General features: G+C 50.4%; 1 protein-coding gene across 2 annotated transcripts; it reads right to left on the bottom strand.

The window, feature by feature from the left end:
- Positions 1-47,872: 47,872 nt before the first annotated feature.
- Positions 47,873-126,321, bottom strand: LOC142474880 (phospholipase A2 inhibitor gamma subunit B-like). Of its 2 annotated transcripts, none has more exons than XM_075581030.1 (6): positions 126,096-126,321; positions 80,971-81,090; positions 77,474-77,521; positions 60,288-60,434; positions 58,465-58,614; positions 47,873-48,564 (listed from the first exon to the last, which is right to left on the bottom strand). In XM_075581030.1, the coding sequence occupies exons 1-6, from the start codon at positions 126,142-126,144 to the stop codon at positions 48,374-48,376; spliced, it is 705 nt and encodes a 234-aa protein (XP_075437145.1). In that variant the 5' UTR covers positions 126,145-126,321; the 3' UTR covers positions 47,873-48,373. The 2 variants fall into 2 exon arrangements, with proteins under 2 accessions (XP_075437145.1, XP_075437141.1); XM_075581026.1 differs by having other exon boundaries at positions 47,873-48,567; positions 126,096-126,316.
- Between the last annotated feature and the right edge of the window lie 17,858 nt (positions 126,322-144,179).

The raw sequence follows: 144,179 nt of genomic DNA, 5'->3' as shown, positions 1-144,179 counted from the left end.
CCAGACCTGTAACTCCTTCCCTTAGCTGCACTCCCAGAGCTGTATCTCCTTCCCTTAGCTGCAATCTCAGAGCTGTATCTCCTTCCCTTAGCTGCACTCCCAGAGCTGTAACTCCTTCCCTTAGCTGCACTCCCATAGCTGTATCTCCTTCCCTTAGCTGCACTCCCAGAGCTGTATCTCCTTCCCTTAGCTGCACTCTCAGGGCTGTGTCTCCTTCCCTTAGCTGCACTCTCATGGCTGTGTCTCCTTCCCTTAGCTGCACTCCCAGAGCTGTAACTCCTTCCCTTAGCTGCACTCCCAGAGCTGTAACTCCTTCCCTTAGCTGCACTCCCAGAGCTGTAACTCCTTCCCTTAGCTGCACTCTCAGGGCTGTATCTCCTTCCCTTAGCTGCACTCCCAGAGCAGTATCTCCTTCCCTTAGCTGCAATCTCAGGGCTGTATCTCCTTCCCTTAGCTGCACTCCCAGAGCTGTAACTCCTTCCCTTAGCTGCACTCCCATAGCTGTATCTCCTTCCCTTAGCTGCACTCCCAGAGCTGTATCTCCTTCCCTTAGCTGCAATCCCAGAGCTGTAACTCCTTCCCTTAGCTGCACTCCCAGAGCTGTATCTCCTTCCCTTAGCTGCACTCTCAGGGCTGTGTCTCCTTCCCTTAGCTGCACTCTCATGGCTGTGTCTCCTTCCCTTAGCTGCACTCCCAGAGCTGTATCTCCTTCCCTTAGCTGCACTCTCAGGGCTGTGTCTCCTTCCCTTAGCTGCACTCTCATGGCTGTGTCTCCTTCCCTTAGCTGCACTCTCAGAGCTGTAACTCCTTCCCTTAGCTGCACTCCCAGGGCTGTAACTCCTTCCCTTAGCTGCACTCCCAGAGCTGTAACTCCTTCCCTTAGCTGCACTCCCAGAGCTGTAACTCCTTCCCTTAGCTGCACTCTCAGAGCTGTAACTCCTTCCCTTAGCTGCACTCCCAGACCTGTAACTCCTTCCCTTAGCTGCACTCTCAGGGCTGTATCTCCTTCCCTTAGCTGCACTCCCAGGGCTGTATCTCCTTCCCTTAGCTGCACTCCCAGGGCTGTAACTCCTTCCCTTAGCTGCACTCTCAGAGCTGTAACTCCTTCCCTTAGCTGCACTCCCAGAGCTGTAACTCCTTCCCTTAGCTGCACTCCCAGACCTGTAACTCCTTTCCTTAGCTGCACTCTCAGAGCTGTAACTCCTTCCCTTAGCTGCACTCCCAGACCTGTAACTCCTTCCCTTAGCTGCACTCTCAGGGCTGTATCTCCTTCCCTTAGCTGCACTCCCAGGGCTGTATCTCCTTCCCTTAGCTGCACTCCCAGACCTGTAACTCCTTCCCTTAGCAGCACTCTCAGAGCTGTAACTCCTTCCCTTAGCTGCACTCTCAGAGCTGTAACTCCTTCCCTTAGCTGCACTCCCAGGGCTGTATCTCCTTCCCTTAGCTGCACTCCCAGAGCTGTAACTCCTTCCCTTAGCTGCACTCTCAGAGCTGTAACTCCTTCCCTTAGCTGCACTCCCAGAGCTGTAACTCCTTCCCTTAGGTGCACTCTCAGAGCTGTAACTCCTTCCCTTAGCTGCACTCCCAGAGCTGTAACTCCTTCCCTTAGCTGCACTCCCAGAGCTGTAACTCCTTCCCTTAGCTGCACTCTCAGAGCTGTAACTCCTTCCCTTAGCTGCACTCCCAGGGCTGTAACTCCTTCCCTTAGCTGCACTCCCAGGGCTGTATCTCCTTCCCTTAGCTGCACTCCCAGGGCTGTATCTCCTTCCCTTAGCTGCACTCCCAGAGCTGTATCTCCTTCCCTTAGCTGCACTCTCAGAGCTGTAACTCCTTCCCTTAGCTGCACTCTCAGGGCTGTAACTCCTTCCCTTAGCTGCACTCCCAGAGCTGTAACTCCTTCCCTTAGCTGCACTCCCAGAGCTGTAACTCCTTCCCTTAGCTGCACTCCCAGAGCTGTAACTCCTTCCCTTAGCTGCACTCCCAGACCTGTAACTCCTTCCCTTAGCTGCACTCTCAGAGCTGTAACTCCTTCCCTTAGCTGCACTCCCAGACCTGTAACTCCTTCCCTTAGCTGCACTCTCAGGGCTGTATCTCCTTCCCTTAGCTGCACTCTCAGGGCTGTATCTCCTTCCCTTAGCTGCACTCTCAGAGCTGTAACTCCTTCACTTAGCTGCACTCCCAGAGCTGTAACTCCTTCCCTTAGCTGCACTCTCATGGCTGTGTCTCCTTCCCTTAGCTGCACTCCCAGAGCTGTAACTCCTTCCCTTAGCTGCACTCCCAGGGCTGTAACTCCTTCCCTTAGCTGCACTCCCAGAGCTGTATCTCCTTCCCTTAGCTGCACTCTCAGGGCTTTATCTCCTTCCCTTAGCTGCACTCCCAGAGCTGTAACTCCTTCCCTTAGCTGCACTCTCATGGCTGTGTCTCCTTCCCTTAGCTGCACTCCCAGAGCTGTAACTCCTTCCCTTAGCTGCACTCCCAGACCTGTAACTCCTTCCTTTAGCTGCACTCTCAGGGCTATATCTCCTTCCCTTAGGCGCACTCTCAGAGCTGTAACTCCTTCCCTTAGCTGCACTCCCAGAGCTGTAACTCCTCCCCTTAGCTGCACTCCCAGAGCTGTAACTCCTTCCCTTAGCTGCACTCCCAGACCTGTAACTCCTTCCCTTAGCTGCACTCCCAGAGCTGTAACTCCTTCCCTTAGCTGCACTCTCAGAGCTGTAACTCCTTCCCTTAGCTGCACTCCCAGACCTGTAACTCCTTCCCTTAGCTGCACTCTCAGAGCTGTAACTCCTTCCCTTAGCTGCACTCCCAGACCTGTAACTCCTTCCCTTAGCTGCACTCCCAGAGCTGTAACTCCTTCCCTTAGCTGCACTCCCAGAGCTGTAACTCCTTCCCTTAGCTGCACTCCCAGAGCTGTATCTCCTTCCCTTAGCTGCACTCTCAGGGCTGTATCTCCTTCCCTTAGCTGCACTCCCAGAGCTGTAACTCCTTCCCTTAGCTGCACTCCCAGAGCTGTATCTCCTTCCCTTAGCTGCACTCTCAGGGCTGTGTCTCCTTCCCTTAGCTGCACTCCCAGACCTGTAACTCCTTCCCTTAGCTGCACTCTCAGAGCTGTAACTCCTTCCCTTAGCTGCACTCCCAGACCTGTAACTCCTTCCCTTAGCTGCACTCTCAGAGCTGTAACTCCTTCCCTTAGCTGCACTCCCAGACCTGTATCTCCTTCCCTTAGCTGCACTCCCAGACCTGTAACTCCTTCCCTTAGCTGCACTCTCAGGGCTGTATCTCCTTCCCTTAGCTGCACTCTCAGGGCTGTATCTCCTTCCCTTAGCTGCACTCTCAGAGCTGTAACTCCTTCCCTTAGCTGCACTCCCAGAGCTGTAACTCCTTCCCTTAGCTGCACTCTCATGGCTGTGTCTCCTTCCCTTAGCTGCACTCCCAGAGCTGTAACTCCTTCCCTTAGCTGCACTCCCAGAGCTGTATCTCCTTCCCTTAGCTGCACTCTCAGGGCTTTATCTCCTTCCCTTAGCTGCACTCCCAGAGCTGTAACTCCTTCCCTTAGCTGCACTCTCATGGCTGTGTCTCCTTCCCTTAGCTGCACTCCCAGAGCTGTAACTCCTCCCCTTAGCTGCACTCCCAGAGCTGTAACTCCTTCCCTTAGCTGCACTCTCAGAGCTGTAACTCCTTCCCTTAGCTGCACTCCCAGACCTGTAACTCCTTCCCTTAGCTGCACTCTCAGGGCTGTATCTCCTTCCCTTAGCTGCACTCCCAGGGCTGTATCTCCTTCCCTTAGCTGCACTCCCAGGGCTGTAACTCCTTCCCTTAGCTGCACTCCCAGGGCTGTAACTCCTTCCCTTAGCTGCACTCTCAGAGCTGTAACTCCTTCCCTTAGCTGCACTCCCAGAGCTGTAACTCCTTCCCTTAGCTGCACTCCCAGACCTGTAACTCCTTTCCTTAGCTGCACTCTCAGAGCTGTAACTCCTTCCCTTAGCTGCACTCCCAGACCTGTAACTCCTTCCCTTAGCTGCACTCTCAGGGCTGTATCTCCTTCCCTTAGCTGCACTCCCAGGGCTGTACCTCCTTCCCTTAGCTGCACTCCCAGACCTGTAACTCCTTCCCTTAGCTGCACTCTCAGAGCTGTAACTCCTTCCCTTAGCTGCACTCCCAGGGCTGTATCTCCTTCCCTTAGCTGCACTCCCAGAGCTGTAACTCCTTCCCTTAGCTGCACTCTCAGAGCTGTAACTCCTTCCCTTAGCTGCACTCCCAGAGCTGTAACTCCTTCCCTTAGCAGCACTCTCAGAGCTGTAACTCATTCCCTTAGCTGCACTCCCAGAGCTGTAACTCCTTCCCTTAGCTGCACTCCCAGAGCTGTAACTCCTTCCCTTAGCTGCACTCCCAGGGCTGTAACTCCTTCCCTTAGCTGCACTCTCAGAGCTGTAACTCCTTCCCTTAGCTGCACTCCCAGACCTGTAACTCCTTCCCTTAGCTGCACTCCCAGACCTGTAACTCCTTCCCTTAGCTGCACTCCCAGAGCTGTAACTCCTTCCCTTAGCTGCACTCTCAGAGCTGTAACTCCTTCCCTTAGCTGCACTCCCAGAGCTGTAACTCCTTCCCTTAGCTGCACTCTCAGGGCTGTATCTCCTTCCCTTAGCTGCACTCTCAGGGCTGTATCTCCTTCCCTTAGCTGCACTCTCAGAGCTGTAACTCCTTCCCTTAGCTGCACTCCCAGAGCTGTAACTCCTTCCCTTAGCTGCACTCTCATGGCTGTGTCTCCTTCCCTTAGCTGCACTCCCAGAGCTGTATCTCCTTCCCTTAGCTGCACTCCCAGAGCTGTATCTCCTTCCCTTAGCTGCACTCCCACACCTGTAACTCCTTCCCTTAGCTGCACTCCCAGAGCTGTAACTCCTTCCCTTAGCTGCACTCTCAGGGCTGTATCTCCTTCCCTTAGCTGCACTCCCAGAGCTGTAACTCCTTCCCGTAGCTGCACTCCCAGAGCTGTAACTCCTTCCCTTAGGCGCACTCTCAGGGCTGTAACTCCTTCCCTTAGCTGCACTCCCAGAGCTGTATCTCCTTCCCTTAGCTGCACTCTCAGAGCTGTAACTCCTTCCCTTAGCTGCACTCCCAGGGCTGTAACTCCTTCCCTTAGCTGCACTCCCACACCTGTAACTCCTTCCCTTAGCTGCACTCCCAGACCTGTAACTCCTTCCCTTAGCTGCACTCCCAGAGCAGTAACTCTTTCCTTAGCTGCACTCCCAGAGCTGTAACTCCTTCCCTTAGCTGCACTCCCAGAGCTGTAACTCCTTCCCTTAGCTGCACTCTCAGAGCTGTAACTCCTTCCCTTAGCTGCACTCTCAGGGCTGTAACTCCTTCCCTTAGCTGCACTCCCAGGGCTGTAACTCCTTCCCTTAGCTGCACTCCCAGACCTGTAACTCCTTCCCTTAGCTGCACTCTCAGAGCTGTAACTCCTTCCCTTAGCTGCACTCCCAGAGCTGTAACTCCTTCCCTTAGCTGCACTCCCAGACCTGTAACTCCTTTCCTTAGCTGCACTCCCAGAGCTGTAACTCCTTCCCTTAGCTGCACTCCCAGAGCTGTAACTCCTTCCCTTAGCTGCACTCTCAGAGCTGTAACTCCTTCCCTTAGCTGCACTCCCAGACCTGTAACTCCTTCCCTTAGCTGCACTCTCAGGGCTGTATCTCCTTCCCTTAGCTGCACTCCCAGACCTGTAACTCATTCCCTTAGCTGCACTCTCAGGGCTGTATCTCCTTCCCTTAGCTGCACTCCCAGACCTGTAACTCCTTCCCTTAGCTGCACTCTCAGAGCTGTATCTCCTTCCCTTAGCTGCACTCCCAGGGCTGTATCTCCTTCCCTTAGCTGCACTCTCAGGGCTGTAACTCCTTCCCTTAGCTGCACTCTCAGAGCTGTAACTCCTTCCCTTAGCTGCACTCCCAGACCTGTAACTCCTTCCCTTAGCTGCACTCCCAGAGCTGTAACTCCTTCCCTTAGCTGCACTCTCAGGGCTGTATCTCCTTCCCTTAGCTGCACTCCCAGGGCTGTATCTCCTTCCCTTAGGCGCACTCTCAGGGCTGTATCTCCTTCCCTTAGGCGCACTCCCAGACCTGTATCTCCTTCCCTTAGCTGCACTCCCAGAGCTGTAACTCCTTCCCTTAGGCGCACTCTCAGGGCTGTAACTCCTTCCCTTAGCTGCACTCTCAGAGCTGTAACTCCTTCCCTTAGCTGCACTCTCAGAGCTGTAACTCCTTCCCTTAGCTGCACTCCCAGGGCTGTAACTCCTTCCCTTAGCTGCACTCCCACACCTGTAACTCCTTCCCTTAGCTGCACTCCCAGACCTGTAACTCCTTCCCTTAGCTGCACTCCCAGAGCAGTAACTCTTTCCTTAGCTGCACTCCCAGAGCTGTAACTCCTTCCCTTAGCTGCACTCCCAGAGCTGTAACTCCTTCCCTTAGCTGCACTCTCAGAGCTGTAACTCCTTCCCTTAGCTGCACTCTCAGGGCTGTAACTCCTTCCCTTAGCTGCACTCCCAGGGCTGTAACTCCTTCCCTTAGCTGCACTCCCAGACCTGTAACTCCTTCCCTTAGCTGCACTCTCAGAGCTGTAACTCCTTCCCTTAGCTGCACTCCCAGAGCTGTAACTCCTTCCCTTAGCTGCACTCCCAGACCTGTAACTCCTTTCCTTAGCTGCACTCCCAGAGCTGTAACTCCTTCCCTTAGCTGCACTCCCAGAGCTGTAACTCCTTCCCTTAGCTGCACTCTCAGAGCTGTAACTCCTTCCCTTAGCTGCACTCCCAGACCTGTAACTCCTTCCCTTAGCTGCACTCTCAGGGCTGTATCTCCTTCCCTTAGCTGCACTCCCAGACCTGTAACTCATTCCCTTAGCTGCACTCTCAGGGCTGTATCTCCTTCCCTTAGCTGCACTCCCAGACCTGTAACTCCTTCCCTTAGCTGCACTCTCAGGGCTGTAACTCCTTCCCTTAGCTGCACTCTCAGAGCTGTATCTCCTTCCCTTAGCTGCACTCCCAGGGCTGTATCTCCTTTCCTTAGCTGCACTCTCAGGGCTGTAACTCCTTCCCTTAGCTGCACTCTCAGAGCTGTAACTCCTTCCCTTAGCTGCACTCCCAGACCTGTAACTCCTTCCCTTATTCCCTTAGCTGCACTCCCAGAGCTGTAACTCCTTCCCTTAGCTGCACTCTCAGGGCTGTATCTCCTTCCCTTAGCTGCACTCCCAGGGCTGTATCTCCTTCCCTTAGGCGCACTCTCAGGGCTGTATCTCCTTCCCTTAGGCGCACTCCCAGACCTGTATCTCCTTCCCTTAGCTGCACTCCCAGAGCTGTAACTCCTTCCCTTAGGCGCACTCTCAGGGCTGTAACTCCTTCCCTTAGCTGCACTCTCAGAGCTGTAACTCCTTCCCTTAGCTGCACTCTCAGAGCTGTAACTCCTTCCCTTAGCTGCACTCTCAGACCTGTAACTCCTTCCCTTAGCTGCACTCTCAGGGCTGTATCTCCTTCCCTTAGCTGCACTCCCAGGGCTGTATCTCCTTCCCTTAGGCGCACTCTCAGGGCTGTAACTCCTTCCCTTAGCTGCACTCTCAGACCTGTAACTCCTTCCCTTAGCTGCACTCTCAGGGCTGTATCTCCTTCCCTTAGCTGCACTCCCAGGGCTGTATCTCCTTCCCTTAGGCGCACTCTCAGGGCTGTAACTCCTTCCCTTAGCTGCACTCTCAGACCTGTAACTCCTTCCCTTAGCTGCACTCTCAGGGCTGTATCTCCTTCCCTTAGCTGCACTCTCAGGGCTGTATCTCCTTCCCTTAGCTGCACTCTCAGACCTGTAACTCCTTCCCTTAGCTGCACTCTCAGGGCTGTATCTCCTTCCCTTAGCTGCACTCTCATGGCTGTGTCTCCTTCCCTTAGCTGCACTCTCAGGGCTGTATCTCCTTCCCTTAGCTGCACTCTCAGAGCTGTAACTCCTTCCCTTAGCTGCACTCCCAGACCTGTAACTCCTTCCCTTAGCTGCACTCTCAGAGCTGTAACTCCTTCCCTTAGCTGCACTCTCAGGGCTGTATCTCCTTCCCTTAGCTGCACTCCCAGGGCTGTATCTCCTTCCCTTAGCTGCACTCTCAGGGCTGTAACTCCTTCCCTTAGCTGCACTCCCAGGGCTGTATCTCCTTCCCTTAGCTGCACTCTGAGAGCTGTAACTCCTTCCCTTACACAGGACACAGGTTGAAGAGCTGCCTTCTCCCCCTCACTCACCTGTCACTCAGCCTTCTCCTCCCCCTCACTCAGCCTTCTCCTCTCCCCCTCACTAAGTCTTCTCTTCTCCCCCTCACTCAGCCTTCTCCCTCCGTCACTCAGCCTTCTTCTCCCCCTCACTCATCTTTCTCCCCCCGTCACTCAGCCTTCTCCTCTCCCCCTCACTAATCCTTCTCTCCCCTCACTCATCCTTCTCCCCCCTCACTCAGCCTTCTCCTCTCCCCCTCACTCAGCTTTCTCCTCTCCCCCTCACTCATCCTTCTCCTCTCCCCCTCACTCATCCTTCTCCTCTCCCTCACTCATCCTTCTCCTCCCCCTCACTCAGCCTTCTCATCCCCTCACCCAGCCTTCACCTTTTCCCCTCACTCAGCCTTCTCCTCTCTCCCCTCACTCAGCCTTCTCCTCGCTCCCCTCACTTGGCATTCTCCTCTCCCACCTCACTCAGCTTTCTCATCTCCCCTCACTCAGCTTTCTCCTCCCCCCTCACTCATCCTTCTCCTCTCCACCTCACTAATCCTTCTCCTCTCCCCCACACTCATCCTTCTCCTCTTCCCCTCACTCATACTTCTCCTCCCCCCTCACCCAGCCTTCTCATCCCCTCACTCAGCCTTCTTCTCTCTCCCCTCACTCAGCTTTCTCATCTACCCTCACTCATCCTTCTCCTCTCCCCTCACTCATCCTTCTCCTCCCTCACTCAGCCTTCTCCCCCTCACTCAGCCTTCTCCCCCTCACTCATCCTTCTCCTCCCCCTCACTCAGCCTTCTCCCCCCCCCCACTCAACCTTCTCCTCCCCCTCACTCAGCCTTCTCCTCCCCCTCACTCAGCCTTCTCCTCCCCCTCACTCAGCCTTCTCCTCCCCCTCACTCATCCTTCTCCTCTCCCCCTCACTCATCCTTCTCCTCTCCTCCTCACTCATCCTTCTCCTCTCCCCCTCACTCATCCTTCTCTTCCCCCCCTCACTCACCCTTCTCCCCCTGTCACTCAGCCTTCTCCACCCCCTCACTCAGCCTTCTCCTCCCCCCTCACTCAGCCTTCTCCTCTCCCCCTCAATCATCCTTGTCCCCCCTCACTCAGCCTTCTCCTCTCCCCCTCCTCTCCCCTCACTCATGCTTCTCCTCCCCCCTCACTCAGCCTTCTCCCCCCTCACTCAGCCTTCTCCTCCCCCTCACTCAGCCTTCTCCTCCCCCTCACTCATCCTTCTCCTCTCTCCCCTCACTCAGCCTTCTCCTCTCACTCATCCTTCTCCTCTCCCCCTCACTCATCCTTCTCCTCTCCTCCTCACTCATCCTTCTCTCCCCCTCACTCAGCCTTCTCCTCCCCCTCACTCATCCTTCTCCTCCCCCCTCACTCAGCCTTCTCCCCCCTCACTCATCCTTCTCCTCCCCCTCACTCAGCCTTCTCCTCTCTCCCCTCACTCAGCCTTCTCCTCTCACTCATCCTTCTCCTCTCCCCCTCACTCAGCCTTCTCATCTCCCCTCACTCAGCCTTCTCCTCTCACTCATCCTTCTCCTCTCCCCCTCACTCAGCCTTCTCATCTACCCTCACTCAGCATTCTCCTCTCTCCCCTCACTCAGCCTTCTTTCCCCCTCACTCAGCCTTCTCATCTGCCCTCACTCAGCGTTCTCCTCTCCCCCTCACTCATCCTTCTCCCCCTTCACTCATGCTTCGCCTCCCCCTCACTCAGCCTTCACCTCTTCCCCTCACTCAGCCTTCTTCTCTCCCCCTCACTCAGCCTTCTCCTCTCTCCCCTCAGTCAGCCTTCTCCTCTCCCCCTCACTCATCCTTCTCCCCATCACTCAGCCTTCTCCTCCTTTCCTCACTCATCCTTCTCCCCCATCACTCAGCCTTCTCCTCTTCCCCTCCGTCAGCCTTTTTCTCCCCCTCACTCAGCCCTTTTCTCCCCCTCACTCAGCCTTCTCCTCTCTCCCTCTCTCAGCCTTCTCCTCTCCCCTCACTCAGCCTTCTCCCCCCTCAGCCTTCTCATCTACCTTCACTCAGCCTTCTCCTCTCACCCCTCACTCAGCTTTCTCCTCTCCCCCTCACTCATCCTTCTCCTCTCCCCCTCACTCATCCTTTTCCTCCCCCTTCACTGATCCTTCTCTTCCCCCCTCGCTCAGCCTTCTCCTCCCATACTCATCCTTCTCCTCCCCCTCACTCAGCCTTCTTCTCTCCCCCTGACTCAGCCTTCTCCTCTACCCCTTCTCCTCCCCTCACTCAGCCTTCACCTCTCTCCCCTCACTCAGCCTTCTCTCCCCCTCACTCATCCTTCTCCTCTCCCCTCACTCATCCTTCTCCTCCCCCCTCACTCAGCCTTCTCCCCCCTCAGCCTTCTCCTAACTCCCCTCACTCAGCCTTCTCCTCTCCCCCCTCACTGAGCCTTCTCATCTACCCTTACTGAGCCTTCTCCTCTCTCTCCTCACTCAGCCTTCTCCTCTCCCGTCACTCAGCCTTCTCCTCCCTCCCTTCACTCAGCCTTCTTCTCTCCCCCTCACTCAGCCTTCTCCTCTCCCCCTTCTCCTCCCCTCACTCAGCCTTCACCTCTCTCCCCTCACTCAGCCTTCTTCTCTCCCCCTCACTCAGCCTTCTCCTCTCCCCTCACTCATCCTTCTCCTCTCCCCCTGACTCAGCCTTCTCCTCTCTCCCCTCACTCAGCCTTCTCCTCTCTCTCCTCACTCAGCCTTCTCCTCCCCCTCACTCATCCTTCTCCTCTTTCCCCTCACTCAGCCTTCTCTCTCTCCCCTCACTCAGCCTTCTCTCTCCCCTCACTCAGCCTTCTCTCTCCCCTCACTCAGCCTTCTCCTCCCCCCTCACTCAGCCTTCTCCTCCCCTTCACTCAGCTTTCTCCTCTCCCCCTCACTCAGCCTTCTCCTCTCTCCCCTCACTCAGCATTCTACTCTCCCCCTCACTCAGCCTTCTCTCTCCCTTCACTCAGTCTTCTCTCTCTCCCCTCACTCAGCCTTCTCCTCTCTCCCTCACTCAGCCTTCTCCTCTCTCCCCTCACTCAGCCTTCTCCTCTCTCCCCTCACTCAGCCTTCTCCTCTCCCCTCACTCAGCCTTCTCCTCCCCCCTCACTCAGCCTTCTCATCTCTCCCCTCACTCAGCCTTCTCCTCTCTCCCCTCACTCAGCCTTCTCTCTACCTCACTCAGCCTTCTCCTCCCCCTCACTCAGCCTTCTCCTCCCCCTCACTCAGCCTTCTCCTCCCCCTCACTCAGCCTTCTCCTCCCCCTCACTCATCATTCTCCTCTCCCCCTCACTCATCCTTCTCCTCTCCTCCTCACTCATCCTTCTCCTCTCCCCCTCACTCATCCTTCTCCTCCCCCCCTCACTCACCCTTCTCCCCCTGTCACTCAGCCTTCTCCACCCCCTCACTCAGCCTTCTCCTCCCCCCTCACTCAGTATTCTGAAGCCAGGGCACGTTGGTATGAATGGCTCCCGATAGCATTAACACAGTTCCCTTTTAAATCACTCCAAGTCCTGTAATATTTCCTCCACTTTATTGGGAAAAGGTAGCAGGGTACAGATACTTGTGGATGGTGTGTAGTGGTGATTATTAGTTAGAAACCGGTAAAAAGAGATGGCCTCACCAAGGGTTATAAACAGAGAAAGGTTCTTTACTCACTGTCTCCAGGGTTGAAAAGGAAGTGAGGTGCGGTGTGGGCAAAGGAATAGTCTAGGGGCAGACCATGTCTGAACAAACAGGAGGGGGGGCAGACTAGCCCATTCTGGTGAGGATCTCAGAAACTGCTGTAGCAGCTCACTGATTCCATGCTCGCAGGCAAGGAATGCAACATTGTTGCAAGCCACACAGGCACAGTATGTGTCTGCAGACTCCATGCAGCTGGGAATAAAATCTGACAGGCAGAAGCTGCAAAGGAGAGAGGGGGGTGAGTCAGAAATGTGGCTCTTGTTCCATAACACTCCCCGTCTGGTATCTGTAGATACCACTATATGGCAAGCTATGTGGAACATATGTGCAATACATACAACATAACAATATACTGCAAAGGTCCATATTTCCATAGCAATGTGATACCGGCTGGTACCACTGGCATCAAAGTCCTTTGGCCAGGCCTTCCAGTAAGGGAAGCCAGGTGGGTGCGTAGCTCTTGGTTAGCTTGATGCACCACAATGTCTCTTAAAAGTCCACGGCACTGGTAACCAGTTTTTCCCCATCACAGTCCGATTTGGACATTAGAAGGATAGTCTCTGTAATGGGTCTTATTGAGGCGGCCTCCTACTCTTATGAGGCCGTCGTTGTCGATGAAGGGATTCAACTTCCAAAGTGGACTGTTTTTGTGAACACTCTTCTTTCCGCGAATGCAATTGATCTCTTCCGCATACGTTTCTCTTTGAACATGACCGAGAACAGTTTCCTTAGCCTTTGTAATTTCCTCTATGGTACGCAGCTCTTTGCAGATGTGCCAGCCGTGGCAGCCGGTAGTTTTACCATCTGGTGTCTGGCGGAAGGTGGAGGCTATATGCCTGAGATGGGCTACTGCTCGCAGAAGGGCCGTCCATCTTGAGAAGCGTTGGAATCGGTGTGATCCGAATGCGTTTTTGTGCGATACATTGGTGAGTACCACGGATACTTGTGGGGGCCTTATCTCCGTATCCTTTTCGGGATCCACGAGTTCAAAATCGCCAACTGGGGTTGGTAGCGTTTCCGCAGGCTGCGCAAGAAATGTTGGTCCTGTGAGCCACGACGTATTCTGCAGTTGAGATGCGGGTACTGATCTGGTGGCATGATCTGCGGGATTTTGATCTGTGGGCACGTGGTGCCATTGTTCTGGTTGAGTTGATTTCCTGATTCTTTCTACACGGTTAGCTACGTATACGTAGAATCTCCTTTTCTTGTTGTATATGTATCCCAGTACCACCTTGCTATCTGTGTAGAGTTTGACGGCATCTGGTTTGCTGTCCATCTCATTCTCGATAAGCTCCGCCAGTTCTACTGCTAACACTGCACCACACAGCTCGAGTCTGGGTATAGTATGGTCAGGTTGTGGCGCCAGCTTAGCTTTGCCAAGGATGAACCTGATGTGGCAACTTCCATCCACGTCCGTGGTTTTTAGGTAGGCCACCGCTGCTATAGCTTTGGTGGAGGCATCTGAGAACACGCAAAGCTCTTTGCTGTGTGCGGCGGTGAGAGATATAGGTGAATAGGGGCGTGGGATTTGAAGTTGCTCGAGGGCCTTCAAGGAGTGTTTCCACGTTTCCCACTCTTTCCGTTTTTCTGGAGGTCGTGGGGTGTCCCATTCCTGTTTTTCGAAGGACATTTCTCTGAGGAGAGACTTCCCTTGTATAGTGACAGGAGCCACGAATCCTAGCGGGTCGTAGAGACTGTTAACGGTGGACAGGACTCCGCGACGTGTGAAGGGTTTTTCTTCGATGGCTACCTGGAACGTAAAGGTGTCTGTTTTAAGATTCCAGCTTATCCCCAGGCTCCGCTGTATGGGAGGCGTTTCGGTCCCCAGATCCAAATTCTTGAGATCTGGTGCTTGATCATCTGCGTGGAACGCCTTCATCACTGTGACACTGTTGGAAGCTATTTTGTGCAACCTTAGGTTGGCCTTCGCTAACATCTTTTGTGTCCTCTTGAGTAGATCTACGGCTTCTTCTTCGGTGGGAACTGATTTTAATCCGTCGTCCACATAGAAGTCTCTTTCGACGAAGCTCCTGGCGTCTTTCCCGAACTCTGCTTCTCCGTCTTGGGCCGTTCTTCTGAGGCCGTAGGCTGCCACTGCAGGTGATGGGCTGTTCCCGAAGACATGTACTTTCATGCGGTACTCCGTGATTTCTTTTTCTATGTCGTCATCTTGGTACCACAGGAATCTTAGGTAGTTACGGTTGTCTTCTCGCACAAGGAAGCAGTGGAACATCTGTTGAAAGTCTGCGGTTACGGCGATAGGTTCCTTGCGGAAGCGGATCAGCACTCCCAGAAGACTGTTTGTCAGATCCGGCCCGGTGAGGAGAACATCGTTTAGGGAGACTCCCTGATGCTGAGCGCTGGAGTCGAATACCACTCGGATTTGGCCAGGTTTCTGGGGGTGGTAGACGCCAAACGACGGGAGGTACCAGCATTCTTCGCCTTCTTTCAGTGGGGGCGCCGACTCTGCATGGCCACTGTGGAAGATTTTTTGCATGAAGGCCACAAAGTGTTCCTTGGTCTCCGGTTTCCTTTGTAGGTTACGGCGGAGCGAAGCGAGCCTAGACATAGCATGGTCTCTGTTGTTTGGGAGGCGTCTTCTTGGCGAGCGGAAAGGTAGTGGGGCCACCCAACTGCCCAATTCGTCCTTGAAGAGCTCCTTATCCATTAACCTCAAGAATTCTTTGTCTTCCATTGATGGCGCCTGTTTGTCGTCGTCCTTTGTGGTCTGGAACACTGTACTCCCTAGGTTGTTGGGGTATTTTCTTGCCACAGGCGCGTCGCCATAGTTCCTTTTGGTCTCGAGCTTCTCGTGGACCTGAAAGTGGTTCGGACAAGGTTTGAAGTGGGACATACGACCGTTCTCCAACAAGTTCGTCCGTAGGGCGCCTACGTTGTCGGGTCCTCGTATCCTGTCTATGCATACTTCTCCCACTACCACCCATCCTAGATCGAGCCTTTGAGCGCTTGGGCCGTTGTGGTCCCCATTTCGCTGTTCACGGATCTTGTGTGCTCTCATGATGTCTCTGCCAAGTAGCAGCAGGATCTGGGCATCTTCGTCTAGTGGTGGGATATGATCGGCAATGGTTTTTAGATGGAGATGGTGTCGCGCCACGTCTGGCGTGGGGATCTCAGTCCTATCTTCTGCCATGTGATTGCACTCGATGAGTGTGGGAAGGGGCATGCTCACTTTGCCGTCTATTGAGCATATGGTGTAGCCATTCACACTTCTCCCTGTAGTCTCCATTCGCCCTGCGCACGTTCTTAGAGTGTAAGGAGAAGTACTGTCTTGCATGTTGAACATATCGAAGAATTCTGACCTGACCAGCGATCGGTTGCTCTGGTCGTCGATGATTGCATACATCCGTTTGGCTCTTTGGGGTTGTCCCTCTGGGTGCACTGCTACCAGACATATTTTAGAGCAAGATCTACCGTTGTTTCCTTCTCCGCATACTTCTGTGCATTTGGATGCTACTGACGTCGGGGGGGTGTGTCTCCCACTTCTTCCTCCCCGCCCTGCTTTGCCGGAGGGTTAGGGGCTTTGCTTGCTTTGGGCTTCATAGCTTCCGGGTGTAGAGCGGCTATGTGCCTGTCGCTATCGCACTCTGTGCATTTCATAGCTTCTTTGCAGTCCTTGAATAAATGAGTTGTGGAAGCACAACATTTGAAACAGGCTCCCCATTCCCTGAGTAGGTTCTTTCGCTCCTCTATGGGTTTCATCCTGAATCCGAAGCACTTGTTAAGTGGATGCGGCTTTTTGTGGATAGGGCATTCTTTGTTAAGGTCCCTTGGTTTTTTGTCCCTGTCGGCCGTCTGGCTGGGACTCGCGTGGGTCGTAGGGGGCACGTCCGTCCTGTGGACCGAGATGGGTGTTCTGGAATCCTTGTACCTTGCTATTGACCTTTCGTTCCTCGGGTGGCTGGCGCTGGATGTGGTTTGCGCCCCTAAGATGAAGCTGGGATCGTTCCTTGTCTTTGCTGCTTCGCGAATGAAGCTCAAGAAAACTGAGAATGGGGGGTAGACAACCTGCTTCTCCCTTTTGTATTTGGAACCTTGTGAAATCCACCTTTCTTGGAGGTTGAAGGGTAGCTTCTCCAGGATGGGTCTCACTCCACGAGCTGAATCTAGGGCGTTGAGACCCATTAAGGAATGGTCTTTCCTTGCGAACTCCAGTTCTTGCAGCAGGTCTCCAAGATCTCGTAACTTCGAGTAGTCTTTAGTTGTGATCTTGGGGAAGCTCTCGATTCTTTTGAAGAGTGAATCTTCGACTGCTTCGGGGCTGCCATAGGTCTCTTCTAGCCTTTCCCACACTAGGACAAGACCTACTTGGGGTTGGTGCGCGTTTGCCGCCCGAAGTCTCTGCGCTTGCTCCCTGGATACGTTCCCCAGGAACTTGACTAACAGGTTGAGCTCTTCCCTTGCTGAGAAGTCCAAGCTGTCGATTGCGTCTTTGAACGTGAACTTCCACGTCCGGTAGTTCTCAGGGCGGTCGTCGAAGCTGATGAGTCCTGTGTGCACCAAGTCGCGCCGGATCATGTACTTGGCTATGTCTGTCAGACCTGAGACATCGGCGCGTTTGTCCCGTTCCGAGGTGGTTGCTGGGACGGTCTGTGCGGTCGCCTCTTCCTTGGCGTGGACGCGTGATGGCTGCTGGCCAGTGTGAGGGGCTGTTTTCTCCCGCGTGGGTGTACCTGGATTGCGAGCCTGTTGTGGTGCATCCGTGTGCGCGCTGGCGTGTGGATCACTCTTGTGGCTGTGGCTGTCCCAGGCAGCATGTGCCATTGCAGGAACGGCATCTTCTCCTCGTGGGCCTAGCAGGTCTTCGGTATCTGTGGAGTCGCTCCATCCGTGTTGAGATGATGCGCTGGTGTTTACACTGAAGAGGCTCCTTACGTAGTCTTCAGTGCGTCGGGCTGGATCCTCTGAGGCAAACCGTCCGTACAGTTGCTCCCCGCCATCCTGTTGCGCGGCTGCTTCTAGGACTTCGGCTTGGGCTATAGCGGCAGCAGCTTCTCTTTCTTGATTTAGGGCCTCTAGGCTAACGTCCACCTCTGTCTTTTTCCGTGCAGCGGCGGTCTGCTCCTCCTCTTCTATGCGGGCCCTTTCTAGTTTCATGGCTGCCTCTTTCTGAGCGTACGCGGCCCTGGCACGTGCGGCCTCTGCGGTGGCTCGCGCCTTGGTGGCGTTTGTGCTTGTGCTAGACACGTGAGATTGTGCTGATCTCGCTGACCTTGATGAGTGCCTGGATGTGCTCGAGCGCTGCGATGCGGTCTCCAGGAGGAGCTCTTTTCTCTCGCTTTGGGCGTCTGCGATGGCGGTTCGCACGCGGCTATCACGTGTCGAGTCAGTATTGTGCTGTAAGTCCCTTTCATGCAGGCTTTCACCGGTATTAGCCCTGGCCAGGTAAGTGACGTATGCCTCTGACAGCCCTTGGTAGCGTGCGTGATCTATCTTTAATTGAGTTATTGCCTGCTCGAGCTGTTGTACGGAATTGCCAGCGGCGGCGACATTGCGTATCCCAAGTGTGGTAGTGTTCCAGGCCAACTCTAATTTAGCGCGGTGCGCTTCAATGTCAGTCTCGTATTTTTCGCGGGCCTTTTGTGTCAGTGTGACTGTCCGTTTGGGCCTTGCGCCTGCCTGCGCCTGTTGCAGTTGCGCGGCGGTCTCTGTGTCTGAGTGATCGCTCTCCTGCGTGATGTCTGGTGAGGCTCTGAGTTCTGCCATGCTGCAGGTGTGTGTAGGCCTTTTGCCAGTGCGTGTGGCGTGCGGTCTTTTTACCTTGTCAGCGATGGGCGTCTGTCTCAGATGGTGCCGAGCGGTGTCCTGCAGCGTGGGGGTAGCTGTACTTACAGGTGTCCGTTGGCTCCTCACTGTGGGGCTGAGCAGCGGGTGGACTCAGACATAGCAAAAGGCAGTTAGGTATTGTAAGAGAAGCACTGTTTGTTGCAAGGCTGCCGTGCAGTTTGAGCTACTGGTTGTCTGTGAAAGCTGCAGACTGTGTGCAGTTGCAGAGGCTGCTCTGTGTACTATTAGCAAAGTAAGGCTGCTCACTGTCTTTGCATAAAGCTGTGGTAGTTTGCTGTGTAGAGGCTTGTGGCTCTGTGTAGCAACGTGCTTGTGCAATGTGGTGAGAGACTGCTGTTTATTTGCTATGTAAGCTGCTTGCTTGTATCTTTAGCATAAAGGCTGTGGGTAGCAGCTCCTCTGTGTGTATTTCCCAAGGCACACGGTCCTCTTTTTACTATTCTGAAGCCAGGGAACGTTGGTATGAATGGCTCCCGACAGCATTAACACAGTTCCCTTTTAAATCACTCCAAGTCCTGTAATATTTCCTCCACTTTATTGGGAAAAGGTAGCAGGGTACAGATACTTGTTGATGGTGTGTAGTGGTGATTATTAGTTAGAAACCGGTAAAAAAAGATGGCCTCACCAAGGGGGATAAACAGAGAAAGGTTCTTTACTCACTGTCTCCAGGGTTGAAAAGGAAGTGAGGTGCAGTGTGGCTAAAGGAATAGTCTAGGGGCAGACCATGTCTGAACAAACAGGAGGGGGGGCAGACTAGCCCATTCTAGTGAGGATCTCAGAAACTGCTGTAGCAGCTCACTGATTCCATGCTCGCAGGCAAGGAATGCAACTTGTTGCAAGCCACACAGGCACAGTATGTGTCTGCAGACTCCATGCAGCTGGGAATAAAATCTGACAGGAAGAAGCTGCAAAGGAGAGAGGGGGGTGAGTCAGAAATGTGGCTCTTGTTCCATAACACTCCCCGTCTGGTATCTGTAGATACCACTATATGGCAAGCTATGTGGAACATATGTGCAATACATACAACATACAGCAGCGGCAGCTCTTATTCGAGCAAAAGCCGCTGGCTGTATGTGGCTGGGAAGCGGGTAGCCGCGGCGCGTGGCGGCGCACTGTGACGTCACAGTCACAGGCGCGCCCGGCTTCCCCGTCTTCCCCGGCTTCCCCAGGCTTCCCCGACACCCCTGGAGATGAAATTAAGGTAAGCGGGGGTTCGGGGAAGCAGAGTGGCAGAGCAGATGGGGTACAGGGGTCCGGAAGGGTGTGTAAATTGCGCGCGATGGAGGAGGGGGGGTGAGTGGGGGAACGCGGCGGCGCGCGTGCATTACTGGCGGCAGCTGGGGCAGATCCCGGCATGCCGCCGGTATTTAGTGCAATAAGATATGTCGCTACTGTAACAATATACTGCAAAGGTCCATATTTCTATAGCAATGTGATACCGGCTGGTACCACTGGCATCAAAGTCCTTTGGCCAGGCCTTCCAGTAAGGGAAGCCAGGTGGGTGCGTAGCTCTTGGTTAGCTTGATGCACCACAATGTCTCTTAAAAGTCCACGGCACTGGTAACCAGTTTTTCCCCATCACAGTCCGATTTGGACATTAGAAGGATAGTCTCTGTAATGGGTCTTATTGAGGCGGCCTCCTACTCTTATGAGGCCGTCGTTGTCGATGAAGGGATTCAACTTCCAAAGTGGACTGTTTTTGTGAACACTCTTCTTTCCGCGAATGCAATTGATCTCTTCCGCATACGTTTCTCTTTGAACATGACCGAGAACAGTTTCCTTAGCCTTTGTAATTTCCTCTACGGTGCGCAGCTCTTTGCAGATGTGCCAGCCGTGGCAGCCGGTAGTTTTACCATCTGGTGTCTGGCGGAAGGTGGAGGCTATATGCCCGAGATGGTCTACTGCTCGCAGAAGGGCCGTCCATCTTGAGAAGCGTTGGAATCGGTGTGATCCGAATGCGTTTTTGTGCGATACATTGGTGAGTACCACGGATACTTGTGGGGGCCTTATCTCCGTATCCTTTTCGGGATCCACGAGTTCAAAATCGCCAACTGGGGTTGGTAGCGTTTCCGCAGGCTGCGCAAGAAATGTTGGTCCTGTGAGCCACGACGTATTCTGCAGTTGAGATGCGGGTACTGATCTGGTGGCATGATCTGCGGGATTTTGATCTGTGGGCACGTGGTGCCATTGTTCTGGTTGAGTTGATTTCCTGATTCTTTCTACACGGTTAGCTACGTATACGTAGAATCTCCTTTTCTTGTTGTATATGTATCCCAGCACCACCTTGCTATCTGTGTAGAGTTTGACGGCATCTGGTTTGCTGTCCATCTCATTCTCGATAAGCTCCGCCAGTTCTACTGCTAACACTGCACCACACAGCTCTAGTCTGGGTATAGTATGGTCGGGTTGTGGCACCAGTTTAGCTTTGCCAAGGATGAACCTGATGTGGCAACTTCCATCCACGTCCGTGGTTTTTAGGTAGGCCACCGCTGCTATAGCTTTGGTGGAGGCATCTGAGAACACGCAAAGCTCTTTGCTGTGTGCGGCGGTGAGAGATATAGGTGAATAGGGGCGTGGGATTTGAAGTTGCTCGAGGGCCTTCAAGGAGTGTTTCCACGTTTCCCACTCTTTCCGTTTTTCTGGAGGTCGTGGGGTGTCCCATTCCTGTTTTTCGAAGGACATTTCTCTGAGGAGGGACTTCCCTTGTATAGTGACAGGAGCCACGAATCCTAGCGGGTCGTAGAGACTGTTAACGGTGGACAGGACTCCGCGACGTGTGAAGGGTTTTTCTTCGATGGCTACCTGGAACGTAAAGGTGTCTGTTTTAAGATTCCAGCTTATCCCCAGGCTCTGCTGTATGGGAGGTGTGTCGGTCCCCAGATCCAAATTCTTGAGATCTGGTGCTTGATCATCTGCGTGAAACGCCTTCATCACTGTGGCACTGTTGGAAGCTATTTTGTGCAACCTTAGGTTGGCCTTTGCTAACATCTTTTGTGTCCTCTTGAGTAGATCTACGGCTTCTTCTTCGGTGGGAACTGATTTTAATCCGTCGTCCACATAGAAGTCTCTTTCGACGAAGCTCCTGGCGTCTTTCCCGAACTCTGCTTCTCCGTCTTGGGCCGTTCTTCTGAGGCCGTAGGCTGCCACTGCAGGTGATGGGCTGTTCCCGAAGACATGTACTTTCATGCGGTACTCCGTGATTTCTTTTTCTATGTCGTCATCTTGGTACCACAGGAATCTTAGGTAGTTACGGTTGTCTTCTCGCACAAGGAAGCAGTGGAACATCTGTTGAAAGTCTGCGGTTACGGCGATAGGTTCCTTGCGGAAGCGGATCAGCACTCCCAGAAGACTGTTTGTCAGATCCGGCCCGGTGAGGAGAACATCGTTTAGGGAGACTCCCTGATGCTGAGCGCTGGAGTCGAATACCACTCGGATTTGGCCAGGTTTCTGGGGGTGGTAGACGCCAAACGACGGGAGGTACCAGCATTCTTCGCCTTCTTTCAGTGGGGGCGCCGACTCTGCATGGCCACTGTGGAAGATTTTTTGCATGAAGGCCACAAAGTGTTCCTTGGTCTCCGGTTTCCTTTGTAGGTTACGGCGGAGCGAAGCGAGCCTAGACATAGCATGGTCTCTGTTGTTTGGGAGGCGTCTTCTTGGCGAGCGGAAAGGTAGTGGGGCCACCCAACTGCCCAATTCGTCCTTGAAGAGCTCCTTATCCATTAACCTCAAGAATTCTTTGTCTTCCATTGATGGCGCCTGTTTGTCGTCGTCCTTTGTGGTCTGGAACACTGTACTCCCTAGGTTGTTGGGGTATTTTCTTGCCACAGGCGCGTCGCCATAGTTCCTTTTGGTCTCGAGCTTCTCGTGGACCTGAAAGTGGTTCGGACAAGGTTTGAAGTGGGACATACGACCGTTCTCCAACAAGTTCGTCCGTAGGGCGCCTACGTTGTCGGGTCCTCGTATCCTGTCTATGCATACTTCTCCCACTACCACCCATCCTAGATCGAGCCTTTGAGCGCTTGGGCCGTTGTGGTCCCCATTTCGCTGTTCACGGATCTTGTGTGCTCTCATGATGTCTCTGCCAAGTAGCAGCAGGATCTGGGCATCTTCGTCTAGTGGTGGGATATGATCGGCAATGGTTTTTAGATGGAGATGGTGTCGCGCCACGTCTGGCGTGGGGATCTCAGTCCTATCTTCTGCCATGTGATTGCACTCGATGAGTGTGGGAAGGGGCATGCTCACTTTGCCGTCTATTGAGCATATGGTGTAGCCATTCACTCTTCTCCCTATAGTCTCCATTCGCCCTGCGCACGTTCTGAGAGTGTAAGGAGAAGTACTGACTTGCATGTTGAACATATCGAAGAATTCTGACCTGACCAGCGATCGGTTGCTCTGGTCGTCGATGATTGCATACATCCGTTTGGCTCTTTGGAGTTGTCCCTCTGGGTGCACTGCTACCAGACATATTTTAGAGCAAGATCTACCGTTGTTTCCTTCTCCGCATACTTCTGTGCATTTGGATGCTACTGACGTCGGGGGGGGGGGGTGTCTCCCACTTCTTCCTCCCCGCCCTGCTTTGCCGGAGGGTTAGGGGCTTTGCTTGCTTTGGGCTTCATAGCTTCCGGGTGTAGAGCGGCTATGTGCCTGTCGCTATCGCACTCTGTGCATTTCATAGCTTCTTTGCAGTCCTTGAATAAATGAGTTGTGGAAGCACAACATTTGAAACAGGCTCCCCATTCCCTGAGTAGGTTCTTTCGCTCCTCTATGGGTTTCATCCTGAATCCGAAGCACTTGTTAAGTGGATGCGGCTTTTTGTGGATAGGGCATTCTTTGTTAAGGTCCCTTGGTTTTTTGTCCCTGTCGGCCGTCTGGCTGGGACTCGCGTGGGTCGTAGGGGGCACGTCCGTCCTGTGGACCGAGATGGGTGTTCTGGAATCCTTGTACCTTGCTGTTGACCTTTCGTTCCTCGGGTGGCTGGCGCTGGATGTGGTTTGCGCCCCTAAGATGAAGCTGGGATCGTTCCTTGTCTTTGCTGATTCGCGAATGAAGCTCAAGAAAACTGAGAATGGGGGGTAGACAACCTGCTTCTCCCTTTTGTATTTGGAACCTTGTGAAATCCACCTTTCTTGGAGGTTGAAGGGTAGCTTCTCCAGGATGGGTCTCACTCCACGAGCTGAATCTAGGGCGTTGAGACCCATTAAGGAATGGTCTTTCCTTGCGAACTCCAGTTCTTGCAGCAGGTCTCCAAGATCTCGTAACTTCGAGTAGTCTTTAGTTGTGATCTTGGGGAAGCTCTCGATTCTTTTGAAGAGTGAATCTTCGACTGCTTCGGGGCTGCCATAGGACTCTTCTAGCCTTTCCCACACTAGGTCAAGACCTACTTGGGGTTGGTGCGCGTTTGCCGCCCGAAGTCTCTGCGCTTGCTCCCTGGATACGTTCCCCAGGAACTTGACTAACAGGTTGAGCTCTTCCCTTGCTGAGAAGTCCAAGCTGTCGATTGCGTCTTTGAACGTGAACTTCCACGTCCGGTAGTTCTCAGGGCGGTCGTCGAAGCTGATGAGTCCTGTGTGCACCAAGTCGCGCCGGATCATGTACTTGGCTATGTCTGTCAGACCTGAGACATCGGCGCGTTTGTCCCGTTCCGAGGTGGTTGCTGGGACGGTCTGTGCGGTCGCCTCTTCCTTGGCGTGGACGCGTGATGGCTGCTGGCCAGTGTGAGGGGCTGTTTTCTCCCGCGTGGGTGTACCTGGATTGCGAGCCTGTTGTGGTGCATCCGTGTGCGCGCTGTCGTGTGGATCACTCTTCTGGCTGTGGCTGTCCCAGGCAGCATGTGCCATTGCAGGAACGGCATCTTCTCCTCGTGGGCCTAGCAGGTCTTCAGTATCTGTGGAGTCACTCCATCCGTGTTGAGATGGTGCGCTGGTGTTTACACTGAAGAGGCTCCTTACGTAGTCTTCAGTGCGTCGGGCTGGATCCTGTGAGGCAAACCGTCCGTACAGTTGCTCCCCGCCATCCTGTTGCGCGGCTGCTTCTAGGACTTCGGCTTGGGCTATAGCGGCAGCAGCTTCTCTTTCTTGATTTAGGGCCTCTAGGCTAACGTCCACCTCTGTCTTTTTCCGTGCAGCGGTGGCAGCGGCGGTCTGCTCCTCCTCTTCTATGCGGGCCCTTTCTAGTTTCATGGCTGCCTCTTTCTGAGCGTACGCGGCCCTGGCACGTGTGGCCTCTGCGGTGGCTCGCGCCTTGGTGGCGTTTGTGCTTGTGCTAGACACGTGAGATTGTGCTGATCTCGCTGACCTTGATGAGTGCCTGGATGTGCTCGAGCGCTGCGATGCGGTCTCCAGGAGGAGCTCTTTTCTCTCGCTTTGGGCGTCTGCGATGGCGGTTCGCACGCGGCTATCACGTGTCGAGTCAGTATTGTGCTGTAAGTCCCTTTCATGCAGGCTTTCGCCGGTATTAGCCCTGGCCAGGTAAGTGACGTATGCCTCTGACAGCCCTTGGTAGCATAAGTGGTCTATCTTTAATTGAGTTATTGCCTGCTCGAGCTGTTGTACGGAATTGCCAGCGGCGGCGACATTGCGTATCCCAAGTGTGGTAGTGTTCCAGGCCAACTCTAATTTAGCGCGGTGCGCTTCAATGTCAGTCTCGTATTTTTCGCGGGCCTTTTGTGTCAGTGTGACGGTCCGTTTGGGCCTTGCGCCTGCCTGCGCCTGTTGCAGTTGCGTGGCAGTCTCTGTGTCTGAGAGATCGCTTTCCTGCGTGATGTCTGGTGAGGCTCTGAGTTCTGCCATGCTGCAGGTGTGTGTAGGCCTTTTGCCAGTGCGTGTGGCGTGCGGTCTTTTTACCTTGTCAGCGATGGGCGTCTGTCTCAGATGGTGCCGAGCGGTGTCCTGCAGCGTGCAGCGTTGGGGTAGCTGTACTTACAGGTGTCCGTTGGCTCCTCACTGTGGGGCTGAGCAGCGGGTGGACTCAGACAGAGCAAAAGGCAGTTAGGTATTGTAAGAGAAGCACTGTTTGTTGCAAGGCTGCCGTGCAGTTTGAGCTACAGGTTGTCTGTGAAAGCTGCAGACTGTGTGCAGTTGCAGAGGCTGCTCTGTGTACTATTAGCAAAGTAAGGCTGCTCACTGTCTTTGCATAAAGCTGTGGTAGTTTGCTGTGTAGAGGCTTGTGGCTCTGTGTAGCAACGTGCTTGTGCAATGTGGTGAGAGACTGCTGTTTATATGCTATGTAAGCTGCTTGCTTGTTTCTTTAGCATAAAGGCTGTGGGTAGCAGCTCCTCTGTGTGTATTCCCAAGGCACACGGTCCTCTTTTTACTATTCTGAAGCCAGGGTCACGTTGGTATGAATGGCTCCCGATAGCATTAACTCAGCTCCCTTTTAAATCACTCCAAGTCCTGTAATATTTCCTCCACTTTATTGGGAAAAGGCAGCAGGATACAGATGCTTGTGGATGGTGTGTAGTGGTGATTATTAGTTAGAAACCGGTAAAAAGAGATGGCCTCACCAAGGGGGATAAACAGAGAAAGGTTCTTTACTCACTGTCTCCAGGGTTGAAAAGGAAGTGAGGTGCAGTGTGGGTAAAGGAATAGTCTAGGGGCAGACCATGTCTGAACAAACAGGAGGGGGGGCAGACTAGCCCATTCTGGTGAGGATCTCAGAAACTGCTGTAGCAGCTCACTGATTCCATGCTCGCAGGCAAGGAATGCAACATTGTTGCAAGCCACACAGGCACAGTGTGTGTCTGCAGACTCCATGCAGCTGAGAATAAAATCTGACAGGCAGAAGCTGCAAAGGAGAGAGGGGGGTGAGTCAGAAATGTGGCTCTTGTTCCATAACACTCAGCCTTCTCCTCTCCCCCTCAATCATCCTTCTCCCCCCTCACTCAGCCTTCTCCTCTCCCCCTCCTCCTCTCCCCTCACTCATCCTTCTCCTCCCCCTCACTCAGCCTTCTCCCCCCTCACTCAGCCTTCTCCTCCCCCTCACTCAGCCTTCTCCTCCCCCTCACTCAGCCTTCTCCTCTCTCCCCTCACTCAGCCTTCTCCTCCCCCTCACTCAGCCTTCTCCCCCCTCACTCAGCCTTCTCCTCCCCCTCACTCAGCCTTCTCCTCCCCGTCACTCAGCCTTCTCCTCTCTCCCCTCACTCAGCCTTCTCCTCTCTCCCCTCACTCAGCCGTCTCCTCTCACTCATCCTTCACCTCTCCCCCACACTCAGCCTTCTCATCTACCCTCACTCAGCATTCTCCTCTCTCCCCTCACTCAGCCTTCTCATCTGCCCTCACTCAGCGTTCTCCTCTCCCCCTCACTCATCCTTCTCCCCCTTCACTCATGCTTCGCCTCCCCCTCACTCAGCCTTCACCTCTTCCCCTCACTCAGCCTTCTTCTCTCCCCCTCACTCAGCCTTCTCCTCTCTCCCCTCAGTCAGCCTTCTCCTCTCCCCCTCACACATCCTTCTCCCCATCACTCAGCCTTCTCCTCCTTTCCTCACTCATCCTTCTCCCCATCACTCAGCCTTCTCCTCCTTTCCTCACTCATCCTTCTCCCCCATCACTCAGCCTTCTCCTCTTCTCCTCCGTCAGCCTTTTTCTCCCCCTCACTCAGCCCTTTTCTCCCCCTCACTCAGCCTTTTCTCCCCCTCACTCAGCCTTCCCCTCTCCCCTTCACTCAGCCTTCTCCTCTCCCCTCACTCAGCCTTCTCCTCTCCCCTCACTCAGCCTTCTCCCCCCTCAGCCTTCTCATCTACCTTCACTCAGCCTTCTCCTCTCTCCCCTCACTCAGCTTTCTCCTCTCTCCCTCACTCATCCTTCTCCTCTCCCCCTCACTCATCCTTCTCCTCCCCCTCACTCAGCCTTCTCATCTCCCCCCTCACTGATCCTTCTCTTCCCCCCTCACTCAGCCTTCTCCTCCCATACTCATCCTTCTCCTCCCCCTCACTCAGCCTTCTTCTCTCCCCCTGACTCAGCCTTCTCCTCTCCCCCTTCTCCTCCCCTCACTCAGCCTTCACCTCTCTCCCCTCACTCAGCCTTCTTCTCTCCCCCTCACTCATCCTTCTCCTCTCCCCTCACTCATCCTTCTCCTCTTCCCCTCACTCAGCCTTCTCCTCTTCCCCTCACTCAGCCTTCTCCCCCCTCAGCCTTCTCCTAACTCCCCTCACTCAGCCTTCTCCTCTCCCCCCTCACTGAACCTTCTCATCTACCCTTACTGAGCCTTCTCCTCTCTCTCCTCACTCAGCCTTCTCCTCTCCCCCTCACTCAGCCTTCTCCTCCCCCTCACTCAGCCTTCTCCTCCCCCTCACTCAGCCTTCTCCTCCCCCTCACTCAGCCTTCTCCTCCCCCTCACTCATCCTTCTCCTCTCCCCCTCACTCATCCTTCTCCTCTCCTCCTCACTCATCCTTCTCCTCTCCCCCTCAATCATCCTTCTCCCCCCTCACTCATCCTTCTCCTCTCCCCCTCCTCCTCTCCCCTCACTCATCCTTCTCCTCCCCCTCACTCAGCCTTCTCCCCCCTCACTCAGCCTTCTCCTCCCCCTCACTCAGCCTTCTCCTCTCTCCCCTCACTCAGCCTTCTCCTCTCTCCCCTCACTCAGCCTTCTCCTCCCCCTCACTCAGCCTTCTCCTCTCCCCTCACTCAGCCTTCTCCTCTCACTCATCCTTCTCCTCTCCCCCACACTCAGCCTTCTCATCTACCCTCACTCAGCATTCTCCTCTCTCCCCTCACTCAGCCTTCTTTCCCCCTCACTCAGCCTTCTCATCTGCCCTCACTCAGCGTTCTCCTCTCCCCCTCACTCATCCTTCTCCCCCTTCACTCATGCTTCGCCTCCCCCTCACTCAGCCTTCACCTCTTCCCCTCACTCAGCCTTCTCCTCTCTCCCCTCAGTCAGCCTTCTCCTCTCCCCCTCACACATCCTTCTCCCCATCACTCAGCCTTCTCCTCCTTTCCTCACTCATCCTTCTCCCCCATCACTCAGCCTTCTCCTCTTCTCCTCCGTCAGCCTTTTTCTCCTCCTCACTCAGCCCTTTTCTCCCCCTCACTCAGCCTTTTCTCCCCCTCACTCAGCCTTCTCCTCCCCCTCACTCAGCCTTTTCTCCCCCTCACTCAGCCTTCTCCTCTCCCTCACTCAGCCTTCTCCTCTCCCCTCACTCAGCCTTCTCCCCCCTCAGCCTTCTCATCTACCTTCACTCAGCCTTCTCCTCTCTCCCCTCGCTCAGCCTTCTCCTCCCATACTCATCCTTCTCCTCCCCCTCACTCAGCCTTCTTCTCTCCCCCTCACTCAGCCTTCTCCTCTCCCCTCACTCATCTTTCTCCTCTCCCCTCACTCATCTTTCTCCTCTCCCCCTGACTCAGCCTTCTCCCCCCTCAGCATTCTCCTCTCTATCCTCACTCAGCCTTCTCCTCTCCCCCCTCACTGAGCCTTCTCATCTACCCTTACTCAGCCTTCTCCTCTCTCCCCTCACTCAGCCTTCTCCTCCCCCTCACTCAGCCTTCTCCTCTCCCCTCACTCAGCCTTCTCCTCTCACTCATCCTTCTCCTCTCCCCCACACTCAGCCTTCTCATCTACCCTCACTCAGCATTCTCCTCTCTCCCCTCACTCAGCCTTCTTTCCCCCTCACTCAGCCTTCTCATCTGCCCTCACTCAGCGTTCTCCTCTCCCCCTCACTCATCCTTCTCCCCCTTCACTCATGCTTCGCCTCCCCCTCACTCAGCCTTCACCTCTTCCCCTCACTCAGCCTTCTTCTCTCCCCCTCAGTCAGCCTTCTCCTCTCTCCCCTCAGTCAGCCTTCTCCTCTCCCCCTCACACATCCTTCTCCCCATCACTCAGCCTTCTCCTCCTTTCCTCACTCATCCTTCTCCCCCATCACTCAGCCTTCTCCTCTTCTCCTCCGTCAGCCTTTTTCTCCTCCTCACTCAGCCCTTTTCTCCCCCTCACTCAGCCTTTTCTCCCCCTCACTCAGCCTTCTCCTCCCCCTCACTCAGCCTTTTCTCCCCCTCACTCAGCCTTCTCCTCCCCCTCACTCAGCCTTTTCTCCCCCTCACTCAGCCTTCTCCTCCCCCTCACTCAGCCTTTTCTCCCCCTCACTCAGCCTTCTCCTCTCCCTCACTCAGCCTTCTCCTCTCCCCTCACTCAGCCTTCTCCCCCCTCAGCCTTCTCATCTACCTTCACTCAGCCTTCTCCTCTCTCCCCTCACTCAGCTTTCACCTCTCCCCCTCACTCATCCTTCTCCTCTCTCCCCTCGCTCAGCCTTCTCCTCCCATACTCATCCTTCTCCTCCCCCTCACTCAGCCTTCTTCTCTCCCCCTCACTCAGCCTTCTCCTCTCCCCCTTCTCCTCCCCTCATTCAGCCTTCACCTCTCTCCCCTCACTCAGCCTTCTTCTCTCCCCCTCACTCAGCCTTCTCCTCTCCCCTCACTCATCTTTCTCCTCTCCCCCTGACTCAGCCTTCTCCCCCCTCAGCATTCTCCTCTCTATCCTCACTCAGCCTTCTCCTCTCCCCCTCACTGAGCCTTCTCATCTACCCTTACTCAGCCTTCTCCTCTCTCTCCTCACTCAGCCTTCTCCTCCCCCTCACTCAGCCTTCTCCTCCCTCCCTTCACTCAGCCTTCTTCTCTCCCCCTCACTCAGCCTTCTTCTCTCCCCCTTCTCCTCCCCTCACTCAGCCTTCACCTCTCTCCCCTCACTCAGCCTTCTTCTCTCCCCCTCACTCAGCCTTCTCCTCTCCCCTCACTCATCCTTCTCCTCTCCCCCTGACTCAGCCTTCTCCCCCCTCAGCCTTCTCCTCTCTCCCCTCACTCAGCCTTCTCCTCCCCCCTCACTCAGCCTTCTCCTCTCCCCTCACTCATCCTTCTCCTCTCCCCTGACTCAGCCTTCTCCCCCCTCAGCCTTCTCCTCTCTCCCCTCACTCAGCCTTCTTCTCTCCCCCTCACTCAGCCTTCTCCTCTCCCCTCACTCATCTTTCTCCTCTCCCCCTGACTCAGCCTTCTCCCCCCTCAGCATTCTCCTCTCTATCCTCACTCAGCCTTCTCCTCTCCCCCCTCACTGAGCCTTCTCATCTACCCTTACTCAGCCTTCTCCTCTCTCTCCTCACTCAGCCTTCTCCTCCCCCTCACTCAGCCTTCTCTCTCCCCTCACTCAGCCTTCTCTCTCCCCTCACTCAGCCTTCTCCTCTCCCCTCACTCATCCTTCTCCTCCCCCCTCACTCAGCCTTCTCCACCCCCTCACTCAGCTTTCTCCTCTCCCCCTCACTCAGCTTTCTCCTCTCCCCCTCACTCAGCCTTCTCCTCTCTCCCCTCACTCAGCATTCTACTCTCCCCCTCACTCAGCCTTCTCTCTCCCTTCACTCAGTCTTCTCTCTCTCCCCTCACTCAACCTTCTCTCTCCCCTCACTCAGCCTTCTCCTCTCTCCCCTCACTCAGCCTTCTCCTCTCCCCTCACTCAGCCTTCTGTCTCCCCTCACTCAGCCTTCTCATCTCTCCCCTCACTCAGCCTTCTCCTCCCCCCTCACTCAGCCTTCTCATCTCTCCCCTCACTCAGCCTTCTCCTCTCTCCCCTCACTCAGCCTTCTCTCTCCCTCACTCAGCCTTCTCCTCTCTCCCTCACTCAGCCTTCTCCTCCCCCCTCACTCAGCCTTCTCCTCTCTCCCCTCACTCAGCCTTCTCCTCTCCCCCCTCACTCAGCCTTCTCCCCCCCTCACTCAGCCTTCTCCTCTCTCCCCTCACTCAGCCTTCTCTCTCTCCCCTCACTCAGCCTTCTCTCTCCTCACTCAGCCTTCTCTCTCCCCTCACTCAGCCTCCCCCCTCACTCAGCCATCTCCTCTCTCCCCTCACTCAGCCTTCTCCTCTCTCCCTTTACTCAGCCTCCCCCCTCACTCAGCCGTCTCCTCTCTCCCCTCACTCAGCCTTCTCCTCTCTCCCCTCACTCAGCCTTCTCCTCTCTCCCCTCACTCAGCCTCCCCCCTCACTCAGCCGTCTCCCCTCACTCAGCCTTCTCCTCTCCCCCCCCCCCCCTCACTCAGCCTTCTCCTCTCCCCCCTCACTCAGCCTCCCCCCGTCACACTCAGCCATGACAGTAGAACTGTTAAACAATATGTTTAATAGGGGAAGGGTACAGTATACAAAAAGATGACATACAGATGAGCAGCAGTATATACAGAGGGTGTGGAGGGGGGGGGGGGGGGAGGATGAGCAGCAGTATATACACAGGGTGTGGGGGGGGGGGATGAGCAGCAGTATATACACAGGGTGTGGGGGGGGGGATGAGCAGCAGTATATACACAGGGTGTGGGGGGGGGATGAGCAGCAGTATATACACAGGGTGTGGAGGGGGGAGGGGGGATGAGCAGCAGTATATACACAGGGTGGGGGGGGGATGAGCAGCAGTATACTGTATACACAGGGTGTGGAGGGGGTTGAGGAGTAGCAGTATATACACAGGGTGTGGGGGGGGGATGAGCAGCAGTATATACACAGGGTGTGGGGGGGGGGATGAGCAGCAGTATATACACAGGGTGTGGGGGGGGGATGAGCAGCAGTATATACACAGGGTGTTGGGGGGGATGAGCAGCAGTATATATACAGGGTGTGGGGGGGATGAGCAGCAGTATATACACAGGGTGTGGGGGATGAGCAGCAGTATATACACAGGATGTGGGGGGGATGAGCAGCAGTATATACACAGGGTGTGGGGGGGGGGGTGAGCAGCAGTATATACACAGGGTGTGGGGGGGGGGTGAGCAGCAGTATATACACAGGGTGTGGGGGGGGGGATGAGCAGCAGTATATACACACTGTGTGGGGGGGATGAGCAGCAGTATATACACAGGGTGTGGGGGGGGGATGAGCAGCAGTATATACACAGGGTGTGGGGGGGGGATGAGCAGCAGTATATACACAGGGTGTGGGGGGGGATGAGCAGCAGTATATAAACGGTGTGGGGGGGATGAGCAGAAGTATATACACAGGGTGTGTGGGGGGGGTGAGCAGCAGTATATACACAGGGTGTGGGGGGATGAGCAGCAGTATATACACAGGGTGTTGGGGGGGGATGAGCAGCAGTATATACACAGGGTGTTGGGGGGGGATGAGCAGCAGTATATACACAGGGTGTTGGGGGGGATGAGCAGCAGTATATACACAGGGTGTGGGGGGGGATGAGCAGCAGTATATAAACAGGGTGTGGGGGGATGAGCAGAAGTATATACACAGGGTGTGGGGGGGGGGATGAGCAGCAGTATATAAACAGGGTGTGGGGGGGATGAGCAGAAGTATATACACAGGGTGTGGGGGGGGGGGATGAGCAGCAGTATATACACAGGGTGTGGGGGGGGGGCGAGCAGCAGTATATACACAGGGTGTGGGGGGGTTGAGCAGAAGTATATACACAGGGTGTTGGGGGGGGGATGAGCAGCAGTATATACACAGGGTGTTGGGGGGGGATGAGCAGCAGTATATACACAGGGTGTTGGGGGGGATGAGCAGCAGTATATACACAGGGTGTGGGGGGGGATGAGCAGCAGTATATAAACAGGTTGTGGGGGGGATGAGCAGAAGTATATACACAGGGTGTGGGGGGGGGATGAGCAGCAGTATATAAACAGGGTGTGGGGGGGATGAGCAGAAGTATATACACAGGGTGTGGGGGGGGGATGAGCAGCAGTATATACACAGGGTGTGGGGGGGGATGAGCAGCAGTATATACACAGGGTGTTGGGGGGGATGAGCAGCAGTATATAAACAGGGTGTGGGGGGGATGAGCAGAAGTGTATACACAGGGTGTGGGGGGGGGGATGAGCAGCAGTATATACACAGGGTGTGGGGGGGGGATGAGCAGCAGTATATACACAGGGTGTGGGGGGGGATGAGCAGCAGTATATACACAGGGTGTTGGGGGGGGATGAGCAGCAGTATATACACAGGGTGTTGGGGGGGGGATGAGCAGCAGTATATACACAGGGTGTTGGGGGGATGAGCAGCAGTATATACACAGGGTGTGGGGGGGGGATGAGCAGCAGTATATACACAGGGTGTTGGGGGGGGGATGAGCAGCAGTATATACACAGGGTGTGGGGGGGGGATGAGCAGCAGTATATACACAGGGTGTGGGGGGGGGGATGAGCAGCAGTATATACACAGGGTGTGGGGGGGGGGGCGAGCAGCAGTATATACACAGGGTGTGGGGGGGTTGAGCAGAAGTATATACACAGGGTGTTGGGGGGGGGATGAGCAGCAGTATATACACAGGGTGTTGGGGGGGGATGAGCAGCAGTATATACACAGGGTGGGGGGGGGGATGAGCAGCAGTATATACACAGGGTGTGGGGGGGGGATGAGCAGCAGTATATACACAGGGTGTTGGGGGGGGATGTGCAGCAGTATATACACAGGGAATTGTGGGGGGATGAGCAGAAGTATATACACAGGGTGTGGGGGGGGATGAGCAGAAGTATATACACAGGGTGTGGGGGAGGATGAGCAGAAGTATATACACAGGGTGTTGGGGGGGGGGATGAGCAGAAGTATATACACAGGGTGTTGTGGGGGGATGAGCAGAAGTATATACACAGGGTGGGGGGGGATGAGCAGAAGTATATACACAGGGTGTTGTGGGGGGATGAGCAGCAGTATATACACAGGGTATGGGGGGGGGGATAAGCAGCAGTATATACACAGGGTGTTGGGGGGGGGGGGGAGTTCTAACACACAGAATGTTCAGTTAAAGTCTGTGGGTGCGGAAGTGTTCCCTGGGCTGGTGTAGAGGGCTGGCGTGGATTTGTTGGACCAATCAGGGACGTCTGGGCATCTCCAACCAATCACGGGGCTGGCCAACATCTGGGAGGGAATCCAGACCGGAAGGGGTTAATGACCCCCCAGCGAAGGGTTTTCCTGGGATTTAGGAAGGGGTCTCCCAACATCCAACGCCTCGTCCCTGCCGGGATCATCCAGCAGGTGGCAAAGATACCTGTCCTGGAACTAGATTCCATATTCCTCTGTCTTCCCCTTTAGTTATGGGATTCATTTCTCCCTTCTTTAGTTGCCTGTCAGTTTCCCCTGTCCCAGCAGCAACGCTGTATGTAAAATGCAACATTATTGCAACATGTCGTTTACACAGCCTGTGTTGGTTGCCTGCAGCTCATATTCTCCTAGCTGAGAGTGGGCTATTCCTACCCCCCTGTCCTTGCTGACAGTTAGTATAGTCCCACTTCCTATCTAGTGTGACCCTTACTCCTCATTTCCTTTTGACCCTGGACTCTGAGTGAGTAACTGCCTGCTATCACCCCAGCAAGGCCTTTTTATTTTACACTGTCTCATTATTGATACACTGCACAGCAGGCAGAGAAGCCCTCTCTCCCCACACTCCATCTACAAGCACCTATCTCCCTGTGTTTTCCCTCAATAAAACCAAGAAAGAGAAAAGGACTTGTCTGTGCTTTGGAAGAGGTGAGACATGAGTTAAGCTAACTGGAGTCATTCATACACCATTCGTGACCCTGGCTTCAGGATAGTAAAACAAAGACCTGTGTTGGGGAATCACACAGCAGCTACTACTCAAAGACTTTATGCTATACAGAATAGTCTCTGCACCCCAGGACAAGCAGCAGCTTCACTCTGCCAGACAGGACAGCAAGCTTTATACAGCAAACTGCACACAGGCTGCAGCCTTACAGATAAGCAAGCAGCTTACACTGCACAAGCAACCCTGCACACAAGGCAGCAGCTTTGCAAACAGACTGTACACACAAACCTAATTGCCTTTTTCTCAGTCCACCCGCTGCTCAGCCCCACAGTGAGGAGCCACCTTCCGACCTACCCCTGCGCACGTTCCCACGGCCAGCGCCATCAAGGGCCACGCCGCCGGACACCCGCCAGGACACGGGTCCGAGCCAACGGACACCTGTGAGTACAGCTACCCCTACGCTGCACGCTGCAGGACACCGCTCAGCATCATCTGAGACAGACGCCCATCGCTGACAAGGTAAAAGACCGCACGCCACACGCACTGGCAAAAGGCCTACACACACCTACAGCATGGCAGAACTCAGAGCCTCACCAGACATCACGCAGGAGAGCGATCACTCAGACACAGAGACCGCTGCGCAACTGCAACAGGCGCAGGCAGGCGCAAGGCCCAAACGGACAGTCACACTGACACAAAAGGCCCGCGAAAAATATGAGACTGACATTGAAGCGCACCGCGCTAAATTAGAGTTGGCCTGGGAAACCATCACACTTGGGATATGCAATGTCGCCGGCACTGGTAACTATGTACAACAGCTCGAGCAGGCAATAACTCAATTGAAGATAGATCACTCGCGCTACCAAGCACTGTCACAGGCATATTTCACCTATCTAACAAGAGCTAACACGGAAGATAGCATACGAGAGCGCGACCTTCAAAAGGCGATTGACCTAGAGCGTAATGGCATCGCGCAAACCGCCATCACGGAAGCCGAGAGTAGGAGAAAAGACCTTTTGCTGGAAACCGCATCGCAGCGCTCAAGCACATCCAGACACTCATCAAGGTCAGCAAAATCAGTGCAATCTCACGCGTCTAGCGCAAGCGCGAGCCCTACCAAGGCGCGAGCCACCGCAGAGGCCGCACGTGCCAGGGCCGAATATGGTCGGAGAGAGGCAGCCGTAAGGGCAGAAAAGGCGCGCATAGAAGAGGAGGAGCAGGTCGCCGCCGCCGCCTCCGCTGCCAATGCCGCCGCCGCTGCTACCGCCGCCGCTGCCAATGCCGCCGCCGCTGCTACCACCGCCGCTGCCAATGCGCGTAGAAAGGCCGAATTAGACGCGGATCTAGAGGCTCTAAGCAAAGAAGAGGACGCCGCTGCCGCCATAGCCCAAGCCGAAGTCCTAGAAGCAGCTGCGAGACAGGACGGCGGGGAGCTACCGTACAGACGGATAGCTTCAGAGGATCCAGCCCAACGCACTGAAGACTACGTAAGGAGCCTCTTCAGTGTAAACACCAGCGCACCATCTCAACACGGAGGGAGTGACACCACAGACAACGAAGACTCGCTAGGACCACGAGGAGAAGACGCTGCTCCGTCAATGGTACATGCTGCCTGGGATAGCCACAGCCACAATAGTGATCCACACACCAGCGCGCACATGGATGCACCACAGGCTCGCAATCCAGGTACACCCACGCGGGAGAAAACAGCCCCTCACACGGGCCAGCAGTCATCACGCATCCACGCCAAGGAAGAGGCGACCGCACAGACCCTCCCAGCAACTACCTCAGCACGGGACAAACGCGCCGATGTCTCAGGTCTGACAGACATAGCCAAGTACATGATCCGGCGCGACTTGGTGCACGCAGGACTCATCCGCTTCGACGACCGCCCTGAGAACTACCGGACGTGGAAGTTCACGTTCAAAGACGCAATCGACAGCTTGGACTTCTCAGCAAGGGAAGAGCTCAACCTGTTAGTCAAGTTCCTGGGGAACGTATCCAGGGAGCAAGCGCAGAGACTTCGGACGGCAAACGCACATCAACCCCAAGTAGGTCTTGACCTAGTGTGGGAAAGGCTAGAAGAGTCCTATGGCAGCCCTGAAGCAGTCGAGGATTCACTCTTCAAAAGAATCGAGAGCTTCCCCAGGATCACAACTAAAGACTACTCGAAGTTACGAGATCTTGGAGACCTGCTGCAAGAACTGGAGTTCGCAAGGAAAGACCATTCCTTAATAGGTCTCAACGCCCTAGATTCAGCTCGTGGAGTGAGACCCATCCTGGAGAAGCTACCCTTCAACCTCCAAGAAAGGTGGATTTCACAAGGTTCCAAATAAAAAAGGGAGAAGCAGGTTGTCTACCCCCCATTCTCAGTTTTCTTGAGCTTCATTCGTGAAGCAGCAAAGACAAGGAACGACCCCAGCTTCATCTTAGGGGCGCAAACCACATCCAGTGCCAGCCACCCGAGGAACGAAAGGTCAACAACGAGATACAAGGACACCAGAACACCCATCTCGGTCCACAGGACGGACGTGCCCCCTACGACCCACGCGAGTCCCGGCCAGACGGCCGACAGGGACAAAAAACCAAGGGACCTTAATAAAGAATGCCCTATCCACAAAAGGCCGCATCCACTTAACAAGTGCTTCGGATTCAGGATGAACCCCATAGAGGAGCGAAAGAACCTACTCAGAGAATGGGGAGCCTGTTTCAAATGTTGTGCGTCCACAACTCATTTATTCAAGGACTGCAAAGAAGCTATGAAATGCACAGAGTGCGATAGCGACAGGCACATAGCCGCGTTACACCCGGAGGCTATGAAGCCCAAAGCAAGCAAAGCCCCTAACTCTCCGACAAAGCAGGGCGGGGAGGAAGAAGTGGGAGACACACCCCCCACGACGTCGGTAGCGTCCAAATGCACAGAGGTATGTGGAGAAGGAAACGACGGTAGATCTTGCTCTAAAATATGTCTGGTAGCAGTGCACCCAGAGGGACAACCCCAAAGAGCCAAAAGGATGTATGCAATCATCGACGACCAGAGCAACCGATCGCTGGTCAGGTCAGAATTCTTCTACATGTTCAACATACAAGACAGTACTTCTCCTTACACTCTCAGAACGTGCGCAGGGCAAATGGAGACTACAGGGAGAAGAGTGAATGGCTACACCATATGCTCAATAGACGGCAAAGTGAGCATGCCTCTTCCCATACTCATCGAGTGCAACCACATGGCGGAAGATAGGAGTGAGATCCCCACACCAGACGTGGTGCGACACCATCCCCATCTAAAAGCTATTGCCGATCATATCCCACCATTAGACGAAGACGCCCAGATCCTGCTGCTACTTGGCAGAGACATCATGAGAGCACACAAGATCCGCGAACAGCGAAATGGGGACCACAACGGCCCAAGCGCTCAAAGGCTCGATCTAGGATGGGTGGTAGTGGGAGAAGTATGCATAGACAGGATACGAGGACCCGACAACGTAGGCACCCTACGAACGAACTTGTTGGAGAACGGTCGTATATCCCACTTCAAACCTTGTCCGAACCACTTTCAGGTCCACAAGAAGCTCGAGACCAAAAGGAACTATGGAGACGCGACTGCGGCAGGAAAATACCCCAACGACCTAGGGAGTACAGTGTTCCAGACAACAAAGGACGACGACAAACAGGCGCCATCAATGGAAGACAAAGAATTCTTGAGCTTGATGGATAAGGAGCTCTTCAAGGACGAATTAGGCAGTTGGGTGGCCCCACTACCTTTCCGCTCGCCAAGAAGACGCCTCCCAAACAACAGAGACCATGCCATGTCTAGGCTCGCTTCGCTCCGCCGTAACCTACAAAGGAAACCGGAGACTAAGGAACACTTTGTGACCTTCATGCAAAAGATCTTCCACAGTGGCCATGCAGAGTCGGCGCCCCCACTGAAAGAAGGCGAAGAATGCTGGTACCTCCCGTCGTTTGGCGTCTACCACCCCCAGAAACCTGGCCAAATTCGAGTGGTATTCGACTCCAGTGCTCAGCATCAGGGAGTCTCCCTAAACGACGTTCTCCTCACCGGGCCGGATCTGACGAACAGTCTTCTGGGAGTGCTGATCCGCTTCCGCAAGGAACCTATCGCCGTAACCGCAGACATTCAACAGATGTTCCACTGCTTCCTTGTGCGAGAAGACAACCGGAATTACCTAAGATTCCTGTGGTTCCAAGATGACGACATAGATAATGAAATCACAGAGTACCGCATGAAAGTACATGTCTTTGGGAACAGCCCATCACCTGCGGTGGCTGCCTACGGCCTCAGAAGAACGGCCCAAGACGGAGAAGCAGAGTTCGGGAAAGACGCCAGGAGCTTCGTCGAAAGAGACTTCTATGTGGACGACGGGTTAAAATCAGTTCCCACCGAAGAAGAAGCCGTAGATCTACTCAAGAGGACACAAAAGATGTTAGCAAAGGCCAACCTAAGGTTGCACAAAATAGCTTCCAACAGTGCCACAGTGATGAAGGCATTCCACGCAGATGATCAAGCACCAGATCTCAAGAATTTGGATCTGGGGACCGATACGCCTCCCATACAGCGGAGCCTGGGGATAAGCTGGAATCTTAAAACAGACACCTTTACGTTCCAGGTAGCCATCGAAGAAAAACCCTTCACACGTCGCGGAGTCCTGTCCACCGTTAACAGTCTCTACGACCCGCTAGGATTCGTGGCTCCTGTCACTATACAAGGGAAGTCCCTCCTCAGAGAAATGTCCTTCGAAAAACAGGAATGGGACACCCCACTACCTCCAGAAAAACGGAAAGAGTGGGAAACGTGGAAACACTCCTTGAAGGCCCTCGAGCAACTTCAAATCCCACGCCCCTATTCACCTATATCTCTCACCGCCGCACACAGCAAAGAGCTTTGCGTGTTCTCAGATGCCTCCACCAAAGCTATAGCAGCGGTGGCCTACCTAAAAACCACGGACGTGGATGGAAGTTGCCACATCAGGTTCATCCTTGGCAAAGCTAAGCTGGCGCCACAACCTGACCATACTATACCCAGACTCGAGCTGTGTGGTGCAGTGTTAGCAGTAGAACTGGCGGAGCTTATCGAGAATGAGATGGACAGCAAACCAGATGCCGTCAAACTCTACACAGATAGCAAGGTGGTACTGGGATACATCTACAATAAGAAAAGGAGATTCTACGTATACGTAGCTAACCGTGTAGAAAGAATCAGGAAATCAACCCAACCAGAACAATGGCACCACGTGCCCACAGAGCAAAATCCCGCAGATCACGCCACCAGATCAGTACCCGCATCTCAACTGCAGAATATGTCGTGGCTCACAGGACCAACGTTTCTTGCGCAGCCTGCGGAAATGCCACCAACCCCAGTTGGCGACTTTGAACTCGTGGATCCCGAGAAGGACGCGGAGATAAGGCCCCCACAAGTATCCGTGGTATTCACCAACGTATCGCACAAAAACGCATTCGGATCACATCGATTCCAACGCTTCTCAAAGTGGACGGCCCTTCTGCGAACAGTAGCCCATCTCGGGCATATAGCCTCCTCCTTCCGCCAGACACCAGATGGTAAAACTACCGGCTGCCACGGCTGGCACATCTGCAAAGAGCTGCGCACCGTAGAGGAAATTACAAAGGCTAAGGAAACTGTTCTCAGTCATGTTCAAAGAGAAACATATGCGGAAGAGATCAATTGCATTTGCGGAAAGAAGAGTGTTAACAAAAACAGTCCACTTTGGAAGTTGAATCCCATCATCGACAACGACGGCCTCATGAGAGTAGGAGGCCGCCTCAATAAGTCCCAACTGAGCAGGGAGGAAAGCAACCCTCTCATCATCCCTGGCCGGCATCACATCGCCACTTTGTTGGTGCGCCACTACCACGAACAAGTCATGCATCAGGGACGACACTTCACCGAAGGCGCCATTAGGGCGGCGGGCATTTGGGTCGTTGGCATGAAAAGGTGCGTGGCCAGTAATCTCCACAAATGTGTTAGGTGCCGAATGCTGAGAGGCAAAAGCCAAGACCAAAGGATGGCGGATCTACCTGTCGACAGACTTAACACGGAACCCCCCTTTACCTATGTAGGACTCGATGTATTTGGGCCCTGGATGGTCATCTCACGTAGAACTAGAGGCGGGCTAGCAAACGATGGGCGGTACTCTTCACCTGCATGAGTACACGAGCTATACACATCGAGGTTATAGAATCTATGGATGCTTCAAGCTTCATAAACGCCCTCAGAAGGTTCTTTGCAGTCAGAGGACCAGTTAAACAAATACGCTCCGATTGCGGCACCAATTTCGTTGGAGCATGTAAGGAATTACAAATAGACACTAAAGATAATAGAGACAATAGTATCAAAAGATACTTGCGCGACCAAGAGTGCACGTGGACATTCAACCCTCCTCACTCCTCTCACATGGGCGGAGCATGGGAACGCATGATCGGGGTAGTCCGGCGTATCTTGGACTCTATGATGCTAAAAACCGACCTGACTCGACTCACTCACGAAGTGTTAACCACATTCATGGCCGAAATATCAGCGATAATCAATGCTAGGCCTTTGATTCCAGTGTCAACGGATCCAGAATCGCCAAGTATTTTGACACCAGCAATGCTGCTAACCCAGAAAGTAGGGAGCATCCCCACCCCAGTCGAAGGCTTCCACTCTAAGGATATGTACAAGCGACAGTGGAGACAGGTGCAGCACTTGGCTAACACATTTTGGGATCGCTGGAGACGCGAGTACCTAGTGACACTCCAAGAACGCCATAAATGGCAAACGGTTAAACCGGATATCCAAGTAGGAGACGTGGTTCTGTTGAAAGACAAACAGGTAACAAGAAACGAATGGCCCATGGAACTTATAATCAAAACCTTCCCAAGCGAAGATGAAAGGGTCTGCAAAGTGGAAGTTCGGGTGACCCAGAACAGGGTCGTTAAGACTTTTTTGAGACCTATCACAGAGACTATCCTCCTAATGCCTAAATCGGACTATAACAAAGAAGAACTGGCTACCAGTTCTATGGACTTTGAGAGACATTGTGGTGCATCAAGCTAACCTAGAGCTGTGCATTCACCTACCTTACCGAGATGGCAAGCACTTCAAGCTGGTGGTACCGGACGGTATCCCATCGTTATGTGGGCATGAATTTGCATGTTATGTTGTATTGCACATATGTTCCACATATACATAGAATAGTGGTATCTCCAGATACCAGACGGGGAGTGTCCTGGAACTAGATTCCATATTCCTCTGTCTTCCCCTTTAGTTTGGGATTCATTTCTCCCTTCTTTAGTTACCTGTCAGTTTCCCCTGTCCCAGCAGCAACGCTGTATGTAAAATGCAACATTATCGCAACATGTTGTTTACACAGCCTGTGTTGGTTGCCTGCAGCTCATATTCTCCTAGCTGAGAGTGGGCTATTCCTACCCCCCTGTCCTTGCTGACAGTTAGTATAGTCCCACTTCCTATCTAGTGTGACCCTTACTCCTCATTTCCTTTTGACCCTGGACTCTGAGTGAGTAACTGCCTGCTATCACCCCAGCAAGGCCTTTTTGTTTTACACTGTCTCATCATTGATACACTGCACAGCAGACAGAGAAGCCCTCTCTCCCCACACTCCATCTACAAGCACCTATCTCCCTGTGTTTTCCCTCAATAAAACCAAGAAAGAGAAAAGGACTTGTTTGTGCTTTGGAAGAGGTGAGACATGAGTTAAGCTACCTGGAGTCATTCATACACCATTCGTGACCCTGGCTTCAGGATAATACCCGGGTCAGAGCTAATGCAGAGCCGCAATGTACACGGACTGGGAGGGTGTGACGCCCCAGCCAGGCAGGGGACAGAGGAACCACAGGGGCCCTGTTGGGTGTGACTGGGGGGGAGATACAGTATAACTAACAGCTGTGCACTATTGCAAATACATGTGGCAAAGAGGGAGCAGGCTGGGCTTATCCTTCAGTGTAAGGGAGCCCCGCTTCTCCTCCGTTACTTACACTTTCATCCAAGTGCTGACCCATTAACCATGTCACCGCCATTAGTACACTTTGCCCTAGGAGGGACTGACCCCTTAACCATGTCACTGCCATTAGTACACTTTGCCCCTAGGAGAGACTGACCCCGTAACCATGTCACTGCCATTAGTACACTTTGTCCCTAGGAGGGACTGACCCCTTAACCATGTCACTGCCATTAGTACACTTTGCCCCTAGGAGGGACTGACCCTATAACCATGTCACTGCCATCAGTACACTTTGCCTCTAGGAGGGACTGACCCCTTAACCATGTCACTGCCATTAGTACATTTTGCCCCTTGGAGGGACTGACCCTATAACCATGTCACTGCCATCAGTACACTTTGCCCCTAGGAGGGACTGACCCCTTAACCCTGTCACTGCCACTAGTACACTTTGTCCATAGGAGGGACAGACCCCTTAACCCTGTCACTGCCATTAGTACACTTTGTCCCTAGGAGAGACTGACCCTATAACCATGTCACTGCCATTAGTACACTTTGCCCCTAGGAGGAACTGACCCTATAACCCTGTCACTGACATTAGTACACTTTGCCCCTAGGAGGTACTGACCCCGTAACCCTGTCACTGCCATAAGTACACTTTGTCCCTAGGAGAGACTGACCCTATAACCATGTCACTGCCATTAGTACACTTTGTCCCTAGGAGGGACTGACCCCTTAACCATGTCACTGCCATTAGTACACTTTGCCCCTAGGAGAGACTGACCCCTTAACCATGTCACTGCCATTAGTACACTTTGTCCCTAGGAGGGACTGACCCCTTAACCATGTCACTGCCATTAGTACACTTTGCCCCTAGGAGGGACTGACCCCTTAACCATGTCACTGCCATTAGTACACTTTGCCCCTAGGAGGGACTAACCCCTTAACCATGTCACTGCCATTAGTACACATTGTCCCTAGGAGAGACTGACCCCTTAACCCTGTCACTGCCATTAGTACACTTTGCCCCTTGGAGAGATTGACCCATTAACCCTGTCACTGCCATTAGTACACTTTGCCCCTAGGAGGGACTGACCCCTTAACCCTGTCACTGCCATTAGTACACTTTGCCCCTAGGAGGGACTGACCCCTTAACCCTGTCACTGCCATTAGTACACTTTGTCCCTAGGAGAGACTGACCCCTTAACCCTGTCACTGCCATTAGTACACTTTGTCCCTAGGAGAGACTGACCCCGTAACCCTGTCACTGCCATTAGTACAATTTGTCCCTAGGAGAGACTGACCCCTTAACCCTGTCACTGCCATTAGTACACTTTGCCCCTAGGAGAGACTGACCCCTTAACCATGTCACTGCCATCATTACACTTTGCCCCTAGGAGAGACTGACCCCTTAACCCTGTCACTGCCATTAGTACACTTTGCCCCTAGGAGAGACTGACCCCTTAACCATGTCACTGCCATCATTACACTTTGCCCCTAGGAGGGACTGACCCCTTAACTATGTCACTGCCATTAGTACACTTTGTCCCTAGGAGGGACTGACCCCTTAACCATGTCACTGCCATTAGTACACTTTGCCCCTAGGAGGGACTGACCCTATAACCATGTCACTGCCATCAGTACACTTTGCCTCTAGGAGGGACTGACCCCTTAACCATGTCACTGCCATTAGTACATTTTGCCCCTAGGAGGGACTGACCCTATAACCATGTCACTGCCATCAGTACACTTTGCCCCTAGGAGGGACTGACCCCTTAACCCTGTCACTGCCACTAGTACACTTTGTCCATAGGAGGGACAGACCCCTTGACCCTGTCACTGCCATTAGTACACTTTGTCCCTAGGAGAGACTGACCCTATAACCATGTCACTGCCATTAGTACACTTTGCCCCTAGGAGGGACTGACCCTATAACCCTGTCACTGACATTAGTACACTTTGCCCCTAGGAGGTACTGACCCCGTAACCCTGTCACTGCCATAAGTACACTTTGTCCCTAGGAGAGACTGACCCTATAACCATGTCACTGCCATTAGTACACTTTGTCCCTAGGAGAGACTGACCCTATAACCCTGTCACTGCCATTAGTACACTTTGTCCCTAGGAGAGACTGACCCCTTAACCCTGTCACTGCCATTAGTACACTTTGCCCCTAGGAGGGACTGACCCCTTAACCATGTCAATGCCATTAGTACACTTTGTCCCTAGGAGGGGCTGACCCCTTAACCATGTCACTGCCATTAGTACACTTTGCCCCTAGGAGGGACTGACCCCTTAACCATGTCACTGCCATTAGTACACTTTGTCCCTAGGAGAGACTGACCCCTTAACCCTGTCACTGCCATTAGTACACTTTGCCCCTTGGAGAGATTGACCCCTTAACCCTGTCACTGCCATTAGTACACTTTGCCCCTAGGAGGGACTGACCCCTTAACCCTGTCACTGCCATTAGTACACTTTGCCCCTAGGAGGGACTGACCCCTTAACCCTGTCACTGCCATTAGTACACTTTGTCCCTAGGAGAGACTGAACCCTTAACCCTGTCACTGCCATTAGTACACTTTGTCCCTAGGAGAGACTGACCCCGTAACCCTGTCACTGCCATTAGTACAATTTGTCCCTAGGAGAGACTGACCCCTTAACCCTGTCACTGCCATTAGTACACTTTGCCCCTAGGAGAGACTGACCCCTTAACCATGTCACTGCCATCATTACACTTTGCCCCTAGGAGAGACTGACCCCTTAACCCTGTCACTGCCATTAGTACACTTTGCCCCTAGGAGAGACTGACCCCTTAACCATGTCACTGCCATCATTACACTTTGCCCCTAGGAGGGACTGACCCCTTAACTATGTCACTGCCATTAGTACACTTTGTCCCTAGGAGGGACTGACCCCTAAACCATGTCACTACCATTAGTACACTTTGTCCCTAGAAGGGACTGACCCATTAACCCTGTCACTGCCATCAGTACACTTTGTCCATTGGAGGGACTGACCCCTAAACCATGTCACTGCCATTAGTACACTTTGTCCCTAGGAGGGACTGACCCCTTAACTATGTCACTGCCATTAGTACACTTTGCCCCTAGGAGGGACTGACCCCTTAACCATGTCACTGCCATTAGTACACTTTGCCCCTAGGATGGACTGACCCCTAAACCATGTCACTGCCATTAGTACACTTTGTTCCTAGGAGGGACTGACCCATTAACCATGTCACTGCCATCAGTACACTTTGTCCATAGGTGGGACTGACCCCTTAACCATGTCACTGCCATTAGTACACTTTGCCCCTAGGGGGGACTGACCCCTTAACCCTGTCACTGCCATTAGTTCTCTTTGCCCCTAGGAGGGACTGACCCCTTAACCATGTCACTGCCATTAGTACACTTTGCCCCTAGGAGGGACTGACCCCTTAACCCTGTCACTGCCATTAGTACACTTTGCCCCTAGGAGGGACTGACCCCTTAACCCTGTCACTGCCATTAGTACACTTTGTCCCTAGGAGAGACTGAACCCTTAACCCTGTCACTGCCATTAGTACACTTTGTCCCTAGGAGAGACTGACCCCGTAACCCTGTCACTGCCATTAGTACAATTTGTCCCTAGGAGAGACTGACCCCTTAACCCTGTCACTGCCATTAGTACACTTTGCCCCTAGGAGAGACTGACCCCTTAACCATGTCACTGCCATCATTACACTTTGCCCCTAGGAGAGACTGACCCCTTAACCCTGTCACTGCCATTAGTACACTTTGCCCCTAGGAGAGACTGACCCCTTAACCATGTCACTGCCATCATTACACTTTGCCCCTAGGAGGGACTGACCCCTTAACTATGTCACTGCCATTAGTACACTTTGTCCCTAGGAGGGACTGACCCCTAAACCATGTCACTACCATTAGTACACTTTGTCCCTAGAAGGGACTGACCCATTAACCCTGTCACTGCCATCAGTACACTTTGTCCATTGGAGGGACTGACCCCTAAACCATGTCACTGCCATTAGTACACTTTGTCCCTAGGAGGGACTGACCCCTTAACTATGTCACTGCCATTAGTACACTTTGCCCCTAGGAGGGACTGACCCCTTAACCATGTCACTGCCATTAGTACACTTTGCCCCTAGGATGGACTGACCCCTAAACCATGTCACTGCCATTAGTACACTTTGTTCCTAGGAGGGACTGACCCATTAACCATGTCACTGCCATCAGTACACTTTGTCCATAGGTGGGACTGACCCCTTAACCATGTCACTGCCATTAGTACACTTTGCCCCTAGGGGGGACTGACCCCTTAACCCTGTCACTGCCATTAGTTCTCTTTGCCCCTAGGAGGGACTGACCCCTTAACCATGTCACTGCCATTAGTACACTTTGCCCCTAGGAGGGACTGACCCCTTAACCATGTCACTGCCATTAGTACACTTTGCCCCTAGGAGGGAGTGACCCCTTAACCCTGTCACTGCCATTAGTACAATTTGCCCCTAGGAGGGACTGACCCCATAGCCATGTCACTGCCATTAGTACACTTTGCCCCTAGGAGAGACTGACACCTTAACCATGTCACTGCCATTAGTACACTTTGCCCCTAGGAGAGACTGACCCCTTAACCCTGTCACTGCCATTAGTACACATTGGCCCTAGGAGAGACTGACCCCTTAACCATGTCACTGCCATTAGTACACTTTGTCCCTAGGAGGGACTGACCCCTTAACCATGTCACTGCCATTAGTACACTTTGCCCCTAGGAGAGACTGACCCCTTAACCCTGTCACTGCCATTAGTACACACTGGCCCTAGGAGAGACTGACCCCTTAACCCTGTCACTGCCATTAGTACACATTGGCCCTAGGAGGGACTGACCCCTTAACCATGTCACTGCCATTAGTACACTTTGCCCCTAGGAGGGACTGCCCCCTTAACCATGTCACTGCCATTAGTACACTTTGCCCCTAGGAGAGACTGACCCCTTAACCCTGTCACTGCCATCAGTACACTTTGCCTCTAGGAGGGACTGACCCCTTAACCATGTCACTGCCATTAGTACATTTTGCCCCTAGGAGGGACTGACCCTATAACCATGTCACTGCCATCAGTACACTTTGCCCCTAGGAGGGACTGACCCCTTAACCCTGTCACTGCCACTAGTACACTTTGTCCATAGGAGGGACAGACCCCTTAACCCTGTCACTGCCATTAGTACACTTTGTCCCTAGGAGGGACTGACCCTTTAACCCTGTCGCTGCCATTAGTACACTTTGTCCCTAGGAGGTACTGACCCCTTAACCATGTCACTGCCATTAGTACACTTTGCCCCTTGGAGAGACTGACCCCTTAACCATGTCAATGCCATTAGTACACTTTGCCCCTAAGAGAGACTGACCCCTTAACCATGTCACTGCCTTTAGTACACTTTGCCCCTTGGAGAAACTGACCCCTTAACCCTGTCACTGCCATTAGTACACTTTGCCCCTAGCAGAGACTGACCCCTTAACCCTGTCACTGCCATTAGTACACTTTGCCCCTAGCAGAGACTGACCCCTTAACCATGTCACTGCCATTAGTAACATTGGCCCTAGGAGAGACTGACCCCTAATAATGCTATTGGCATGGAAACACGTTCTCAATGTTTTATCATGTTCTTTTCTTAACATGTCCTTTTTGCTGTGTTTTCATCTGTTTTTTATTTAAGTGGCGTTACAGGTTACCATGGAAACATCTGTTATTCCAACGTGTGAACGGCAGCCGCCATTTTTAATTTCCAGTATTTACATTTTTGCGATATATTGTATCTTCAGATTGAAACAGTTACGGAATGTTACATAATTTTCATCACTATACAGACGGACTCCACAATATAATATATATATATATGTATATTTCAGCTTTTCATAAGGATAGCAATGAAGTCCAGGCAGCGGATAAAAGCAACACCAGGCCGATGGATCACACCGACGCTGGGAGGTGGGAGAAATGTGAACAGATACTTTACTGAAGTGCAGTGGCTGCAGGGAACAGCGCCCCAGCAGAGGTGGTGCAGCACATACAATGAAAGCGTTCCAGAATAACAGGGACAGACCGGCGATTGGACAGAACATGCAGAATAAAGATCTGACATCGGACATTTGGTAGCAAGAAAGGAAACCACCTGTATGGGCCATATAGTCGGTCCCAGTCCTGGATGTGTATGTCTCTGTGTTGTTACACAGTGTGGGGTGAGGTCAGTATAGAAGCTTCCGGATGAGCGGGACGGTGAAGGAGAGCATGGTGAGGTGGAGGTGGCTGCTCCCGCTGGTAAGGATATTGGAAGGGTCCCTGGTGCTGATACTTGTGCTGGAGCACATGACGGTATTGGCACCATACACATACCCGCAGGCAGACACTGTGGTACACCCACTCATGGATAAAGTGTCTTCTGGGAAGAGATCAACAAAGATAAGAAATCAGGTGTTGGGACAAACTGTTTGCAATGTAGCCTCAGCGCAGTGATGCAGTGAGCTGTGTAATTACAGGTTATCCTCAGCACAGTGATGCAGTGAGCAGTGTAATTACAGGTTATCCTCAGCACAGTGATGCAGTGAGCTGTGTAATTACAGGTTAGCCTCAGCGCAGTGATGCAGTGAGCAGTGTAATTACAGGTTAGCCTCAGCGCAGTGAGCAGTGTAATTACAGGTTAGCCTCAGCGCAGTGATGCAGTGAGCAGTGTAATTACAGATTATCCTCAGCGCAGTGATGCAGTGAGCAGTGTAATTACAGGTTATCCTCAGCACAGTGAGCAGTGTAATTACAGACTATCCTCAGCACAGTGATGCAGTGAGCAGTGTAATTACAGGCTATCCTCAGCGCAGTGATGCAGCGAGCAGTGTAATTACAGGTTATCCTCAGCACAGAGATGCAGTGAGCAGTGTAATTACAGGTTATCCTCAGCACAGTGATGCAGTGAGCAGTGTAATTACAGGTTATCCTCAGCACAGTGATGCAGTGAGCAGTGTAATAACAGGTTATCCTCAGCACAGTGAGCAGTGTAATTACAGATTATCCTCAGCACAGTGATGCAGTGAGCAGTGTAATTACAGGTTATCCTCAGCACAGTGATGCAGTGAGCAGTGTAATTACAGGTTATCCTCAGCACAGTGATGCAGTGAGCAGTGTAATTACAGTTTATCCTCAGCACAATGATGCAGTGAGCAGTGTAATAACAGATTATCCTCAGCGCAGTGAGCAGTGTAATTACAGGTTATCCTCAGCACAGTGATGCAGTGAGCAGTGTAATTACAGGTTATCCTCAGCACAGTGATGCAGTGAGCAGTGTAATTACAGGTTATCCTCAGCACAGTGATGCAAAGAGCAGTGTAATTACAGATTATCCTCAGCACAGTGATGCAGTGTAATTACAGATTATCCTCAGCACAGGGAAGCAGTGAGCAGTGTCTGTGCAGTGTAATTACAGATTATCCTTAGCGCAGGGAAGCAGTGAGCAGTGTCTGTGCAGTGTAATTACAGGTTATCCTCAGCGCAGGGAAGCAGTGAGCAGTGTCCGTGCAGTGTAATTACAGATTATCCTTAGCGCAGGGAAGCAGTGAGCAGTGTCTGTGCAGTGTAATTACAGATTATCCTAAGTGCAGGGAAGCAGTGAGCAGTGTCTGTGCAGTGTAATTACAGATTATCCTTAGTGCAGTGAGGCTGTGAGCAGTGTCTGTGCAGTGTAATTACAGATTATCCTCAGTGCAGGGAAGCAGTGAGCAGTGTCTGTGCAGTGTAATTACAGGTTATCCTCAGCGCAGGGAAGCAGTGAGCAGTGTCTGTGCAGTGTAATTACAGATTATCCTCAGCACAGTGAGGCTGTGAGCAGTGTCTGTGCAGTGTAATTACAGATTATCCTTAGCGCAGGGAAGCAGTGAGCAGTGTCTGTGCAGTGTAATTACAGATTATCCTTAGCGCAGGGAAGCAGTGAGCAGTGCCTGTGCAGTGTAATTACAGATTATCCTAACTGCAGGGAAGCAGTGAGCAGTGTCTGTGCAGTGTAATTACAGATTATCCTTAGTGCAGTGAGGCTGTGAGCAGTGTCTGTGCAGTGTAATTACAGATTATCCTAAATGCAGGGAAGCAGTGAGCAGTGTCTGTGCAGTGTAATTACAGATTATCCTTAGTGCAGGGAAGCAGTGAGCAGTGTCTGTGCAGTGTAATTACAGATTATCCTTAGTGCAGTGAGGCTGTGAGCAGTGTCTGTGCAGTGTAATTACAGATTATCCTTAGTGCAGGGAAGCAGTGAGCAGTGTCTGTGCAGTGTAATTACAGGTTATCCTCAGCGCAGAGAAGTAGTGAGCAGTGTCTGTGCAGTGTAATTACAGGTTATCCTCAGCACAGTGAGGCTGTGAGCAGTGCCTGTGCAGTGTAATTACAGATTATCCTTAGCGCAGGGAAGCAGTGAGCAGTGTCTGTGCAGTGTAATTACAGATTATCCTCAGCGCAGGGAAGCAGTGAGCAGTGTCTGTGCAGTGTAATTACAGATTATCCTTAGCGCAGGGAAGCAGTGAGCAGTGTCTGTGCAGTGTAATTACAGATTATCCTCAGCGCAGGGAAGCAGTGAGCAGTGTCTGTGCAGTGTAATTACAGATTATCCTTAGCGCAGGGAAGCAGTGAGCAGTGTCTGTGCAGTGTAATTACAGATTATCCTTAGCGCAGGGAAGCAGTGAGCAGTGTCTGTGCAGTGTAATTACAGATTATCCTAAGTGCAGGGAAGCAGTGAGCAGTGTCTGTGCAGTGTAATTACAGATTATCCTTAGTGCAGTGAGGCTGTGAGCAGTGTCTGTGCAGTGTAATTACAGATTATCCTCAGTGCAGGGAAGCAGTGAGCAGTGTCTGTGCAGTGTAATTACAGGTTATCCTCAGCGCAGGGAAGCAGTGAGCAGTGTCTGTGCAGTGTAATTACAGATTATCCTTAGCGCAGGGAAGCAGTGAGCAGTGTCTGTGCAGTGTAATTACAGATTATCCTAAATGCAGGGAAGCAGTGAGCAGTGTCTGTGCAGTGTAATTACAGATTATCCTAAATGCAGGGAAGCAGTGAGCAGTGTCTGTGCAGTGTAATTACAGATTATCCTTAGTGCAGTGAGGCTGTGAGCAGTGTCTGTGCAGTGTAATTACAGATTATCCTTAGCGCAGGGAAGCAGTGAGCAGTGTCTGTGCAGTGTAATTACAGGTTATCCTCAGCGCAGGGAAGCAGTGAGCAGTGTCTGTGCAGTGTAATTACAGATTATCCTTAGCGCAGGGAAGCAGTGAGGAGTGTCTGTGCAGTGTAATTACAGATTATCCTAAGTGCAGGGAAGCAGTGAGCAGTGTCTGTGCAGTGTAATTACAGGTTATCCTCAGCGCAGGTAAGCAGTGAGCAGTGTCTGTGCAGTGTAATTACAGATTATCCTTAGCGCAGGGAAGCAGTGAGCAGTGTCTGTGCAGTATAATTACAGGTTATCCTCAGCGCAGGGAAGCAGTGAGCAGTGTCTGTGCAGTGTAATTACAGATTATCCTTAGTGGAGGGAAGCAGTGAGCAGTGTCTGTGCAGTGTAATTACAGATTATCCTAAGTGCAGGGAAGCAGTGAGCAGTGTCTGTGCAGTGTAATTACAGATTATCCTTAGCGCAGGGAAGCAGTGAGCAGTGTCTGTGCAGTGTAATTACAGGTTATCCTCAGCGCAGGGAAGCAGTGAGCAGTGTCCGTGCAGTGTAATTACAGATTATCCTTAGCGCAGGGAAGCAGTGAGCAGTGTCTGTGCAGTGTAATTACAGATTATCCTAAGTGCAGGGAAGCAGTGAGCAGTGTCTGTGCAGTGTAATTACAGATTATCCTTAGTGCAGTGAGGCTGTGAGCAGTGTCTGTGCAGTGTAATTACAGATTATCCTCAGTGCAGGGAAGCAGTGAGCAGTGTCTGTGCAGTGTAATTACAGGTTATCCTCAGCGCAGGGAAGCAGTGAGCAGTGTCTGTGCAGTGTAATTACAGATTATCCTCAGCACAGTGAGGCTGTGAGCAGTGTCTGTGCAGTGTAATTACAGATTATCCTTAGCGCAGGGAAGCAGTGAGCAGTGTCTGTGCAGTGTAATTACAGATTATCCTTAGCGCAGGGAAGCAGTGAGCAGTGCCTGTGCAGTGTAATTACAGATTATCCTAACTGCAGGGAAGCAGTGAGCAGTGTCTGTGCAGTGTAATTACAGATTATCCTTAGTGCAGTGAGGCTGTGAGCAGTGTCTGTGCAGTGTAATTACAGATTATCCTAAATGCAGGGAAGCAGTGAGCAGTGTCTGTGCAGTGTAATTACAGATTATCCTTAGTGCAGTGAGGCTGTGAGCAGTGTCTGTGCAGTGTAATTACAGATTATCCTTAGTGCAGGGAAGCAGTGAGCAGTGTCTGTGCAGTGTAATTACAGGTTATCCTCAGCGCAGAGAAGTAGTGAGCAGTGTCTGTGCAGTGTAATTACAGGTTATCCTCAGCACAGTGAGGCTGTGAGCAGTGCCTGTGCAGTGTAATTACAGATTATCCTTAGCGCAGGGAAGCAGTGAGCAGTGTCTGTGCAGTGTAATTACAGATTATCCTCAGCGCAGGGAAGCAGTGAGCAGTGTCTGTGCAGTGTAATTACAGATTATCCTTAGCGCAGGGAAGCAGTGAGGAGTGTCTGTGCAGTGTAATTACAGATTATCCTAAGTGCAGGGAAGCAGTGAGCAGTGTCTGTGCAGTGTAATTACAGGTTATCCTCAGCGCAGGGTAGCAGTGAGCAGTGTCTGTGCAGTGTAATTACAGATTATCCTAAATGCAGGGAAGCAGTGAGCAGTGTCTGTGCAGTGTAATTACAGATTATCCTAAATGCAGGGAAGCAGTGAGCAGTGTCTGTGCAGTGTAATTACAGATTATCCTTAGTGCAGTGAGGCTGTGAGCAGTGTCTGTGCAGTGTAATTACAGATTATCTTTAGCGCAGGGAAGCAGTGAGCAGTGTCTGTGCAGTGTAATTACAGGTTATCCTCAGCGCAGGGAAGCAGTGAGCAGTGTCTGTGCAGTGTAATTACAGATTATCCTTAGCGCAGGGAAGCAGTGAGGAGTGTCTGTGCAGTGTAATTACAGATTATCCTAAGTGCAGGGAAGCAGTGAGCAGTGTCTGTGCAGTGTAATTACAGGTTATCCTCAGCGCAGGGAAGCAGTGAGCAGTGTCTGTGCAGTGTAATTACAGATTATCCTTAGCGCAGGGAAGCAGTGAGCAGTGTCTGTGCAGTATAATTACAGGTTATCCTCAGCGCAGGGAAGCAGTGAGCAGTGTCTGTGCAGTGTAATTACAGATTATCCTTAGTGCAGGGAAGCAGTGAGCAGTGTCTGTGCAGTGTAATTACAGATTATCCTAAGTGCAGGGAAGCAGTGAGCAGTGTCTGTGCAGTGTAATTACAGATTATCCTTAGTGCAGTGAGGCTGTGAGCAATGTCTGTGCAGTGTAATTACAGGTTATCCTCAGCGCAGGGAAGCAGTGAGCAGTGTCTGTGCAGTGTAATTACAGGTTATCCTCAGCACAGTGAGGCTGTGAGCAGTGTCTGTGCAGTGTAATTACAGATTATCCTTAGCGCAGGGAAGCAGTGAGTAGTGTCTCTGCAGTGTAATTACAGATTATCCTAAATGCAGGGAAGCAGTGAGCAGTGTCTGTGCAGTGTAATTACAGGTTATCCTCAGCGCAGGGAAGCAGTGAGCAGTGTCTGTGCAGTGTAATTACAGATTATCCTTAGCGCAGGGAAGCAGTGAGCAGTGTTTGTGCAGTGTAATTACAGGTTATCCTTAGCGCAGGGAAGCAGTGAGCAGTGTCTGTGCAGTGTAATTACAGATTATCCTCAGCGCAGAGAAGCAGTGAGCAGTGTCTGTGCAGTGTAATTACAGGTTATCCTCAGCGCAGGGAAGCAGTGAGCAGTGTCTGTGCAGTGTAATTACAGATTATCCTTCGCGCAGGGAAGCAGTGAGCAGTGTCTGTGCAGTGTAATTACAGATTATCCTCAGCGCAGGGAAGCAGTGAGCAGTGTCTGTGCAGTGTAATTACAGGTTATCCTCAGCGCAGGGAAGCAGTGAGCAGTGTCTGTGCAATGTAATTACAGGTTATCCTCAGCGCAGGGAAGCAGTGAGCAGTGTCTGTGCAGTGTAATTACAGGTTATCCTCAGCGCAGGGAAGCAGTGAGCAGTGTCTGTGCAGTGTAATTACAGGTTATCTTGAGCGCAGGGAAGCAGTGAGCAGTGTCTGTGCAATGTAATTACAGGTTATCCTCAGCGCAGGGAAGCAGTGAGCAGTGTCTGTGCAGTGTAATTACAGGTTATCCTCAGCGCAGGGAAGCAGTGAGCAGTGTCTGTGCAGTGTAATTACAGGTTATCTTGAGCGCAGGGAAGCAGTGAGCAGTGTCTGTGCAGTGTAATTACAGATTATCCTCAGCGCAGGGAAGCAGTGAGCAGTGTCTGTGCAGTGTAATTACAGATTATCCTCAGCGCAGGGAAGCAGTGAGCAGTGTCTGTGCAGTATAATTACAGGTTATCCTCAGCGCAGGGAAGCAGTGAGCAGTGTCTGTGCAGTGTAATTACAGATTATCCTTAGTGCAGGGAAGCAGTGAGCAGTGTCTGTGCAGTGTAATTACAGATTATCCTAAGTGCAGGGAAGCAGTGAGCAGTGTCTGTGCAGTGTAATTACAGATTATCCTTAGCGCAGGGAAGCAGTGAGCAGTGTCTGTGCAGTGTAATTACAGGTTATCCTCAGCGCAGGGAAGCAGTGAGCAGTGTCCGTGCAGTGTAATTACAGATTATCCTTAGCGCAGGGAAGCAGTGAGCAGTGTCTGTGCAGTGTAATTACAGATTATCCTAAGTGCAGGGAAGCAGTGAGCAGTGTCTGTGCAGTGTAATTACAGATTATCCTTAGTGCAGTGAGGCTGTGAGCAGTGTCTGTGCAGTGTAATTACAGATTATCCTCAGTGCAGGGAAGCAGTGAGCAGTGTCTGTGCAGTGTAATTACAGGTTATCCTCAGCGCAGGGAAGCAGTGAGCAGTGTCTGTGCAGTGTAATTACAGATTATCCTCAGCACAGTGAGGCTGTGAGCAGTGTCTGTGCAGTGTAATTACAGATTATCCTTAGCGCAGGGAAGCAGTGAGCAGTGTCTGTGCAGTGTAATTACAGATTATCCTTAGCGCAGGGAAGCAGTGAGCAGTGCCTGTGCAGTGTAATTACAGATTATCCTAACTGCAGGGAAGCAGTGAGCAGTGTCTGTGCAGTGTAATTACAGATTATCCTTAGTGCAGTGAGGCTGTGAGCAGTGTCTGTGCAGTGTAATTACAGATTATCCTAAATGCAGGGAAGCAGTGAGCAGTGTCTGTGCAGTGTAATTACAGATTATCCTTAGTGCAGGGAAGCAGTGAGCAGTGTCTGTGCAGTGTAATTACAGATTATCCTTAGTGCAGTGAGGCTGTGAGCAGTGTCTGTGCAGTGTAATTACAGATTATCCTTAGTGCAGGGAAGCAGTGAGCAGTGTCTGTGCAGTGTAATTACAGGTTATCCTCAGCGCAGAGAAGTAGTGAGCAGTGTCTGTGCAGTGTAATTACAGGTTATCCTCAGCACAGTGAGGCTGTGAGCAGTGCCTGTGCAGTGTAATTACAGATTATCCTTAGCGCAGGGAAGCAGTGAGCAGTGTCTGTGCAGTGTAATTACAGATTATCCTCAGCGCAGGGAAGCAGTGAGCAGTGTCTGTGCAGTGTAATTACAGGTTATCCTCAGCGCAGGGAAGCAGTGAGCAGTGTCTGTGCAGTGTAATTACAGATTATCCTAAATGCAGGGAAGCAGTGAGCAGTGTCTGTGCAGTGTAATTACAGATTATCCTAAATGCAGGGAAGCAGTGAGCAGTGTCTGTGCAGTGTAATTACAGATTATCCTTAGTGCAGTGAGGCTGTGAGCAGTGTCTGTGCAGTGTAATTACAGATTATCTTTAGCGCAGGGAAGCAGTGAGCAGTGTCTGTGCAGTGTAATTACAGGTTATCCTCAGCGCAGGGAAGCAGTGAGCAGTGTCTGTGCAGTGTAATTACAGATTATCCTTAGCGCAGGGAAGCAGTGAGGAGTGTCTGTGCAGTGTAATTACAGATTATCCTAAGTGCAGGGAAGCAGTGAGCAGTGTCTGTGCAGTGTAATTACAGGTTATCCTCAGCGCAGGGAAGCAGTGAGCAGTGTCTGTGCAGTGTAATTACAGATTATCCTTAGCGCAGGGAAGCAGTGAGCAGTGTCTGTGCAGTATAATTACAGGTTATCCTCAGCGCAGGGAAGCAGTGAGCAGTGTCTGTGCAGTGTAATTACAGATTATCCTTAGTGCAGGGAAGCAGTGAGCAGTGTCTGTGCAGTGTAATTACAGATTATCCTAAGTGCAGGGAAGCAGTGAGCAGTGTCTGTGCAGTGTAATTACAGATTATCCTTAGTGCAGTGAGGCTGTGAGCAATGTCTGTGCAGTGTAATTACAGGTTATCCTCAGCGCAGGGAAGCAGTGAGCAGTGTCTGTGCAGTGTAATTACAGGTTATCCTCAGCACAGTGAGGCTGTGAGCAGTGTCTGTGCAGTGTAATTACAGATTATCCTTAGCGCAGGGAAGCAGTGAGTAGTGTCTCTGCAGTGTAATTACAGATTATCCTAAATGCAGGGAAGCAGTGAGCAGTGTCTGTGCAGTGTAATTACAGGTTATCCTCAGCGCAGGGAAGCAGTGAGCAGTGTCTGTGCAGTGTAATTACAGATTATCCTTAGCGCAGGGAAGCAGTGAGCAGTGTTTGTGCAGTGTAATTACAGGTTATCCTTAGCGCAGGGAAGCAGTGAGCAGTGTCTGTGCAGTGTAATTACAGATTATCCTCAGCGCAGAGAAGCAGTGAGCAGTGTCTGTGCAGTGTAATTACAGGTTATCCTCAGCGCAGGGAAGCAGTGAGCAGTGTCTGTGCAGTGTAATTACAGATTATCCTTCGCGCAGGGAAGCAGTGAGCAGTGTCTGTGCAGTGTAATTACAGATTATCCTCAGCGCAGGGAAGCAGTGAGCAGTGTCTGTGCAGTGTAATTACAGGTTATCCTCAGCGCAGGGAAGCAGTGAGCAGTGTCTGTGCAATGTAATTACAGGTTATCCTCAGCGCAGGGAAGCAGTGAGCAGTGTCTGTGCAGTGTAATTACAGGTTATCCTCAGCGCAGGGAAGCAGTGAGCAGTGTCTGTGCAGTGTAATTACAGGTTATCTTGAGCGCAGGGAAGCAGTGAGCAGTGTCTGTGCAGTGTAATTACAGATTATCCTCAGCGCAGGGAAGCAGTGAGCAGTGTCTGTGCAGTGTAATTACAGATTATCCTCAGCGCAGGGAAGCAGTGAGCAGTGTCTGTGCAGTGTAATTACAGGTTATCTTCAGCGCAGGGAAGCAGAGAGCAGTGTCTGTGCAGTGTAATTACAGATTATCCTCAGCGCAGGGAAGCAGTGAGCAGTGTCTGTGAGGTGTAATTACAGGTTATCCTCAGCGCAGGGAAGCAGTGAGCAGTGTCTGTGCAGTGTAATTACAGATTATCCTTAGCGCAGGGAAGCAGTGAGCAGTGTCTGTGCAGTGTAATTACAGATTATCCTCAGCGCAGGGAAGCAGTGAGCAGTGTCTGTGCAGTGTAATTACAGGTTATCTTCAGCGCAGAGAAGCAGTGAGCATTGTCTGTGCAGTGTAATTACAGGTTATCCTCAGCGCAGGGAAGCAGTGAGCAGTGTCTGTGCAGTGTAATTACAGGTTATCCTCAGCGCAGGGAAGCAGTGAGCAGTGTCTGTGCAGTGTAATTACAGGTTATCCTCAGCGCAGGGAAGCAGTGAGCAGTGTCTGTGCAGTGTAATTACAGGTTATCCTCAGCGCAGGGAAGCAGTGAGCAGTGTCTGTGCAGTGTAATTACAGATTATCCTCAGCGCAGGGAAGCAGTGAGCAGTGTCTGTGCAGTGTAATTACAGGTTATCCTTAGCGCAGGGAAGCAGTGAGCAGTGTCTGTGCAGTGTAATTACAGGTTATCTTGAGCGCAGGGAAGCAGTGAGCAGTGTCTGTGCAGTGTAATTACAGGTTATCCTCAGCGCAGGGAAGCAGTGAGCAGTGCCTGTGCAGTGTAATTACAGGTTATCCTTAGCGCAGGGAAGCAGTGAGCAGTGTCTGTGCAGTGTAATTACAGGTTATCCTCAGCGCAGGGAAGCAGTGAGCAGTGTCTGTGCAGTGTAATTACAGATTATCCTCAGCGCAGGGAAGCAGTGAGCAGTGTCTGTGCAGTGTAATTACAGGGATTACTCACCTTTTTTACTTATCTGTGGATTGAGGGAAAACGAGAAGCAGTAGTTCTCTGTGCCTCTGCAGCTGACGGTCTCTGTAACGGCGCACACGTTAGATGTCACGGACAGACATCCTGGGCAGGATCGCCCGTTCCATGATCCTTCAGGAATAGCTGTGAAGACCGGGAGAGAGAAAAAAGAATGAATTCAGGCCGTATGATACCTTGTATTGGACCAACAAAATGTAATAGTCCAAAAATATCATCTGTATTCAAAACAGAGCCAATTCCAAAATAAATCTTCCACCTTTTCATTATTTAGTATCGTGGTTGAGGTAAAAAAATAAAAATAAAACACATGTCCATTGAGTTTAATCTTTGCTGAATTCTAACTGGGTAACACATATCTTATGTAAATAGTTAGATTTGATAGAGAGAGAGGCTCTTTTGCCGGTGGTGGCTGTATATGTTTCCTTAAACGTATCTCCTGAATCTGCAATCACAATCTTTACGGGTAGTAAATTGCACATTGTCCCTTATTGTAACTAACCCCGTCCTTTCTACAGGTGAAATTCCCTTCCAAGGGATGAGACTGCACAATCTTTGGGATGGAAGGTCTTGCACAATCTTTGGGATGGAAGGTCTTGCACAATCTTTGGGATGGAAGGTCTTGCACAATCTTTGGGATGGAAGGTCTTGCACAATCTTTGGGATGGAAGGTCTTGCACAATCTTTGGGATGGAAGGTCTTGCACAATCTTTGGGATGGAAGGTCTTGCACAATCTTTGGGATGGAAGGTCTTGCACAATCTTTGGGATGGAAGGTCTTGCACAATCTTTGGGATGGAAGGTCTTGCACAATCTTTGGGATGGAAGGTCTTGCACAATCTTTGGGATGGAAGGTCTTACACAATCTTTGGGATGGAAGGTCTTGCACAATCTTTGGGATGGAAGGTCTTGCACAATCTTTGGGATGGAAGGTCTTGCACAATCTTTGGGATGGAAGGTCTTGCACAGTCTTTGGGATGGAAGGTCTTGCACAGTCTTTGGGATGGAAGGTCTTGCACAATCTTTGGGATGGAAGGTCTTGCACAATCTTTGGGATGGAAGGTCTTGCACAATCTTTGGGATGAAAGGTCTTGCACAATCTTTGGGATGGAAGGTCTTGCACAATCTTTGGGATGGAAGGTCTTGCACAATCTTTGGGATGGAAGGTCTTGCACAATCTTTGGGATGGAAGGTCTTGCACAATCTTTGGGATGGAAGGTCTTGCACAATCTTTGGGATGGAAGGTCTTGCACAATCTTTGGGATGGAAGGTCTTGCACAATCTTTGGGATGGAAGGTCTTGCACAATCTTTGGGATGGAAGGTCTTGCACAATCTTTGGGATGGAAGGTCTTGCACAATCTTTGGGATGGAAGGTCTTGCACAATCTTTGGGATGGAAGGTCTTGCACAATCTTTGGGATGAAAGGTCTTGCACAATCTTTGGGATGGAAGGTCTTGCACAATCTTTGGGATGGAAGGTCTTGCACAATCTTTGGGATGGAAGGTCTTGCACAATCTTTGGGATGGAAGGTCTTGCACAATCTTTGGGATGAAAGGTCTTGCACAATCTTTGGGATGGAAGGTCTTGCCCAATCTTTGGGATGGAAGGTCTTGCCCAATCTTTGGGATGGAAGGTCTTGCACAATCTTTGGGATGGAAGGTCTTGCACAACCTTTGGGATGGAAGGTCTTGCAGAATCTTTGGGGTGACCTTGGATAAATTTGTTGGTGGGACAACCCCTGTTGAGGTCAAATTAACCCTTCCACTGCAAGAGATGCCCCTTACAAAGCCAGTACTCACACGGGGGTATCCCAGGATTGCAGAGGTCTGAAGTACAGCACTTGTTACTGATCACCAGTCGGTTGTAAGGGGTTCTTAGTATGATAACTTCTTCACAGTCACTGGGGCTCCCACATTCTCTGACCAGCACTGAGGGGATGGGCGTCTCTGTAAAAATAAAAATAAAGTCATTAAAATAGCAATGTAAAAAAAAAGACGTGTAGGATTGTAAAACAGACCGGCGGGTACATTAACGTGATTGCTAATTTAAATGAAAAAGAATAACAATGTCCTCTTATTCATTTACGTGCTGACATTGTTGCTGAACAAGAGGGAGGAAAGGGGCCACCCAAAATTGTGGGGTTCCTGCACAGAGAGCAAATGAACTGGTTGAGGAAGCTCAGTGTTAGCTCTCCGTGACCTCGGGAAGGCCACTCTGTCATACCAACATTAGATTGTAAGCTCTGTGGGGCATGAAATAATTGTGTCTGCATCATTCTGTGTAGAGGAAAAATGACTGCAGTATTATTATTACTAAAGAACAAAGCAGTGAAACGTCGCGGAGGGGCGGAGCTTCGGAGGGGCGGAGCTTCGGAGGGGCGCTCACCAGAATAAGGGCAGTTTTACAGGTTTCTGCAAATGAAATCATCGAAACGGCAAAAATCAGCAACATTGAAAGAAATGCAGGGCCATAGTTACTAATAAATACAATTCCACTGGAGCCGGTTGTAACACTTTTTTTTAACTTAATATTCATTAAATATATGTATTTTGTGTTTCTTTAATATAAATGTTTTGTATCACTACACACTTAGATTGTAAGCTCTTCAGGGCAGGGGCTCCTTTTCCTAATGTCACTTTTATGTCTGAAGCGTTTATTCCCATTATGTGTTATTTATATTATGTCCTGTGTATTACCGCTATATATATATATATATATATATATATATATATATTGTGACAAACGGCTTACTCCGGGGCTCCGCCGTCTGTCCGGGACTGTTAGAACACGGTCTTTTAGGGTAGGTTAAATGATGAGACGTCACGTACTGTTCCTTTAAACAGGCTATGCCTGGTTTATTCAGTCCCAGGCACTGAGACTGCCACAGTTTAAACAGAAAACAAAGCCAAACAAAAAGCTGCTCGTCTGAGCGATAACTTAAACTTAGATGTCCCTGACTCAGAGTTGGAAGTGGCTTGTCCACTTCCACCAACAAAATAAGTACCTTTGCAGTCTTTAGACAAACTAACAGAATGAATGAAGCGATTTGGGAAAGAGGCTTTCTCACCCCTCTGCAGTTCAGCAGCCTTCCAGGCTCTTGGGCGGGGGGGCCCAGAGGAAACAGGAAACAGGTCTTATATACCTGAACTCTAATCAGCATGACAGGTGACAGAAAACAGGCAGCAGACAAACTGTGGAATGGAGTGCCTGTACCACGAGGCTGCCCTGTTCAGCTTAGACAGGACAGAAACTGTTCAGTATCCTGGGAGCCCTGTATATGGAGTTTATTACCAACCCCTGGTTTCTGTCACAATATATATATATATATATATATATATAAAACTGTCCTCTAGGTGCTGAGTAAGGGACCTTTCTAGCTCTCAGAGAGTTAATCCCTTAGAGTTAGTTCAGCAGCAGCTGTTGCCTAATTGAGCAGACTGAACAGCTGAACAAGGAAGTGTTTAAGGAAAACACAGAGAGCTGCCATGCTGCCAGAGAGACAATGCTGAGAGTCACAGAGTAAGTGATTGCTGTCCCAAAGAGGGGAGCAGAGAAAGAAGGAAGGCTGGCACAGCCCTTGGCAGTGGACCTGCAGAGGAGAGTTTCTCTGAGCTCACGTAGGGCCAAGTTCCCCTAAGGAAGGAAAGGGGGAAGGGACCGTGCTGAAGCGGGGACGTCTGCTCCAATGGACTAACAGATGAGATATGTGTCCAGTGCTGGTATTATAGTCTATGAGGTGTGTGTGTGTATATGTGTATATATACAGTGGCGGCCGAGCTGAGTCTTCTGCCGCCGCCACCGCAATGTGTGGGCAGACGCGGCTGTTTTTTTTTTTTTGCCGACGCGTGCCGCGCGTCACTGATGCGCGGTCACGCGTGCCAGGGTGCGTGCGCGCGTGGCGCGCATGCCCAGGGTTCCCCGAAGGTGGTGTCGGGGTTATGGGGGATGTGGGAAGCAGAGGGGGACCCCGGGGGAACCGGAGAAGCAGGGCAGAGCAGAGGCAGAGGTCGCGAGGGGAGGGGAACGAGGGGAAAGATGCAGGGAAGATGCGGCTGGCGCGCGGCCAAGTTCGGCGCCAGCCCGAAAAAAGCCGCGGGACAAGACGGGTAAGTGTGAGACTGAAGCTGGTTGCAGCAGTATATATATATATGTATCCCCCTGTAAACAGCTCAGGCTATACCTATCTTCCTTCTACTGTGGTAAGTCCTGTTAAGATCAGGCGCCAATAATCAGTATGGGTTTCCCCCCTTCATAGCCCTGCCCTGAGTGGTAGACGCCGGCCTGGACTCTGCTGCAGGCGTGAGCAAGAGGGAGGTTCCGCTGACACCAGGAGGGGAGGGGCTAGCGCTATATCTAGCAGCCACTCCAGTGAGTAGTGGTCGCTCTCTTTTTCTTCGTCCTGGCTGTGTGCCGTGTTCCTCTCTTAATTGATGGTTCTTCACTAGAGAGAGTAGCTTAAGTAGAGTTCGAGTGAGCAGTGAGACCAAGGGTCTAGAGCTGCTGAGTATTAGGCCGTGAGCCACGACTCCTGCGGAACGGTCCGAGGAGTATCAGGAGGCTACGGGCTCCCCGGCGCAGCATGCCGGTTGAGAGCGAGAGGAACCAAACCGATCAACGTCTGTAAGTAGAGCTGATAGAATTATAGACGGGTGGACCAATGCCCTCACCCCACTGCCAGGGGTGATGGGGGGAGAATTCCAGACCCACCTCGAGGCTAACCTCGGAGGTGGGCCACGGGGTATTGAAGCCCTAGCTCAGACCATCCTGTCAGCCGAGTGACTTGGAGGGAAGGAGAGGAGGAGGTTGGGGGGAGTTGAGCTGGTTGTACCCTGCATCGGCGATTGTATTGCGGCTGCTGGAAGCCTTGTCGTTGGGATATCGTTGCTCTGTCAAATAAAGAGACTGTTCTGTACCTGTAAAGACTGTGTGTCATTTGGAGAGTATAACCCTGGGAGCTGAGGAGTTCTTCTATACCGGTCCTGTCCCATATTCCTGGGAGTATAGAAGATGGAGGCGCTGCCCCACTAAGATAATATGGAGGCTACCACCCCAGAAGCCTGGTCCTGGCTCCCCCACAACATCGCGGGAAGCTCAGGCCCTCCTGTTCCTCACAGGTATGCACCACACCGCATGTAATCTGCCCTCATGCACCCTAGACACCACCGTAGAGACTGGGGGGGGTCGGGGAAACAGGGCTACATATATATACACACACACACACATACATACACACATACACATACATACTGTGACAAACGGCTTACTCCGGGGCTCCGCCGTCTGTCCGGGACTGTTAGAACACGGTCTTTTAGGGTAGGTTAAATGATGAGACGTCACGTACTGTTCCTTTAAACAGGCTATGCCTGGTTTATTCAGTCCCAGGCACTGAGACTGCCACAGTTTAAACAGAAAACAAAGCCAAACAAAAAGCTGCTCGTCTGAGCGATAACTTAAACTTAGATGTCCCTGACTCAGAGTTGGAAGTGGCTTGTCCACTTCCACCAACAAAATAAGTACCTTTGCAGTCTTTAGACAAACTAACAGAATGAATGAAGCGATTTGGGAAAGAGGCTTTCTCACCCCTCTGCAGTTCAGCAGCCTTCCAGGCTCTTGGGCGGGGCCCAGAGGAAACAGGAAACAGGTCTTATATACCTGAACTCTAATCAGCATGACAGGTGACAGAAAACAGGCAGCAGACAAACTGTGGAATGGAGTGCCTGTACCACGAGGCTGCCCTGTTCAGCTTAGACAGGACAGAAACTGTTCAGTATCCTGGGAGCCCTGTATATGGAGTTTATTACCAACCCCTGGTTTCTGTCACATATCCTCCCCCCCAGCTCAGACCTCGAGGGGTGAGCGACCATGGATATTAGGGAGTGCATCCTTGACAACCCGTCGGCATTGCCATGTTTGTGCCCCGACCTGTGTTCCACAGAAAATTTAAAGGGCTGTAGGCTTAGGAACCACCTGGTCACCCTAGCGTTCTTCTCCCTATTTTGACACATCCAGGTAAGGGGTGCATGATCTGTGACCAATCGGAACTTTCTCCCCAACAGATAATACTTGAGTGTCTCTACAGCCCACTTTATTGCGAGACACTCTTTCTCGACTATGGAGTAATTTTTCTCCTGGGGATTTAGTTTCCTACTTAAATAAAGGATGGGGTGCTCCTCCCCTTGAGACTCCTGGGAGAGTACCGCCCCCAGCCCTACCTCAGATGCGTCGGTTTGGACTACGAACTCTTTGGAGAAGTCAGGTGTGACCAACACTGGTTGGGCACAGAGAGCTTCTTTCAGGCTTCTAAAGGCCTGTTCGGCTTCGGGGGACCACTTTACCATTAGCGGTCCTCTTGCTTTTGTGAGGTCGGTTAGTGGGGTTGCCTTAGTTGCAAAATTGGGAATAAACCTCCTATAGTAGCCAATTAACCCCAAAAAGGTCCTTACTTGTTTTTTTGTGACTGGCCTTGGCCAATTTTGTATCGCCTCTACTTTGAGTGTTTGTGGTTTGAGTAACCCTCTACCAATAGAATACCCCAGATACTTGGCCTCCTCCAGACCAATAGTGCATTTAGCGGGGTTAGCAGTTAGTCCAGCAGACCGAACTGCGTCGAGCACAGCTTGGACCTTTGGAAGGTGGGACTGCCAATCTTCACTATGGATTACCACATCATCCAGGTAGGCGGCAGCGTACCGAACATGTGGTTTTAAAATTTTATCCATCATTCTTTGGAATGTGGCGGGAGCTCCATGTAAGCCAAAAGGCAGCACCTTATATTGAAAGAGGCCGTCTGGGGTTGAGAAGGCTGTTTTTTCTTTTGCCCTTTCTGTGAGGGGAACCTGCCAGTACCCTTTTGTTAGGTCTAGGGTTGTGAGATATCGGGCTTTGCCCAGTCTCTCTACAAGTTCATCCACCCTGGGCATAGGATAAGTATCAAATTTTGACACCGCGTTTAGTTTCCGGTAGTCATTACAAAACCTTGTTGTACCGTCTGGCTTTGGGACTAAAACTATAGGGCTGTTCCACCCACTTTGGGATTCCTCAATTACGCCTAGTTTTAGCATTTTTTTAACCTCTAAACTTATAGCCTCTCTCTTGGCCTCTGGGATTCGGTACGGTTTAAGGTTAACTCGGACCCCCGGTTCAGAGACTATGTCATGTTTAATTACGTTAGTTTTACCTGGCTGTGTAGAGAAGATTTCTTTGTTCCTTCTCACTAAACTCTGGACCTCTCGTTTCTGATGCACGGACAGTGTTTCAGCTATGCTAACCTCTGGGTCAGTTTCTTGATTCTCTGACGGACCTGGGGGTACTAGGGTTAACAAGACCTCTCTATCTTTCCAGGGCTTGAGTAGGTTTATATGGTAAATTTGCTCAGGTTTCCTCCTACCTGGCTGCCTTACCCTATAATTTACTTCTCCCACTCTTTCCAAGACCTCATATGGCCCATGCCATTTAGCAAGGAATTTACTCTCCACGGTGGGAACCAGAACTAGTACCCTATCACCTGGAAAAAAAATTCTGACCCTAGCACCCTTATTATACGTATTCCTTTGTGCTTCTTGAGCTTTCTCCATGTGTTCCCTCACTATGGGTAGGACTGCAGCAATGCGGTCCTGCATTTGGGCAACATGCTCTATTACACTTCTGTAAGGGGTAACCTCGTGTTCCCAAGTTTCTTTGGCTATATCCAGTAAGCCCCTTGGATGTCGGCCATACAATAGTTCAAACGGGGAGAAGCCTGTGGATGACTGGGGAACTTCCCTAATGGCAAATAACAGGTATGGTAACAAACAGTCCCAGTTTTTCCCATCCTTATCGACCGCCCGGCGTAACATGCTCTTTAAGGTTTTATTGAACCTTTCCACTAAACCATCTGTTTGTGGATGATAGACTGAGGTTCTGAGATGCTTGATTTTTAGGAGTTTACATAGCTCTTTTGTTACTTGGGACATAAATGGTGTTCCCTGGTCAGATAAGATCTCTTTAGGAATTCCGACCCGGGAAAACAGAAGTACTAACTCTTTTGCTATGTTTTTAGCAGAGGTGCTACGTAGGGGAACTGCCTCCGGATATCGGGTAGCATAATCTAATATTACCAATATATGCTGATGTCCCCTAGCAGACTTTATTAGGGGTCCTACTAGATCCATAGCAATCCGGTCAAATGGTACCTCTATTATGGGAAGGGGTACCAATGGGCTGCGGTATGCTTTGAACGGGGCGGTGATCTGACATTCTGGGCATGAGGAACAATAGTTTGTAATTTCTGCCAGAACCCCAGGCCAATAAAAGCTTCGGAGAACCTTTTCTTTTGTCTTTTCCACCCCTAGGTGTCCCCCCAATGGATGACTATGTGCGAGGTGTAATACTACGTTACGGAATGTCCGTGGTACCAACAATTGTTTAGTTGTAACTGATTTTCTTTTATCAACCCGATATACTAGGTCGTTCTCTACCTCGAAGTAGGGGTAAGCAAGTGACCTATCTGGTTGGCCATGAGTACTATTCTGGTCCCGTATATTTCCCCTTGCTACCGCTAATGTGGGGTCCTCCCACTGGGCCTTCTTAAAACTCCCAGGACTGACCTCTAGGTCAGCGAGGGTCTTATCCTGTACTGGGGTGGTAAGTGCCTGATCAACATCTTGATTTGGGGTATTCCCTACCAAAGTAGTGATGGGGAAGGGAATTTCACAGCACTCCTCCTTTTCCCCTTTCTTATTTGGGCCCTCGTCAACCTCCATTTCTGAAAAAGGGAAAGGATTTGTTTCTTCTAACACTTCGTTATGGTCTGCTATTGAACTCTGGGCGCTATTCTGAGCTGGGGACCACATTTTTAGAAAATGGGGAAAGTCGGTCCCTATTAACACATCATGTGCCAGTTTGGGTACAACACCCACCTTGAAATCTAAAGAACCAAATTCTGTTTCAAAAAAAACATCAACAGTGGAATATTCATGATTATCCCCATGTATACAACAAATTGCCACTCTTTGTGAACTGTTTACCTGTTTCTTCTTAATGGGCAATAGGTATTCGGACACTAGTGTGACCATACTCCCAGAGTCAAGAAGTGCCCGAACCCTCTTACCATTAACCTTTACAAATGCCCACAGATGGTTATTCAAGGGGTCCTCTGGGCTAGGGCCCATACATTGGGACAACAGCGAATAAGGTTCCACGCTGTTGCATTGCATGGGCTCCTCATTTAGTGGGCAGATTTTTGCTGTGTGGCCCCTCTCATGACAATTTACACATTTAGGTACATAGTCTGTGTCCCACTTAGAGCCTTTTCCCGGCTCCCCATGTTGGCTATTGCCCTTAGTGTGCGAACCACTGTTGCTGGTGCTGCGTGAAGGTGGTCGCCGCTCTTCAGCTCCCCTTAACCCCGGTACCCTTTTACCGTCTCTGGAAGAGTCCTGGAACCTCGGGTAGTGGGGTTGCTCCACGACTGTGGGTTGCGGGTGCTCTCCTGCTGCATTGTACCTTTCTACGAGGGCCACAAGCTCATCCGCATTGTGGGGGTCACTCCGACTGACCCAATGGCGTAAGGCAGAGGGAAGTTTCCTCAAGAACTGGTCCATGACCAACCGTTCCACGATGTGGCTTGCTGAGTTGATCTCGGGTTGTAGCCACTTCCGGGCGAGGTGGATGAGGTCATACATCTGGCTTCGGGTCGCTTTATCCATCGTGAAGGACCATGCGTGAAACCTTTGGGCGCGAACAGCCGTGGTTACGCCGAGGCGGGCGAGGATCTCGAACTTCAATTTGGCATAGACGTTAGCTTCGGCTGGCTCTAGATCAAAGTAAGCCTTCTGGGGTTCGCCGCTTAGGAAGGGTGCGATTAGACCAGCCCACTCAGCTTCTGGCCATCCCTCTCTCTGTGCCGTGCGTTCAAACGTGAGAAGATAGGCTTCCACATCATCCGAGGGTCCCATCTTCTGAAGGTAGTGGCTTGCCCTGGTCATTTTCGGAACTGGGGCTGCCGCTGCCAGTGGAAGGTTACTGATAGTCTCCCTCAGGATCTCGAGTTCCTGCTGTAAGCCCTGAGCGAACCGCTGTTGCTCCTCTTTCAGCAAGCGGTTTGTCTCTTGCTGGTTTGCATTCGCCTGTTGCAGGGCTTCATTCGCGTCTCTCTGGACAGCGACATTGCGTACCAGCGCACTCACCACGTCTTCCATCTTGTTTGGAGAGAGAGAAAAAAAAACCTTTTTTTTTTTTTTTTTTTTCTTTAAAGTTCTTTAACCCCCAGACCTTTTAGTGTTCTGCCCGCATTCTCCACCATATGTGACAAACGGCTTACTCCGGGGCTCCGCCGTCTGTCCGGGACTGTTAGAACACGGTCTTTTAGGGTAGGTTAAATGATGAGACGTCACGTACTGTTCCTTTAAACAGGCTATGCCTGGTTTATTCAGTCCCAGGCACTGAGACTGCCACAGTTTAAACAGAAAACAAAGCCAAACAAAAAGCTGCTTGTCTGAGCGATAACTTAAACTTAGATGTCCCTGACTCAGAGTTGGAAGTGGCTTGTCCACTTCCACCAACAAAATAAGTACCTTTGCAGTCTTTAGACAAACTAACAGAATGAATGAAGCGATTTGGGAAAGAGGCTTTCTCACCCCTCTGCAGTTCAGCAGCCTTCCAGGCTCTTGGGCGGGGCCCAGAGGAAACAGGAAACAGGTCTTATATACCTGAACTCTAATCAGCATGACAGGTGACAGAAAACAGGCAGCAGACAAACTGTGGAATGGAGTGCCTGTACCACGAGGCTGCCCTGTTCAGCTTAGACAGGACAGAAACTGTTCAGTATCCTGGGAGCCCTGTATATGGAGTTTATTACCAACCCCTGGTTTCTGTCACAATACATACATACATACATACACACATACACCTCATAGACTATAATACCATATATATATATATATATATATATATATATATATATATATATATATATATATATTGTGACAGAGTCATAGACTCTGTATACATTAGTAGGAGGTGGCAGTATGCCTGCTTTCCAGTATACGAGGAGTTAACCAGCTGATTTAGGTGATCCTAGTTAGTAAGCTCACCTGCCTTTAAAAAGAAGAAATGCCTCTGGGGCATCAGTCTCTCTCTCAGACGAGGAGAGAGGAGAGAGGAGACTCCCAGCTAAAGAGCCAAGTGCTATTACCAAATATTGTTGGTCTGGTCTAGCTTGGCTAACCAGCCGGGTCGATAGGCTTAACCGAGTTTAGTTAGCTTCCCTAACGGGATAGGCTTTTGTTTATGTTTTGTATTTCTTAAAGGGACAGCGCGCCCATTGTTTTTGTTATATTTTTGGACAAATAAATCCACCAGCGTATTATTTCACCAGAAGAATTGTCATCTCACTAACCACGGCCATCCTGCCACACTATATATATAATGTTTGGGGGGAAAAGTCCCCAAATACGACGCTTGGGGGGAGGGGGGTGGATGGGAAAATCAGAGGTCAGGGAGGGGGAGATGGGCATTCCCCTTCTAAAACTTCCCCCAGGCATTCTTCGCCCCCCACCATCCCAAGGCAGATCACTATCTCCTTTGGTGGCTGGTAGGGTCCACAGAGGTAACTGACCACTGGAGCCTCTTGGTCCATGTGCAGGTTGGATCCCTCTTGTAAGGATCCGTCATCTGCGCCCTTCCCGACGCGCTCTCAGCTTACCCAGACCCGCGATCGGGTGTCCTGCCTCTGCTACCTCCTGCAGCGCATCTCGCAGACCAGTCATTACCAGCGTATCTTCTAGGGGCGCGCGCTGGTCCCGCCTCCAGGCTTCGTACGCGCAGTGACGTCACAGTCGCGCAGCGCGCACCCGCTATGCGCGGTACCCGCTGTGTAATAGGATTCACCTGTCTTGTCTCCATCAGCCAACCACAGCCAGGGCCGCCAACAGAAGTCATGGGGCCCAGGACAAATGAAAGGAGCCGCCCCCCCCCCCCCCCGAACCCACTGCGCACCTACCACAAAAAAATATTTTTTAGCACACAACTTTTACCTAACTGTTTTCTTATTGTGATACGGAAAAAACATCACAATGCAACCTGTTTATTTTTATATTTTCAACAAGACAGATGACTGCCTGCCTGCCTGGGTGGGGGACTAACTGCCTGGGTGGGGGACTAACTGCCTGGGTGGGGGGGTGACTGCCTGGATGGGTAGGTGGGTGGGTGAGTGACTGAGTGGGTGAGTGACAGTGACTGGGTTGGTGGGTGACTGGGTTGGTGGGTGACTGGGTGGGTGGGTAACTGGGTGAGTGAGTGGCTGAGTGAGTGGGTGACTGACATTGAGTGGGTGGGTGCTGCTTCCTTGCCCGCCAGACGCTTCCCCCCTCTGCCCCCGATATCCCCGCGGCTGCTGCCCGGAGCAGGAGGTAGGCTCAGGGGTAGGCTCAGGAGGAGCGAAAGGGGAGGGGTGGGAGGCTTAAGGCAAGACTGGCGGCTAATTCCTGGGGCAGGAGGCACGCGCGGGGGCAGCTGGGTTGGCAGGCGCGCAGGGGAAGCTCAATTGGCACGCGCGGGCTCGCAACGGCGCTTCCCCTTCACCCCACATTGGGAGCGGGGGGGGGGAGTGGTCCACAGGCAGCACGCCAGAGACCCTGCTTGCACATGCGGGCAGCACGCCAGAGACCCTGCTTGCACATGCGGGCAGCACGCCAGAGACCCTGCTTGCACATGCGGGCAGCACGCCAGAGACCCTGCTTGCACATGCGGGCAGCACGCCAGAGACCCTGCTTGCACATGCGGGCAGCACGCCAGAGACCCTGCTTGCACATGCGGGCAGCACGCCAGAGACCCTGCTTGCCCTGCGAATGTGCGCCGGGACCTCGGCTCTGCGCATGCGCACAAGGAATCAATGCCATTTTTTTTATATAACGGGCCCGGCCGCGCAGGGGGCCCGGGACGCCAACCCCGGCAGACCCCCCCCTGTTGGCGGCCCTGACCACAGCCATGCATACTAGGGAGTATGCTTCCTCCTCATTGGTCTGTTCTCCCTATATATGCTCAGTCTGCCCGCTGGCACATTGGCTGAGTATAACCGTGTGTATGTGCGCTGTGGTCACTGCAGTCCTGCCCCCTGTCTGAGCCTGGCCGGTCTCGTCCTGTGTTGCCTGACCTTGCTTGTTCTTTGGATTCCGCACCTGACCCCGGCTTACCCACGCTGATCCGCACCTCTCCGCTCCTGACCCCGGCTTACCCACGACGCTCCGCACCTCTCCGCTCCTGATCCGGCTTACCCACGCTGATCCGCACCTCTCCCCTCCTGACCCCGGCTTACCCGCGATGATCCGCACCTCTCCGCTCCTGACCCGGCTTACCCACGCTGATCCGCACCTCTCCCCTCCTGACCCCGGCTTACCCACGCTGATCCGTACCTCTCCTCTCCTGACCCGGCTTACCCACGCTGATCCGCACCTCTCCGCTCCTGACCCAGCTTACCCACGCTGATCCGCACCTCTCCGCTCCTGACCCGGCTTACCCACGCTGATCCGCACCTCTCCGCTCCTGACCCGGCTTACCCACGACGCTCCGCACCTCTCCGCTCCTGCCCCCGGCTTACCCACGACGCTCCGCACCTCTCTGCTCCTTACCCCCGGCTTACCCACGCTGATCCGTACCTCTCCGCTCCTTACCCGGCTTACCCACAGCGATCCATACCTCTCCGCTCCTGACCCGGCTTACCCACGCTGATCCGCACCTCTCCCCTCCTGACCCCGGCTTACCCACAGCGATCCGCACCTCTCCCCTCCTGACCCCGGCTTACCCACGACGCTCCGCACCTCTCCGCTCCTGACCCCGGCTTACCCACGTCGATCCGCACCTCTCCGCTCCTGACCCGGCTTACCCACGACGATCCGCACCTCTCCCCTCCTGACCCCGGCTTACCCACGCTGATTCGCACCTCTCCTCTCCTGACCCCGGCTTACCCACGACGCTCCGCACCTCTCCGCTCCTGATCCGGCTTACCCACGCTGATCCGCACCTCTCCCCTCCTGACCCCGGCTTACCCGCGATGATCCGCACCTCTCCGCTCCTGACCCGGCTTACCCACGCTGATCCGCACCTCTCCCCTCCTGACCCCGGCTTACCCACGCTGATCCGTACCTCTCCTCTCCTGACCCGGCTTACCCACGCTGATCCGCACCTCTCCGCTCCTGACCCGGCTTACCCACGCTGATCCACACCTCTCCGCTCCTGACCCGGCTTACCCACGACGCTCCGCACCTCTCCGCTCCTGACCCGGCTTACCCACGCTGATCCGCACCTCTCCGCTCCTGACCCGGCTTACCCACGCTGATCCGCACCTCTCCCCTCCTGACCCCGGCTTACCCACGCTGATCCGCACCTCTCCGCTCCTGTCCCGGCTTACCCACGCTGATCCGTACCTCTCCGCTCCTTACCCGGCTTACCCACAGCGATCCATACCTCTCCGCTCCTGACCCGGCTTACCCACGCTGATCCGTACCTCTCCGCTCCTGACCCGGCTTACCCACGACGATCTGTATCTCTCCAATCCTGACCCGGCTTACCCACGACAATCCGCCCCTCTCCGCTCCTGGCCCCGGCTTACCCACGCTGATCCGCACCTCTCCCCTCCTGACCCCGGCTTACCCACAGCGATCCGCACCTCTCCCCTCCTGACCCCGGCTTACCCACGACGCTCCGCACCTCTCCGCTCCTGACCCCGGCTTACCCACGTCGATCCGCACCTCTCCGCTCCTGACCCGGCTTACCCACGACGCTCCGCACCTCTCCGCTCCTGATCCGGCTTACCCACGCTGATCCGCACCTCTCCCCTCCTGACCCCGGCTTACCCACGCTGATCCGCACCTCTCCGCTCCTGACCCGGCTTACCCACGTCGATCCGCACCTCTCCGCTCCTGACCCGGGATTACCAACGTCGATCCGCACCTCTCCGCTCCTGACCCGGCTTACCCACGACGATCCGCACCTCTCCCCTCCTGACCCCGGCTTACCCACGCTGATCCGCACCTCTCCTCTCCTGACCCCGGCTTACCCACGACGCTCCGCCCCTCTCCGCTCCTGATCCGGCTTACCCACAGCGATCCGTACCTCTCCACTCCTGCCCCCGGCTTACCCACGCTGATCCGCACCTCTCCGCTCCTGATCCGGCTTACCCACGCTGATCCGCACCTCTCCGCTCCTGACCCCGCTTACCCACGTCGATCCGCACCTCTCCGCTCCTGATCCGGCTTACCCACGACTATCCGCACCTCTCCGCTCCTGACCCGGCTTACCCACGCTGATCCGCACCTCTCCGCTCCTTACCCGGCTTACCCACGACTATCCGCACCTCTCCGCTCCTGACCCGGCTTACCCACGCTGATCCGCACCTCTCCGCTCCTGACCCGGCTTACCCACGCTGATCCGCACCTCTCCGCTCCTGACCCCGCTTACCCACGTCGATCCGCACCTCTCCGCTCCTGACCCGGCTTACCCACGACGATCCGCACCTCTCCGCTCCTGATCCGGCTTACCCACGCTGATCCGTACCTCTCCCCTCCTGACCCCGGCTTACCCATGACGATCCGCACCTCTCCGCTCCTGACCCCGCTTACCCACGTAGATCCGCACCTCTCTGCTCCTGCCCCGGCTTACCCACGACGATCCCAGGCTAAAGTACCTGCAACGATCCATACCTCTCCAATCCAGACCTCGGCAAGTATCACTGACCATCCTGACCTCTCCTACCCCGACCCGGCTACCTCGACCTAGAGTATCTACACTTCAGACGCACCCTCGCGGCTGTGGATTGGCGTTTATCAAATCCCCACCTCGGCCTCGTGGTCACACCTTGTTTGTGAAGAGCGCATCGTTACACCTGTCTTGCTGGCCCCGCCTCCTCTGACACAGGATTGGATGTCAGCGAATGACATCATCCCTGGTGTCAGAGAAGGCGAGGTTAGCAGTAGTGATGGAGCTCCATGTGCTGGAGAGACTCTGATTGGCAGTTAACCCCCCGTAGGCCCTCTCCAAGCACCGAAGGAGGTAGGATCTTCCAAGGAGGGTTGGGGGAATGTCTGGGGAAGCCTAAGGGTTCAGACGGGAAATGCTAGAACAATAAGCAGTCTCACAGCGTTTCTCCTGGGCCCGACCCAGAAGGAGGTTCCACCATGGCCTCGGTCTTATATTGTGCCCCCTCCGAGCTTGCTCATCGCTACTGCTTGGTAACTATGGCACTCGATCTAACTTTCAATGACTCATTCCTAGGTCTACCCTTAAATCTAATTTTGTGAGGAAAAAAAGTGTCAACAGCAAATTATTCCAAGGATTATCCAAACAAGTTAAAAAGTTATTTAAGTACCTCAATAACAAAAAAAATGAGAAAAGAAAATATAGGACCCTTTCAGTGTGAGATGGGTAGGCAGATTATTGGAGATAAGGAAAAAGCAGAGGTATTAAACAAGTTCTTTGCCTCTGTGTTTACCAGGGAAGAATCAAGTTAAATAGTAGCGCTACAGGAGGAAGCCACAACCTCCATAAGCGACTTGAAAAAATTAAAGTAAATATGGCACCTGGCCCCGATGGCATACATCCAAGAGTTCCCAAGGAGTTAAGCTCAGTAATAGCCAAACCATTATATTTAATATTCAAGGACTCCATTTCCACAGGCTCAGTACCACAAGATTGGCGTAAAGCAGATGTGGTGCCTATATTTAAAAAGGGAGCTAGATCACAACCGGGGAATTACAGACCTGTAAGCCTGACTTCAATAGTGGGGGAAACTACTTGAAGGTTTAATATGGGATAATATTCAGGAATACCTAATGGAAATCAAAATTATTAGTAATAGTCAGCATGGATTTATGAAGGACAGTAGCCTTCACCTTGAGAAAGGCAGTACTAGACTGCTGAAACGTTGGTCTTTATGGCATATTAAACCTCCTTGATGAGTAACACCGTGTGCCTGCTTCTTCATTATACTGTATCATATTGGGACTTCAGGAGCTCCCCAGGACCAGCGCACCGGCAGCTAAGTACCCCACCTCTATTACCTATGTGACTGAGTGCGTGTCTCATCCTCTATGTTTATGAAGGATAGCTCATGCCAAACTAACCTTATTTGTTTCTTTGAGGAGGTAAGTAGGAATTTAGACCAGGGTAATGCAGTTGATGTGGTCTACTTAGATTTTGCAAAGGCTTTTGATACGGTTTCACACAAGAGGTTGGTGTACAAAATAAAGAAAGTTGGACTCAGTAAAAATATATGCACCTGGATTGAAAACTGGTTAAAGGACAGACAACAGAGGGTTGTCATAAATGGAACTTTTTTAGGTTTGGCTAAGGTCGTGAGTGGAGTACCTCAGGGATCGGTACTGGGACCCCTGCTTTTTAACTTGTTTATTAATGACCTTGAGGTTGGGATCGAGAGCAAAGTCTCCATCTTTGCTGATGATACTAAATTGTGTAAGGTAATAGAATCAGAGCAGGATGTAATTTCTCTTCAGAAGGACTTGGAGAGACTGGAAACGTGGGCAGGTAAATGGCAGATGAGGTTTAATACAGATAAATGTAAGGTTATGCATTTGGGATGCAAGAATAAATTGGCGACTTACAAATTAAATGGAGATATATTGGGGGAATCCTTGATGGAGAAGGATTTAGGAGTGCTTGTAGACAGCAGGCTTAGCAATAGTGCCCAATGTCATGCAGTAGCTGCAAAGGCAAACAAGATCTTATCTTGCATTAAACGGGCAACGGATGGAAGGGAAGTAAACATAATTATACCCGTTTACAAAGCATTAGTAAAATTACACCATGATTATGGACTACAATTTTGGGCACCACTCCTTAGAAAAGACATTATGGAACTAGAGAGAGTGCAGAGAAGAGCCACCAAATTAATAAAGGGGATGGACAATCTAACTTATGAGGAGAGGCTAGCTAAATTAGATTTATTTACATTAGAAAAGAGGCGTCTAAGAGAGGATATGATAACTATATACAAATATATTCGGGCACAGTACAAGGAGCTTTCAAATGAACTATTCGTCCCAAGGGCAGGACAAAGGACTCGGGGCCATCCCTTTAGGTTGGAGGAAAGGAGATTTCACCAGCAACAAAGGAAAGGGATCTTTACAGTAAGGGCAGTTACAGTGTGGGATTCATTACCCATGGAGACTGTGATGGCAGATACAATAGATTTGTTCAAAAAAAGGTTGGACATCTTTTTAGAAAGGAAAGGTATACAGTGATATACCAAATAAGTATACATGGGAAGGACGCTGATCCAGGGATTAATCCGATTGCCAATTCTTGGAGTCGGGAAGGAATTTATTTTCCCCTTATGAGATATCATTGGATGATATAACACTGGGGTTTTTTGTTTGCCTTCCTCTGGATGAATAAGTAAGTATAGATATAGGCTAAAGTATCTGTTGCCTAAATTTAGCATAGGTTGATCTTGATGGACGTACGTCTTTTTTCAACCTCGTCTACTATGTAACAAACAGGAGTAACAACCTTTTTCTTGCACATAATTTTATCCTCGATATTGCCATTTTTTGTCCTTTTGCCAAAAACCAAACAAACCCTAATTGAATGGAGGGATATGGTGCGGACTCCACAGGTGAGAGGGGGAACGGGTGCACCTTTCAATTTCAGACGTCCCATAAGACCGGTGTAAGAACTGACGGCGCCAAACTGGATCAACTCAACAATCAGGGGATCAGCTTAAAAAACCCCGCAAACACTAACTCACGAAACGAGAGTTAAATAAATCACAAAAAAGGGTTCACTCCCCCATCTTATGAATGACAAATACAAAAAAAAAATGTATAATTCAGTTTTGACACGAGGGTGTAACGTAATATCCGCGGCAACGTATACTGGTAATAAGCCACACGTCCATTTGGGGACAACGAAAAGAATCATTCAACGTCACATCCCAGGAAGGCTATTCCGCGGTAAAAACAATACAATTTAGATGTTGTTAAAATGTACTCACGGTTATCTTTGCCTTGGAGATGTAATGCACTCGCAGGATTCGCTGTGTCTATTTAAATTGAGATTGTGTTAATACATTTAGCCCAAACATATATGCACGATTATGTGACCGCCAATGTATTTCTCATTTTTAGATAACACGGAGGTACAGTACCCCTAACTTGATTAAACCATACGTTATTATTTTTAGCCTTGCCTTCACACACCTTTTAATATTAGTAATGGGAATTGATGGTGTCTTGATTTCACCTCCACGCTGTATCAAATATATATGAATTCATAGGCATTTAAGAATAAGGTCCGTGCTCATCTTGTGAGAATTTGCTAGAAAAATAGGAATATGTCTAATTTTAAGTGCTGTACGTTTTCTAATTTGAAATGCATCTTTCTCTCTGGGCTTTTACTGTAGCCGCAGAAATCATTATCCTACGGTTTGTGAGATGGAGCAAAGGTGTCAGGTACCCAAATGCTTCTAAAAAGTGAAGAAAGGAATTGTATTCCAGAGTGTGTCAGGACGGCCTTACGGTGGGGTCAGTAAGAGTCCCAAACAGGGGGTAAAGCTTTTAACTTCAGTGGTTTTATTTCCCAGTCAAATTAACATTAGGCACACCGTCCCTTTAAGGCAAACACAAAACATAAAAAGAACAGGAGGGAGGCTAACTATACATTATAAAGCGCTAACTATGAGTTGTTCGACTAAACCGGTTACCAACTTTAAATGACAGATTATTTTATATATACTGCATATATACTATATATATATATATATATATATATATATATATATATATATATATATATATATATATATATATATATATATATATATATATATATATATATATACTGTATATATACTGTATATATATATATATATATATATATATATATACTGTGTGTATGTGTGTATATGTATATTTATATATATGTATATAAAAGAATCTGTCATTTAAAGTTGGCACCACCTTGAGAAAGGTCCCACTGGGGGACCGAAACGTCATTTTTTGTGTCTTCTATCAAATATAGAAAATGTATGATTTACTTACCTGCGCACAGTAAAGCATAAAGCAACTGTAAATATTACTGTATGTTCATTTGCATGTTTTAGACAGGTCTGCAACCCTGTCTTTCACCATTATCACCCAGCACACAGCACTTCCACTGCAGCAAGGGATTCTGGGAAATGACATGCAAATGAGCACACAGTGCCACCTTTTATCTCATGCTCACATTACATGAGCAACCCTTAGCCAATGCATGCTGCTTTAGACACAGCTTTAAGCAAGGGCTTATATAGTGTATATATATATTGTGTGTGTATATATATATATGTACATAGCGCTTCATAAGGGAACCCACCTACTATCAGTAGTAACCTCCTTATCAAGCTACAAACAACAAAAAATAATCCGACGCCAGCAATAAGTCCAAACACCAAATTGGTCATTCTGACCATACGTAAGTCCTGTGGACCTGTTGATCCTTCAGATGTACCTTGAAGGTCGTCTCACAATACTGTATGTGGAAATAAATATAGACAAAACCGATCATAGTGTAAAGTGTTGATTGAACAATACAGACAATAACATAAAAGACAAAAAAAGCAACCACTCAAACACCCTAATACTAACACAAAACTAAACAACACCTATGATGACCTTATAAACAACTTGTTTAATAAAAAATATAGAGATACAAAATGTCACATACACGGGGAGTGGGGACTTGAACAATCTGGTCAGGAGGTGGGGAAGGGATCCTGCTTACAACAAGCAGGATACAAGCAGGGGTTTGTGGATAATGTCTGTCTCTGTCCAGGCGGCATGCCTCTGAGGAAGGAACGCTTAGGGTGGATTCTGGGGGATTGAACAGATCCGCAGCATACTGAGCACATCAGTGCTGTACACAGCGGATAGCAGGAGTCACTTCCGCGTATGCGCACGCAGCTTGGGGAGTGACATTTCTGCAGACAGACTAATGGCCCATCGGATTAACACAGCGGAGGTCCCTTGCAGTCCCATTCAAACTGAGTGGGACTGCCTGGGACCCCTGCTGTGTTAATTCGATGGGCCATAAGTTTTTCTGCAGAAATGTCACAGAAAATGTTGCAGCATTACTGGGGTATTGTTGGTGATTGCCCCAGATTTTCCAAGGCGAGTTTTAGAATACTCGTAGGCGCATATTCATTTATATTTGCACAAGTCACTGATTTCATTTTAACCTTGGTGTATTTTTTATCTGTCTGTATAATCACATTTAGAATCACTTAAGTTTCATTTGGACTTTATTTATTATCACTTTTATCGGTACAAATTGATGCGCAGTTTTTTATATATCATCATTATCCACAAACGCCTGCTTGTATCCTGCTTGTATCCTGCTTGTATCCTGCTTGTATCCTGCTTGTTGTAAGTAGGAATCCTCCCCCCTCTCCCCCCCGTCCCGGTCCAGATTGTTCAAGTCACCACTCCCTGTGTATGTGACATTTTGTATCTATATTTTTTATTAAACAAGTTGTTTTTTAGGTCATCATAGGTGTTGTTTAGTTTTGTGTTAGTATTAGGGTGTTTGAGTGGTTGCTATTGTTTGTCTTTTATGTTATTGTCTGTATTGTTCAATCAACAGTTTTGTTGATCTATAGTTGAACTATGATCGGTTTTGTGTTTGTCTATATTTATTTCCACATATTGTGAGACGACCTTCAAGATACATCTGAAGGATCAACAGGTCCACAGGACTTACGTATGGTCAGAATTACCAATTTGGTGTTTCGACTTATTGCTGGCGTCGGACTATTTTTTGCTGTTTGTGCCATATATGGTCATTGTTTCCTGGCAGCCTATCTTATATAATTTAAGATTTATTGGTATTCACTTTGTGTTTAAATCTCACTAATTATTTCATTTTGCATTAGCGCTAGTAACACATTTTCTTTTTTCCACTCCTTATCAAGCTGCCTGACAGCTGTGTTAATTCAGCCCTGATTGCTCAGGTACCTCTAGCTTGGTTAACCCCCTGACTGCTGGTTTCAGCAGTCACATGTATGTTTCCCAGGTATATTCATCAGCAAGTGACTTCAGCCTGTCACATACTTCCCCTGTTTGTGTGTGGCTGGGGCCCCACATGGCTGAAGCCCGACCCTCCACTCCTTCTCTCGACTTCAGCCTGTCACATACCTCCCCTGTTTGTGTGTGGCTAGGGTGTGAGAGAGAGAAACATGTGTATTACATTGGATACAACAGCAAGAAGAGTATAACAAACTGGCATGCATAAAGAGACCCATAGAATAATACGATACTGGTATCATCCTAATTCACGGCCCTTACAGACTTCTTACTATAAATACAGCTCTGGGAGGAAGGAGAGAGATAAGAGAAAAGATCTGCGGTATAAAGGAGTTACGCGGGAGTCAGATGGGACCGGAGCTAGGAGTGTGTAATACGGAGAGGAATCAGTGCACTGGGGGTGTCAGTGTGTAGAAGGAATATAGTCGCTTACCAATTTCATTCTGAACGAAGCTTGATATACAAACATCATTAGTTTGGTTGCAGGTAATTACTTCTCCAGTGCACAATTTTCCCTGATAATCCACACATTTTGTACATTTTAAAGAGATACCTGGAAAAGAAAGACAACTCATGAAGACCCGCATTCTCCGCAGAAGACACAGGTGACCCTTCTTTGTATTAAGTACAAGGATGACTATAAAAAATAAATAACAGTCACAACAAAATTCCACTTAAAATCAGGAGCGGCCAACTCCAGTACTCAAGGGCCACCAACAAGTCAGGTTCTCAGGATATCCCGACCTGTTGGTGGCTCTTGAGGACTGGAGTTGGCCACCACTGACTTAGACTATTCAAAAATCGGAGCAAGGGATAGGGTTACAGATAAGCACTCTTTGGTCTATCAGGGTGTAGGACCATTCTCTGCTCTTTCTGTTCTATTAGTGTTCCCTTGTGTCTTTCCGAAGCATTTTGGAATTCTTGGACTCTGCTATAATGTCATGGATATGTGACTCTGGAAGTGTGATGTTGGAGAGGCCCATCTGGTTCCTTGTGGTAGACTGTGGTTCCTTTTAAACAACCAAGATAGTTTTTCTTGGCAGTGCCATCTTAAGGCATAGGCTAACGTGGCTGTAGCCCAGGACCCCGACCTTCCAAGGGCCACCAACTTTCCAAGGGCCCAATACCTTCCAAGGGCCCCAACATTCCAAGGGTCCCGGACCTTCCATGGCCCCTGAGCTTTCAAAGGCTCCACAAATACGATGGGCCAAATTTTTATTTGAAATGCAATAGTTCTAACTGAACGCAGACAACGTTACTTACAGTAATTGTCATTCTTTTAAATAGTATTTTTTGGTGTGATTACAACAGTATATTGCTTTTCATTTTATATAGCCTAACTTTTAATAAACAAATTTGTTATTCAAAGATAATGTTTCTACCATTTGTTTATGGAATACAGGCATACCCCGCTTTAAGGACACTCACTTTAAGTACACTCGCGAGTAAGGATATATCGTCCAATAGGCAAACGGCAGCTCACGCATGCGCCTGTCAGCACGTCCTGAACAGCAATACCGGCTCCCTACCTGTACCGAAGCTGTGCGCAAGCGGGGAGACTATAGAGCCTGTTACACATGTGTTATTTACATCAGTTATGCACGTATATGACGATTGCAGTACAGTACATGCATCGATAAGTGGGGAAAAGGGAGTGTTTCGCTTTACATACATGCTCCGGTCCCATTGTGTACGTTAATGCGGGGTATGCCTGTAGTTACATAGTTACATACATGCTCCGGTCCCATTGTGTACGTTAATGCGGGGTATGCCTGTAGTTACATAGTTACATGCATGCTCCGGTCCCATTGTGTACGTTAATGCGGGGTATGCCTGTAGTTACATAGTTACATACATGCTCCGGTCCCATTGTGTACGTTAATGCGGGGTATGCCTGTAGTTACATAGTTACATACATGCTCCGGTCCCATTGTGTACGTTAATGCGGGGTATGCCTGTAGTTACATAGTTACATACATGCTCCGGTCCCATTGTGAACGTTAATGCAGGGTATGCCTGTGTTACATAGTTACATACATGCTCCGGTCCCATTGTGAACGTTAATGCAGGGTATGCCTGTGTTACATAGTTACATACATGCTCCGGTCCCATTGTGAACGTTAATGCAGGGTATGCCTGTAGTTACATAGTTACATACATGCTCCGGTCCCATTGTGAACGTTAATGCAGGGTATGCCTGTGTTACATAGTTACATACATGCTCCGGTCCCATTGTGAACGTTAATGCGGGGTATGCCTGTAGTTACATAGTTACATACATGCTCCGGTCCCATTGTGAACGTTAATGCGGGGTATGCCTGTAGTTACATAGTTACATACATGCTCCGGTCCCATTGTGAACGTTAATGCAGGGTATGCCTGTGTTACATAGTTACATACATGCTCCGGTCCCATTGTGAACGTTAATGCGGGGTATGCCTGTGTTACATAGTTACATACATGCTCCGGTCCCATTGTGAACGTTAATGCGGGGTATGCCTGTAGTTACATAGTTACATACATGCTCCAGTCCCATTGTGAACGTTAATGCAGGGTATGCCTGTGTTACATAGTTACATACATGCTCCGGTCCCATTGTGAACGTTAATGCGGGGTATGCCTGTAGTTACATAGTTACATACATGCTCCGGTCCCATTGTGAACGTTAATGCAGGGTATGCCTGTGTTACATAGTTACATACATGCTCCGGTCCCATTGTGAACGTTAATGCGGGGTATGCCTGTAGTTACATAGTTACATACATGCTCCGGTCCCATTGTGTACGTTAATGCGGGGTATGCCTGTAGTTACATAGTTACATACATGCTCCAGTCCCATTGTGAACGTTAATGCGGGGTATGCCTGTAGTTACATAGTTACATACATGCTCCGGTCCCATTGTGAACGTTAATGCGGGGTATGCCTGTAGTTACATAGTTACATACATGCTCCGGTCCCACTGTGTACGTTAATGCGGGGTATGCCTGTAGTTACATAGTTACATACATGCTACGACTAAGATATGATAAAGAAAGTTTATTCCTGGAAGAAGGTGAACACACAGGATTGTACAAATAACACACAGAATATGGACACTTACGTGGGAAGGGGACAATGAAGTAATCAGGATGTGGATTAGCAATTCATCAGGCAATCGGGAATCATTCAGATGTTGTAACGAAGACATTGGGCATAGGGCTGACACTCATTTATATGGGATTTAAGCCCTATCCCTTAACATTGGGTGTCAGGTATTGGTTAACAATTACCTGCACCCAATTACCTTTTGCCAGCTAATGTGGGAAGCACTTTGATACCTGCCCCCAGGTAACTGGCACATGCGCACAATCCCTTACTTTGGGTCTCATTTTCTTAACCCCACACTAAAGGATTGGCGTCCCTGAGTCTGCCAGAAGGGGATCTGGACAGGAAAATTCTGACGTTAGGTGTGATTTATAACACCTAACATAAACACTCATGTCCTGGTCTTCTCCGCCCTAGCATACACAATCAGGGTGGGGGAGCCTTTGATCAGGGGGCTGAGTGTAGACATACTGTCGCCCCCCGGAACATTAACATACTGCAGGGGCTAGTATCTTTCCCGGGCTTTATGCCAGACCCAAAATACAGTACATTTCCACAATTACATACATATTAAAATAATCCGTTCGGTTGGGCCGAGCGGGCTAGAAATTGCCAGACCCTCATGCCGGAGAACAGGTCAGAACCGGAGATCTCATCTGTAAATGGACCAGATTTCCCTCAAACAAACGAAGAGAGAGAAATATATATAGTGCTAGAGAGTTTACTGTATAATGCAGAAAGGGAAAATACACTTACACCCAGCCAGTAAAAACAGGCGTTCTGACCACTCTGGGTCTGGACCCAACGCCGGAACCATCCTGGAATCCACACTCTCCACTCCTCTCCTTCCACGCGTGCGCCCGTGACGTCACTTCCGAAAAATGGCCGCCGCTGGCGCAATGCACGAAGGTATAGTGATGGAAGTTTGAAGGGGGTTGGTTCCTCCGTGGATGGTGTAGCTACCTCACTTCTCTCTTTTATGCCACATGCAGCTACAGTATGGATTGCGGGAGGTGAGGGTAAAGGTGGATAGGAACATCTGCGTGTCATCTTCAAAGAGTTGACGAGGTCACCAATGGGGAGATCCCAGAACACGGCCAACAGACTGATCAACAGGAGATGTTAGCAGCAGAGGCACAGAATGTGCGTTGGGAGAGGGATGAGGAGAACCAGGAAAGAGCTTGGGATTTCGGATACCAAGAGAGTTTACAATCTGACGGAGAAGAGGAATCAGACCTGGGAGGGCAGTGTAGCACTGAAGGTCGCACTGCAGCCTGGGAGGGCAGTGTAGCACTGAAGGTCACACTGCAGCCTGGGAGGGCAGTGTAGCACTGGAGGTCACACTGCAGCCTGGGAGGGCAGTGTAGCACTGAAGGTCACACTGCAGCCTGGGAGGGCAGTGTAGCACTGAAGGTCACACTGCAGCCTGGGAGGGCAGTGTAGCACTGAAGGTCACACTGCAGCCTGGGAGGGCAGTGTAGCACTGAAGGTCACACTGCAGCCTGGGAGGGTAGTGTAGCACTGGAGGTTACACTGCAGCCTGGGAGGGCAGTGTAGCACTGGAGGTCACACTGCAGCCTGGGAGGGCAGTGTAGTACTGGAGGTCACACTGCAGCCTGCGAGGGCAGTGTAGCACTGAAGGTCACACTGCAGCCTGGGAGGGCAGTGTAGCACTGAAGGTCACACTGCAGCCTGGGAGGGCAGTGTAGCACTGGAGGTGACACTGCAGCCTGGGAGGGCAGTGTAGCACTGAAGGTCACACTGCAGCCTGGGAGGGCAGTGTAGCACTGAAGGTCACACTGCAGCCTGGGAGGGCAGTGTAGCACTGAAGGTCACACTGCAGCCTGGGAGGGCAGTGTAGCACTGAAGGTCACACTGCAGCCTGGGAGGGCAGTGTAGCACTGAAGGTCACACTGCAGCCTGGGAGGGCAGTGGAGCACTGAAGGTCACACTGCAGCCTGGGAGGGCAGTGTAGCACTGAAGGTCACACTGCAGCCTGGGAGGGCAGTGTAGCACTGAAGGTCACACTGCAGCCTGGGAGGGCAGTGTAGCACTGAAGGTCACACTGCAGCCTGGGAGGGCAGTGTAGCACTGAAGGTCACACTGCAGCCTGGGAGGGCAGTGTAGCACTGAAGGTCACATTGCAGCCTGGGAGGGCAGTGTAGCACTGAAGGTCACATTGCAGCCTGGGAGGGCAGTGTAGCACTGAAGGTCACATTGCAGCCTGGGAGGGCAGTGTAGCACTGAAGGTCACACTGCAGCCTGGGAGGGCAGTGGAGCACTGAAGGTCACACTGCAGCCTGGGAGGGCAGTGTAGCACTGAAGGTCAAACTGCAGCCTGGGAGGGCAGTGTAGCACTGGAGGTCACACTGCAGCCTGGGAGGGCAGTGTAGCACTGGAGGTCACACTGCAGCCTGCGAGGGCAGTGTAGCACTGAAGGTCACACTGCAGCCTGGGAGGGCAGTGTAGCACTGAAGGTCACACTGCAGCCTGGGAGGGCAGTGTAGCACTGAAGGTCACACTGCAGCCTGGGAGGGCAGTGTAGCACTGAAGGTCACACTGCAGCCTGGGAGGGCAGTGTAGCACTGAAGGTCACACTGCAGCGTATAACGTTAGTCTTTCAATGTCCAAAACACACATCAACGTAGCAGACAGTTTATTCTCCATATAGACATATAAAAAGGACCAACATTAAATTTAATACAATAAAACAAAACTATTACATTTATTGTAGGTCATCTATATATGTCTTTATGGAGGATAAACTGTCTGCTACATTGATGTGTGCTTTAGACATTGTGTCAACTATTTGTATCATTGTATACCATTTAAACACTCTGGTTACACAGTAATCAGCCAGTAATTAGATTTCATGCAGACTTCCTCATGGAAGAAAGTAGAGGGTCCTTATAGGCAACAGAGACAAATCGCCATCACTCCGGATGAAACCGGTTAGCCGGCGAAACGCGTAGAGTGGAAATTGCGATCACTGTGTAAAGACGCTGGTTCTGGTGCTGCCTGTTCTCCCGACCACCATCCAGGGATCCAACCCGACCGTGCTGGGAGCCGGAGCGAGAGACGCAGGCGCAGCGGAGGAGAGGAGCGGTGACGGAACACCCAGGATCCTAGCCGGCTGCAATCGTTCCGTGTGTGTGGGTGTGTGTGTGTGTTTGTGTGTGTGTGTATATATATATATATAGTCATGCTTGTTACCATTGGACACCATGCGAGTGCAACATCGTTAGACATTTTCAGATATAAACGTTTTATACCAGTCTGTACTATTGGTTTCTGCCTTAGGCTGAGTCCCCGGTGGCACGCCTGCGCGCGCGTCAGAGCGTGCACAGGTAAAAGCAGCGATGTGCGGACTAGGGGTAGCGATGGAATGTGCGGGGGGGCACGGCCATGATGGGAGGGCGCGGCCATAACGGACGGTCGGGGGGGCGCAGCCATGATGGGAGGGCACGGCCATAACGGACGGTCGGGGGGGGCGCAGCCATGCCGGGATGGCGCGGCCATAACGGACGGTCGGGGGGGGGGCAGCCATGATGGGAGGGCGCGGCCATAACGGACGGTCGGGGGGGCGCAGCCATGATGGGAGGGCGCGGCCATAACGGACGGTCGGGGGGGGCGCAGCCATGATGGGGGGCGTGGCCATGACAGTCAATATCGCATTGCCGCAGACTGAACGTTCTCACAGCTGCAGCCTGGTTTTACCGCAGTCACCGCACACTGAGGCGCTCTCGGATACAGAGATCACATTGCCGCAGACTCTGAACGTTCTCTGCAGCCTGGTTTTACCGCGGTCACCGCACACTGAGGCGCTCTGGGATACAGAGATCACATTGCCGCAGACTCTGAACGTTCTCTGCAGCCTGGTTTTACCGCGGTCACCGCACACTGAGGCGCTCTGGGATACAGAGATCACATTGCCGCAGACTCTGAACGTTCTCTGCAGCCTGGTTTTACCGCGGTCACCGCACACTGAGGCGCTCTGGGATACAGAGATCACATTGCCGCAGACTCTGAACGTTCTCTGCAGCCTGGTTTTACCGCGTTCACCGCACACTGTGGCGCTCTGGGATACAGAGATCACATTGCCGCAGACTCTGAACGTTCTCTGCAGCCTGGTTTTACCGCGGTCACCGCACACTGAGGCGCTCTGGGATACAGAGATCACATTGCCGCAGACTCTGAATGTTCTCTGAGGCCTGGTTTTACCGCGGTCACCGCACACTGAGGCGCTCTGGGATACAGAGATCACATTGCCGCAGACTCTGAACGTTCTCTGAGGCCTGGTTTTACCGCGGTCACCGCACACTGAGGCGCTCTGGGATACAGAGATCACATTGCCGCGGACGTTGAACGTTCTCTGCAGCCTGGTTTTACCGCGGTCACCGCACACTGTGGCGCTCTGGGATACAGAGATCACATTGCCGCAGACTCTGAACGTTCTCTGCAGCCTGGTTTTACCGCGTTCACCGCACACTGAGGCGCTCTGGGATACAGAGATCACATTGCCGCAGACTCTGAACGTTCTCTGCAGCCTGGTTTTACCGCGGTCACCGCACACTGAGGCGCTCTGGGATACAGAGATCACATTGCCGCAGACTCTGAACGTTCTCTGCAGCCTGGTTTTACCGCGGTCACCGCACACTGAGGCGCTCTGGGATACAGAGATCACATTGCCGCAGACTCTGAACGTTCTCTGCAGCCTGGTTTTACCGCGGTCACCGCACACTGAGGCGCTCTGGGATACAGAGATCACATTGCCGCAGACTCTGAACGTTCTCTGCAGCCTGGTTTTACCGCGGTCACCGCACACTGAGGCGCTCTGGGATACAGAGATCACATTGCCGCGGACGTTCTCTGCAGCCTGGTTTTACCGCGGTCACCGCACACTGAGGCGCTCTGGGATACAGAGATCACATTGCCGCAGACTCTGAACGTTCTCTGCAGCCTGGTTTTACCGCGGTCACCGCACACTGAGGCGCTCTGGGATACAGAGATCACATTGCCGCAGACTCTGAACGTTCTCTGCAGCCTGGTTTTACCGCGGTCACCGCACACTGTGGCGCTCTGGGATACAGAGATCACATTGCCGCAGACTCTGAACGTTCTCTGCAGCCTGGTTTTACCGCGGTCACCGCACACTGAGGCGCTCTGGGATACAGAGATCACATTGCCGCGGACTCTGAACGTTCTCTGCAGCCTGGTTTTACCGCGGTCACCGCACACTGAGGCGCTCTGGGATACAGAGATCACATTGCCGCAGACTCTGAACGTTCTCTGCAGCCTGGTTTTACCGCGGTCACCGCACACTGAGGCGCTCTGGGATACAGAGATCACATTGCCGCAGACTCTGAACGTTCTCTGCAGACTGGTTTTACCGCGGTCACCGGACACTGAGGCGCATTGCCGCAGACTGACTGTTAAAGCCCCAGATCTAGTTGTTCTTTTCCTGGCCACCTGCAGCTTAACACCACAGATAAAGTAACACTTAATACAGAGTGACTTGCATACTGTAACAATATCACATCACAATAGACAGGAAGGGAGGGGTGTGTACTGGTGACTAATTATTACAGACTGAGGGACATTCCAAAGAGATGTTCATTTCATAACAGTGTGTGTGTCAGTCTGCTCTGTGTGTGTGTGTGTGTGTGTGTGTGTCTGCTCTGTGTGTGTGTATGTGTGCCAGTCTGCTCTGTGTGTGTGTGTATCTGCTCTGTGTGTGTGTGTCAGTCTGCTCTGTGTGTGTGTATGTGTGCCAGTCTGCTCTGTGTGTGTGTGTGTGTATGTCAATCTGCTCTGTGTGTATCAGTGTGTGTGTATCTGAGTCAGTCTGCTCTGTGTGTGTGTGTGTGTGTGTGTGTGTGTGTGTGTGTGTGTGTGTGTATGTGAGTGCTATGTATGTATCAGTGTGTGTATGTATGTGAGTCTGTCGGCTCTTTGTGTATCAGTGTATGTGTATGTGAGTGCTATGTATGTATCAGTGTGTGCATGTATGTGAGTCTGTCTGCTCTGTGTGTATCAGTGTATGTGTATGTGAGTGCTATGTATGTATCAGTGTGTGTATGTATGTGAGTCTGTCTGCTCTGTGTGTATCAGTGTATGTGTATGTGAGTGCTATGTATGTATCAGTTTGTGTATGTATGTGAGTCTGTCTGCTCTGTGTGTATCAGTGTGTGTGTATGTGAGTGCTATGTATGTATCAGTGTGTGTATGTATGTGAGTCTGTCTGCTCTTTGTGTATCAGTGTATGTGTATGTGAGTGCTATGTATGTATCAGTGTGTGTGTGTATGTGAGTCTGTCTGCTCTGTGTGTATCAGTGTGTGTGTATGTGAGTGCTATATATGTATCAGTGTGTATGTATGTGAGTCTGTCTGCTCTGTGTGTATCAGTGTGTGTGTGTATGTGAGTGCTATGTATGTATCAGTGTGTGTATGTATGTGAGTCTGTCTGCTCTGTATGTATCAGTGTGTGTATGTATGTGAGTATGTCTGCTCTTTGTGTATCAGTGTATGTGTATGTGAGTGCTATGTATGTATCAGTGTGTGTATGTATGTGAGTCTGTCTGCTCTTTGTGTATCAGTACGTATATGTATGTGAGTCAGTGTGCGTGTGTGTGTGTGTTAGTCAGTCTTCTTTGTGTGTATCAGTGTATTTTTATTTATTCATTGTTTTACATTTAAATAATACATTGAAAGTTACCGCTCATTGTCACGTATGTCCTGGGCACAGAGTTATAACATGTGTTACAGGAAGTAATTCAGTGAGAGTTACCTCTCACTCTCACGCATGTCCTGGGCACAGCATTATAACATGTGTTACAGGAAGTAATTCAGTGAGAGTTACCTCTCGCTCTCACGCATATCCTGGGCACAGAGTTATAACGTGTGTTACAGACAGTAATACAGTGAGAGTTACCGCTCGTTCTCACGCATGTCCTGGGCACAGAGATATAACGTGTGTTACAGGAAGTAATACAGTGAGCGTTACCTCTCGTTCTCACGCATGTCCTGGGCACAGAGTTATAACGTGTTACAAGCAGTAATACAGTGAGAGTTACCTCCCGTTCTCACGCATGTCCTGGGGACAGAGTTATAACGTGTTACAGGCAGTAATACAGTGAGAGTTACCTCTCGGTCTCACGCATGTCCTGGGCACAGAGTTATAACATGTGTTACAGGAAGTAATAAAGTGAGAGTTACCTCTCGTTCTCACGCATGTCCTGGGCACAGAGTTATAACATGTGTTACAGGAAGTAATACAGTGAGGGTTACCTCTCGCTCTCACGCATGTCCTGGGCACAGAGTTATAACATGTGTTACATAAAGTAATTCAGTGAGAGATACCTCTCGCTCTCACGCATGTCCTGGGCAAAGGGTTATAACATGTGTTACAGGAAGTAATTCAGTGAGAGTTACCGCTCGCTCTCACGCATGTCCTAGGCACAGAGTTATAATGTGTTACAGGCAGTAATACAGTGAGAGTTACCTCTCGTTCTCACGCATGTCCTGGGCACAGAGTTATAACGTGTTACAGGCAGTAATACAGTGAGAGTTACCTCTCGCTCTCACGCATGTCCTGGGCACAGAGTTATAACGTGTGTTACAGACAGTAATATAGTGAGAGTTACCGCTCGTTCTCACGCATGTCCTGGGCACAGAGTTATAACATGTGTTACAGGCAGTAATACAGTGAGAGTTACCGCTCGTTCTCACGCATGTCCTGGGCACAGAGTTATAACATGTGTTACAGGCAGTAATACAGTGAGAGTTACCTCTCATTCTCACGCCTGTCCTGGGCACAGAGTTATAACATGTGTTACAGGCAGTAATACAGTGAGAGTTACCTCTCGTTCTCACGCATGTCCTGGGCACAGAGTTATAACGTGTTACAGGCAGTAATACAGTGAGAGTTACCTCCCGTTCTCACGCATGTCCTGGGCACAGGGTTATAACGTGTTACAAGCAGTAATACAGTGAGAGTTACCTCTCGCTCTCACGCATGTCCTGGGCACAGAGTTATAACATGTTACATGCAGTAATACAGTGAGAGTTACCTCTCGTTCTCACGCATGTCCTGGGCACAGAGTTATAACATGTGTTACAGGAAGTAATACAGTGAGAGTTACCTCTCGTTCTCACGCATGTCCTGGGCATAGAGATATAACGCGTGTTACAGGCAGTAATACAGTGAGAGTTACCTCTCGTTCTCACGCGTGTCCTGGGCACAGAGTTATAACGAGTTACAGGCAGTAATACAGTGTGAGTTACCTCTCGTTCTCACACATGTCCTGGGCACAGAGTTATAACATGTGTTACAGGCAGTAATACGGTGAGAGTTACCTCTCGCTCTCACGCATGTCCTGGGCACAGAGTAATAACATGTGTTACAGACAGTAATACAGTGAGAGTTACCTCTCGCTCTCACGCATGTCCTGGGCACAGAGTTATAACATGTGTTACAGAAAGTAATTCAGTGAGAGTTACCTCTCGCTCTCACGCATGTCCTGGGCACAGGGTTATAACATGTGTTACAGGAAGTAATTCAGTGAGAGTTACCTCTCGCTCTCACGCATGTCCTGGGCACAGAGTTATAACGTGTGTTACAGACAGTAATACAGTGAGAGTTACCGCTCGTTCTCACGCATGTCCTGGGCACAGAGTTATAACGTGTTACAGGCAGTAATACAGTGAGAGTTACCTCTCGCTCTCACGCATGTCCTGGGCACAGAGTTATAACGAGTTACAGGCAGTAATACAGTGTGAGTTACCTCTCGTTCTCACACATGTCCTGGGCACAGAGTTATAACATGTGTTACAGGCAGTAATACGGTGAGAGTTACCTCTCGCTCTCACGCATGTCCTGGGCACAGAGTTATAACATGTGTTACAGACAGTAATACAGTGAGAGTTACCTCTCGCTCTCACGCATGTCCTGGGCACAGAGTTATAACATGTGTTACAGAAAGTAATTCAGTGAGAGTTACCTCTCGCTCTCACGCATGTCCTGGGCACAGGGTTATAACATGTGTTACAGGAAGTAATTCAGTGAGAGTTACCTCTTGCTCTCACGCATGTCCTGGGCACAGAGTTATAACGTGTGTTACAGTTAGTAATACAGTGAGAGTTACCGCTCGTTCTCACGCATGTCCTGGGCACAGAGTTATAACGTGTTACAGGCAGTAATACAGTGAGAGTTACCTCTCGCTCTCACGCATGTCCTGGGCACAGAGTTATAACATGTTACATGCAGTAATACAGTGAGAGTTACCTCTCGTTCTCACGCATGTCCTGGGCACAGAGTTATAACATGTGTTACAGGAAGTAATACAGTGAGAGTTACCTCTCGTTCTCACGCATGTCCTGGGCATAGAGATATAATGTGTGTTACAGGCAGTAATACAGTGAGAGTTACCTCTCGTTCTCATGCATGTCCTGGGCACAGAGTTATAACGAGTTACAGGCAGTAATACAGTGAGAGTTACCTCTCGTTCTCATGCATGTCCTGGGCACAGAGTTATAACATGTGTTACAGGCAGTAATACAGTGAGAGTTACCTCTCGCTCTCACGCATGTCCTGGGCACAGAGTTATAACATGTGTTACAGGCAGTAATACAGTGAGAGTTACCTCTCGCTCTCACGCATGTCCTTGGCACAGAGTTATAACATGTTACATGCAGTAATATAGTGAGAGTTACCTCTCGTTCTCACGCTTGTCCTGGGCACGGAGTTATAACATGTGTTACAGGAAGTAATACAGTGAGAGTTACCGCTCGTTCTCACGCATGTCCTGGGCACAGAGTTATAACATGTGTTACAGGCAGTAATACAGTGAGAGTTACCGCTCGTTCTCACGCATGTCCTGGGCACAGAGTTATAACGTGTTACAGGAAGTAATACAGTGAGAGTTACCTCTCGTTTCCATGTGTGTCCTGGGCACAGAGTTATAACGTGTGTTACAGGAAGTAATACAGTGAGAGTTACCCCTCGTTCTCACGCATGTCCTGGGCACAGAGTTATAACGTGTTAAAGGCAGTAATACAGTGAGAGTTACCTCTCGCTCTCACGCATGTCCTGGGCACAGAGTTATAACATGTGTTACAGGCTGTAATACAGTGAGAGTTACCTCTCGTTCTCACGCATGTCCTGGGCACAGAGTTATAACGTGTTACAGGCAGTAATACAGTGAGAGATACCTCTCGTTCTCACGCATGTCCTGGGCACTGAGTTATAACGTGTGTTACAGGAAGTAATACAGTGAGAGTTACAGTAAGAGTTACCTCTCGCTCTCACGCATGTCCTGAACACAGAGTTATAACATGTGTTACAGGCACTAATACAGTGAGAGTTACCTCTCGTTCTTACGCATGTCCTGGGCACAGAGTTATAACATGTGTTACAGGCAGTAATACAGTGAGAGTTACCTCTCGTTCTCACGCGTGTCCTGGGCTAAGAGTTATAACGTGTTACAGGCAGTAATACAGTGAGAGTTACCTCTCGTTCTCACGCATGTCCTGAGCACAGAGTTATAACGTGTGTTACAGGCAGTAATACAGTGAGAGTTACCTCTCGTTCTCACGCATGTCCTGGGCACAGAGTTATAACGTGTGTTACAGGCAGTAATACAGTGAGAGTTACCTCTCGCTCTCACCCATGTCCTGGGCACAGAGTTATAACGTGTTACAGGCAGTAATACAGTGAGCGTTACCTCTCGCTCTCACGCATGTCCTGGGCACAGAGTTATAACGTCTGTTACAGGCAGTAATACAGTGAGAGTTACCTCTCGTTCTCATGCATGTCCTGGGCACAGAGTTATAACGTGTGTTACAGGAAGTAATACAGTGAGAGTTACCTCTCGTTCTCACGCATGTCCTGAGCACAGAGTTATAACGTGTGTTACAGGCAGTAATACAGTGAGAGTTACCTCTCGTTCTCACGCATGTCCTGGGCACAGAGTTATAACGTGTGTTACAGGCAGTAATACAGTGAGAGTTACCTCTCGCTCTCACCCATGTCCTGGGCACAGAGTTATAACGTGTTACAGGCAGTAATACAGTGAGAGTTACCGCTCGTTCTCACGCATGTCCTGGGCACAGAGTTATAACGTGTTACAGGCAGTAATACAGTGAGAGTTACCTCTCGTTTCCATGTGTGTCCTGGGCACAGAGTCATAACGTGTGTTACAGGAAGTAATACAGTGAGAGTTACCTCTCGTTCTCACGCATGTCCTGGGCACAGAGTTATAACGTGTTACAGGCAGTAATACAGTGAGAGTTACCTCTCGCTCTCACGCATGTCCTGGGCACAGAGTTATAACATGTGTTACAGGCAGTAATACAGTGAGAGTTACCTCTCGTTCTCACGCATGTCCTGGGCACAGAGTTATAACGTGTTACAGGCAGTAATACAGTGAGAGTTACCTCTCGTTCTCACTCATGTCCTGGGCACTGAGTTATAACGTGTGTTACAGGAAGTAATACAGTGAGAGTTACAGTGAGAGTTACCTCTCGCTCTCACGCATGTCCTGAGCACAGAGTTATAACATGTGTTACAGGCACTAATACAGTGAGAGTTACCTCTCGTTCTTACGCATGTCCTGGGCACAGAGTTATAACATGTGTTACAGGCAGTAATACAGTGAGAGTTACCTCTCGTTCTCACGCGTGTCCTGGGCACAGAGTTATAACGTGTTACAGGCAGTAATACAGTGAGAGTTACCTCTCGTTCTCACGCATGTCCTGAGCACAGAGTTATATCGTGTGTTACAGGCAGTAATACAGTGAGAGTTACCTCTCGTTCTCACGCATGTCCTGGGCACAGAGTTATAACGTGTTACAGGCAGTAATACAGTGAGAGTTACCTCTCGTTCTCACGCATGTCCTGGGCACAGAGTTATAACATGTGTTACAGGCAGTAATACAGTGAGAGTTACCTCTCGTTCTCACGCATGTCCTGGGCACAGAGTTATAACGTGTTACAGGCAGTAATACAGTGAGCGTTACCTCTCGCTCTCACGCATGTCCTGGGCACAGAGTTATAACGTGTGTTACAGGCAGTAATACAGTGAGAGTTACCTCTCGCTCTCACGCATGTCCTGGGCACAGAGTTATAACGTCTGTTACAGGCAGTAATACAGTGAGAGTTACCTCTCGTTCTCATGCATGTCCTGGGCACAGAGTTATAACGTGTGTTACAGGAAGTAATACAGTGAGAGTTACCTCTCGTTCTCACGCATGTCCTGAGCACAGAGTTATAACGTGTGTTACAGGCAGTAATACAGTGAGAGTTACCTCTCGTTCTCACGCATGTCCTGGGCACAGAGTTATAACGTGTGTTACAGGCAGTAATACAGTGAGAGTTACCTCTCGCTCTCACCCATGTCCTGGGCACAGAGTTATAACGTGTTACAGGCAGTAATACAGTGAGAGTTACCGCTCGTTCTCACGCATGTCCTGGGCACAGAGTTATAACGTGTTACAGGCAGTAATACAGTGAGAGTTACCTCTCGTTTCCATGTGTGTCCTGGGCACAGAGTCATAACGTGTGTTACAGGAAGTAATACAGTGAGAGTTACCTCTCGTTCTCACGCATGTCCTGGGCACAGAGTTATAACGTGTTACAGGCAGTAATACAGTGAGAGTTACCTCTCGCTCTCACGCATGTCCTGGGCACAGAGTTATAACATGTGTTACAGGCAGTAATACAGTGAGAGTTACCTCTCGCTCTCACGCATGTCCTGGGCACAGAGTTATAACATGTGTTACAGGCAGTAATACAGTGAGAGTTACCTCTCGCTCTCACGCATGTCCTTGGCACAGAGTTATAACATGTTACATGCAGTAATATAGTGAGAGTTACCTCTCGTTCTCACGCTTGTCCTGGGCACGGAGTTATAACATGTGTTACAGGAAGTAATACAGTGAGAGTTACCGCTCGTTCTCACGCATGTCCTGGGCACAGAGTTATAACATGTGTTACAGGCAGTAATACAGTGAGAGTTACCGCTCGTTCTCACGCATGTCCTGGGCACAGAGTTATAACGTGTTACAGGAAGTAATACAGTGAGAGTTACCTCTCGTTTCCATGTGTGTCCTGGGCACAGAGTTATAACGTGTGTTACAGGAAGTAATACAGTGAGAGTTACCCCTCGTTCTCACGCATGTCCTGGGCACAGAGTTATAACGTGTTAAAGGCAGTAATACAGTGAGAGTTACCTCTCGCTCTCACGCATGTCCTGGGCACAGAGTTATAACATGTGTTACAGGCTGTAATACAGTGAGAGTTACCTCTCGTTCTCACGCATGTCCTGGGCACAGAGTTATAACGTGTTACAGGCAGTAATACAGTGAGAGATACCTCTCGTTCTCACGCATGTCCTGGGCACTGAGTTATAACGTGTGTTACAGGAAGTAATACAGTGAGAGTTACAGTAAGAGTTACCTCTCGCTCTCACGCATGTCCTGAACACAGAGTTATAACATGTGTTACAGGCACTAATACAGTGAGAGTTACCTCTCGTTCTTACGCATGTCCTGGGCACAGAGTTATAACATGTGTTACAGGCAGTAATACAGTGAGAGTTACCTCTCGTTCTCACGCGTGTCCTGGGCTAAGAGTTATAACGTGTTACAGGCAGTAATACAGTGAGAGTTACCTCTCGTTCTCACGCATGTCCTGAGCACAGAGTTATAACGTGTGTTACAGGCAGTAATACAGTGAGAGTTACCTCTCGTTCTCACGCATGTCCTGGGCACAGAGTTATAACGTGTGTTACAGGCAGTAATACAGTGAGAGTTACCTCTCGCTCTCACCCATGTCCTGGGCACAGAGTTATAACGTGTTACAGGCAGTAATACAGTGAGCGTTACCTCTCGCTCTCACGCATGTCCTGGGCACAGAGTTATAACGTCTGTTACAGGCAGTAATACAGTGAGAGTTACCTCTCGTTCTCATGCATGTCCTGGGCACAGAGTTATAACGTGTGTTACAGGAAGTAATACAGTGAGAGTTACCTCTCGTTCTCACGCATGTCCTGAGCACAGAGTTATAACGTGTGTTACAGGCAGTAATACAGTGAGAGTTACCTCTCGTTCTCACGCATGTCCTGGGCACAGAGTTATAACGTGTGTTACAGGCAGTAATACAGTGAGAGTTACCTCTCGCTCTCACCCATGTCCTGGGCACAGAGTTATAACGTGTTACAGGCAGTAATACAGTGAGAGTTACCGCTCGTTCTCACGCATGTCCTGGGCACAGAGTTATAACGTGTTACAGGCAGTAATACAGTGAGAGTTACCTCTCGTTTCCATGTGTGTCCTGGGCACAGAGTCATAACGTGTGTTACAGGAAGTAATACAGTGAGAGTTACCTCTCGTTCTCACGCATGTCCTGGGCACAGAGTTATAACGTGTTACAGGCAGTAATACAGTGAGAGTTACCTCTCGCTCTCACGCATGTCCTGGGCACAGAGTTATAACATGTGTTACAGGCAGTAATACAGTGAGAGTTACCTCTCGTTCTCACGCATGTCCTGGGCACAGAGTTATAACGTGTTACAGGCAGTAATACAGTGAGAGTTACCTCTCGTTCTCACGCATGTCCTGGGCACTGAGTTATAACGTGTGTTACAGGAAGTAATACAGTGAGAGTTACAGTGAGAGTTACCTCTCGCTCTCACGCATGTCCTGAGCACAGAGTTATAACATGTGTTACAGGCACTAATACAGTGAGAGTTACCTCTCGTTCTTACGCATGTCCTGGGCACAGAGTTATAACATGTGTTACAGGCAGTAATACAGTGAGAGTTACCTCTCGTTCTCACGCGTGTCCTGGGCACAGAGTTATAACGTGTTACAGGCAGTAATACAGTGAGAGTTACCTCTCGTTCTCACGCATGTCCTGAGCACAGAGTTATATCGTGTGTTACAGGCAGTAATACAGTGAGAGTTACCTCTCGTTCTCACGCATGTCCTGGGCACAGAGTTATAACGTGTTACAGGCAGTAATACAGTGAGAGTTACCTCTCGTTCTCACGCATGTCCTGGGCACAGAGTTATAACATGTGTTACAGGCAGTAATACAGTGAGAGTTACCTCTCGTTCTCACGCATGTCCTGGGCACAGAGTTATAACGTGTTACAGGCAGTAATACAGTGAGCGTTACCTCTCGCTCTCACGCATGTCCTGGGCACAGAGTTATAACGTGTGTTACAGGCAGTAATACAGTGAGAGTTACCTCTCGCTCTCACGCATGTCCTGGGCACAGAGTTATAACGTCTGTTACAGGCAGTAATACAGTGAGAGTTACCTCTCGTTCTCATGCATGTCCTGGGCACAGAGTTATAACGTGTGTTACAGGAAGTAATACAGTGAGAGTTACCTCTCGTTCTCACGCATGTCCTGAGCACAGAGTTATAACGTGTGTTACAGGCAGTAATACAGTGAGAGTTACCTCTCGTTCTCACGCATGTCCTGGGCACAGAGTTATAACGTGTGTTACAGGCAGTAATACAGTGAGAGTTACCTCTCGCTCTCACCCATGTCCTGGGCACAGAGTTATAACGTGTTACAGGCAGTAATACAGTGAGAGTTACCGCTCGTTCTCACGCATGTCCTGGGCACAGAGTTATAACGTGTTACAGGCAGTAATACAGTGAGAGTTACCTCTCGTTTCCATGTGTGTCCTGGGCACAGAGTCATAACGTGTGTTACAGGAAGTAATACAGTGAGAGTTACCTCTCGTTCTCACGCATGTCCTGGGCACAGAGTTATAACGTGTTACAGGCAGTAATACAGTGAGAGTTACCTCTCGCTCTCACGCATGTCCTGGGCACAGAGTTATAACATGTGTTACAGGCAGTAATACAGTGAGAGTTACCTCTTGTTCTCACGCATGTCCTGGGCACAGAGTTATAACGTGTTACAGGCAGTAATACAGTGAGAGTTACCTCTCGTTCTCACGCATGTCCTGGGCACTGAGTTATAACGTGTGTTACAGGAAGTAATACAGTGAGAGTTACAGTGAGAGTTACCTCTCGCTCTCACGCATGTCCTGAGCACAGAGTTATAACATGTGTTACAGGCACTAATACAGTGAGAGTTACCTCTCGTTCTTACGCATGTCCTGGGCACAGAGTTATAACATGTGTTACAGGCAGTAATACAGTGAGAGTTACCTCTCGTTCTCACGCGTGTCCTGGGCACAGAGTTATAACGTGTTACAGGCAGTAATACAGTGAGAGTTACCTCTCGTTCTCACGCATGTCCTGAGCACAGAGTTATATCGTGTGTTACAGGCAGTAATACAGTGAGAGTTACCTCTCGTTCTCACGCATGTCCTGGGCACAGAGTTATAACGTGTTACAGGCAGTAATACAGTGAGAGTTACCTCTCGTTCTCACGCATGTCCTGGGCACAGAGTTATAACATGTGTTACAGGCAGTAATACAGTGAGAGTTACCTCTCGTTCTCACGCATGTCCTGGGCACAGAGTTATAACATGTGTTACAGGCAGTAATACAGTGAGAGTTACCTTTCGTTCTCACGCGTGTCCTGGGCACAGAGTTATAACGTGTGTTACAGGCAGTAATACAGTGAGAGTAACCTCTCGCTCTCACCCATGTCCTGGGCACAGAGTTATAACGTGTTACAGGCAGTAATACAGTGAGAGTTACCTCTCACTCTCACGCAAGTCCTGGGCACAGGGTTATAACGTGTGTTACAGGAAGTAATACAGTGAGAGTTACCGCTCGCTCTCACGCATGTCCTGGGCACAGAGTTATAACGTGTTACAGGCAGTAATACAGTGAGAGTTACCGCTCGTTCTCATGCATGTCCTGGGCACAGAGTTATAACGTGTGTTACAGGAAGTAATACAGTGAGAGTTACCTCTCGTTCTCACGCATGTCCTGAGCACAGAGTTATAACGTGTGTTACAGGCAGTAATACAGTGAGAGTTACCTCTCGTTCTCACGCATGTCCTGGGCACAGAGTTATAACGTGTGTTACAGGCAGTAATACAGTGAGAGTTACCTCTCGCTCTCACCCATGTCCTGGGCACAGAGTTATAACGTGTTACAGGCAGTAATACAGTGAGAGTTACCGCTCGTTCTCACGCATGTCCTGGGCACAGAGTTATAACGTGTTACAGGCAGTAATACAGTGAGAGTTACCTCTCGTTTCCATGTGTGTCCTGGGCACAGAGTCATAACGTGTGTTACAGGAAGTAATACAGTGAGAGTTACCTCTCGTTCTCACGCATGTCCTGGGCACAGAGTTATAACGTGTTACAGGCAGTAATACAGTGAGAGTTACCTCTCGCTCTCACGCATGTCCTGGGCACAGAGTTATAACATGTGTTACAGGCAGTAATACAGTGAGAGTTACCTCTCGTTCTCACGCATGTCCTGGGCACAGAGTTATAACGTGTTACAGGCAGTAATACAGTGAGAGTTACCTCTCGTTCTCACGCATGTCCTGGGCACTGAGTTATAACGTGTGTTACAGGAAGTAATACAGTGAGAGTTACAGTGAGAGTAACCTCTCGCTCTCACGCATGTCCTGAGCACAGAGTTATAACATGTGTTACAGGCACTAATACAGTGAGAGTTACCTCTCGTTCTTACGCATGTCCTGGGCACAGAGTTATAACATGTGTTACAGGCAGTAATACAGTGAGAGTTACCTCTCGTTCTCACGCGTGTCCTGGGCACAGAGTTATAACGTGTTACAGGCAGTAATACAGTGAGAGTTACCTCTCGCTCTCACCCATGTCCTGGGCACAGAGTTATAACGTGTTACAGGCAGTAATACAGTGAGAGTTACCGCTCGTTCTCACGCATGTCCTGGGCACAGAGTTATAACGTGTTACAGGCAGTAATACAGTGAGAGTTACCTCTCGTTTCCATGTGTGTCCTGGGCACAGAGTCATAACGTGTGTTACAGGAAGTAATACAGTGAGAGTTACCTCTCGTTCTCACGCATGTCCTGGGCACAGAGTTATAACGTGTTACAGGCAGTAATACAGTGAGAGTTACCTCTCGCTCTCACGCATGTCCTGGGCACAGAGTTATAACATGTGTTACAGGCAGTAATATAGTGAGAGTTACCTCTCGTTCTCACGCATGTCCTGGGCACAGAGTTATAACGTGTTACAGGCAGTAATACAGTGAGAGTTACCTCTCGTTCTCACGCATGTCCTGGGCACTGAGTTATAACGTGTGTTACAGGAAGTAATACAGTGAGAGTTACAGTGAGAGTTACCTCTCGCTCTCACGCATGTCCTGAGCACAGAGTTATAACATGTGTTACAGGCACTAATACAGTGAGAGTTACCTCTCGTTCTTACGCATGTCCTGGGCACAGAGTTATAACATGTGTTACAGGCAGTAATACAGTGAGAGTTACCTCTCGTTCTCACGCGTGTCCTGGGCACAGAGTTATAACGTGTTACAGGCAGTAATACAGTGAGAGTTACCTCTCGTTCTCACGCATGTCCTGAGCACAGAGTTATATCGTGTGTTACAGGCAGTAATACAGTGAGAGTTACCTCTCGTTCTCACGCATGTCCTGGGCACAGAGTTATAACGTGTTACAGGCAGCAATACAGTGAGAGTTACCTCTCGTTCTCACGCATGTCCTGGGCACAGAGTTATAACATGTGTTACAGGCAGTAATACAGTGAGAGTTACCTCTCGTTCTCACGCATGTCCTGGGCACAGAGTTATAACATGTGTTACAGGCAGTAATACAGTGAGAGTTACCTTTCGTTCTCACGCGTGTCCTGGGCACAGAGTTATAACGTGTGTTACAGGCAGTAATACAGTGAGAGTAACCTCTCGCTCTCACCCATGTCCTGGGCACAGAGTTATAACGTGTTACAGGCAGTAATACAGTGAGAGTTACCTCTCACTCTCACGCAAGTCCTGGGCACAGGGTTATAACGTGTGTTACAGGAAGTAATACAGTGAGAGTTACCGCTCGCTCTCACGCATGTCCTGGGCACAGAGTTATAACGTGTTACAGGCAGTAATACAGTGAGAGTTACCGCTCGTTCTCACGCATGTCCTGGGCACAGACTTTTAACGGGTTACAGGCAGTAATACAGTGAGAGTTACCTCTCGTTCTCACGCATGTCCTGGGCACAGAGTTATAACGTGTTACAGGCAGTAATACAGTGAGAGTTACCTCTCGCTCTCACGCATGTCCTGGGCACAGGGTTATAACGTGTTACAGGCAGTAATACAGTGAGAGTTACCGCTCATGTTCACGCGTGTCCTGGGCACAGAGTTATAACATGTGTTACAGGAAGTAATACAGTGAGAGTTACCTCTCGTTCTCACGTATGTCCTGGGCACAGAGTTATAACGTGTTACAGGCAGTAATACAGTGAGAGTTACCGCTCGTTCTCACGTATGTCCTGGGCACAGAGTTATAACATGTGTTACAGGCAGTAATACAGTGAGAGTTACCTCTCGCTCTCACGCATGTCCTGGGCACAGAGTTATAACATGTGTTACAGGCAGTAATACAGTGAGAGTTACCGCTCGTTCTCACGCATGTCCTGGGCACAGAGTTGTAACGTGTTACAGGCAGTAATACAGTGAGAGTTACCTCTCGTTTCCATGTGTGTCCTGGGCACAGAGTTATAACGTGTGTTACAGGAAGTAATACAGTGAGAGTTACCCCTCGTTCTCACGCATGTCCTGGGCACAGAGTTATAACGTGTTAAAGGCAGTAATACAGTGAGAGTTACCTCTCGCTCTCACGCATGTCCTGGGCACAGAGTTATAACATGTGTTACAGGCAGTAATACAGTGAGAGTTACCTCTCGTTCTCACGCATGTCCTGGGCACAGAGTTATAACGTGTTACAGGCAGTAATACAGTGAGAGTTACCTCTCGTTCTCACGCATGTCCTGGGCACTGAGTTATAACGTGTGTTACAGGAAGTAATACAGTGAGAGTTACAGTAAGAGTTACCTCTCGCTCTCACGCATGTCCTGAGCACAGAGTTATAACATGTGTTACAGGCACTAATACAGTGAGAGTTACCTCTCGTTCTCACGCGTGTCCTGGGCTCAGAGTTATAACGTGTTACAGGCAGTAATACAGTGAGAGTTACCTCTCGTTCTCACGCATGTCCTGAGCACAGAGTTTTAACGTGTGTTACAGGCAGTAATACAGTGAGAGTTACCTCTCGTTCTCACGCATGTCCTGGGCACCGAGTTATAACGTGTGTTACAGGCAGTAATACAGTGAGAGTTACCTCTCGCTCTCACCCATGTCCTGGGCACAGAGTTATAACGTGTTACAGGCAGTAATACAGTGAGAGTTACCTCTCGTTCTCACGCATTTCCTGGGCACAGAGTTATAACATGTGTTACAGGAAGTAATAGTGAGAGTTACCTCTCGTTTTCACGCATGTCCTGGGCACAGAGTTATAACACGTGTTACAGGCAGTAATACAGTGAGAGTTACCGCTCGTTCTCACGCATGTCCTGGGCACAGAGTTATAACGTGTTACAGGCAGTAATACAGTGAGAGTTACCGCTCGTTCTCATGCGTGTCCTGGGCACAGAGTTATAACGTGTTACAGGCAGTAATACAGTGAGAGTTACCTCTCGCTCTCACGCATGTCCTGGGCACAGGGTTATAACGTGTTATAGGCAGTAATACAGTGAGAGTTACCGCTCATGTTCACGCGTGTCCTGGGCACAGAATTATAACATGTGTTACAGGAAGTAATACAGTGAGAGTTACCTCTCGTTCTCACGTATGTCCTGGGCACAGAGTTATAACGTGTTACATGCAGTAATACAGTGAGAGTTACCTCTCGTTCTCACGTATGTCCTGGGCACAGAGTTATAACATGTGTTACAGGCAGTAATACAGTGAGAGTTACCTCTCGCTCTCACTCAAGTCCTGGGCACAGAGTTATAATATGTGTTACAGGAAGTAATACAGTGAGAGTTACCTTTCGCTCTCACGCATGTCCTGGGAACAGAGTTATAACGTGTTACAGGCAGTAATACAGTAAGCGTTACCGCTCGTTCTCACGTATGTCCTGGGCACAGAGTTATAACATGTGTTACAGGCAGTAATACAGTGAGAGTTACCTCTCGCTCTCACGCATGTCCTGGGCACAGAGTTATAACATGTGTTACAGGAAGTAATACAGTGAGAGTTACCTCTCGCTCTCACGCATGTCCTGGGAACAGAGTTATAACGTGTTACAGGCAGTAATACAGTGAGCGTTACCTCTCGCTCTCACGCATGTCCTGGGCACAGAGTTATAACGTGTGTTACAGGCAGTAATACAGTGAGAGTTACCTCTCGCTCTCACGCATGTCCTGGGCACAGAGTTATAACGTCTGTTACAGGCAGTAATACAGTGAGAGTTACCTCTCGTTCTCATGCTTGTCCTGGGCACAGAGTTATAACGTGTGTTACAGGAAGTAATACAGTGAGAGTTACCTCTCGTTCTCACGCATGTCCTGAGCACAGAGTTATAACATGTGTTACAGGCAGTAATACAGTGAGAGTTACCTCTCGCTCTCACCCATGTCCTGGGCACAGAGTTATAACGTGTTACAGGCAGTAATACAGTGAGAGTTACCGCTCGTTCTCACGCATGTCCTGGGCACAGAGTTATAACGTGTTACAGGCAGTAATACAGTGAGAGTTACCTCTCGTTTCCATGTGTGTCCTGGGCACAGAGTTATAACGTGTGTTACAGGAAGTAATACAGTGAGAGTTACCTCTCGTTCTCACGCATGTTCTGGGCACAGAGTTATAACGTGTTACAGGCAGTAATACAGTGAGAGTTACCTCTCGCTCTCACGCATGTCCTGGGCACAGAGTTATAACATGTGTTACAGGCAGTAATACAGTGAGAGTTACCTCTCGTTCTCACGCATGTCCTGGGCACAGAGTTATAACGTGTTACAGGCAGTAATACAGTGAGAGTTACCTCTCGTTCTCACGCATGTCCTGGGCACTTAGTTATAACGTGTGTTACAGGAAGTAATACAGTGAGAGTTACAGTGAGAGTTACCTCTCGCTCTCACGCATGTCCTGAGCACAGAGTTATAACATGTGTTACAGGCACTAATACAGTGAGAGTTACCTCTCGTTCTTACGCATGTCCTGGGCACAGAGTTATAACATGTGTTACAGGCAGTAATACAGTGAGAGTTACCTCTCGTTCTCACGCATGTCCTGGGCACAGAGTTATAACATGTGTTACAGGCAGTAATACAGTGAGAGTTACCTCTCGTTCTCACGCGTGTCCTGGGCACAGAGTTATAACGTGTTACAGGAAGTAATACAGTGAGAGTTACCTCTCGTTCTCACGTATGTCCTGGGCACAGAGTTATAACGTGTTACATGCAGTAATACAGTGAGAGTTACCTCTCGTTCTCACGTATGTCCTGGGCACAGAGTTATAACATGTGTTACAGGCAGTAATACAGTGAGAGTTACCTCTCGCTCTCACTCAAGTCCTGGGCTCAGAGTTATAATATGTGTTACAGGAAGTAATACAGTGAGAGTTACCTTTCGCTCTCACGCATGTCCTGGGAACAGAGTTATAACGTGTTACAGGCAGTAATACAGTAAGCGTTACCGCTCGTTCTCACGTATGTCCTGGGCACAGAGTTATAACATGTGTTACAGGCAGTAATACAGTGAGAGTTACCTCTCGCTCTCACGCATGTCCTGGGCACAGAGTTATAACATGTGTTACAGGCAGTAATACAGTGAGAGTTACCTCTCGTTCTCACGCATGTCCTGGGCACAGAGTTATAACATGTGTTACAGGCAGTAATACAGTGAGAGTTACCTCTAGTTCTCACGCGTGTCCTGGGCACAGAGTTATAACATGTGTTACAGGCAGTAATACAGTGAGAGTTACCTCTCGCTCTCACCCATGTCCTGGGCACAGAGTTATAACGTGTTACAGGCAGTAATACAGTGAGAGTTACCTCTCACTCTCACGCATGTCCTGGGCACAGGGTTATAACGTGTGTTACAGGAAGTAATACAGTGAGAGTTACCGCTCGCTCTCACGCATGTCCTGGGCACAGAGTTATAACGTGTTACAGGCAGTAATACAGTGAGAGTTACCGCTCGTTCTCACGCATGTCCTGGGCACAGACTTATAACGGGTTACAGGCAGTAATACAGTGAGAGTTACCTCTCGTTCTCACGCATGTCCTGGGCACAGAGTTATAACGTGTTACAGGCAGTAATACAGTGAGAGTTACCTCTCGCTCTCACGCATGTCCTGGGCACAGGGTTATAACGTGTTACAGGCAGTAATACAGTGAGAGTTACCGCTCATGTTCACGCGTGTCCTGGGCACAGAGTTATAACATGTGTTACAGGAAGTAATACAGTGAGAGTTACCTCTCGTTCTCACGTATGTCCTGGGCACAGAGTTATAACGTGTTACAGGCAGTAATACAGTGAGAGTTACCGCTCATTCTCACGTATGTCCTGGGCACAGAGTTATAACATGTGTTACAGGCAGTAATACAGTGAGAGTTACCTCTCGCTCTCACGCATGTCCTGGGCACAGAGTTATAACATGTGTTACAGGAAGTAATACAGTGAGAATTACCTCTCGCTCTCACGCATGTCCTGGGAATAGAGTTATAACGTGTTACAGGCAGTAATACAGTGAGCGTTACCGCTCGTTCTCACGTATGTCCTGGGCACAGAGTTATAACATGTGTTACAGGCAGTAATACAGTGAGATTTACCTCTCGCTCTCACGCATGTCCTGGGCACAGAGTTATAACATGTGTTACAGGAAGTAATACAGTGAGAGTTACCTCTCGCTCTCACGCATGTCCTGGGAACAGAGTTATAACGTGTTACAGGCAGTAATACAGTGAGCGTTACCTCTCGCTCTCACGCATGTCCTGGGCACAGAGTTATAACGTGTGTTACAGGCAGTAATACAGTGAGAGTTATCTCTCGCTCTCACGCATGTCCTGGGCACAGAGTTATAACGTGTGTTACAGGCAGTAATACAGTGAGAGTTACCGCTCGTTCTCACGCATGTCCTGGGCACAGAGTTATAACGTGTGTTACAGGCAGTAATACAGTGAGAGTTACCTCTCGCTCTCACGCATGTCCTGGGCACAGAGTTATAATGTGTTACAGGCAGTAATACAGTGAGAGTTATCTCTCGCTCTCACGCATGTCCTGGGTACAGAGTCATAACGTGTGTTACAGGCAGTATTACAGTGAGAGTTACCTCTCGTTCTCACGCATGTCCTGGGCACAGAGTTATAACGTGTGTTACAGGCAGTAATACAGTGAGAGTTACCGCTCGTTCTCACGCATGTCCTGGGCACAGAGTTATAACGTGTGTTACAGGAAGTAATACAGTGAGAGTTACCTCTCGTTCTCACGCATGTCCTGGGCACAGAGCGCTGAAGATAAGTCATGGTTACATTAAATGCACAGAGGATACACATTCACTTTACAGACATTTCATGCACAGTTAGAGATAATTAATGATTATGAATGTATGTGTGACCAGGTCTCCTCTGGTCCCCCGGGTTGTCAGAGTTCCCCCTCCCTTCCTCTTACCTCCAGTTGCTAGGGAGGCCAGCGGGTCGCCGGAGGCCAGCGGGTCGCCGGAGGCCAGCGGGTCGCCAGAGACCCGCGGTGAGCGTCAGTAAAGGGTGCCACCATGTTTGGGAGGCTCGTGCATGCGCAGCAAGCTCCCAGCGGCCATGACAAGCTCTCACATGCGCAGTGGCATCAAACAGCATTGGCCAATAGGAATAAGCCTAGGAAGGGTACTACAAGTCCCAGCAGCCTTGGGGATAGGTCACGAGTCGCGCGAGAGCCAATAGGACAGTGGGATTCTCACTGAGGCAATTGGATACATTTTCGCGCGCTGGGAGGCAAGCAGTTGTGATCCGGACAGAGAGGGTGAAGGTAGGGTCCAGGGAGCACTGCTCCCCTGGACTAGGCCAGATTTCCCCCAAGGTCCAAAGTATATCACTGTAGTTGGCGTATGCTGTGTATGCTGCAGGGAAAGGCCTAAGATAGGGACCCTTTCCCCAGTAATGTGTCAGTGAGAGGCATCAGCTGCAGGACATCACCTCTGAAAGAGAAGTGCGGCCTGTTGCCTGTAAGCAAAGCCAGGACACTTCAACAGAGACTATTTTAAGGGGTACACTCCAGCTGGGAGCCCCTCCAGAGGCATCCGCCTGCGGAGTCTCACAGCAGTTGAGCCGGAGGATTTCGGGGTAGAACCACGTCGTGGATCAACGGAGTCTTCTACTAACTGACCTGGTCTGGACTGAGATCCGGGAGGTATTGTTTAAGTGCGCCGACGTGAAGCGCGCTATCCCACACGTACTCTTTGGGGGAGGGACGGGCTTGTGGACACTACGGGGTAACGTGCCCAGGCACTCCAGTACTTTGGGGGTCCCACCTGGGAGGTGTTATTGTGGGGCGAGGCCTTGCATGGCTGGGATATGTTGGGGGTGTATAGTAAATACTTTTATCATATACCTGTGTGTGATTACTGTGTACATTGGTTCTGGTGACGGGCTCCTCCCACTACGCTGGGATCCCTCCCGGTGGAGGCGCTGCACCGAGACGATAAGTATACCCCAGGCTCCCAGTGGCGGAGGCTCAGACCTCCTGGTGAGCTAAACAGGTGACAGCAGCACGGGTGGTTCTGTACCCAGGGGGTACAAGGGCTACGTATGTACCGGTAACAGTTACAGACAAGATTAAAATGTGAGGCAGTCTTAGTTATGAAAGAACTTGGCCTGGTGGCGGCTGTGAGAGTCTCCTGCAGACTGTTCCAGTTTTGGGGTGCACGGTAAGAGAAGGAGGAGCGGCCGGATACTTTGCTGTTACCGGGACCTGTAACTCGGGAAGTAGGGGGTCACTGAGGCTGAAATTAATGCGGTTCAGCTCCGGAGACCCCCAACTTCAATACAGTGTTATTAAAATAAAATAAAAGCCGCTCGATCGCGTGTTAGAGAAGTGCAGGGGGAGTGACTGGTTCTGTCTCTCTCTTGCTGCGCGTCTCTTACAGACAGGCGCAGCCCGGTGGGAGTCACACAGTGCGAGTCCCATTCAGACGCGGGGACCCCCGCTGTGTTAATCCCGATGGGCCATTAAGTCTTTTACTTAAAGTCCTTATGGAGACTCCGCGAGCACAGACAAAGAAAACATGGCGCCAGAGCAGCGGATTTAGGGGTGGCAGCGTGACCGACCATAACGCTGTGTCTTTACTGGGTCTTATTGCAAACTTTTAGCAGGGTAGTTACCGTGGAGTGTTTGGGGCGAGAGCCAGATAGGAATTGGCTAGGGAAATTTGTCTTGGTGTAGAAATCGCTTAATTGGGAGTGAACACATTTTTCCATGACTTTGGATAGAATTGGGAGAAGAGAGATTGGCCTGTAGTTTGAGACAGTGTTTGTGTCCCCACTTTTGAAGATTGGGACAACTCTGGCAGTTTTCCAGGTCTTAGGGATATGGCCTGCAGACAGGATAGAGTTGACTATGGTAGCAATTGGTTTGGCAATGGCTGGGGCACCAAGTCGTAGGAACCTAGATTGTAGTAAGTCAGGTCCACATTGGCTGCTTAGTTTTAGTTTGAGGAGCGCTTGTGTAATCTCCTCTTCGGATACTGGGTCAAATTGAAAATTGTGGGCAGTGTTGGGAGGGGGTGGGGCTATAGGGGTACCCCCAGGTTGAGCTTCATGCAGAAGGCACCATGCCCTTAGTTCATCCAGTTTGGACAGCAGGCTCCGGATATTTATATGGGCGACAGATAGCCCTTTTTGGAATTTGAAGGGGGTATTCTCAGGGGCATGGGACAGAGATGAAATGCAGGGAGGGCCTGGGTTAGGTTCAGTATCCCCGGTTAAAGAGAGTAAGAGTATAACAGTAAATGAGGGTGACTGTTTGCCGGCTGCAAAGCTGTGATGTTTGCCGTTGGAATGAGCGGTTCTCAGAGTTCTCCACCGACATTCCGCAGCTAGTGCCGGGCCTTGGAGCAGTCCGGGGTGTATATTACATTGGGTGTGGGCCAGGAGGGAGAGTGGTCCGGGGTGTATATTACATTGAGTGTGTGCCAAGAGGGAGAGTGGTCCGGGGTGTATATTACATTGGGTGTGGGCCAGGAGGGAGAGTGGTCCGGGGTGTATATTACATTGGGTGTGGGCCAGGAAGGAGAGTGGTCCGGGGTATATATTACATTGGGTGTGGGCCAGGAGGGAGAGTGGTCCGGGGTGTATATTACATTGGGTGTGGGCCAGGAGGGAGAGTGGTCCGGGGTGTATATTACATTGGGTGTGGGCCAGAAGGGAGGGTGGTACGGGGTGTATATTACATTGGGTGTGGGCCAGGAGGGAGAGTGGTCCGGGGTGTATATTACATTGGGTGTGGGCCAGGAGGGAGAGTGGTCCGGGGTGTATATTACATTGGGTGTGGGGCAGGAGGGAGAGTGGTCCGGGGTGTATATTACATTGGGTGTGGGCCAGGAGGGAGAGTGGTCCGGGGTGTATATTACATTGGGTGTGGGCCAGGAGGGAGAGTGGTCCGGGGTGTATATTTCTTTGGGTGTGGGCCGGGAGGGAGAGTGGTCCGGGGTGTATATTACATTGGGCGTGCACCAGGAGGGAGAGTGGTCCGGGGTGTATATTACATTGGGCGTGGGCAGGAGGGAGAGTGGTCCGGGGTGTATATTACATTGGGCGTGGGCCAGGAGGGAGAGTGGTCCGGGGTGTATATTACATTTGGCGTGGGCCAGGAGGGAGAGTGGTCCCGGGTGTATATTACATTGGGCGTCGGCAGGAGGGAGAGTGGTCCGGGGTGTATATTACATTGGGCGTGCACCAGGAGGGAGAGTGGTCCGGGGTATATATTACATTGGGCGTGGGCCGGGAGGGAGAGTGGTCCGGGGTGTATATTACATTGGGCGTGCACCAGGAGGGAGAGTGGTCCGGGGTGTATATTACATTGGGCGTGGGCCAGGAGGGAGAGTGGTCCCGGGTGAATATTACATTGGGCGTCGGCAGGAGGGAGAGTGGTCCGGGGTGTATATTACATTGGGCGTGCACCAGGAGGGAGAGTGGTCCCGGGTGTATATTACATTGGGCATGGGCAGGAGGGAGAGTGGTCCGGGGTGTATATTACATTGGGCGTGGGCCAGGAGGGAGAGTGGTCCGGGGTGTATATTACATTTGGCGTGGGCCAGGAGGGAGAGTGGTCCCGGGTGTATATTACATTGGGCGTCGGCAGGAGGGAGAGTGGTCCGGGGTGTATATTACATTGGGCGTGCACCAGGAGGGAGAGTGGTCCGGGGTGTATATTACATTGGGCGTGCACCAGGAGGGAGAGTGGTCCGGGGTGTATATTACATTGGGTGTGAGCCAGGAGGGAGGGTGGTCCCGGGTGAATATTACATTGGGCGTGGGCCAGGAGGGAGAGTGGTCCGGGGTGTATATTACATTGGGTGTGGGCCAGGAGGGAGGGTGGTCCGGGGTGTATATTACATTGGGCGTGCACCAGGAGGGAGAGTGGTCTGGGGTGTATATTACATTGGGTGTGGGCCGGGAGGGAGAGTGGTCCGGGGTGTATATTACATTGGGTGTGGGCCGGGAGGGAGAGTGGTCCGGGGTGTATATTACATTGGGCGTGCACCAGGAGGGAGAGTGGTCCGGGGTGTATATTACATTGGGCGTGGGCCAGGAGGGAGGGTGGTCCGGGGTGTATATTACATTGGGTGTGGGGCAGGAGGGAGAGTGGTCCGGGGTGTATATTACATTGGGTGTGGGCCAGGAGGGAGGATGGTCCGGGGTGTATATTACATTGGGTGTGGGCCAGGAGGGAGGATGGTCCGGGGTGTATATTACATTGGGTGTGGGCCAGGAGGGAGAGTGGTCCGGGGTGTATATTACATTGGGCGTGGGCCAGGAGGGAGAGTGGTCCGTGGTGTATATTACATTGGGTGTGGGCCAGGAGGGAGGATGGTCCGGGGTGTATATTACATTGGGCGTGGGCCAGGAGGGAGAGTGGTCCGGGGTGTATATTACATTGGGTGTGGGCCAGGAGGGAGGATGGTCCGGGGTGTATATTACATTGGGCGTGGGCCAGGAGGGAGAGTGGTCCGTGGTGTATATTACATTGGGCGTGGGCCAGGAGGGAGAGTGGTCCGGGGTGTATATTACATTGGGTGTGGGCCAGGAGGGAGGATGGTCCGGGGTGTATATTACATTGGGCGTGGGCCAGGAGGGAGAGTGGTCCGGGGTGTATATTACATTGGGCGTGGGCCAGGAGGGAGAGTGGTCCGGGGTGTATATTACATTGGGCGTGGGCCAGGAGGGAGAGTGGTCCGGGGTGTATATTACATTGGGTGTGGGGCAGGAGGGAGAGTTGTCCGGGGTGTATATTACATTTGGTGTGGGCCAGGAGGGAGGATGGTCCGGGGTGTATATTACATTGGGTGTGGGCCAGGAGGGAGAGTGGTCCGGGGTGTATATTACATTGGGTGTGGGCCAGGAGGGAGGATGGTCCGGGGTGTATATTACATTGGGCGTGGGCCAGGAGGGAGGCGTTTGTAGTGGATAGAGAAAGTAACATTCCCATGAGGCCACGGAAACATTTATAAGTTCATGTGTCAAAAGAAAAATAAGAATTGTGCAACGTAATCCCAAATAATAACGGATAACATTGTCCGTGCACGAGAACAGGTAATACATACAAACTCTCGCTGCATCCAATGTCGTCTCTCATCCCAAAGTCACACAGAAAACCTAGTGTGTACGAGTACGAGTATGTGTATGTGTACGTGTATGTGTATGTGTACGTGTATGTGTACGTGTATGTGTACCTCCCCTTTTCTAAGCCCATCTTGCTCGCTGGCATCTACCGCCCGCCTAAAGCCCCTCTACAATCCCTGACTGATATCACCCAATTTCTTGGCTCCATTTCCTCTCCGAATGAGAAGAGTGAGCTGCTATTCTTGGGGATTTCAACTTCAACTGGCGTGATCCTAAAAACCACAAAATCCAGATACAATTCAAGTCACTTAACCTATCACAACTCATTTCCCAACCCACACGAATAAACCTGAACTCGCATAACCATTCCTTGCTAGACTTGATTCTCTCCTCAAACCCCAGCAGAATCCAATCCTCTGGCATCCTTCCGGACATTTTCAGTGACCATGCAATAGTGTACTGTGTAAGGAAAATTAAACCGCCCCAATCAAGCCCTAAAGTTCTCCTCACTAGAACATTTAAAAACTTTAACCCACAACAGTTTCTGGCTGATCTTACTACAGAATCGACTTAATTCCCGACCCTGATTCTGCGCTCGACTATTTCCAATCCGAGTTCTTAAAACTCTGCGATACCCATGCTCCACTATGCAGAATAAGGGTACGGGGTGCCCACCTTCCATGGGTTACACCTGACCTTATAGCACTCTACCAGTTCAGGGATGCCTTGTGGAAAAGCCACAAAGTAACTGGCACTACCAAGGATCTCAATCACTGCAGATTCCTGCGGAATGTGTGCACAAGGCAAACAAGGCATGCAAAAGCAAAATATTACTCTGACAATCTCCACCAAAATACATCAAACCCAGCTAACTTCTGGAAAGTTATCAACAACATATTCCAGCCTTCTAACCATCAACAGCCAAGTAATATCAATAAGGGGGATATTACTCTGACAAACCTCACTTACATTGCAAGTGCATTCAATGATTACTTTGTGGGGTGTGCCACTAACTTATTAGCGAAACGCAACCAAAACCACAAACATGAACCTCACTCTGTGAACCCCTTTAGCCCCACCCTCTCCCAACACTGCTCACAATTTTCAATTTGTCCCAGTATCCAAAGAGATTACACAAGCGCTCCTCAAACTAAAACTAAGCAGCCAATGTGGATCTGACTTACTACAATCTAAGCTCCTAAGACTTGGTGCCCCAGCCATTGCCAAACCAATTGCTTCCATAGGCAACTCTATCCTGTCTGCAGGCCATATTCCTAAGACCTGGAAAACTGCCAGAGTTGTCCCAATCTTCAAAAGTGGGGACAAAAACACTGTCTCAAACTATAGGCCAATCTCTCTTCTCCCAATTCTATCCAAAGTCATGGGAAAATGTGTTCACTCCCAATTAAGCGATTACTATACCAAGACAAATTTCCCTAGCCAATTCCAATCTGGCTTTCACCCCAAACACTCCACCGTAACTACCCTGCTAAAAGTTTGCAATGAAATCCAGTGTGGAATGGAACGGGGACAACTCACTGGTGCATTAGATTTTGCAAAGGCTTTTGACACAGTTGATCATGTTAGCCTGCTTAAAAAACTCCAGAGCTCTGGAATAGGGAAGCATGCTTTAAACTGGTTTCAGTCCTACCTACAGTATCAGGTAGATCCCAACATGTGGCCATCTCAGACTCTAACTCCAACCCCCTGGATATCACCTGTGGTGTCCCGTAAGGCTCTGTTCTGGGGCCCCTACTCTTCTCAGTGTTCATTAATGATCTTCCCACAGCTTGTCAGGAAGCCTCAATACACATGTATGCAGATGACACAATCCTATATGCACACAGCCATAGCCTCTCTTACCTTCAACACATACTTCAGTCTGACTTTTTGAGACTCAAAAACTGGATTTCCCACAACAAACTGTTTTTAAACACTGACAAGACTGTAACAATGGTATTTGGGACCAAGACTAAATTTGTAAAGCTTCCAGTGACTGAGCTACTGATTAGAACCAACGCTAACACCACCCTAACCCCTGTCACTAGTTTTAAATACCTGGGCTTATGGTTTGACTCCCACTTAACATTCGGAATGCACATTGATACCCTGACAACCAAGACCTATTCCAAACTAGGGGTACTTTACAGGAACAAATCCTCCCTAAGTCTCCTGGTCAGAAAGCGTATCGCACAGCAGATGCTAATGCCAATTATAGACTATGGAGACATAGTATACGGCTCGGCACCTCAAACCCACCTTAGCAAACTTGACACCCTCTACAATTCAATTTGTCGTTTCGTTCTCCAATGCAACTACAACACACATCACTGCGAAATGCTCAAAGAACTAGATTTGTCATCACTAGAGTCTTGGCGCAAAGTTCACCTTTCCTGTCTTGTCTGCAGATACTTTCTGGGCAAGCTACCCAGCTATCTGAACAAGCTCCTCACCCCTACCACATGCAGCACCTATCACCTGAGATCCGACTCCAAAAGACTGTTCATGGTCCCAAGGCTCAACAAAGTATCCGGCCGCTCCTCATTCTCTTACCGTGCACCCCAAAACTGGAACAACCTACCAGAGACTCTCACATCCACCACCAGTTTAAGTTCTTTCAAAACTAAGGCTGTCTCACATTTTAATCTGGTCTGTAACTGTTACATACGCCTATAATATACATCTTCTCTAACTGTGCATGCAATGTCTTGTATATAATGTATACCCTGCTCATTATGTAACTGTATTTGTAACCATGTATTATTTGTCTTAACTCTGTGCCCAGGACATACGTGAAAACGAGAGGTAACTCTCAATGTATTACTTCCTGGTAACACATTTTATAAATAAATAAATAAATATGTGTTTGTATAAGTGTATGTGTATGTGTTTGTATAAGTGTATGTGTTTGTATAAGTGTACGTGTATGAGTAGATGTATAAGTGTATGAGTGGATGTATAAGTGTGTGTGTATGTATAATTGAACGTGTATAAGTGTACGTGTTTGTATAAATGTATGTGTGTACATGTATGTATAATTGAACATGTGTATGTATGTGTGGATGTATAAGTGGATGTATAAGTGTACGTGTATGAGTGGATGTATAAGTGTATGAGTGGATGTATAAGTGTGTGTGTATGTATAATTGAACGTGTATAAGTGTACGTGTTTGTATAAATGTATGTGTGTACATGTATGTATAATTGAATGTGTGTATGTATGTGTGTATGTATAAGTGGATGTATAAGTGTACGTGTATGAGTGGATGTATAAGTGTATGTGTATAAGTGTATGTGTATGCATAAGTGTACGTGTGTACGTGTATAAGTGTATGTGTATGTATAAGTGAACGTGTGTACGTGTATGTGTAAGTGTATGTATAAGTGTACGTGTATTAGTGTATGTATAATTGTATGTGTATGAATGGATGTATAAGTGTATGTATAAGTATGAGTGTATGTATAAGTATGAGTGTATGTACTGTATAAGTGTACGTGTATGTATGAGTATATGTATAGGTGTACGTGTATGAGTATTTATAAGTATACGTGTATGTATGAGTATATGTACAAATGTGAGTGTATGAGTGTATGTGTATGAGTGCATGCGTATGAGTGTATAAGTGTTCGTGTATATGTATGTGTATGTATGTACTGTGTACGTGTGTGTTTGTGTCTGTATAAGTGTACATGTATGAGTGTATGTACAAGTCTCTGATCCGTGAGACCGGACGTGACGTAGGTCCGACCGGAAGTGACGCGAGACGCGGACGCGGAGAACCACAAACCACCGTGCGGAGAGATTCCAAGAGACCGCGAAGCGGCGTGAACCTTCCCCTCCACGGCGCAAGACGTCCTCGGGCGCCAACACCATTATACATCCATTATATATGTACACAATGTGCGTACATATATTGTCCTACTTATTTTAAGATAAATACTTTTACTGGTCGGCACATTTGGTCTTTTCCCTTTTCTGCTTCCCTGAGACCTGTTATCTACACCACCCCCGGATCCCGCTCTCCGGAGACTATCTACACTACCCCCGGATCCCGCTCTCCGGAGACTATCTACACCACCCCCGGATCCCGCTCTCCGGAGACTATCTACACCACCCCCGGATCCCGCTCTCCGGAGACTATCTACACCACCCCCGGATCCCGCTCTCCGGAGACTATCTACACCACCCCCGGATCCCGCTCTCCGGAGACTATCTACACCACATCCGGATCCCGCCCTCCGGAGACTATCTACACCACCCCCGGATCCCACTCTCCGGAGACTATCTACACCACCCCCGGATCCCGCCCTCCGGAGACTATCTACACCACCCCCGGATCCCGCTCTCCGGAGACTATCTACACCACCCCCGGATCCCGCTCTCCGGAGACTATCTACACCACATCCGGATCCCGCTCTCCGGAGACTATCTACACCACATCCGGATCCCGCTCTCCGGAGACTATCTACACTACCCCCGGATCCCGCTCTCCGGAGACTATCTACACCACCCCCGGATCCCGCTCTCCGGAGACTATCTACACCACCCCCGGATCCCGCTCTCCGGAGACTATCTACACCACCCCCGGATCCCGCTCTCCGGAGACTATCTACACCACCCCCGGATCCCGCTCTCCGGAGACTATCTACACCACATCCGGATCCCGCCCTCCGGAGACTATCTACACCACCCCCGGATCCCACTCTCCGGAGACTATCTACACCACCCCCGGATCCCGCCCTCCGGAGACTATCTACACCACCCCCGGATCCCGCTCTCCGGAGACTATCTACACCACCCCCGGATCCCGCTCTCCGGAGACTATCTACACCACATCCGGATCCCGCTCTCCGGAGACTATCTACACCACATCCGGATCCCGCTCTCCGGAGACTATCTACACTACCCCCGGATCCCGCTTTCCGGAGACTATCTACACCACCCCCGGATCCCGCTCTCCGGAGACTATCTACACCACCCCCGGATCCCGCTCTCCGGAGACTATCTACACCACCCCCGGATCCCGCTCTCCGGAGACTATCTACACCACCCCCGGATCCCGCTCTCCGGAGACTATCTACACCACATCCGGATCCCGCCCTCCGGAGACTATCTACACCACCCCCGGATCCCACTCTCCGGAGACTATCTACACCACCCCCGGATCCCGCCCTCCGGAGACTATCTACACCACCCCCGGATCCCGCTCTCCGGAGACTATCTACACCACCCCCGGATCCCGCTCTCCGGAGACTATCTACACCACATCCGGATCCCGCTCTCCGGAGACTATCTACACCACCCCCGGATCCCGCTCTCCGGAGACTATCTACACCACCCCCGGATCCCGCTCTCCGGAGACTATCTACACCACCCCCGGATCCCGCCCTCCGGAGACTATCTACACCACCCCCGGATCCCGCTCTCCGGAGACTATCTACACCACATCCGGATCCCGCTCTCCGGAGACTATCTACACCACCCCCGGATCCCGCTCTCCGGAGACTATCTACACCACCCCCGGATCCCGCTCTCCGGAGACTATCTACACCACATCCGGATCCCGCCCTCCGGAGACTATTTCTCACCGCATACAGTATCCGATTACACCGTAAGTCGGCATTCTGTAAGAGCCAAGACCTCCATCCTACCAGGACAGTCCGGCAGTGGCACACGGTACTTGTTCCTTTCCTTTCTTGCGTGTAACCCGGGTTATTACGCCTCACATATGGCAGCCAGCGCTGTTGTGCATTCCCATTGTGCTGAGCCGTCCCTTGATTGATGAGGTTACAAATAAGGCGATGAGAAAGATGGCGTAAATCAGGGGTTCTCTATCCCAGTCCTCAAATCCCCCCCCCCCCCACCTCCAACAGGTCGGCTTTACAGGATCCCAGCTTCAGCACAGGTGGCTCAATCAGTGGCTCAGTCAAAGAATAAGGCGCTGATTGAGCCACCTGTGTTGAAGCAGGGGCTGTGTGCCACCTGTGCTGAAGCAGCGGCTGATTGACCCACCTGTGCTGAAGCAGGGGCTGATTGAGCCACCTGTGCTGAAGCAGGGGCTGTGTGCCACCTGTGCTGAAGCAGGGGCTGATGGAGCCACCTGTGCTGAAGCTGGGATATCCTGAACCCTGACCTGTTTGGCGGGGCTTGAGGACTGGAGTTGAGCCCATGGCATAAGAGCAAAGAAAGGTTATTACTTTGGAAGAGGCAGATCCCCGAATGAAAGGGACCGGGCGAGCGTTTTGCTATTGATCAGGGGAAGTGATCGTACGAATAATTACCTGAGAAGAAGATCTTGCCCTTTGTACGAGATAATCTTGGCAGAGATTAGGGGGAGTGATGTGTAGATCAAAGTGTTGTTATAATAACTTTACAAGATGAAAGAGGGCTTTTTAAGGAAATCATTTGAAAGTCTTGTTATTGATTAGGGGGAGGGGTTAATCAGTATAGAGTGGTCAATTTGTCTAAACATGTAAGGATCCAGTGACTTGGTGAGAGAGGACAGGTTCAGTAATCCTGCACCCTGTCTACAGGAAACAGCTCCGTGCTTAGGAGAGAAGTAACTCTCTTACCCTCCTACTTGTATCTCCGTGCTTAGGAGAGAAGTAACGCTCTTACCCTCCTACTTGTATCTCCGTGCTTAGGAGAGAAGTAACGCTCTTACCCTCCTACGTGTATCTCCGTGCTTAGGAGAGAAGTAACGCTCTTACCCTCCTACTTGTATCTCCGTGCTTAGGAGAGAAGTAACGCTCTTACCCTCCTACTTGTATCTCCGTGCTTAGGAGAGAAGTAACGCTCTTACCCTCCTACGTGTATCTCCGTGCTTAGGAGAGAAGTAACGCTCTTACCCTCCTACGTGTATCTCCGTGCTTAGGAGAGAAGTAACGCTCTTACCCTCCTACTTGTATCTCCGTGCTTAGGAGAGAAGTATCTCTCTTACCATCCTACGTGTGTCTCCGTGCTTAGGGAAGAAGTAACTCTCTTACCCTCCTACTTGTATCTCTGTGCTTAGGAGAGAAGTAACGCTCTTACCCTCCTACGTGTATTTCCGTGCTTAGGAGAGAATTAACTCTCTTACCATCCTACTTGTATCTCTGTGCTTAGGAGAGAAGTAACGCTCTTACCATCCTACTTGTATCTCTGTGCTTAGGAGAGAAGTAACTCTCTTACCATCCTACGTGTATCTCTGTGCTTAGGAGAGAAGTATCTCTCTTACCATCCTACGTGTATCTCCGTGCTTAGGAGAGAAGTAACTCTCTTACCCTCCTACTTGTATCTCTGTGATTAGGAGAGAAGTAACGCTCTTACCCTCCTACTTGTATCTCCGTGCTTAGGAGAGAAGTAACGCTCTTACCCTCCTACTTGTATCTCCGTGCTTAGGAGAGAAGTATCTCTCTTACCATCCTACGTGTATCTCCGTGCTTAGGAGAGAAGTAACGCTCTTACCCTCCTACTTGTATCTCTGTGCTTAGAAGAGAAGTAACTCTCTTACCATCCTACGTGTATCTCTGTGCTTAGGAGAGAAGTATCTCTCTTACCATCCTACGTGTGTCTCCGTGCTTAGGGGAGAAGTAACTCTCTTACCCTCCTACTTGTATCTCTGTGCTTAGGAGAGAAGTAACGCTCTTACCCTCCTACTTGTATCTCCGTGCTTAGGAGAGAAGTATCTCTCTTACCATCCTACGTGTATCTCCGTGCTTAGGAGAGAAGTAACGCTCTTACCCTCCTACTTGTATCTCTGTGCTTAGGAGAGAAGTAACTCTCTTACCATCCTACGTGTATCTCTGTGCTTAGGAGAGAAGTATCTCTCTTACCATCCTACGTGTGTCTCCGTGCTTAGTGGAGAAGTAACTCTCTTACCCTCCTACTTGTATCTCTGTGCTTAGGAGAGAAGTAACGCTCTTACCATCCTACTTGTATCTCTGTGCTTAGGAGAGAAGTAACTCTCTTACCATCCTACGTGTATCTCTGTGCTTAGGAGAGAAGTATCTCTCTTACCCTCCTACGTGTATTTCCGTGCTTAGGAGAGAAGTAACTCTCTTACCATCCTACTTGTATCTCTGTGCTTAGGAGAGAAGTAACGCTCTTACCATCCTACTTGTATCTCTGTGCTTAGGAGAGAAGTAACTCTCTTACCATCCTACGTGTATCTCTGTGCTTAGGAGAGAAGTAACTCTCTTACCATCCTACGTGTATCTCTGTGCTTAGGAGAGAAGTAACTCTTACCATCCTACTTGTATCTCTGTGCTTAGGAGAGAAGTAACGCTCTTACCATCCTACTTGTATCTCTGTGCTTAGGAGAGAAGTAACTCTCTTACCATCCTACGTGTATCTCTGTGCTTAGGAGAGAAGTAACTCTCTTACCATCTTACTTGTATCTCTGTGCTTAGGAGAGAAGTAACTCTCTTACCATCCTACGTGTATCTCTGTGCTTAGGAGAGAAGTATCTCTCTTACCATCCTACGTATATCTCCGTGCTTAGGAGAGAAGTAACTCTCTTACCATCCTACGTGTATCTCTGTGCTTAGGAGAGAAGTAACTCTTACCATCCTACTTGTATCTCTGTGCTTAGGAGAGAAGTATCTCTCTTACCATCTTACTTGTATCTCTGTGCTTAGGAGAGAAGTAACGCTCTTACCATCCTACGTGTATTTCCGTGCTTAGGAGAGAAGTAACTCTCTTACCATCCTACGTGTATCTCTGTGCTTAGGAGAGAAGTATCTCTCTTACCCTCCTACGTGTATCTGTGTGCTTAGGAGAGAAGTAACGCTCTTACCATCCTACGTGTATCTCCGTGCTTAGGAGAGAAGTAACGCTCTTACCATCCTACAAATATTTCCGTGCTTAGGAGAGAAGTAACTCTCTTACCATCCTACGTGTATCTCTGTGCTTAGGAGAGAAGTAACTCTTACCATCCTACTTGTATCTCTGTGCTTAGGAGAGAAGTAACTCTCTTACCATCCTACTTGTATCTCTGTGCTTAGGGGAGAAGTAACTCTCTTACCATCCTACTTGTATCTCTGTGCTTAGGAGAGAAGTAACGCTCTTACCCTTCTACTTGTATCTCCGTGCTTAGGAGAGAAGTAACGCTCTTACCATCCTACTTGTATCTCTGTGCTTAGGAGAGAAGTAACTCTCTTACCATCCTACTTGTATCTCTGTGCTTAGGAGAGAAGTAACTCTCTTACCATCCTACTTGTATCTCTGTGCTTAGGAGAGAAGTAACTCTCTTACCCTCCTACTTGTATCTCCGTGCTTAGGAGAGAAGTATTTCTCTTACCATCCTACGTGTATCTCCGTGCTTAGGAGAGAAGTAACTCTCTTACCATCCTACTTGTATCTCCGGGCTTAGGAGAGAAGTAACTCTCTTACCCTCCTACTTGTATCTCCGTGCTTAGGAGAGAAGTATTTCTCTTACCATCCTACGTGTATCTCCGTGCTTAGGAGAGAAGTATCTCTCTTACCCTCCTACTTGTATCTCCGTGCTTAGGAGAGAAGTAACTCTCTTACCATCCTACGTGTATCTCTGTGCTTAGGAGAGAAGTAACGCTCTTACCATCCTACGTGTATCTCCGTGCTTAGGAGAGAAGTAACGCTCTTACCATCCTACTTGTATCTCCGTGCTTAGGAGAGAAGTATCTCTCTTACCCTCCTACGTGTATCTCTGTGCTTAGGAGAGAAGTATCTCTCTTACCATCCTACTGTATTTGTATCTCTGTGCTTAGGAGAGAAGTAACTCTCTTACCATCCTACTTGTATCTCTGTGCTTAGGAGAGAAGTATCTCTCTTACCATCCTACTGTATTTGTATCTCTTTGCTTAGGAGAGAAGTAACTCTCTTACCATCCTACTTGTATCTCTGTGCTTAGGAGAGAAGTATCTCTCTTACCATCCTACTGTATTTGTATCTCTGTGCTTAGGAGAGAAGTAACTCTCTTACCATCCTACTTGTATCTCCGTGCTTATGATAGAAGTATCTCTCTTACCCTCCTACTTGTATCTCTGTGCTTAGGAGAGAAGTATCTCTCTTACCCTCCTACTGTACTTGTATCTCTGTGCTTAGGAGAGAAGTAACGCTATTACCATCCTACTTGTATCTCCGTGCTTAGGAGCGAAGTAACTCTCTTACCATCCTACTTGTTTCTCCGTGCTTAGGAGAGAAGTATCTCTCTTATCATCCTACTTGTATCTCCGTGCTTAGGAGAGAAGTAACGCTCTTACCATCCTACTTGTATCTCTGTGCTTAGGAGAGAAGTATCTCTCTTACCCTCCTACTTGTATCTCCGTGCTTAGGAGAGAAGTAACGCTCTTACCCTCCTACATGTGTCTCTGTGCTTAGGAGAGAAGTAACTCTCTTACCATCCTACTTGTATCTCTGTGCTTAGGAGAGAAGTATCTCTCTTACCTCCTACTTGTATCTCTGTGCTTAGGAGAGAAGTAACTCTCTTACCATCCTACTCGTATCTCTGTGCTTAGGAGAGAAGTATCTCTCTTACCATCCTACTTGTATCTCCGTGCTTAGGAGAGAAGTACACTGGCGACACACTTTATTCGAGCTCGGCTAGTCCCACGAATTCGGGTATACCCGGGTGTATTGAGGTTTGTGACTGTTTTCTGCCCGAGTGCATTGGGTTATTTTCCAAGCAGGGATTGAAGCATTTTATTCCCACTGGCTGCAATACTGCACAGTATATATATATACTGCATTACAATTCATGAATTTATGCCATCTGGTAGACACGCGAAGCATTGCAGCCTATTAAATCCTAATCATTATCATTTAACAGATCAGCCGCCCATCAGCCAGGCATGAACCCAGGCTGGGAAGGCAAACGCAACGGGGCTTGTCAGAGGTGAGGAGCGGCGCATTCCAGGTATCTGCCAGGTACATACTGGGTATTTGCTCGAATAAAGTGTGTCGGTGCAATAACTCTCTTACCCTCCTACTTGTATCTCTGTGCTTAGGAGAGAAGTAATGCTCTTACCATCCTACTTGTATCTCCGTGCTTAGGAGCGAAGTAACTCTCTTACCATCCTACTTGTATCTCCGTGCTTAGGAGAGAAGTATCTCTCTTATCAACCTACTTGTATCTCCGTGCTTAGGAGAGAAGTATCTCTCTTACCATCCTACGTGTATCTCCGTGCTTAGGAGAGAAGTAACTCTCTTACCCTCCTACTTGTATCTCCGTGCTTAGGAGCGAAGTAACTCTCTTACCATCCTACTTGTATCTCCGTGCTTAGGAGAGAAGTATCTCTCTTATCAACCTACTTGTATCTCCGTGCTTAGGAGAGAAGTATCTCTCTTACCATCCTACGTGTATCTCCGTGCTTAGGAGAGAAGTAACTCTCTTACCCTCCTACTTGTATCTCTGTGCTTAGGAGAGAAGTAACTCTCTTACCCTCCTACTTGTATCTCCGTGCTTAGGAGAGAAGTAACTCTCTTACCCTCCTACTTGTATCTCCGTGCTTAGGAGAGAAGTATCTCTCTTACCATCCTACTTGTATCTCCGTGCTTAGGAGAGAAGTAACGCTCTTACCATCCTACTTGTATCTCCGTGCTTAGGGGAGAAGTAACTCTCTGACCCTCCTACTTGTATCTCCGTGCTTAGGAGAGAAGTAACGCTCTTACCATCCTACGTGTATCTCTGTGCTTAGGAGAGAAGTAACTCTCTTACCATCCTACTTGTATCTCTGTGCTTAGGAGAGAAGTATCTCTCTTATCATCCTACTTGTATCTCCGTGCTTAGGAGAGAAGTATCTCTCTTATCATCCTACTGTATTTGTATCTCTGTGCTTAGGAGAGAAGTAACGCTCTTACCATCCTACTTGTATATATAGCAAAGGTAAGTATGATACTGGCTTTAGCCAGATTTTAATTGCACTACTCACATAAGCTCATGCTTTATTTAACCCCTTCAGGGCTCTAACACTTTTTTCACTAGTCCATGGGCCAATTATTACATATATACAGTATAGTGTAGGTACCTGCATTAAACGGGTTGCCTTGATGTGGCATGCAGGCTTACATACAGTATGCTTTGGCCAAAGGGTTTAACCAAATACCCTTTTTCATGAGAATATTATTTTATCTTAGCCTAATTGGTAGGAGCGCAGGAATCGTTCTTTTTGTCATCCTACTTGTATCTCCGTGCTTAGGAGAGAAGTAACTCTCTTACCATCCTACTTGTATCTCTGAGCTTAGGAGAGAAGTAACTCTCTTACTACCCTACTTGTATCTCCGTGCTTAGGAGAGAAGTATCTCTGAGCTTGAAGTACAGAAATAAAGTTCTGCCATGCAGCAAATCCTACTTTGATCCTTTATCACCGAGCCTTTACTTATATTGCATTGGACAATCTCTACAATACCCCAAGTGGATTTGGGTGAGTCGTAATTTAAGGAAGCAACGTATTAATAATTATTAATAAGCAAATATGCATCTCCGACACTTTGGACTTTGTTTGCATTTCAATGGCCATGTGCCTGTCTCCTGTGCATGGTCAATAAATATTACAAACGTATAATGAGATGGATTGGAAGAGACCATACAGTACTTTCTCATTGTATGGAAAATGTGAATCAACATGTTCAGCCCCAAATCAAAAACAGGGTTGTATTCCATCCCTGTGTCATAAGGGGACGAGGTGAAGAGGAGAGCAGCAGTGGACATGCTTAGTAAGGAAGGACGGAGTCACTCACCTGCAGTGATGAAGGCAGACAGGACACAGATACGGAAGGTGAAGTTCATGATGAGACAGATACACGAAGCTCAGGTAGCAGATACCGATGGTTTACAGGAGATTCAGCGACGCTATAAAGCTGAGATCACTTCAGTCCAGTGTGTGTCTAAACGAACACAGAGTTGTGTTAGGGTTTCTATAATTGTTACAAGATGGAACAAGTCCATAAATGTCAAAAACCTGTTTGTATCTCCAACACGTAGGGTGTGTTTGAGCTATTCCTCACTGGGATGGATTTGGTTACACCCTGCCGTGCATTCCAGGAAACACACAATGTCACAAATATTTCATTTCCGAGTATGTCTTGGGTTATATTTAAGCACGGAGGAGATTTGTCTCAATATATGACTCAAAAGCTGGCATGTTTATATTTGTGTTTCCATTTAACAGGCTTTCTTCTTAACATCAACTAAGGTGCAGGTCCCAAAAAAGGAAGTGTATCAGTGCTCCTCTCTCTGTACTCCATGTGTTTGTTACAGAACAGTGAGGCCTTCAGCCCAAGCCGAGGCCAGAGATATTCCCAAAACCACAGAGGGATACGCTGAATGAATATTTAGCCACACGATTGGCAAGTTATTTCCCCCCGTACCTTCCCTATATCAACTTCTAAAATCCTTATGGGTTTTTTTATAATGTGCTCCCTGAAACCATCATATATAATGCAGCGACCGAGACATATTCCCACCATTTGCTGGAGGTCTCCCTCGCTGTGCAGGGCTGGAAGTTCTAGACTTGGACTGGATAGCCCCAGGGAGCCTCTGGAGCAGCAGTAACACGCGCGGTACCCTCCAGGCCTCTCTGGCAAGAGGCTAAGAGTATTCAGTGAATCCCTGTGTGAGCCATGAGCAGAACAAGAGAGGGAGACAATGCTTCTCGTGAGGAGAGCAGCTTCACGGGGGTGGTGGGAATGAGTCACAATGCAGCGTCTGATCAGTGCTGGTACGTCTGATCCCCTTAGTATTTATCTGCAGTAAAGTGCCATTATGCCAGGTCCATGGGGATCCTGAAGGGTATCTAGGCCGGAATGGACACAGTCACATGACCTAAGGATGCCCCCCATGTCATACCCCCCCACATCCCCTCCATGCACAACTAATAAACACACACACATAATTGACAAAGGAGGATGGGAGCAAATCACTGCAATGGCACAGAGTCCGGCAACTCACAGGCCCAGAATTTAACCCTATGACACCTATGGAGGAGGGGGGAGGAAGGGGTGCCAGTGGTCATGGCGCCCCCACACTGGAGGCTCTTGGGATCACAAGCTGCGTAGTGCTCACAGATCCCACTAACTGTCTCGGACTTTTCTAGGGACTTTCCCACGGCCACGGGACACAAGAGCAGAGCTGGCCACGCGTGACTGTTTAATCTCTGTGTTTGACATGACAAGGCCACATATAAAGGGTGTCCTACTCACGGGGATTCCCACACAGGTTGGAACAGGCTATGCCTTGAAAGGTGCGTTTAACTGCCTCTTACAAAGAGCGCATAAGAATTACGTTGCCTCGTTAAACTTTTCACCTTCATTTGGACCTCGTAACCTGGTACTAAAATTATCCGACGCGGTGCACGATCGGCACTAGCAATTCAGGTTACACCTGGACGAGGAATGAAGGTGGCCGTGCATCATGCCACCGGGAGTCACACCTGTCTCTGTTACACTGAGCGACTAATCTTGTTTATTCAATACCACGAAACCCCTCACTGCGCATGTGACATCACGCTGCTCTCTGCACTGAGGAAATGGGATGGTGGGTACAGACGGGTTTAGAGGAGGACGTTCCGTGACAGATACGCAGAGTTCTGTTAAGTCTGGGCTGCCAGCGGGACGGTCCCTAACTGGGTAATAGACGTTATTTTCCATGAGTTTAACAGGTGTCCACAAAGCTAAAAATAGGGGATAACAACGGCTGTTAGTGATGTCATTATCCCAGGCGTAGCGCCCTGTGAGCCCTGCGTTATCTTCAAATGTCCCGGCGTTAAGTCTTTCCAACACCAAGGCGGCGTTACTTCGGGCCCCTGAATAGGTGTATAATTCCAGTTACAGGAGAGACGGCAGGAGAGGAAAGAACCCTGCAAATAACAATGCAATAGTCCAATCAGACCTACCTGTGGGGTTACACTTACCCACACCCTGTAACAGCCCTATATCAGGGACTGGCTGTGGGTAGCGCCACCTTCAGCTAACGTTAAATCCCTGCGGTAACTGTAACGGCGCTCTGGGGATCGGCGCTGTTACAGGGAACGCCTCTTTTGCATATCATTAGCTCTAACGTCCGTTATAGTAACGCACGGGCGCATTACGGCTAAAGATTGGCGCATGGCGGATAGGGATCCGCAGCGGATCGTCCGGTTCCTTTTGTCCGCAGATCAATCTCAAAAAGGGCAATTCGCGTTTTGCTCATTTTTTATTATTATTATTATTATTATTGCCAACGCTCTCCGTGGATGCCGCAAGCCGCGGACTATTTGTGGCATCCAGTCCACGGATTCAGTGATCCGTTCTTAAGAACCCACCAACGGATGTCTGAATCCGCGGGTTGTATCCAATGGCGGAATTTGATTCCAACCAACCAAATCTGTCTGCTGATTTTACACCGGGAAACGGATTTCGGGGGTAAAACGCGAGAAAATCCGGGAAACGGGTTTAGTCGTATTCGCGCATCTCTAGTTACGGCTGAAATCAGCGCTTATCGCATCGTTACTGAGCTTCGAAGATCCTCGTTGGCGCCTAACGAGACTTTAACGTGTTATCATCTTGTTACGTCAATAACAGAGCTTTGTGCATCAGTGGATTAATTAACTCATTTCCTCTGTGCCGAAGACATCAACAATTCCTGGAATGTGACCAGGTATAGTGTCTGTATATATGTGACCAGGTATAGTGTCTGTATATATGTGCCCAGGAATAGTGACTGTATATATGTGACCAGGTATAGTGTCTGTATATATGTGCCCAGGAATAGTGTCTGTATATATGTGACCAGGTATAGTGTCTGTATATATGTGACCAGGTATAGTGTCTGTATATATGTGCCCAGGAATAGTGTCTGTATATATGTGCCCAGGAATAGTGTCTGTATATATGTGCCCAGGAATAGTGTCTGTATATATGTGCGCAGGAATAGTGTCTGTATATATGTGCCCAGGAATAGTGACTGTATATATGTGACCAGGAATAGTGTCTGTATATATGTGCCCAGGAATAGTGTCTGTATATATGTGACCAGGAATAGTGTCTGTATATATGTGACCAGGAATAGTGTCTGTATATATGTGACCAGGAATAGTGTCTGTATATATGTGCGCAGGAATAGTGTCTGTATATATGTGACCAGGAATAGTGTCTGTATATATGTGACCAGGAATAGTGTCTGTATATTTGTGACCAGGAATAGTGTCTGTATATGTGACCAGGAATAGTGTCTGTATATATGTGCGCAGGAATAGTGTCTGTATATATGTGCCCAGGAATAGTGTCTGTATATATGTGCCCAGGAATAATGTCTGTATATATGTGACCACGAATAGTGTCTGTATATATGTGACCAGGAATAGTGTCTGTATATATGTGCGCAGGAATAGTGTCTGTATATATGTGCCCAGGAATAGTGTCTGTATATATGTGCCCAGGAATAGTGTCTGTATATATGTGACCAGGAATAGTGTCTGCATATATGTGACCAGGAATAGTGTCTGTATATATGTGCCCAGGAATAGTGTCTGTATATATGTGCCCAGGAATAGTGTCTCTATATATGTGACCAGGAATAGTGTGCGCGTGCCCGTAGGGCTGACGCGCGTGGGCAGGAGTTGCAGGGAAAGCAGCCAGGATCGGGGAATGCCGCCGGGGAGCCCGAATGGTCCGAGAAAAAGGTAAGGATGCGCTGGACGCGGGTATACCCGCAGCGCGGATCCTTACAGTACCCCCACCTCGAGGGTCGGACTCCGGACAAACCAACCATGGTTTGAGGGGAAATTTTTGGTGGAAACGTCTGAGTAGGGAAGGAGCATGAACATCCGAATGTGAAACCCATGAACGATCCTGAGGTCCGTATCCCTTCCAGTGGACCAAAAATTGGAGTTTGCCCCTGGAGATGCGAGAATCAATGATAGATTGAATTTCAAAGTCCTATTGTCCAGGTGCAATGGAAGGAGGAGGTCAAAGGGAGGGGTGAGCGAACCGTTTGCCTTGAATAAAAGGTTTCAAAAGGGAGACGTGGAAGACGGGTGAGATCTTCATAGATGGAGACAGTTGGAGTTGATAGGCCACAGGGTTAATCTGTTTCAGAATAGAAAAAGGGCCTGGGAGACAATTTAGGGGTTGGGGCCTTAAATTTGATATTTTTTGAAGAAAGCCAGACCTTCTCTCCAGGGATGAACTTATGGCCCTCCTGACGTAGCCTATCTGCTTGTTTCTTCCGCCTTAACACAGATTTTTGAAGCACTGCTTGAATCCTTTTCCATGACTCCTGTAAGGAAGATACCCTCTTATCTGCTGCCGGAACTCCGGACCTGGAAGGATGCATGGGAAGACGAGTAGGGTGAAATCCGTAGTTAATAAAGAACGGTGATTCTCGGGTAGACTCGTTCTTAAGAGAGTTGATCGCGAATTCAGCCCAAGGGAGTAACTCAGCCCAATTATCCTGAGAGTCCGAAGAAAAACAACGTAAATACTGTTCCAGGGATTGGTTCATATGTTCGGTCTGCCCATTTGTTTGGGGATGGTAGCCTGAGGAGAAAAGAAGGGTAATGCCCAACCTCTGGGAAAATGCACGCCAGAATTTAGAAACAAATTGCGTACTCCGATCTGAAACAATGGACCACGGGACACATGAATACGGAAGATTTCCTTTACAAAAATGTTGACCACAGTACTGGAATTGGGGAGACCCTTGAGGGAAAAAAAATGAGCTTGCTTAGAGAATCTGTCACAATTACGAGAATGGTAGTCATGCCATTAGAAGGGGGAAGATCAACGATGAAGTCCATAGAAATGTGACTCCACGGACGATCCGGTACCGGGAGGGGTTGAAGAAGACCGGAAGGTTTTTGACGGACAGATTTATTTTGTGCATAGGCTGGGCATGAAGAGGTGAAAGCTCTGATATCCTTCGATATGTTGGGCCACCAGAAGGTTCGTCGAATTAAATCATTGGTCTTCTTAAAGCCGGGATGGCCAGCAGATCTGGAGGAATGGCCCCATTCCAGAATTTTGAGATGAAAACGTGGAGCCGCGTAAAGACGACCATCAGGAACTTCCAACCCTTTTCGGGAACCTGAGTCTGGGATTCCAGAATCTTGTCTAGAATGTCAAAAGAAGTGGCAGCAATAAACAACTGGGGGGTAGAATATTCTCCGGGATATCTTGAGACTTCTCCTCAGTGATAAACTGGCAGGAAAATGCATCCGCTTTGATATTCTTAGTCCCAGGAATATATGAGATGGTGAAATTAAACCTAGAAAAGAACAGGGCCCAACGAGCTTGACGAGGACCAAGGCGACGAGCGCCTTCAATGTAGGATAGATTCTTGTGGTCCGTCAGGATGGAAATGGGTTATTTGGTTCCTTCCAGGAGATGTCTCCACTCTTTTAAAGCCATCTTGATGGCTAACAATTCCCTATTCCCCACGTCGTAATTTCTTTCTGCAGAATAATTTTTTTTAGAAAAAAAAACCACAGGGTTGTAATTTGTCTTCGGGAGTAGTCCTTTGAGAGAGAACCGCACCAGCTCCTACGTCGGAGGCGTCAACTTCCAAAGTAAAGGGGAGGGTGGGGACGGGATGTCGCAGGATCGGAGCTGAGACAAAGGCTCTCTTAAGAGATTCAAAGGCCCGGGTTGCTTCCAATGGCCATGAGGACGGATCGCCCCCCTTTTTGGTAAGGGCCGTGATGGGTGCCACCAAAGTAGAAAAGCCAGCGATGAACTTCCTGTAATAGTTTGCGAAGCCGAGGAAACGCTGAATCGCTTTTAAGGAGTTAGGTTGAGGCCATTCGAGTACGGAATTGAGCTTCTCCGGATCCATGGTGAACCCTTGATCCGAGACAATGTACCCCAGGAAGGTAGTAGAGGATTGATGAAAGACACACTTCTCCATCTTGGCATAGAGTTTGTTGGCCCGTAAATGAGAGAGCACCATCTTGGTATGAAGAATGTGTTCTTCGAGGGTCTTAGAAAAAAATGAGGATATCGTCCAAGTAGATAATTACACAAGAGTTCAATAGGTCACGAAAAACCTCGTTCATAAAGTCTTGGAAGACTGCAGGGGCATTGCACAACCTGAATGGCATCACCAGGTACTCATGATGACCACTGCGTGTGTTGAACGCGGTCTTCCATTCATCTCCTCTGCGGATGCGAATCAGGTTGTATGCTCCTCTTAGGTCAAGTTTGGAGAAAATGGTCGCGCCTCGCAGTCTATCGAAGATCTCCGGATTAAGAGGCAAAGGATAACGATTTTTTATAGTAATTTTGTTCAAACCACGGAAATCGATGCAGGGGCGAAGCGTCCCATCCTTCTTCTTTACAAAAAAGAATCCAGCTCCAGCGGGAGAACTAGTTTTCCGAATCAAGCCCATAGCAAGGTTTTCTGAGATATACTGGGACATGGCCTCAGTCTCAGGCAAAGACAACGGATAAGACCTGGCTTTGGGAAATGAAGCAGCCGGAATTAAGTCTATCGGACAGTCGAAAGGGCGATGAGGGGGAAGCTCCTCGGATTTGGCCTTACTGAAGACATCCAGGAACTCCGAATAGACGTCCGGAAGGGAGACGTCTTGTGGGGACGTGGTCTCCAGGACGGCCAATACTGCTGCGAATGGAGCAGACACTCCTTCTTGAGAGGATCTCCATAGAACAGGAACCTCGGCCGTCCAATTGATAATGGGATTGTGTAATTGCAGCCATGGCAAGCCCAGGATGATATGAACCGAAGGAGAGTGAATGACATAAAAAGAGATCATTTCCGAATGTCCATCATCCATAGAGAGTTCTAGAGGAAGTGTCTCCAAGGTAATAAAGGCTGGCTGCAGGGGTTGACCATCAATCGCCTCTAATCTGACCGGAAAGGCCTTCTCCCAGAGAGGAATATCATGCTGAGTAGCAAACGCCTGGTTTATGAAATTTCCTCCGGAACCGGAATCAAGGAAGGCCTGAGCAGGGGTCTGGATATTTGCGTGCTTAAGGAGCACCGACAATAGGAGACGTCTAGGGAGACGCTGTGAGGGAAGAGAAGAAGCAGAGATGGTACCCAGTGAGACTCCCCCATACCTCACTTGGGCGTTGGCATTTCCCGGCTTCGAAGAACAGCGTGGTAGGATATGCCCAGGAGAACCACAATAGAAGCACAGCCCCTCATTCTTCCGACGTAATCGCTCTGTAGAAGGGAGGTGGTGTGCCCAGTTGCATGGGTTCCAGGGCTTCCAGTGTGGGCAGTGCAGGAAGAGGAGATCTGGAATTAAAGGACAGAGAAGTAGCAGTACGAGAACGTTGGTGTTCAGCCCGCCTCTCCAGAAGTCTTTGATCAACCTGAACGCAGAGAGCGATCAGGGCCTCTAGGGAGGATGGCCTCTCACGAGCCGCCAATTCGTCCTTTAGGGTCTCCGAAAGCCCCTGCCAGAAGGCGGCGGAGAGAGCCCCATCGTTCCAGTCCATCTCCGCTGCAATAGTCCGGAACTCTAGAGCGTAACGCGCCACTGATCTCCGACCCTGCAAAATATGGAACAAAGAAGATGGCGCCATATCACTGCGTCCAGGAGTGTTAAACACTAATCGGAATTCTCTTTTGAAATTGGCAAAATTGTAAGTGAGTTCGGGTTTCCGTTCCCAGATTGGTGAGGCCCAGGCTAAGGCATCTCCGGTGAGGAGGGAGTACACGTAGGCTACCTTAGTACGATCTGTGGGGAAGCGAGAAGGTGACAGCTCAAATTGTATTTTGCACTGGTTCAAGAAACCGCTACATGCAAGCGGATCTCCCGCGTATTTACTGGGGGTAGGTATCCGCAAGTCGGAGGGCCATGATCCTTCACGGGATACACTGGAGGAAGACGTGGGGACACTACCCTGGGGAATCTGAAGAGATAGGGTATTAACTTGCTGGTTAAGAGTGGAGACTTGGTTGTCCAAAAAATTAAAGTGTTTGGAAATGGTGGTTGTGACAGAGTGAAGTCAACTCCTATCAGTTACGCCTGGGAGACATATGTCTGAGTGCTTCATCCAGCACTCATAAGGGTTAACTCAGGTGGAAGTTAGGAAATCAGAACTCTTTAGCTGACACCTGCGAGCCAGCAAGGTAGATAAAGGATCATGTGACTGGCAGTAGCTGCCAGAGAGAGAGAGAGAGAGAAGCACACTGCTGCGTGAGCCCTTAGCCAGAGGGATTTCACCAAAGACTACTGTACTTCAACTAAAGTAAGGATTATCATTTGTTTACTGACTGCTTAAAGTACCCTTATAGTTTGGTTCTGGTTTAGCCTGCCAGCCTGCTAGATAGGTCTGCTGTGTTATTAGTCAGTTTTTCTCCCAAAGTGGAGCAGGATTTATTTTGTTAAAGGGACAGTGTACCCGCATGTTATGTTACTGTGGAGAAATAAAGCCACTGAACGTTTTTATTTATCCTGAAACTATACGTGTGGACTGTTCCCTGACCTCGGCTACAGGCCGTCCTGCCACAGGTGGTGTCAGAAGTGGGATGTCGGACGGCCCCTGTATCTGAAGGACCACACAAAAAAAATGGAGAAATTTTTTTCTCAGTTCCTTGAGCAACAGCTCCAGCTAGCAGAGAAGCAAGCAGAGCGACAAGCCCAGCAAGATGAGCAACAAGCCCAGCAAGCTGAGCGACAAGCCCAGCAAGATGAGCAACAGGCCCGAGGGGAAAAGCTACTCCAACTGCTGGTCGAAGGCCCAACCCCAGGCAGACCAGGGATTCCAAATAACCCACCGGTGATGCTGCCTAAAATGAAGCCAAACGAAGACCCAGAGGCATTGCTCCTCACTTTTGAAAGGGTAGCCACGGCCCACGGCTGGACAGTTGATCGCTGGGTAACGACTGTGGCTCCACTCCTCATAGGGGAAGCTCAGGCAGCCTTCCAGGCTCTTCCAGGGGACGAGGCCATGGACTATCAGAAACTAAAGGCTGCTATTCTGGATCGCCTAGGCCTCACGCCAGAGACCTACCGACAGCGGTTCCGGACAGTCAAATATACAAACCGAGACAGACCCCGGGTCGTAGCCCACCGCTTAATAGACTTATGTGCCAGGTGGATACAACCGGAAAAACATGACAAGGCAGAGATCCTTGAACAGTTTGTGCTCGAGCAGTTCATACAGATACTGCCCCCCTCCTCCCGCTCCTGGGTAAAAAGACACGCTGCATTTTCCCTGGATTCAGCGGTCCGCTTGGTGGAAAACTTCCTGGGCAACGACACCCAACAGGATAGCTGGGAACGGCCGGTGCAAACACCACTTGCTTCCGGTGATGCTAGAGGCAGGAGAGCAGACAATCGAGGGGTCTACAACCCGCCAGCTCGGGAGATCCAGTCAACCCGATCGGAAGACCCTTTCCCATCTCGGAGGGTTCCTGGTACAAACTCCCGCAGAGACGCCCATCCTGGGTCCGAGGCCACTGGATCACTCAAGGGAGGCCGCCACCCACAGTATTCCCCGAGAACCTGGACTCCTGTCACCCACCCGGTGGAGAGGATAACCCCACCAACCAGAAGGGAGGACCCCATCCAACAGCGGAGAGGTCCAAACACCGAGCCCCGTCGAGAGCTTCCGCGGATGACCGAGTTTGCGGACTCAGGAGATGAGGAAATGGACTGTTCATATGGCAGAACCACTGCCACAGCTTGTCTCCGAGGTGACCACAATCCGTGGTTAGTCCCAGCATCTCTGGAGGGGACAAAAGTAAACGCCATGCTGGACTCGGGCTCTGGAAAAACCCTGATCCTAGAGGGCCTAATTCCAAGCAATAGACTATCTTATGACTCTCCTTGGAATATCGAGTGTATCCATGGGGATACAAAGAGATACCCGACGGCGAATGTTACACTGCGTATCCAGGATCAAGAGGCTAGCCTACTAGTGGGAGTCGCTCCCTGGCTACCTGCTCCTGTTCTACTTGGCCGAGACTGGCCCTACCTCGAAACATTGTTGGCCCCTACTCCTACGTGTGGACTGTTCCCTGACCTCGGCTACAGGCCGTCCTGCTACAGTGGTTAAGGTATCTTCCACCTCAGGGGGGTCTGGGTTTGTTGGGCTCTGCATAATGTAACACTCGGCCTGCCCACAAGCCAGACGAGACCCCAGGACTGAGGTAGAAAGGGTAAAACCACACACCTAGCAGCAAACGGGGGCACGGCCGGAGTGTGGTAGTAGCATAGGTGGTCCGGGTAACAAGAATGTAAATGATACCGTACTTGACAGCTCCGGCATAGAAGGGTTAAGTTCGTATGCCAAGGGTCGTGGGTTGGAGAGGGCAGCGTAATCGATTGTCCATAAGCCTGGGTCGTGGAGTGGAGAGAGCAGCGTAGTAGTTTGTCCGTGTGCCGTGTCCAAGGGTTGTAGAGGTCTGCAGCGTAGAAGTCCAAAGCAAGGTCCAAAGGGTTCCAGAGAGCAGCGTAGGATAGTTCAAAGCAAGGGTCAAATCCAGGGAGGTCAGCAAAGATTCCAGGGACAGGAGCAGCACTGAAAAGACAAGAGAGGCCAGGCAAGAGCAGACAGCACCAAGGTACAGAAGCTATGCAGAGCAAAGAGGAAATGGAGAAGAGGGATTATATAGGGGGCTGGGACCAATCAGAGAAAGGGGAGTGACGGAGGAGCGGCCCGAAGAGGAACCTAATAGGAGAGCAGAGTGAGCAAGTTTGAAACCAATGGGAGTGAGGGGAGGAACAGAGGAGTGAGCAAGATAAGGCCCAGATAGAGGAGAGTTGCTAGAGGCAAAGGGAGTGGTCAGAGTAAGGGGAGGAACGGAGGGACGGATAAGGGAATGGACAGAAAGGGAAGGAGGACCTGAGAGGCAAGGCAGATGGGGAAGGGGCGTGCCGGGCATGTGCGTGACGTCCGAGGAGGTGGAGCATGGGGAAGGTGCACCGGAGGATCCAGGAGCAGAGAGAAGGGGAGGAGCAGAGGGACGGACAGGGGAAGGGTCAGGCAAGGAGGGAGAAGCGGGGAGGAGGAGCTGACGGGACCCGAGCGGCGACACGTAAGGAGCGTGTGCCGCGTCAGCAGAGGCGAAGTCAGGCGTCTGGCGCTTACCAATGGCGGCTTGAGTGCGCGCGCGCCCATAGGGCTGACGAGCGTGGGCAGGAGGTGCAGGGAAAGCAGCCAGGATCGGGGAATGCCGCAGGGGAGCCCGAATGGCCCGAGAAAAGGTAAGGATGCGCTGGATGCGGGTATACCCGCAACGCGGATCCTTACAGCCATTTAAGACTTTTGTGTTATAAAGTTTAGTATGTTGTTATGCATTGTGTTTTCCATTATATAAAGTTATTGTGTTATGGTTTCTCATGCAAGGCCGATGAGGTCTTTCTCTGCGGGGAGGATGTAGCAGGGTAGTCCTCCGCACCTCCAGAGAGAGTTGATGCAGCTCCTCAGACTATATAGCGGAGGTGCGGCGGCTATGTTGGCACTCCCCAAAAGAACAAGAGAGAGAGGATATCCCCTGGAGAGACAGGATATCCTCTGGACATTGGAGACCGCATGCTAGAACTGTCGGAGACCGCAGAGGAGAAGGTTGTGTCTGGGAGGCCAATTAGGCTGCCCAGGACTAGGCCAGGAAACCCTGTAGGCCCGAATTAGGCCCTGAGCCCCCCTAGCTGAGTACTGTAGGGACGGCCATATATTAGGGACATTCCTGTTAGCTGTTTACCTGCGGAGCTACAGCGCAGGACGATTCGCTAAGGAGGATTCCCCAGGAAGAGAAGTACTACCGCGCGGCTGCCGGAAGTAAGGAGTTAGGGGAATATTGTTGGGAGGCCCCGCTACGTAGGATCCCGGTTGCGGTTCCTACTATCTTCGGTGGATTCCCTGGCTACTCCGTTGTAACCAGGAAGGTACCAACGTGCACCACCAAATACACCAGAGAGGGTAGCGCTGACCTCCCATACATTCGGGGTTGCCTTTGCTGGACACCTTGATCTGCTGGGGTGCCCACGGGAATGGGTGCTTGGGTATATCACATTGGGGTACACTGCTCCTATTGTTTTGTTGTATGTGTATCAGTAGGGACCTGTTGGTAAAAGGTATTGCTTATCACCGCTGTGTGTTGTGGTTGTTTGCTGTATACAGGAGCCATCCCGTCTACGCTGGGATCCCCACGGGTGGAGGAGCTGCACCCCGCACCCCCAAGCTCTCTAATAGCGGAGGCCCAGGCCTTCTGTGAGCTTGCAGGTTAGCACCATTACGTTCGTAGCATGCAAATCTCCCTGGGGGGGAGGGGGGGAGGGGGAAAGGTGTTACACACATCACCGGTTCAAGGCATGGAGGGGTAGTGTACTTACTCCACAGGTGATTCCCACGCGCGTACGTAGCTGCTGCGGAGGTAAGCGGAGGAAGATGGCGCCAGATGAGGGAGCCGACTACACTGTGATGAACTCCAACACGCGCAGGATCACCGTACATCTCTCGCAATTAGCGGGGGTAACCCCGTAGGTGAGGAGGGGGTGGGGGGGGGATGAAGGGGGAAGTTCTTACTGTTCCCAGGTGATCAATAAACCAGGAGTATGCGCATACCCCTGAGGAAGTGAATCGGATTCACGAACGCGTAGGGCATTGTGGGTAATGTCCCACGGAGTAAGTGAGTACCACCTGGTGATCCCCAGCCGGAGGTATAGGGTGAAATAAAGAGAAAGAAACTGTCCTGTCCGTGAGGCTGCGGCGTGCGCGGGGGAACGCGGGCTGGGGGTTCTTTCATCATTTGGGAACAGTAAGAACTTTCTCTTCACCCCCCCCCCACCCCCCTCCTCACTTACGGGGTTACCCCCGCTTATTGCGAGACGTACGGTGATCCTGCGCGCGTTGGAGTGCATCACAGGGAGGAGGCTCCCTCTCATCTGGCGCCATCTTCCCCCGCTTACCTCCGCAGCAGCTACGGACGCGCGCGGGAACCGCCTGTGGAGTAAGTACGCTCCCCAGCTGCGCGTTGAACCGCTGAAACGTGCGTTAAAGATCTTTTCTCTTGTAAGGGCATAGCTGTTTGTTACATTGTTCTTTTTATAAGTATAGCCTGGGGTCCCCCCTGGTCCCCCGTCTGCCCCCTACCTCTGGCTGCGTCTGACAGCTGAGGGTGCACAGTGGAGAGGTTGTGGCAAGGGGTTGCGGTGGAGTTAACCCCTTCATTACCTTAACGGTCAATACCGCTAAAGTAATGAAGGGGTTAACCCCATCCCGCTACCACCCGGTAGGCCTAAACATTCATCCTTGGGGCTACTACCCCCTTCACCCCAATCCCTCTACCGAGAATAAACAAAAATACACCTATTATACCAGGAACAGAACACTGAACAAAACAGGTTGGTTAAATACATTTTCATTTATTCACTTAAAATAGGCGAACACACAGTGGGACACACAATATATGATAAAGACACACTTACTGGGGGTCTGGGGCTGAAAACTGGGCTTTCCTGGGTGAAATAGAACAGAAAACAAAGTCTTTGGGTGACCGGGACTTGGCCCGAAATGTCCTGGAACCCAAATTGGCATGAAGTTCCTGACGCCGCCGCTGGATCTGATCCGGAGGAGTTGAGATAACTTGACCGCGACTTACAGAAGCTCCAAACGTCCTGGAACAATTTCCGGCTTGAAATCCTAGCCACGACGCTACGTTAACTTCTCAGGACTTGGCCGCAAAAAGTGGGACTTAAAAAATGTCTCTACCTGAAATTACCCAAAAATTCACTCATTTTGTCCCACTTAGTATGTGGTAACATTCATATTTTGCATAAACTTACATTTATCTGTATTAAACCCCATCTGCCATTTACCTGCCCACGTTTCCAGTCTCTCCAAGTCCTTCTGAAGAGAAGTTACATCCTGCTCTGATTCTATTACCTTACACAATTTAGTATCATCAGCAAAGATGGAGACTTTGCTCTCGATCCCAACTTCAAGGTCATTAATAAACGAGTTAAAAAGCAGGGGTCCCAGTACCGATCCCTGAGGTACTCCACTCACGACTTGAGCCCAACCTGAAAAAGTTCCATTTATCACAACTCTCTGTGCTTCTTATTCTTCAACCTGTTCTTAATCCAGATGAGAATATTTGCATGACATGTTCTGGATGTTGTATGTTCGGGATGTTATTTTGTGGCAAAATGTGCACTGCTTATGTAAGGATGTGCATATATTAAAGGTTCCGCGCTGTCAATTACATAGGCAGCGCCATATTGTCCCTGTTTGCCAGCGAAGTTACTGCGTACCAGTTGGGCTGCGCATGCGCGAGGGAAGCGCGCGAAGGGGTTGAACTATGAACTCTGATGGTGAGAAGGTCAGCTGAGGCTGAGGACCAATGGGATGCGAGACTGTGTATGCAGGAACCGGATGCGTGTGGGCGGTGGGGCAGAGCAGCAAGGGAGGTGAAGGAGGAGGTTGGCGGAACCTCGGGTGCGAGAGCAGAGGGTCAGTGACCCGTCTGTTTAGGTAGGATAGGCCCACAGCCCCAGGAGTCTTCCCCCCCGCCATCGTAGGGTGCTGTATTTGTAAGGACGCCCATAGTCGTCAGGGACGTTCCCCTTTAGTGAGGTTCATATGCGGAGCTGCGGAGTTGCGGCCGCCATCTTGGATTTCCCCGTCTGATGGTGCTGCAGAAGGGAGAGACGGCGCAAGGCTGGATTATCACTGGGGCCCTGTGGAGTGTCAAGGTCATCGTAGTGACCGGAAGGTATCCTTGTCTACACGTGCACCTACACCGGTCACCAGGCGCTGATCCCGCCTCCCACTAACTAATTGGGTTTCCTAAGAGAATTGCATATGGTACTATACTTTACTGGTTATGAGACATACTCCTAAGGAGAGCGGCAGAGTTGCTTATGTACAGGACACTATCCCAATAAGGTGTGGCCGAGCCACGTTGTGTGTGTGTATGTAAATGTTATATGATAAGTCTGCATATCATTTGTTATTGTGTGATATAAAAAGGTTGCTGTTGCATACTGCTGTTGTTAGGTTCTTGCTCAGGGCATAATCTCTATAATGGGGATCCTGGGTAAGTGGAGGCGCTGCACCACAAGTGATAAAGGTATACCCCCAGGCTCCCAATATGCGGAGGCTCAGAGCTCCTGAAGCCACAGGTTTATGCACCGTAGTCCCTTAGTTCAGACGTTCACAAAAAGGGCTACATTTGGAGGCGCTGCTGAGATCTTAGACCTGGGGTGCCCCCACATATTTTTTTTGTCTCTATTGTGCAACCAACCCACATCATGTCGGTGCCCTCGGCGCTCGAGGTGCGCAAGTGGGCCCAACGGCGCGGGATCCCCTTGAACCGTGTTTTCGCGCTGGGCCATGTCCCCGCCATGATCTCGTTAGGCACAGTGACCGAACAGGTCCGAAAGCTTCCTCTCCTGGACAATGCCCAAGTACAAGACCACTTTTATGACCATGACCAGACCTGGCGCCGGATCTTGTATGCCACTGAACAAGATATATGCCCCGAGGCTTTGCCCCATATACTGCTGCTGCCCGAGGCTCCGGGGGTGCGCTGCCCACTAGTCCAGGCGGACACCTCTGCGCCCCTGGCCACCTCTACCCCTAGGAGAGAATATGCTCCCACCACAGGTGCCGCGACGGGAGGCCCCGACCACTTCCCTGACAGTGGCCTACACCCTCGTTGGCCAGCCACCCTGAGCCTAGGCTCGTCGTCCACCCCGTCCGGCCTGCGGGCTGGCCTCAACCGCCTTAGCGTATCAAGATTGGACGCTTACCCTGCAGTCGGGGACAGCTTACCAGGAGACACCTCTATTCCCGCCATAGCCGCCGCTATCCACAACACCACCCAGTCGCTCCAGTACAGGAAGTTAAAAGCCTTCTCCGGCGAGAAACCCACGCCTCCAGGGGAAGTAGGGATAGAGGACTGGTTGGATCATACCGAACAGGTACTGCCTGAATGGACCTGCACGGACGCGGTCCGCAGACAACGCATAGTTGAGTGCTTACGGCCCCCCGCGTCCCATATGGTGCACTACTACCGAGATGACAATCCGGAAGCTGACGCGGCCGATCTTATCTACTGCCTGACCAAGGCCTATGGAGCCCCGGTGGACACGTACACGTTGATGTCCAAATTTCATGCGTTAACCCAGAAAGAGGGAGAAATGGTGTCCGATTTTCTCAGACGATTGCACCTGGACCTCTGGAATCTGGTGAGGAAAGGCGTATTACCAAGGATAGAAGCTAACGGACTACGCACCACTCAGCTGTTGCGGGGCCTCTTACCCCTACACCCCGTGTCGGTGCGGGTCAGTAGCTGCCTAACGCCTGGACAAGCGTTGTCGTTTCACGACCTAATGGACCGGGTTCAAGCGCATGAGACGGTGCTGCTGGGGCGTGACCTAGCCACCGGGAAGAAGCCCCAGCTCGGAGGTAAGGAGGCCAAGAAAGTGGAACCCAAAACCGATGCGCCTGAATCTGGGGACCCTGACCCCGAGGATGCCCCCACCCCCGTGACACCCAGACCTCGTCCCCCGACCAGGCGGAGCCCCCCCACCAGGAGAGACGAGGCTTACCTCAGCCAAATACAGTGTTATGCCTGTGGAAAGATGGGACACTTGCGGGCCCACTGCCCCACCTCACGAAGAACGTCGTCCCGACCGGCGCATTCAATGCCGTGCCAACCCCTGAAGGATGACCAGGCATCACCGCGTCCTCAGGGCTCCCGAATCGGCCCCGCCTCCATTATTCGCGTAGTTATCGAAGGCATCTACGCCGCCGCATTGTTGGACACGGGATCCCAAGTAACGATCGTATACCGGCCCTTCTACGACCAACACCTACATCAACTACCGTTGCTATCGGCGGATGCCCTGCGGCTACGGGGACTGAGTCATGAAGATTACCCCATAGACGGAGTAGTAAAGGTGCAGTTAGATATTCTCCAGCTGAATACTGGTAAACATCACCCCATGGAAGTAGAGGCCCTAGTGTGCCCCGAGCCGCAGGACCACCCCAGCGCCCCAATCATCTTGGGGACCAACGCTGACATTGTGCGCGCGGTATTCCGCCAGTTTTTGCAGGAAGCAGGAGAAGCCCCACTGCTGGCCCTGGCGGCCTGTCCCGCCCTTCAAGAGGTCTGCGGTAAAATTGCGACCGAGGAAGAGCATGGTGTCCTCTACAGTCAAGAATGGGGACTGACCCAGATTCCCCCGGGGGAAGGACGAATGATGGTCGCCGCTTGCCATTACCCCCGTCGACGGTCGGAGGATCAGCTCTTCACCTTGGAGAGTGTGGCCCAGGACGAACAACGTTTGGGCTACAAGGTACTAACCTCGGTCAAGGAATGGCCCGGGAAGATCCCGAAGCGCACCTGGGTATATGTGCAGAATATATCCCCGTACCCGATGACTATTGACCGGCGACAGACGCTAGGGAGGATATACCCGGTAACTTCCGAGGAGGAGGCCTCGACGGAACTAGCTAGGAGCTCGCCGGCTACCATAGCGCCGGCATTGGAATTTGACTTTGGCGACTCGCCCCTCCCGGATGAGTGGAGGAAGAGGCTACAGGATGAGCTACACGACCGAAGGGGGGTGTTCTCCACTGGTGACATGGATGTGGGGTGCAGTCGCAGTGCCCACCATACCATCCGACTGAGCGACGCCACCCCCTTCCGGGAGCGCTCCCGCCGGCTTGCCTCAAAGGATGCTGACGAAGTGAGGGGATTAATCGACGAGATGAAAACGGCTGGCATCGTGCGGGAATCTCGGAGCCCGTACGCCTCACCCATTGTGGTAGTCCGCAAGAAGAACGGGACGGTCCGTCTATGTATGGATTTTCTCTGTATCGAGCCCGACAGTCGGGGAGTTAGTAATGTTCTTGTGATCACTG

The sequence above is a fragment of the Ascaphus truei genome, chromosome 2 (genome assembly GCF_040206685.1).
Source record: "Ascaphus truei isolate aAscTru1 chromosome 2, aAscTru1.hap1, whole genome shotgun sequence".
NCBI classification, from domain to species: domain Eukaryota; kingdom Metazoa; phylum Chordata; class Amphibia; order Anura; family Ascaphidae; genus Ascaphus; species Ascaphus truei.
Note: the sequence above shows the minus strand (reverse complement) of the source record. Positions and strands in the feature narration are given on the sequence as shown.

What these genes read in the sequence shown, in the direction of transcription:
- LOC142474880 (XM_075581026.1), bottom strand. Translation starts at nt 126,144, where the DNA reads ATGAACTTCACCTTCCGTATCTGTGTCCTGTCTGCCTTCATCACTGCA. An exon ending in GTCTGCCTTCATCACTGCAG is followed by an intron (nt 81,091 to 126,095) that starts GTGAGTGACTCC and finishes TTTCTTTTCCAG; the next exon opens with GTATCTCTTTAAAATGTACA. An exon ending in CTTCGTTCAGAATGAAATTG is followed by an intron (nt 77,522 to 80,970) that starts GTAAGCGACTAT and finishes CAATTTAAATAG; the next exon opens with ACACAGCGAATCCTGCGAGT.